Consider the following 136,690-nt stretch of genomic DNA (forward strand, 5'->3'; position numbering starts at 1 on the left):
TGCTTCCTCTCTCTCTCTCTCTCTCTCTCTCTCTTCCAACCCTGTCGCTCTTTCACCATAATAATTTGCTCTGCCAGGGTATGAATAGTTAAAACAACGAACCGTATGTGGAAAGAATCTCAAACAGTTGCAGCAGGTGCTGCTGTGCTGCAGTGCCACCGAGGAATTATGATAAGCCCGTGACATTTTAAGCAGAAGCATTTTGGAGCACCTGTATCAGCCTCTGAAGTCTCTCTCAATAGTAACGCACCCTTTCGTGATAACCGAAAGTATGTGTCAATTTCTCTGTTTCTGTCAAACATCCTGTCTATTCACTCGAACAACAACGTGTGATTTTTATTTATTTTTTTATTAAAAAAAAAAAAGCATTATCTTGTGTTGTCTGGTTGTGTGCATTCAATTTTACACCCCGCTGGGTTTGGTTAAACCAACGTAAACAGGGAGAGAGAGCAGAGACACCTTTGAAAGAACTTAGGAGAAAAAAAAAAGAAAAGAAAAAAGACATTTCACAGACACATGAGTCAAAAGGCTCTTACAAGGGGACCGACTCCCGAAGAGATTAAGAGGGTAGCGTTGTAATTTGGAGACTGCTGGAAATCCCAAGCAAACTAATTCAGGTGGGGATTGCTCAGAGTGGGTAAATACTCAGATGTGTGAAATCTCACTGTGTTCATCAGTGAAACAGACACAGATATATATATATATATATATATATATATATATATATATATATATATATATTTCGTACTCTTCGTCGTTTCATCAGTGCAGAAAAGACACACCAACAACACCCTGGTGCTCTGTTGCTATGGCATCACGACATCGAAAGAGAGCTCAGTGCTTATCTGTGAAGATTCTCCGTCATCCAGGTTATATAGCGCTAAGTCAAAGAAAGGCACCTGGAGATCTGTTTTGTTTCTCCTCAAAGACATCGAGAAAGTCCTGAAACTTCCTCAACAAGTCTGCTCAGCTTTAACTTCTCACTTATAGATAATTCCTTTTATAATACGCATCAATTTAGATCAAATTCAAAAGAGGAAATTTGGAAATACCCTGTTCAAACGTGGTTACATTTCAAGACTGGTGCATACTTCAGCCGTCGGGAGCATTTCTTTTGTGCCGTCTGCTCAGCTGAAATGCTTGGTACAGTGGGTATAATATTAAAGAGTTCAGCAGAATTCACAGAAACTGCTATGCCCGAGTGAAGACGCTTGCCACGCACACACGAGGAATCGAGTGTGCGGTGCTGTAGTAAGAAGCAGCACGTGTTCTTGTCATTCCTCCTACCCGTCACCTCAATCAGCCTAGAGGAAATTTGCAGGCACCACTTTGATGTCTGATGATAAGCATGTCGGTGCTGCTTTACCGTTACATTATACACACCCGACGTGAGAGCTTCTGGTTTGAATTCCCTTGAAGAAGTATTACAATATGAATGAGATATACAGCGCAGAAACAGAATGTGGTTGATTACCCTGCCTGATGATGAGAGCAAGGGCGAAAACGGCGTGACCGCGAGCTTCAGCGGCTTCCTTGTGCAGCGCTCAGGATGTTTATAGAGAAGATCCTCACGGGTGTGTTCGTTAACAAGGATTTAGAGCAGCCTCAGAAACCGTGTTGACCCAACCTCTGCTGCTGGAACAAGAGCCTGCATTACAGCTCGTGTGTTACCGCCACAACAAGTCCCAGAGGGAGAAACAGCCCTTTGTTTTGCATTCCAACATTTGAATGCATTCATATTCAGGAGAACCAACGACATGGCCCTAATAACCTTATTGCTTCACTATCAAACACTGAAAACATGACTTTTATGGTTTCGTCCCTAAGATGCGCATCAATGGAAAAGTGCAACGTTCTCTCTAGCTTGTTGCCATGGTATTTTGTGGATGGAATACATCTATACAGGCTAAACTGGAGCCTATTTTTTTTTATGCAAGCTGCATCAACATTAGCAAATCCTTGTTTGACATCAAACCTAAATGCTCATCCCACTACTGGCTTTGGTGCGTCTTCTTTTCAAATGGATGAAAGACAGTTTCATTTCTATTTCATTCATTTTGTGTATCTGTATCCAAATAAGAACGTGAAGTATTCACAAGAAGAAAAAAAACATCTATTTGATGGCACTGTAGTGTTTTCATTAGATTATTTGACAAATTGTGCATTGCTGTGGTAACCTTTATTGGAAAGCTGATTGCTTGTTAGTTGCCACTTGTGCTGTAGCTGTTCTTGATTCAAAACAGCACCGAGAAATGTTAAATTAGCATGTCATTGATCTCTGGTAAGAAGCGCATAACTAAATTGTGAAATCACAGTTAGACAGACGGCGGATTTGCAAATGCTCAACACTATCTATAAAAACCTGGAGTCTTTTATATGTAGATCAGGCTCTTCACTCCGTCAGGGATTCTTAATCTCCCGCATCATACGCCAAAACGCAAAACTGCCTTGATACTAATCACGTACGCATCACGTTCATTGATTCATGGATTTTGTAACAATTGTTCAGATAACAAGCAACACAAACATCTCCTTTTGAAACTGGAAAGAAGCAGAGCAGTTATTTGGAATCAGTATCGGATTCATCGCCAAGTCAGAATTTGATTGCTGGCAAACATTGAGGCAGTTTGTATTTAGCACCATTGTCTCACCATGCCTTCGTTTTGTTTTTTTTATAGCCACAGTTGGTCCACGCCAACTCCACTCCACACAGCCCACATCTCACTTAAAATGTACTCTTGGGCTGCAGCACTTAGCAACATGTTCTCTCTGCCAGCCCAGGAAGGCTCAATATCACCTAAATCCCACAAGACATAAGAGCTGAACTTAAAATGAATCGTACATTCCCCACAGGAAACGTCCAATTAATGCACTGCTCGGTTATATTTTAACATTCACCGTAAAAGGTTTGATCACTTTACCCCCAGGGGGCTTAAAGTTTGAATTAATTCCTTAAAAAACTGAAATAAAAGTGAGATAACAATAGAGAAAATGAAGCAGTGGATGACTCCCTAAGGAACCCATAATCATGAAAAGAGTATTATCATATTATCTAACAAGGGTGCCGCTGGCTGCTGGCTGCTGGCCAGTTACCATCTATAGATCTTTCAGTATCTACTCGTACATGGCTAAATTGTTTCAGCAGTTTCTAAATGCAGCCTGCAGTGCTCATGACATTATTGATTATTCAATTAGGCAGATCTTAATGTGCTGAGCCAGCAGAATCCAAAGGAGTGAGCTGTCCCATTAGCTATGGCACGTTGACTGTGATCATTGAACTAAGTGTAATGTGGGAGGATGTAGCTCTGATCAGTGGGAATAGTATCAAAATAAAAGCAGGTGTGATTATACCGGGGGGATGTGAAGAGGAAAATGTAGTGCGAGGGCTCGAACTTGTGCTGGAAAATAAACATCTGTGAAAGAAAGCGTTCTGCCACGAGCTACTGACCTCAGTTATCTGCCCCTCCTCCTTTAATCAATCTTGTTGCATGCAAGACCCTTAATTACATCATTTTTAGGGGCTAATGCCGATAGCGATAGTAAAGAGTCAACATGGGCTGAAATTCCATTATAGACACATTCTGTATATGCAGAAAATATGAGCATTATTTGCAATGATGCCTCAAATGTGCTCGTCTCACACTTCTGACTAATATATGTCACGGGTGTTTTTTAAGAGCTAGGGAGGCTTCATTGAAAATATTAGGAAGAAGAACTAATCACATCAGACTATACTGTACTACTCCATTCTGCTGCATAGTGCTTTGATCAGCCAAGATCAAAACTTTCTAGTTTTCATCTCGGGCCTTCTTCAACCTCACATGGCTGGTTTAATGGTCTCTGTTTCAGACCCTCAATCCACATTTTGTGTGTTGTAAGAAGGACATATTTTTATTAATTACATTTACATATCTAAAACGTAATGGAGGCCAAATATTCAGCGGTTAATTGTCCATTACAATCAGCGCACTTCACTGGGAATTAAATAATTATAGATATAAAAAAATTTAAAAAACACCAGAATATTTTTTTTTCTTCATTTTATAATTTGGATCAAGCAACATATAGATTAAAACAGATATATCTTTGATAAGACAATGTCAGCGGATACATCAGGCATGCTCTACTCACATTACTTCTCACTCTGCTCATCTCCTTCACAAAATGACTCCAAATCCTCCACACGTTGCATCTTTTCTATTTAATATTCACAACCTTAGAAAGAGCAAATGAAACACTGACCTGACCATTTGAAGGGATTTACTGACCATCCAGCAGCTCAATTAGTCTCAGTGACTGCACACGGCTCACCAGAAATCCCAACCTCAGGTGCCCTGTTCACACTACTTCCAGATCAATACACCGTAAACTGGCTACTGTGGCTGCTGACATTATAAAGCCAGCCGAGATCACACAACATTTTAACGAGACAATGTGCGAGTTATGGGAACATGGATTTGTTCTTTGTTGATAGAGGCTGACCACAAAGTTAACACATCCTGCAAGCCCAATGAGACCGAACAGATATTGACTCTCCATCACGCTGCTGCTATAGACACCAAACAGACTCCAATTAAAAAAAATGTACACTGCAAACAAAACGAAGTAATCTCGTGATTGCTTTGTTACGTATTGTTACTGCGATGTTACTCTCGAAGTAATGCTTCATTGTTCAACACTGCTCACATAAGATATATGATGTTTACAGTGATAACGATGGCAGGTTGACCCCTCGCAATTCTCAGTGATTTTTGAAACAGTGGCTCCTTTGCTCCTCAAGTATAACGGGGGGAAAAAAGAAGGTTATTTTGTTGTAACTTTTGCCTGTTGGCTGCAGGAGAAGGTTTTTCAGGTGAAGGCTATCTGATGTGTTTGGCGAATGTAACGCAACCTCGTAGACGCGTCTTCAAATTGTTGAAATATCTAAAGCTCGGCGGACGCAGTTGTTTAGAGGGTGGAGCTTGGGCATATATAGAATTACTGTAAGAAAAAAAAAAGGCATAATCACAGAGAATTCAAACATTAAAGAAATACAGAAAATAAATCATTAACAGGTACATTGAATAAATAAGTACAAGCAGCAGGTGTATTTTGCTAACTAGATGTGGTTCACTCTTTTGGCCATCTGTGTGTGTGTGTGTGTGTGTGTGTGTGTGTGTGTGTGCGTGTGCGTGTGCGTGTGCGTGTGCGTGTGCGTGTGTGTGTGTGTGTGTGTGTGTGTGTGTGTGTGTGTGTGTGTGTGTGTGTGTGTGTGTGTGTGTGTGTGTGTGTGTGTGTGTGTGTGTGTGTGTGTGTGTGTGTGTGTGTGTGTGTGTGTGTGTGTGTGTGTGTGTGTGAGTGAATGTCCAGTAGTGTGTACGTGCGTCATTTGTCATCATCAAGACAGGAAGGTGCTGCCAGACAGAGGCCAATCAAACCTTCATCACAGATCCTCTTGTTCACAGGAAATGTATGCACAAGGCAACAAAGCATAGAAAAGCACATGATAATCTTCAAAGCAGGGTGATCAGCATTGGTCTGCTTGCTTTATGTCTGTTAACAACGGCGTGTGAAGCCAGTTCAGGCCACATACAGGGACTCCAGAGAGACATATCCTAAACCTGTAGGTATACATTTTTGCTTTAACACAGAATCAGCTTCCGGTAATTGTGAATATCATATGAACGACACTAATTAACAGGAATCTCATTATTATCTAACAGATTTATCATCATGACTGGCTTCAAAATATTAGTTATTTACTTATATAAGGCTCTAAATGGATATAAATAAGCTGTGTTGTGTCCATACTGCAAGCTTAAAACCATTCATGTTCATACAGATTGCTTTCCTGCTGTGCATTTTTTCCTCCGAGGCCTGTTTGACGTCGGTTCCCACTGACACTGTTGACTAAAAATAATCAAAAGGAGGCACATCCTCCATGTCCTTTCTCTTCCCTCTTAATAAGCATGTCAGTTTGCAGAACATATGAATAGAATTCCTCAAGATGTCTATACTTTGTGTGCTGGTGATAATGCAGCTATCCTCAAGAGAGCATGAAGGCAAGATTCTTCAAATGCCCCCAGCCCCCTTCCCCCTCCACCACCACCCCCTCTCCCTCTTATGACATTCTATCATGAAGCCATACCCTCCACTGGGAAAAGAATCCACCTCATTGACCGTTTGCTATGAATCTGTCACTGCAAAAGTATAGCTTTCTCAGGGCTTCATGCATCTGCAGGATCGGACAACGTGCCCCCGAAAAGTAAAAAAAAAAAAAAAAAAGTCCAACATGCTGTGCTGCATGACTAAAACAGCCCAGCTGTGTAGTTTAATTGAGATTCAGAGTATAATTTAGAGCACCATATGAGGATTCATGCGTGACTCTCCAGAGTCTGCAGCATTAACAGTCACAGTAATCCACGTGTCTTTGCTTATGTAATATTTGGAGGACATCATCATCATTATTTGGATTTCTTTAAAGTTACTGGTCAAGAACAGTAGAGACGGATAGACTGGCAGACAGGCAGACAGACGGACAGACATGCGAGCAGACAGACAGCCAGACAGACGCATGACATTTTGTTGAATTGCTTGTTCCGTTACACTTCCCTTGCAGATGGTTCCCACATTGTCGCCAGCTATCTTAATTAGCAACCTCGTGCTCTCTGTCCTGGCCCATGAATTCCATTTAAATCCAGCGCTCTCTCTCGTCTGTACTACCTGACAATTTGGTCTGTTGTCATGTGAAAATAGTTCAAAGTATGAATTGTAAAATGAGTTTAGAGCGTTCAAGGCTATTTGATATGTGCAGCAAAAGGCTTTCAGCTGAAATACTGGCTTTGCTGTAGCAATTGCAACTTACTGGATTAAAGACAAGTCTAAAACAAGGCTATTGGTTGTTTGAGCTATGAGCCTACGACTTGAAAAGCTCCGGAATATTATCTCATACTGTATTTGCAAAGGAGAGAGGAAAGATTTATTTTATTGTATTATTTTAACATTTATTTAACCAGTAAAGTTCCCATTAAGATTTAAAAAAAAGAAATTTCAGCGGAGTCCAAAACAGGCAGAAGCACAAACTAAGAAAAAAAAAAGTCAAGTTAAAGAGATATAAACAAGGCAAACAGAAATACAATATATGACATCGTCATGGAAATAAAGTTCAATACGAGCCATGCATGTAACAATGTCTGTCCACGCAACAACACCCCAAAGACTAGAGATACAAGATGCTTCAGTGTACAGTGAAAATAAAATAATGTTGTATGACTTAAAGCTGTACTATGAATACTTCCAAAACTACTTGGTTTGGTTAAAGATCATGATTTGGGTTCAAATTGGTACATTAGTCACCGAAGTTATACAATAAGCTACATTAGATATACGACGTAAACAAAGTTACCCGAGTTAACCGTAACGTAAGTTAAAATTAATCAGTGATGACTTTTGTTTTCACATGGGAGCTGCAATGTTCTCCTGGGTAATAGTCCACCTACCTCCCAACCTCCCAACTACGCCGAGATTCTCACTCTTGACAGTACGTCACTTGACTTCCTCCTTTGCTCCCATCATAATGACTGCAGTCCCTAATGGTCATACGAAATGCAAATTGACGCAGACCCCCTACATATATGGCCACGTTTTAAAGGACCAAAGTCTGCTAGTAGTGACAAACTTACAGAAAATGATGACTTAACTGTGCAGTGCTCTCACTTCCAGGGAGGGTTTAGCATTTTGTTTTTGTTTTTGTTTATATCTCACACCTTTACTGTTTTGATTGAGTCTTAACGCTCTCATCACCATCATTTCCTGATGCAGCAGGCTGCTGCTGCTGCTGCTGCTGCTGGAGAAAAAGCTCCGATGAACCCACTCCATGCCACCTGCCAAGCTCCAAACAACAGACGGGCAACGTTTCGCTAACTGATGAACATAATTGAGCATTTAGCACCTCAAGAGCCAGATTCTCCCCTGCGGAGACGACAAAGACCAAACTCAGGTCAATATAGAGCAGTGTTTCGGAGGCCACCGATTCCTCATTTATTTTCAGTTTGTGTCTGTAAAACCAAATTGTACCAAATACTCTTGTACCTTAAATGGCCAGAAACGTGAAGATAGAAACACTTTTGCACTCCTTTTACAGGAGCATTTTAGAGTGAGTACACTCAAAGAGGATGGAACAAACAAACTATCCGAGAAGAAACAAAATTTCCGTTGCTTCTCATTCATTACTTATACATAAAACATAAACTGATAAATGTTTTAAGACACAATCTCAAATACTATCATGGTGCTCTGGTTAACATCTGTCACTGTCTGACCATTTCATATTGGATTTTGTAGAAAAGAAGAGAAGTCACAGACCCCGAACTTCACACAATTTCCTCAGTCTGCATTCACAATGAAAAATAAATAAATTCAGAAAAGGATTCATTGTAAGTTTTTTCCTGCTTCTTTTCACAAAGAAGAGTCTTTCATCTAGCCTGCTGAAGAAGCTTTTTGCCTCTCTGCAAATGGCCTAAGCATAGCGGGAGGGGCAGCATAAGAAAAGATAAAACATCGAAGATGAAAAGGCAGGATACTTTTGACAACTTTCTACAACTGTGCTTTTTGGATGGTTAAAATTGCCCACTTTGACTGTCAATTTCACAACTTACAGATCAGAAAAGATCAGTTTTCCAAATGTGTACACAGACACAAAAACACAGATAGAAATGTTGCAGAATATATACACATATTTGCTGATACATGTCCTTGGTACTTAACAAATTAAGAGTACAAGAAGAAGATGCAATGACATTTACTATGGAGGAATAGCCAATTAGTGTGCCAGCACTAATGAGGCCGATTTATGTGATTAACTGCAGGGCAACTATCGAGCCATACCAGAAGCTGGAAATAATAATGATAAGGCAAACTCATGGCTATGATCAAGTGCTGCTTATATTTTCACAAAAGCCTTTTTAGTTATTTTCTTGAATGTCAGTAACTAATAGTTAACAATTGGGTTTGAAGCGAAGGCTTTGATGCGTTTCAAATTGTTATGCAGTGTTAAAATGCTTTAGGCCTGCGTGAAGATTCTGGAGGCACAGAGGATAAAAATCCCATCTGTATGGCAGTATGACTTCTGTGCTTCTGTTCTGTCTGAGGGGCAAAACACAAACGCCAGACTTAGGCATGCTTTCACACACACATAACACACACACACACCTCACCATTGCCACCAGCACAAACACAAAAAGATGTGAGAAAAAAAAAGGAAAAAAAAAAAAAGCACATACAGGTCAATGCTTTCTCTGACATCTTTGGCTCTGCTCAGTTTTTGCAGCTTCGACACGTTTTCAAAATCGACCAAAGTCACCGTCCAATTTATTATCTGCCTGCACAACTTTCAGGTGCTAAAAAGACATAATCTGCTCTGTTTTGGTGGGTAAATTCATAACACCTGGAGGTTTCTAAACTCATTTTTGCTTTTTGGGCTCCATAATCAACAAAAAGCTAGAAATTGCCATATTTCTTTCCAGTTTTCCACTTGTTCACATATTCTCTGAAGAAGAAAAAACATTACATTCTTCGAGATATTTTGTAAACGCTTATGATTTCACTAAAATTGTCAGTCTACAAATGCACAACAGTTATAATAGTAGATCCTCATTGGCTGACAGTTCCACCTCCTTTAATAAATCCATCATGTCATGTTTTTCTGCTATGAAGTCACCAACAGTCAGTCTGCTAAATTTATGATTTTGGAAATGCCACCACCTTTGCATTCACTCAAACACAGCTTTGCTCACAATTTCCTACACAAATGTATATTTTAAATGATCACAATGTATTTCTTTGTATGAAAGGGTGTAGGTGTACTCCTCTCTAATAGGGGCATACTGTGCCCGTCTGCTCTCCACCACAATCATCTGAAAACACAAGGAAAGCTACTGAATGGATAGACTTAAATAGATAGATTTCACAGTGTAACAGCAAATAAATCAAAGGCAGTGTGAGCTTGAGGTAGTCACAGAAAGGCACTCCGTGGACAGATCAAAAGTAGAGCATTTCTGCACCTGCCAGTGACTGTGTGATGCATGTCAAGGTTGGCTGGCTCACGGAGGGAAAAGGGCCTATATAACTCCTTCCCAGAAGGGACACCAACACAAACACACCAGAACACTCTGTGCTCACATCTGGACTGATTACTCAGGTCTTATTTGTGAGCGTCTTGTTTTTGGTTTCGTGCAACATATCGGAATGAGAACTTGTATTTGCTGAGGTGATGCACGGAAGTGTTTCATCCAAAGAGTGTGATGTCTGACATCCTGAACACTCAATCATGGCAGTGTGAATAGTGAGATGGAAAGTGTCCTTTCACATGAACTCGAATATGACTTCACCTGTTTTCGCCAGCAAGGAATTTCAGGGACAAATGTATAATCCTCCTTGTTGCTTGTGTACAAGTGGGGGTGGGGGGGGGGTGACATATCTCTGGATTGTTGTCCTTTTCTAAACAGCTTAGTATTTTCCTTTCATTTTACTGCTATTGTTCTACTCTTCTAAACAATTTTAGTTGATGAATTCTGAAGTTGTCTGAAAATTCAAACTTGAAAGTTTAAGTTGAAATAACTTAAAAATAAGAGTCCCAATGTGTGCCAAGACATTAACCACCCCCATCCTACACCCCCCTACACACACAACATTACAGCACAGCCAGCCTGAATTGTTGGTAGAAGGCAGGAAAAATGCATACTTTCATATTTTTTTACGCCACACCCGGACCCCACCATCTGAATATATATATATATATATATAGCAGAGAGAGACTCACCAGACGAGGCAACTTTTCTCCATTCTGCCATCGTCCAATTTTGGCGAGCGCATGCTGTAGCCTCCGTTTCCACTTCTTACAAAGAAAGAGGCACCCAGTGTGGTCATCTGTTGCTGCAGCCCATCTGCCTCAAGGTGTGGCACCCGTCGGTGTGGTGCGTTCAGAGATGCACTTCTGCATACCTTGGATGTAATGAATAGTTTTTGGAGTTATATTGTTGCCTTTCTATCAGCTCAAATACATTTTTAGGCATTCTTCTCTGACCTCTGCCACCAACAAAGCATCTTTAACCAGAGAACCGCCGGGCCTTTCTCTGTAAACCCTACAGATGGTTGCGTGTGAAAATCCAAATTGATCAGCAGCTTCTAAAATACCAAGACCAGCTAGTTTAGCACCAACAACCATGCCACATTCAAAGTCACGCAAGTTTCCTTTCTCCCCCTTTCTGATGTTTGGTTTGAACTTCAACACGTCTTGACCATGTCTACATGACTAAATGCATTGAGGTTCTGCCACATGATTGGATGATTAGATAGTTGCTTTAACAAGCTGTTAAACAGGTGTGCCTAATGATATGTCAGGTGAGTGTCTAAATCATAAATCAATTAGGTTTGATTTAATAATTAAAAGGTGGGCATGGTGTCCCATTATTGTAGTTTTTCATCTATAAAGTCCAACAAAATGCATAATGGGATCGTTAAATGTTCTCCATTGTTAAATTTACGAGGACATGGGAATGAAGCAGACTGGGTCAGACTCTCCACAACTTTAAATTGTAACATGTTTGATATTGACAGTTTTGAATCCCGCAGTGAGCTGGCAATAAAGCAATATTATGAGGAAAACCACAATAGCCCAATGAGAGCAAACTGACCTTGAAGTGTCAACAACTAACTTTGTATAAGCCCAGAGCAAAGTAATATTAATATGGAACAGTATCTTCATGGCAGTGGAAGGTCAGACAATGTATAAAAATGGCGCAGGTTTCCCTCTCCCCTCCACCTGTGTACAAACAACTTTAACTTGTAGCAGTAGCTTGCACTAGCTCTGTTTAAGACTAACCTTTTTTTCCAATTCACCTCTAGCTCGTGTGGCTGAATGTATAACCCTTGCTGATTCAGTCTTCTCTGTCATAACTTCTTATAGTTTTTTTTTTTTAACTGTGTTAAACGCACAAGTGCAAGCAGCTGACGACGATGGTCCGCCTCCATGTTTGTTTTCTCTGACGAGATCTGGCGAATTTTTCCGAGATTTTACTTCTTTTTTTTTATGTGACTACAGGGCACAGTTGTTGGCTACGTGTGTGAATAAGTAAAAATAACTGGAACGCTGTCATGTTCCTCCGTGTTCTAGCTGATCAGACCTCTTCTATACTCAGGATTGTCTGATGTCACCAAACTATGAACTATTGGCAATGATGACAATGTATGTAAATGTTATCTGTAAGTGCTGCAACAATATGGCAGAGAGCTGTACCGGAGCACGCGGAAATGAGACGAGGTCTAATTATGGCATCAACACGTGGGCGAACAATGACTGTATAAGAGCTTTAGCATTCAGGTGGTGCATCTCCAGGGCTCTGATGCTCACTGTCAAATGGAACAAAGCCATCGTCTTGTGTTATTAGTTACACTTGTGCCTTTCTACCAAGAATGATGCTGCTGTTGTTACGTGCTCAGTGCAGTGAGTAGCCGCCAAGCATATTAAGGAACCTACAACGAATTTACTACGTTACGTAAATATATTCACATGAAATACTTTTTTTTTTGCCAACAATACATTTTCAAAAGTGTACATGCACACTCTCTAAGTAATCTAATTCACACTGTGATTCATACAAATGGTGACAAAAGCGGTTAAAAAAAACAAAATGTGTACTTTAAGCTTGCATATAATGTGAATGTAGAGGTCGGTGTGAATGTCAGTTGGGTAACAATGAATAGATTTGCTGATCATATCTCTGCAGAGAAAACTGTCTTTGTCTCATTATAATCACAAATTGATTTAAAAAGCACTGCAGAACAGAAAAGAACTACAATGAGAGTGTTCATAACCCTCGGATGTCTGTTGACATCCTGCTGGATGTGACCTCATTGGCAATGGCCAGCTTGCTTTGATGCAAGACAATTGAAATACAGAAAAAACTATTCCAGCACAGGGTAAAATATTATTGTCAAACCTTTGACTGAAAGGCTCCACTTTTAATTAGCAGAGAATGAGAATCCCACAGGGTTTTATTTTCAATTTTCCGATGACTGTCCTTAACACATTTAATCTGCTCGATCTGTTAATAACCTCTGAGTTGATTAAAGAGCATAATCATCTTTATTCCTTTTTAATCTACTAAAGTACTATCACTCATTTCCTCAAACTTTCTTCTCTCTCAAGGACTTTGATAGTATGTGCTCCCATATGTGGGACCGATGACATTTTTCAGCCCATTTTTCCTTCTGTTTGCTCAGGATGATTAATGGCAGACTGCACACACACAATGTAACCACCCTCTCAGCCCTGGCTGGAACATTTCTCCTTATGTACGTTTGACGTTTCAAGTGGGTATTAAACTTAAAACATACGAGTCTCTATTTGACTTTCTGGATTCTGTTCTACCTTCAGGGCTTCACTAACCAAAAGAGATTCTCCTCGGCTCGACTCACAAGCACTCAGGCGTTGATGAAAGTCGTGCCCCTTTCAGAGTCTCGCTGCAGCGTGGCACTGAAAAATGGAAATTTAAGAAAAATGTGATGCCCTCGGTCTTCAAACACTACACTTTTTCCCAGCATGTCGATGTAAATGAATTGCTAAAGATGTCATGTGAGGATTTTCATAAGAGCTGAGGGAAATACACAACAGTTTTACTGCTCGCCAGTATTTTTCCGTCAATTGATATTACTGTTTTGTCAGGGTGAGATGGGGTATCCAACTCAAAGTGCAGTGACGTCAAGCAGACCCACTTGACGGTCAAAGTAGGGGTTTTGATATGTATATTCCAGGCAATTATCATCCTTGTCTCACTGTCCAGTGATTTCATTATCTGCAATTAAATGACAAGAGAACTTTTGTAGTAATTGCCTGCAATTATTGGATGCTTTCATTAGCATTTGCTTGTTTCATGATTTAAATCGCCCTATAAACCGCCAACTGTAATAGATGAACAATTAGGTTAATTTTAAAGGGATGATTGTAACAGAGTAAGTAGAAGGCGATTTACCTGCTCACGCAACACAATTGTAGCCGCATAGCATCCAGAGGAAAACGAGACATATGTTTTTTCTTCAATGTGGCACACTGAGGAAATATTTCAAAAAAGGTTGAATGTGACAGAGCATAAGTTTGCATTGATTAAAACAATGTGGAAGGAAAAGATTAGGCATTCACAGTAACATTATGCTTCATGAGTGTGCCTTTAAAGCATGTTATTCCTGTCAAGTGAAATTCATTCACAGGTAATACAAACTCTGCAGTCAGTCTGCTGGAATGGAGAGTCACTTTTATCTGCCCCCACCCCACCGGGCCGCCAGACAAGCTGTTATCGACAAATATGTCTGTCACCTCAGTGGCTCCTGCTGGAATCTTTAAAATGAGCTGAGGAAGAGCTCTGCGCAAAATGTAAAATGCCTGCTTCCACTTAAACTGAAATAATAAACAACTTTAGGACAATGGCAGTCCTTAAATGACTGCCCTGCCACTCTAATTTCCAATTTATGGTTCGGCCGCAGAAGGCATGCAAATGTTTAATTAGCTTGAGTCTAAGATACTTGAGAGTCTCAGAAAGTTTGCAGGGGATTGTCATATTCAAATTACTACCAACGTCTTCTATTTTCGTTTATTAATGTCTCAGACAAACTAAAGCTGGCGGACACAAGTTTTTCTCCAGGTGCTATAGCAACACAATCTGTCTTCTATAGTGGAAATGAAGACAAGAAAATACCCGATTTAATTCTCCATTCTGTCGGGGGGTGTAAATGAAGCTAAGGCATGTGCTCTGCAGGTACATTCTCTCACCTCCATTCCAGTCTGAAACAGGTGTAAACATGTGATCTTACAGCCTAGAAAAATACTCACAGCATTTAAGAGAGAAACAGGGGGAAGGCTGTTTAATTACACATGGATTGTCTGTTATTTAGGCGCCATCTGCTGGTTAGTTATGTGCAAAAAGACAACTCTGTGCTAAACCTTAACCTACCACTGGGAGTGCACTGTACTACTGTATCATTCAAACACAGCTCGGGGACCATAAAATGACAACCTACAGTGTTAGGAGCTACTTGTCCTGATAAAGTCCTGTGTTTTGTTTCAGTACAGATAAGGCCATTCATACTCCAACCCTATCTCAATTCTAACTTATCAGAGGTGACAGATCAGTCGCAGCAGCCGCTGCCCATGTCCTAATGTGACCCTGCCATATCCCCTGCTCTCTATCAGTGACAGAAAGTACAAAAACACCATATAAGTACGGATAAGAAACCTGTTGACGGTAAACACTCAGTCAGGTGGGATTACTTTGACCTGACGACAATGTTAATATCATCTTTGATCATCTTTCATCTATTTAATGATTAATAGATGGCTAGGTGAGTAATTTACATAATCTACATTCAATGAGGCCTCCGGTTGTGTTGTGTAACAAAAACTCATCCACCACCATTCATGAGGACTATTTTCAGACACTTTGCTCCATAATTAATATTTGTGTTTTTTTTAGATAAAACTGCTGTTTAAGAAACAATTTGTCAGTGGTTGCTATTGGAGGTTATTTTTAAAGGATTTGTGCAAAATCCTTAAAATATGGTCACTTTAAAATCCGTTCCCCCTTGGGGACTTAGTTGAAATGCAGCGCCATGATTCAAGGCTAAAAAAACGATTTTAGAAGAAAAGAAAATCGCATGCATTCAGTGTATCAAGGCTTCAGCTGTGACAAGTGCAGGACAGGCCAACAAGGACAGTAGAGGGACAGTTATACTGTTCAAATCTCCAGCCATGTCTGTGAGTGGCATAAGTGATAATAAGTGGCATAATCAAACAGTGAGATCAAGGTTTCGCACAGACGATCTGTTTGAAACACAAGAAAATCATCAAACTATTCATCTTAACAATAGACTTTTTACATTGGAATGATCATAAAAACTGTTCACAGATTATTGTTTGCTTAATTGTTTGTAACTATTGTACAACATACACCAATTTTCTTTGTTTTATTTTGTCACACTTTCATTTCAAATCCTAAATCTATCCATACTGCATTATTATCAAAACTTTATCTGAGTAATGGACTCCAGTGAAAATTTTCTGAGAACAGTAAACAAGGTGAGTTTACTTGTTAACTTTTACATGTTTTTTTCCCACACTAACCCCCTTTGGAAACAAAGTGTTCAGCAATTTCCCACTGAAATGAGGCCAGTACAGGAGGTTAAACATTAAGCCACAGACAGTTAAAGCAGAGGTTACTTTAGGAAAAGCTTGTATGAAAAGTGACTGGATTTAAAGTGTTGTTGACAAGGGGAATGGATTGTTTTATATAACCGGCTACTCATCTTGATTAGAGGATATTCAAACAGAGGAAATATTTCAAAAGCGAGGAAACTGAACTTTAAACAGACTTGTGCAGTTGCATTTATTTTGCACAGTTAATGGTATATTTTTGACATTTTGGAAAATAGATTCATGTGCTTATGTCAGAGAATTGTATCTCAGTTAAATGTGAAGGTAACTGCAGTCAGTTAGCTTAGCACCAAGCCTGAAAACAGGGGGAGACGGACCTGTGAAGACCAGCTATGAACACCTGAAATCAAACATGGCAAATGTATCTAACATGCAGATCGAATAACCACAGTATAAATGTGGTGGTGAGCCTGACACAAATTGGAGAATTAGGAGCCAAACAAAGCCAAAAATAGTAAAATAATTTCTGTCAGGAAAGATCTGCCAAATTTAATTGCTGGAAGAAAAAAAAAATCACCCACTAAACATGCAGAAAACTCAGTGAAATAAAGTGTTCCCTGCAGTGGGAGCAGAATGTGCTAATCCTGACGGCATCACTCTTAAACAGGACTAGAAAGGTTTAAGACATTTCAACCAAAAGGACTTTAATCAGCCATTAGTCATGTGCCCAGTGAAATCACCATTGGTGCAGTCTGGGTGAGTTGTCCTATTATTCACTGTCTGTGAAGCAACTCCAGGATTTGTCTGCCGATGACATCATAACTTCATTCTGTCTCTGTGCTGCTTAGCTTGGAGAAAAACGTGCCAGGAGTATTTTGGAATCATTGTGCAACTGCTAACGAACCCACTCTATTGCTCACGCCATCTCTCTGTCTCCCTCTTCTCTCTCAAACAAACACAAATGAACCCAGTGAGTGGAGCGACTGTGATTGGTCGAGAAATGACACCTGAGTAGACAGCTGGGGATAATTTAGGATGCTCATTGGCTGCTGGAACTGTGCTGTTCATGGGCACTTCTAGTGTTGCTGGCTTGAATAGAGCTTTTGTAAAATAAAAAAAATGCCACATACAGTATACAGACATGAGGGGATATCACAAACACCGATACTGTCATCTAAAGCAGTCCAATACAATAGTCCTGCAACAAAATAGTTCCTCTATAAAGCTTATAATGTTCCGTTTTTGACAGATAGGAGTTGAGTCAACATTGTGGTTTTTGCATTTGTGGTGTTGAGCCATTTGTTTACCCATCTGCTCTAAAATCATAAAACAGTTCTAAGTACAGCCACAATCCCTGCTGCAGACACAGCAGGCCTACTCATCACCTTAATGCAAATTCCTTGAAAGAAAGATAATAAACTGAAGTGTTTTCAGTTTAAAGTGCAAAGGTTATTGAAAGGACAATGGGAGTAATAAGCTCAGCTCTGGGAGGTTCATGATAAGAGCAGTGTAGGAAGTTTAGCATAACAGAGACAGTAAAGGCTATGTTTGTGCAAGAAGTTTAAGCTAAAAGATAAGTCAAGATGCACTCAAAAATAATGTCATGAATGTTTTTTTTTATCGAGCAATTAACATGCAAAGGGCGGCAAAGAGGGAAAAAAAAAATTAAATCTAAAGTTGACTTTAAACAGCACCAGTTCTCCTCTCTACATTTGCGCAGTTTTTAATTGGCAGGTAGGTTGTTCCAAGCATCTTGCAGAACTTGCTGCGGTTCTACCTTGTATTTTAAATCAGTCTCAGAGTCTTCTGTGTTTTCATGTAAACACTGAATAACTCCATAATGTTGAGACCTTCTGCGGGACCCTTTGTTCTTGTCGCTGAAGATAGTTCGTTATAACCTCGTTGCACTGTATAGCATCGTAAAACAATAGTTTGGCATTTTAAGAAATATACACTATTCCCTTTCTTTCAGGGCCTTGCAGCTGCATATTTACCACGGAGACATGAGAGTGGCATCGATCTTCTCATTTAACTCTTGGCAAGAAAAGCGAATAAGTGCATTTTCCAAAAAGTCAAGCCGTTCCTTTAAAGAACCAGATAAAGTGTGAGTCACTCTCTCTGAAATACTCCCCGAATGGCAGAGTCTGTTCGGCTAGAGAAGCTCTGAATCAGGATTTGTTTATAAACCCAACAAACTCTTTCTGTTTTGGCATAGTACTCGCAGAAAATAAGCAGAGTGTACCGGAAAGTGTGTAAATTCTGGCTGTGAGCTGCTCAATTTCAGAGCTGAGCACTAAAGAACAAAGGGGCAAGGAAATAGAATCCTGATGCCACGCCCTCAGGCTGTAGAGTCAGGGCCTTTATGGCAACCTTTGTTAAGCTGGTAGATACACTCTACACCCTAGAAGCCCCTTTCATCTTCCATGGCACAGTGAGAGAGAGAGCAACTGAAAAGGTTGGGTATCCAGAAGAGTACTCACAATGCACAGAGTTATTGGAGAGAGAAAGGAGACAGGTTTGGAGAATTTGGAGGAAACTGGGGATAGGTAATAAAAAAAATAATAATTAAAAAAAAAAAGGACTAGATGCTGCAATTACCTAAGGTGCATTTACATGAAAATGTTTTTAATATCTTAATTAAAGCAGTTTCAAAGGCTCAACAAATGTGTATGTTAGCACTTAAGAGAGGAATAAACGCGATGCTTCTGACACCTGAACTAGAGGGAATAAACAGGATGAAGCTGAAACCGTTTTCGTCTTAATCAGCTATCCGAACGGGCGGATTAGGATGTTTCCTTTCATAATTTCACACAGGATTGAGGAAAAAAATTGTCAAGCTCGAGTTTGATAGATCAATTTGCCAGCTGTTCCAGCAGGCTTTTCCTTTCCTTCCCTTTAATAAAATCCCTCCCAGTCTAACAGCATAATCTATGACACGCTTGATCTGCTATTCATTTGAAGTGTCGTAGCATCCTGCTTTATCTTCTGATGTGGCGAAGACTTCCTAAACGCCAGCGCCAACACTGTTTGGTTGCTAGGAGCTATTTGCTATATGCCGAGTCATTTTCATGGTTGTTATGGCCCCGTATTGACTAACATAAGACTTGTGATTTCAGCTTCCACATTACTGCTCATGTTACTGTCAGTGGAGGCACTAAAAGCCATCTAAATTCCCAGGGCATTCATACTTGTGTCCCTCAATTTCATTCATATAACAAGATAATAAAGGTGTTTTCTTGTATGTAAGTCATCTCAGGTCAAACATATCCAACACCGCACCCTTTCCAAGTAGATCAACACATATGTAACACATACACGCTCAGGCAAAGACAGAGATTTACACCCAGACGCCCCCACATACTCACTGCTGTAGGCTTTTATCCTCAGGCACCTGGAAAGCTAAGAATTATACAGAGAGAAACTTATTCATTTGGGGAACATACACATACTCTTTTCCCTGAGACAAGCCTTTTGTCCTGAGGCAGAGAAGAATACTATTGTTGGATTACCGGGCTGGTGTGGTAGTTTGGGGCCTTGGGGAGCTCCCTGTAGGTGCACCCCTGTCTTTTTCACACCCACCCCCCACCCCCCAACCCACCTTTGGACAAACTGTGTGGCTCTGGCGATTTATCTGCATTGACCACATGGTCCACTGAAATTGAGTAGATAGAGTAAATATGGGCTGATGTCATTATCTATGGACTGCATTCAAATGCCTTTGAATGTCCTTTTGGGACAGCATGTTTGTAAAGAGGTCATGAGTGTAGATCTGTGACATTGTGTCCAAACGTCTTTTGAAAAAGCTTTGAAATGAGTAGGAGAGAAAAAGAAAACCTTTTCTGGTTTAAAAAAAAGAAGAAGAAAAAACAGAATTCCCTCTTTGACAGACTTCTCATCCTGTAAGACATGCTGTATTTGTTCAAGTCTTCTGCATACAGCAACACAACTCGAAGTACTCCGAAATGAAACCAGAGAGACAAAAACAAACTTTTCAACCCTTAATATACTTTCATGCTTGACTAGCTCTGGTGGAGTGCAGCTGTGACATTTAAATTTAAACATTCAGTACCACTACCATTATAGAAATGGCTTTTCTCATTCTATTCAAGTAAAACCAATTTAAAGTCAGTCAGTTTGAATGTGGGGTCTGGAAACTAAGATCGGCAAAGATTACTTATAAAAAACATACTGCTCCAGTGGAAGTAAAAAAAAAAAGCTGCTTTATATTTCAAATTGTGTGATGGTAAGTACACAGAGTAAGGAGCTTCTGCTTCACTACATTTGCCATCACTTCAGGTACAACAAGACTATGCTGGTGGCTGAGCGAGGCAGTGTTCAGACACAGTTATCCTGATGGCGTGCTTATATTTGCTAATTAGCATTGCTATAGCTAATAAGGAATCATGAAAGTTCTTACAATTCCTCCTGATGGACACATAGCCTATGTCTGTACTTTCGAGGCGATCCATCTGATAAATGTCGAGATGTTTCACCGTAAACCACGAATGGGAATGTGGGCGCTGAAGGAAAGGTCAAGGGTCATGAAAATCACTTGGGTACACACTGCGTGCAAACCACGAATGTCTGTGGAAAATTTCCAGCAAGTTTGTTTTAACAGGATAATTGAAAAGTTTGACCTTCTTGTGGTGCTAAATTAAAAGTTAGTGAATCATCAACGTTATTATGACTTGCCCTCTGGAAACAATGAATATACAAAATTGTATGCCAATTTATCCAAAGTGGTGGATTGAACCATCCTGATAAAGTTGGACCTCATGGCTCAACAGTCACTGGTGTGCCCACAGTGTTTATTTTTTATTTCATAAATATAGTTATTGTTTTTACCAATATCCCCAGTAAAAGAGGCATTGTTTTCCTCCACATGGTGCATCAAATCAGCCATAGCATGAAGAGATAAGTTCAGCAGTTGGGCTCGTCCCTACGTCGTACACTCATTTTGGTGCGTGACTGATTTGTAGTTCTGCATTTATAACGCCACATAAATTGCCAAAAACACAATGAATAGAACACCCCGAGACATCGGCAGCACAGTTAATTACACCAAAAAAGGGGATTTTAATTAAACCGAATTGAAAAGAAAATGCTATCTGATTGATACGCTCTGTTTTTGTTTTCCAAATTTGCTGTAGGATATGAAGCGTCACTCAATTTTGCAATTCAATTTGCATAAAAGGAAAATTCATACATAGTAGTGCTTTCGACAAAGTGCCAGAAGCTGATACTCAGTAAATCTGACTTAGTTTGGGACATTTTTACACATATGTTTAAATAACTGTAAACTTGTTTATCTCCTTGTACAAATAACTTTGCACAGCTGTGAGTTTTTCATCTGCATGTCAGTTTTTCGTTGTGGTTGATTTTAAAATGGTTACCCTCAAGAAAAACATGCTCCTGTAGATATATATATATATGCATGTATTTTGCAGAAGTTATGCAACCACTGTTTGTTACTGCACTGCCCTATTGACGCCCGGCTCGGTCACGCAGATTCTTGCAAAACACATTTCCATGTTGTTGTCGGCCCTCGAAAGGCTATGTCCTCCGTGAACTGAACCTTCATCCGTTCACATTATTATCTCTAGGTAATATCAGTGTTACCTCCTCCCAAGCCCCTCTGGAATGACCTGAGGTTCAACAACTTTTTTTTAAAACAACAGGGAAAAAAAAAAAAAGGCTGTGCCACTAACCCCATTTCTCATAGGCCGCCTATATAAGGGTACACACCACGCAGGAGATTAGAAGTAGTTTGTGAAGGTGTAACTTGCTGGTATTAGTGAGAAAAGAGGACAAAATCTGTGAAAACAACAACAACTAATACTCAAATAATGAATACAAATGCTAGTTTTATTGTTTTTTTGTTTTTTAGTACTGGGCTAGCCTATATCTCCAGTTTGCTCTTATAATACCCTTTTTTTTTAAAATTTTGTAACACACTGCAACCTGCACTTATAAATATAGCTCTTCAGAAGCTCCTTGTGTGAAGTGTTGCATTTGGTTTCCTGACATTTAGACTAGTTCTCTTGTTTCTACTTTCATTTCTGCTCTCCTCCAGCCTCCCCTGGCTCGGTGCGTCTGTACCGGACGAGGGGGCGGTGGGGTGGCGTCACGTCATATCAGCCGCCGCGCTCTGATTGGCTGCCGATTCTCACCCGACACAGCTGTGATTGTTTTCTGCAGAGGAAGCTCCTGTCCCCGCTACGAGCTCTGCACGGCGGTAATGGAGCAGCACTCGTGTGTGTTTTTTTCGCCCTCTTTCTGCGTGCGTCTGCTAACGACGATGTGAACAAACAACGCGATCGCAGTCCTTGTTGTAAAGAGAAGGGGAAACGAGGAGAGAGAGAGAGGGAGGTGGGAATCCAGGCTTTAAACATTTGCCGAATGAGCAGGAGAGGAGGTTTCTTTTTGGACCAGAAGACGTCTGGAGATCAAGGTAATGAACAAGAACCCACAACCTTATAGTTTTAACTTAGTCACTTTTTGGCGCAATCCAGGAAGCCATGACTCTATTTTATTTATTTTTTTCTTTCTTTCTTTCTTTCTTCTTCCTGAAACGAAGTCTCTCTATTTTGTTACAAACATACTTATGACAATCCTGTTTCCCTCTCCAGCCCAAAAGTGCCAAATGCCCAGACTAGAGAACCATTGCTGGAGCTGCTCCTGTTCATCAAAGGCCGAAGCAAAGCACTCGTCGTCTGGAGCAAACTGGTTGGCATCCAAAGCTGAAGAAATGATGTCCATCATCACCTCGGTGCTGAGCAATGCCTACGGCTCCCTGCACGACGTCCGGACCGCCAACCTGATCCGCCGGGGTCTCGTCCTCTTCACGGTCGGAGTGATCCTCGCCTTGGTGCTCAACTTGCTGCAGATACAAAGACATGTCACCCTGTTTCCCGAAGAGGTGATGGCAACTTTGTTTTCGTCCGCCTGGTGGATCCCGCCGTGCTGCGGGACAGGAGCCGGTGAGTGCACGAAACACGCTGGCTGATTAAAATGTGAATTGTTGTGCGGAGACGCGGGGGTTACCGGGAGTTTGCTGGCTAATTTGGGGACAAAGGAGCGCAGAGAGGGGAGGGGTTGTAGTGCAGCAATGTTTCCTCTTTTTATATATATATAAAGAGACGAGGATAGTGGAAAATACAGCCTTTCAGATTTTGGGTTTATTGTGCATTTATGGTGGAACTTCATTCTCTACCTTATGTGCATCACTCGTCTTTAAAAAAAATAATAATACAAAAAAAAAGCACGAAAACAGCCCAATTTAAAACGATATAGGGCATAATCACAACACATTTTTTTTTATAATCGCAACTGTGACCAGCTGCTGTATGATCAGGTGTTCATGAATCATCATGCAGCTTTGTTTTTTTTTTTTTATTAGCTATTATATAAGCCTTACTGTCCCAGGCTGTACTTGCCTTGATGGTTGTGTCTGGTAGTCACACACACACACACACACACACACACACACACACACACACACACACACACACACACACACGTACAAAACCGAGTCGGTACAGATGGTGGGGATTCTTGCGCTGTGATTGGTCGCAACAGCCGGACGTGAGGTGAGCTGTGCGCTCATTGGCTGGTGTCATAACGGGTGAGCTGAGGGGGAGGTACTTTTTAAGGCCAGGAACCAGGAAGTGAGAGAAAGAAGGGGGGGGAAAACAGGAGCTGCATCTGTGCTTGCCCCCCCTCCTCCCCTCCCCAATGTGCTGCAGGGCAGAAAAGCTGTGTAGTTTCATTTTTCCACTTTGTTGACATTAGTAAATGCCCTATTTAAAGTCTGTCATATAATAACTTGTTTGAGGTCTCTGTAGACTGTACTGTGTACTGCAGACTTGAGTTTACAGTAAACTATTGTTGCTCGTGGTGTTTTGCAACCCTTTCCCTCACTAATTGCTGATTTTCAATTTAATATTTAAGTGTTTGCTCTATGAATGTCATACAACGTCTTGTTTATTTTTTTTTTTACAAACAGTCCAAAGCAGGAGGATAATCAGTTTACAGTGATTTTTTTTTTTTTTAAGACAGAAATCATGAAAACTTCTTAGATTTTAAAAAGCTGGAAACAGCAACTGTTTTGGTATTGCAACACATTCGGGTTCTGTGAACTGACTAATCAGTTCATCATCGAAACTGATGAGGTCCAGAATATTCCTGGCAGAGCTACAACTCATCATTGTTAATGAGGAATCAAACAAAAACAAAAAAAACCGGACAGCTATTTTCCACCCTAAACAAATGCTTAACGGTTGAAATTACAGATATAGTGAAACATTTCCGTCACATTTTTGTGAGGATTTTCTTATGCGCATGCAAAGTAGGCGTAGAAATAAGGAACTAATAATGGAAACGCCCGTTCAGCAAATAATCTCACAGCAGCTCTGCGACTCTGCGCTTTTCTGAATTTCTGCTTATCGTGTATAATTCGTGTCCGTTTGTTCTTTTTCCGCAGCTGTCGTCGGCCTGCTGTACCCGTGCCTCGACAGCCATCTGGGAGAGCCGCACAAATTCAAGCGGGAGTGGGCCAGCGTCATGAGATGCATCGCGGTGTTCGTCGGCATCAACCACGCCAGTGTTGTATCCTTTCCCAATGGATTCCCCTTGTCAAGTCACAATCATAGTATTTTTTTTTTGTTGTTGTTGTTGTTGACCTACATCTACGCCAGTTTGCCATCGTTAAAATAGGAGGGGGAACAAAATCACTAATAATCCACCTCTAGTTTGGACAGCAAAGTTACACAACAACCTGTTTTACACCCCCACGCCTCCACACCTCCCCTCCCCGGATATCAAGAAATGTTGAAACATGGTGCCGCTAGCCAGTCATACAAATATTTGAGTAAGAGCTGATGCCACGCTGGCGTCGCACTGTTTGACTTTGTCCTTAACTTTCCGTGACGCAGAAACTAGACTTCGACAACAACGTGCAGCTCTCTCTGACGCTGGCAGCCTTGTCCTTGGGCCTGTGGTGGACGTTCGACCGGTCCAGGAGCGGCTTCGGCCTGGGCATCACCACGGCCTTCCTCGCTACTGTGATCACACAGCTGCTGGTCTACAATGGAGTTTACCAGTAAGTTGGCAACCGGCATTCATTTGCCGCCGGAACGAGCCTAATAAAGCTGTCACGAGTTTTCATTTCTGGGGAAACGAAACTGACGCAAGCGCTTTTGTCGCTGCTAATGTTTGCTTCCTATGGCAACCACACAAAAAAAAAAATACTTTGCTTGTTTGGAGGTTGATTAAATAGCTTAGAGAATAAACCCAGTGAATGAAGTAGATAAAACAGCTTGAAATATCCGTCTGCTTCCAAAAAAAAAAAAAAGATGTGACGGATAACATGTGAAGTATAGGGATGTATTTAGGGTGGTTCCCCCCCCCCTTGTCTCTGGGAGTCCAATTAAGAGGCCCCCATACCTGCATCAGTGGCATATCATCAGAAATATGCAGCTGAGACGGGCGAGTATTGGTTCAAAAAGTAGCTGCAGATCATGCTGAGTTAACAAGGGGGACGATGATTACTGCTCGTTTGCTACCATGACGGTTTTTGTATTATTTTTCTCCTCTCATAGATCTATATCCAATACTGTCTTTAGGATGTCTTTTTTTTTATTATTATTATTTTTTAAAAAAACAATTTTTTATAGCAATTATCTAATGATATCTGGTGGGGAATTCTGATTTGATCCTGCCTTCAGAGTAAAAAGCAGAGTAGCATAATCAGACCTATAGCTTCTACAGGAGTTGGCACAAGACTTTTGATCTATTTATTTTAGATTATGAATAATTATGTAATTAGATGTTGTTGTTTTGTTTTTTTTCTCCTTTTCAGGTACACATCTCCAGACTTCTTGTATGTACGCTCCTGGCTGCCATGCATATTCTTCTCAGGCGGTGTCACTGTGGGTAACATCGGACGCCAACTTGCCATGGTAAAGTCTGCAAACATTTATAATATGTATTTCACTACCTTGACTGATATATTGACGGTTTTGTGTCTTGCGGAGAAAGCATTAGGTCAAACTATAAAATGACACTCCCCTTTAAGATTTAAGTCCCGGCTTGAATTACAACTTTTAACAGTGGGTCATTGGCCGTCTGCCGTCAGTACAGTTCATGGAGTTTCCAAATTTCGTGTAATCCCGGCCTACTTTCTCAGGGCGGTTTGTGTTGCGATTCAGCGCACTAAAGATCGGTTTTGAAATGTCCAAACGAGGTCAATTCTTCTGGTTTGGTTGCTTCACAAGGTGGGCGGCTGTTGGCGGTGATAACGGTTGCTCGGTAAAAGCGTCAGCCATTACTGTGTTTTACTGCTCCATTCATTCCGACAAAGAGGTCGAATATGATGATTCTTCCTCACGTTGGACTTGACTTCACAGTGACTTACTGTCGCCTCTCGAGGTGCGAAGTGGTATTACGAGAGGGGACAGGTCGCGGCAGGCTGGTTAGCCTCAGCCGATAAATGCAACACAATACACGGAGACCTTTGACACAACATCAAAACGGTGTCAATGTCTTCACATGTCGGTGGACATCTTTGGTTCATTTTTGAATGTTTTCAACTAAAATGCGTATTCGTCATACCTTTTTACAGGAATGTCGCTCTCTGTCATAGACCTAGAACAATAAACCAGTGTTAGGGTCCCCTTCCAACTGCAAAATTCATGTCTTGCTCCCTTTAACCACCAAATTTAGGAGTACCTTGTAAAAAAAAAAAAAAAAAAAAAAAAATCATTGTCGTTTTTTCTTTAGTTACAACAATGGCAACAAGGTTGATAAATGAATCCAAAACACATGGAACATAATCTGCGTGGTTAGCAGCAAAATAATTAAATTTTATGTCCTAAAGTTGAGCATTTATTGTATTAAAGATTAGTTTCCTCCACCCAGAAAACTCAATCAGCAGTGTTTCCATTCCTAACAGGTCTTTGAACGACTGTTTCAGAGTTTGAAATTCCTTAATTCAGCTTGTCATTTATTTTTTTGACATTTTCTTGGATCCTGATAAAACATTTTAGAGAACGAGTGGTAAAAAGCTTGTGTTGAGCATGAGCTTAAGAAAAAGAATATTAGCACTGATTGTGTAGTTGATATGAGTTGAGGATGTGTAACATTAGCCGTGGGAATGTCACATTTTGGCACCTTAATTTTCGGCTTTGAGGTGAACTATTCCTTTAAACATCTACCAAACCACTACTTTCACTGATTTCACGCGATACTTTTGATCTTGATCCAGAAGCTTTTCTAATTTCCCCAACTCAAAATCCAGAGGTAAACACTGAATCTGAGCTACATTTTGAAAGTTTTTGCTCCGTCACATTTGCCCAAAATATCCCTCCCCATTTAATGAGTATCAGCCTCTGCACTCCCAACAGAAAATAATGACTTCAAAAAGACTCCCCTGCACCACGCATGCTTTATTTGCAATTATTTAGCTAAACCACAGCCGCAGATAACATTGTCAAATGGTTTAAATTTGCGCAAAGAGCATTGGACGCGCCCCTCTCCTTCATAATTATCCCATCAAGTCAGCTTTGATGTCTTCATTAAGCTTCTGCCCAGAAGCCTCACCTCATTCTGTCTGTAAAGTAAGAGTCCCGTCACTCCCTCAGTTTGACTCAGTGAAAGCGTGAAAGCAGATTAAGAGCTGTTGTTTTTCACAGTCGTGGCGGGACACAGAGCCAGTCAGGACTCGGCTGACCAGAGGGTCATTTGCTACTTGTTGTTTTTGTTTGTGGTGAGGCCTGAGGAATGTTGGCACAAGTCTGAACTCGTGGTTTTGTTCAGTGTTTTTTCTCTCTTTCTCTCCACTGGTTCATTTATGAGGAGGATCAGGAGAGAGGCTTTTTTTTTTTTTTTTTTTTCTCCTCTTTATTCTCACTCTCAAAAAAAATAAAAATTTCTTTCCCCTTTTATTTTGGATTCCAGTTACAGTGGAAAACAATCTGTTTAGCAGAATTAACAATGCAGAATTGAAAAGAAAACATCTATTTCTCAGCCCAGCTGTTTTACTTAGTCGATCTTATTTTCACCAATGTACAGACGTTTTAGAATTGATGGGCAAATGAGGTGACAGCTTTGAGCTGTTGAGGTCTTTGTGTCTGGATGTATTTTTGCAATGTTTTTGTGATGGGCAAAATGAGTAATCAGCATGCAGTTTTATCATGGTGCACAAGCAGGACTTTCTTCCTTGACTGTACAAAATGTTCTGTTCCCATGGAGAAAAACCCCGCAAATCATCCAAAAAACTAAAAGGGAACTGAAAAAACCCCATTTAACACTTAATTTCTACGACGTGCAAATGTTTTGGATTGGATTTCTCGAGCTAAATTCAATTGATTGATTGATATATTACTAACAGAGGCCTTCTCTGTCTTCCCCCTCCTCCCCCAGGGTGGCGTCGAGAAACCCCACATGGACTGACATGGTGAACTACAGACCAGCGGAAACACAGACAACCAGGCGGAGGGCAGCCAAAAACAAAAATGGATTAGTTATGTGAAGAATAACAGGAGAAAAAAGACTCATTGTTTTTGACTTCATCATTTGTCCTCATAACAAAGTGCAGGTAAAAAAAGAAAAAGAAAACCCCTCATCCAACGTGCCATGTCCTCTGCACCTCTCTGTGGCCAAACAACCTCGTCATCCCAACTCTGTTGTCCTCCATCAGCATTAAGGCTTCCTGCACACTAGACGGGAGGACAGTGTTTGCCTTTTTTGTGATCACATTTGAAGTGAGTGTGTGTGTGTGTGTGTGTGTGTGTGTGTGTGTGTGTGTGTGTGTGTGTGTGTGTGTGTGTGTGTGTGTGTGTGTGTGTGTGTGTGTGTGTGTGCGCGCGCGCGCTTTAGTGTGGATGTGTCCTGGGTCATAGCAGAGAAGACTAGAGGGGGGTGCTCCAATGTCTGTTTTAGTTTTTTTTTTTTTTTTTTTTTCTTTCTTTTATTAGCCTGAATATAATATGACTCTAAAAGGGAAATGTTGTTTGAGTGGGCAGGAACATGTCTTCACTCTCACAGAAATGTATTCAATGGCATCGCTGTGGCACAGGGGAGATGTATGTTCCCAATCAAACCAAATTAAGTATTTCTTTTGTACCTTTCAGCGACCCCCGAACCAAAAGTATTCGATGTTTGAGAACGAGTGATGCTTCACAAGGAATAGTTTGATATTTTGGGAAATATTTGGGAAATTGTTTGCTTTGTTGTTGGCAGTTAGATGAGAACAGGGAGGAAACAGCTGGCTTAGCTTTACTGAAAATGATAGAATCAGATCACCAGCTTGTTTAGTTTTAAGTTTAAAAAGCTAAGCTAACTGTTTGCCAACTCCAGCTGCATATTTAGCACACAGAAATGAAAGTGGTATCAATCTTCTCATCTAATTCTCAGGAAGAAAGCAAATCATTTCCCAAAATGTTGATTTTTATAGATGGAATGAAGAAAGACGGGAAATATGTAAGAAGTGCCAATTCTTTTACCACCAATATGTACCGGCTTATATTCACAATATGAGACAATCTGTACGAGTTCAGATGTTTGGAGCATTAAAATGCAAACTCCATAGGTCCCTCAGTGGAAATTAGTTATATTTACCAGTGAACAGTGTCGTATTCATGGCGATCTGTCGGTACAAGTTCCCTTTTTGCGGAACTACTCTGAGACCTTTTTTAGTCTGTTTTATTTTGTCTGTTTCTGATAAGTTCCAGACAAACACAGAGGATTGTTTACAAGTGTGAAAAAAAAAAAAAAAAAAAAAGTCTAGAGAAATACGACTTCAAAGCATTCGTCTGGACTGACAAAAATGTCAGCAATGTGCATGTGTGCAGAGTGAAGGCAAGCCACCAGGGTGGACCTTGTTCTGCAACAATGTACCAGAAGCAAACTACAACTTTTGCTTTTCGAACCCGTAGAAAACACTTTGATTCCCGTCGAGACACATTTTACTGTGTGATCGCACACATTTCCCACTACAAATTGTAACTGCAAACTTGCGACAACACAGTTTGGGAACATACAACTAATTAAAGGAGAGAGCAGGACATTATTACTTAAGATTTGCAATCTGTGATTGCCTGTGTATTATAGAATGTAGTGCTTTTGTCACTATAACAGTTTAGTTTTATCATTCGTATGAACATAATGACATTACTGCTTGTATGCATAATGGCTTTCCTATGTAATCAGACAGGTATTACCATACTAGACCTGCGGTATGTTAGTTAGTGTTTGGGGGGTCTAGAGGATTAAGTGCAATCAGACGATACATGAGCCGATTATTCTTCCTTATTTATTGTTTCTGACAAAGGCTAAAAAAAAAAAAAAAAAAAAAAAATTATAACTTGTAAGTATATGCAGTGTGGATACTTCATAAAAATGCAATAACATCTTTGTTTTTTTTGTGTGTATGAGACTTGTCAGAGATTACATGCCTTCAGAGTCAAAACCAATGACTCTCACCAGAGAGACAACACACAAAAAATATATATTGTGTCAAATTGTTGTAAAAAAAACAAAAAATCTCATTTAGTAGCATTATGGAAGGAAACCTGATTTTATTTTTTTAAATACTTTTCGTGGCAGATCACTGCGGATTGAGTCTGCGTACATTCAGGTGTGCTAAACTGAAGAGGAAGCTTTATTTTTTTGAGGTGGTGAAGCACCTTTTTGTTTCAATGTTTTTAGAGTTTTTGTGTGTCTTATATTTCAGCTGTGTATTGTTTTTGCTACCTTGGATTTAAGTGAAAAATAAAAAATGCCTCACAAGGATGTCTTGTTTATATATTTATTTATTTCACATGGAGCTAGTTTAGCCATTTTCATTTATTTTAAAGATAAATATCAGCACTGTGTGTTTAGTTCTGACATATCTGTAAAACCAGAAAGAAATAAAGAGATTCTAGCTTCCCTTCTGCTGATATAAACCTGACACCAACCTCACACATAATTAAACTGATTACCAGACACTTGTCTAATTTCACATCTCAACAGCTCCGGTAAAACAATATCCCTCCGATTTTATTTGGGTGTCAAATGCAGCCGCAGCTCAATTGAAATGGAGCTTTCTGGGGTGCTGATGATGGCGTTTGTTGTGTCTGCTGTCACGGCCAAGTTGAATAGACGAGGAGACTCTTTTGTCCCGGGTCTCTGTCAGTCTCCCAAAGCCATTATAATGTCTTTGGCCGCATCTTCCCTCTCTTTCCTCTTCTCAGTAAGAACCTCCCCGACCACGAAAAAAAAAAAAAAAAACCTGAAACGACCCCCCACCCCTGTGTGTCACTGAGATCATGAGGAACTGCCCTCCCCTCCTTCCTCTGTCTACCCCCTCTCTGAACACGCCTTTCTGGAGGGCAGACTTCTATTTATACCTAGCGGGGGACTGACAGTTAACCTTTTGCACTGGGGGGAAATTTCTGGGAGTGGGGCCAATATCTGTGGGCTATTCTGAATCAACCCCTCATTCTGGGAGGCTCTCTATACATCTATGTATCTGCTGTGTTTCTATCTCTCTATCCATCTATTTATCTATCTATCCATCCATCTATCCATCCATCCATCCATCCTTTCCTGCATGTCTCTGACGGGGCAACGATCCAGCGCCACACGCCACTTCTTCTCTCTCCCTCTTCTCCCAGTCTACTCTTCTCAGGCAGAATAATTGGCCAGGCTTCAACCTCCTTTCATTTCCAGCCACAGCAAACTGAAAGACTCCATTAGAGCACCTCCTTATTGCCAAAAGCTACCCCCATCCCCTAGCCCCCCATCTCTCTCCTCCACTTACTCTCTCCAACCCTCCTTCAAGGCAAGCAGACAGGCCAGGCCCCAGCTGATCTATTGATTTGCGCCATCTATAGGTTTGAGCTGGCAGGTTGTTTTCATCTCGTTGCAGCACCTTTGTGACTTTGAATTTTCTGTTATCTGGTCTCTTATTTGATGCAGTGAGTCAACTGCTAGTAAACGTGAAAGCTTAACAGCTCTACCTTCAAATAAGGCCAGTTTAATTTATTTTTCTTTACTTTTGTACTTCATGTAAATGTCTTCCAGTCTTGCCTTTCTTGAAATGGTAAGGAATTGTGTCTGTTTTGGTAGAAGACTCTGGGTCATCCACATCGTATATGAGTCTATGAGATAACATAAGGTCAAACTTTACTGATCCCAGAAGGGAAACTTAGTATTACAGCAGCAAGAATTAGACAGTAACAGGTTAAAGTAAGAAGATCAAATACACTATACAGACAAAAATCATCAGTGTTAGAATTAGTTATATGATTAGTTATACCCTACAAAATTAACTGCGTAGCTTTCTGATAATCCAAAATAAGGTGGCATAGTAGATGTAGTATGTTTGATATTGACATTTATATCTAAATTAGCAACGATATATATATATAGATAAGTATGTATGCATAATAAATCTAATGAGCTTTGATGTGAAAAATAGTGGTAACTATGAAAGCAACAATGTGTGTGTACTCGTAAGCATGCCTATATGCTTATGTAACAGACTGGTAGTGTATATTACAGATAATGAGATAACAATTCAACGTAATGCAGCACTTTAAGAACAAAATGACATAATACATTGGTTATATTACTGTACCTTCGGACAGCGGTTCTGTAACGTCACAGCGTATCTCAGCTTATCTCTATTATAAGTTCTGCGGAGCCACAGAATCGTGTTGGATGAGAAGCTAAATATCTGCCAATGTCTCAAAAACTAACTTTTGCGTGGGAAATGCTCACGTTTGTTTTCAGAAAACAGTTTAAGATGTAACACTACACTAAATGACTCCCTCAGACTTTTGTACACAAACTGCTCTTCACCTTCCTGCTCCTCAACAGCTCCCAGTGGTGGACAGAAACCATTTTACTTACTCCATTACATTTCAGATGAAATATTGTACTTTTTTACTGCATTACATTCATGTTACTTTTCAGATTACAATATTGCAAAGATAAAAACATGTATCAGTTTTGTAAAATACATTGCAAACGATTAAACCAGCGGTTCCTCACCTTTTTTGCTGGTGGCCTTTTAAAATAAGCTGTTATCCCCCTTTTCCCCATGTTTCACATGAATATGAATTGTTGGCAGAGCCTTCAAAGAAACATTTCCCTTCTAAACTCTTTTGATGATTTCATTCAAACAACTGTCTGAGGCTTAAAGATGCAAAAAAAATGTCCAAAAATGTATGCATGTTTTTTTACAGCATAATTTGTTTTTTTTTCATCTTTGTTGCTCATTAAAGTCCTGCAATTTATCTCATGGCCCTTTGGAAGGGGCTCAAACCCAATGTTTGAGAGCTACTGGACTGGAGTAAATGACTAAGCTTAATATAATGAAGGTAAATCCTAAATTCACCTTGAGCAGTTACAACAGAGCTGCTACTTACACATCGATGCATTCAATCTAATAAATAAATATAACAATGTCAGTCACTTTCCCACAGAGAAGGCACTTCTGTGTACTTCCACCTGATTAAGATTTGAACTCAGGAATCCTCTACCTGCAGTGATTCCTGACTCTGTCCTCACTGAACGCTGGTGGCCTGCCTCCCTTGTCTCACACTCGTCCCTGTGGTAAACTTCCTGTCTGAGGGAGCTCACTCTGCCTGTCACACACATTTACAACCTGTCAAGTGCTGTTACATAGACAGAGTTCGCTTTGATTTACATTTCTTCTCTGGTGATACACTGTTTGGCCTTCCTGGGCTGGATTGAGTTAAATCTTAACAACTTGTTTTGATGTTGAAAACTAAATATTGAGCTCCCGTGTGGCAGTGAAACACGTTGCAGAGCAGCAGAATGAGAAGATATCAAAAGACATACATTCTGGAGACGTGAACCGTGCAATAAAGGGCAAGATTACAAGCTGTCTGCTCGGTAGTGATGGCCTTTGTTACCACCAGATGACAGTATTTATCCTCTCAGCTTGTCTGGACATCACATCTACGGTCCCCTGGTGGAGGGACAGGGAACAGGAATGTCTTGCAGGACCTGATCACACCATGCAGAAGGGTTTTAAACCTTTTCACCCAACTACTTTAATGAAAATTTAGATCACATAAATCTCCTAACCCTTTTAACAAAAACACAAATAGCATGTATTTAACTGATCTGAGAAAACGAGCTGTGTGTGTGTGTGTGTGTGTGTGTGTGTGTGTGTGTGTGTGTGTGTGTGTGTGTGTGTGTGTGTGTGTGTGTGTGTGTGTGTGTGTGTGTGTGTGTGTGTGTGTGTGTGTGTTTAAAAATGCAAGCGAACATTGCATATGAAAAAGGTGAAAATCATTTATCAGTAATTTTTAAAAATATAAAGTCCCCTAAAACCAATGATGAACATACAATTTTGGATTCAAAAAGATAATTTATTAAACAGCAGCAGGAATATTATTCCTGGAATATTTATTTCACTGCAGTGAGCGGGCAGAGTCACATGCATGATAGAAAAGGTCAATGAAATGGATTGAGTGTGGAGAAAATCATTGCACACTCTTATTTCTCTGCCAAAAGGTCTTCAGTGGCATTAATGTCCTTCTGTCTGAGATATATAATGAAAGATTGTGTGTGCTCGTGCAGGTGTGTGCGTGTGCGTGTGTGTGTGTGTGTGTGTGTGTGTGTGTGTGAGAGAGAGAGAGAGAGAGAGAGAGAGAGAGTCGTTTAGGTCTACTGAGTCTTCATTACACCAGAGCAGGGTCCACTCCTGTCCTCTGCCCTCACTCATTGCCTCTCCCAGTGCTGGCCAGGAATAATGAATTACAGTGGATGCCATGGGGGGCTGAGTGAGTGGCTCAGAAGTGGACTCCATTTTAGCTCAAATTACCTCTCAGATCCCATTCAAATGGCAGTCTCAGGCTGCTCTCTGGCTTCTCTGCGTATGCCTGTCTGAGGGTGAAATGATCTGTTCACACCTTTTTCTCCATTTGCTCAGCTGTGATTCCCACTTTTTTTTTTGTTGGTGGTCATTCCTCCAGTGGTCCACATAGGAAAATTAAAAAAAAAAAAAAAAAAAAATGAATTAAAGCATCTATAGGTAAAAACACATGAAACCGACTGAGGCAGAATCATCTTATTAAGTGTAAACAACAGTTCATGTTAGGTGGGATTTATCAGTTCAGTCAGGATACTCAGCCTTCTGTGCCATTCCTGTTGATTCTTCCTCTTCCTCCGCAGGACAATAATAAAAATGACAGCATAAACCTCAAGTGATGACACATTATGCATGCCATCCAAACAAATCCTTCCCAGTGTAAATTAAACACACCCAGTGCATCTTACAGCCCAGATCAGACTCTGTAAATCGACCAGGGTAATAATAACAGCTGAATAAAAGGTAGTGGAATAAATCAAGGTGAGAATTTCCATTGCAAGAAGGAATCCTGAGAGGCAGACAACAAGAACTCTGTGAACTCACAAAGAGAGCAGGCTAAAAAATGCAACACCACAGGTCAATATCCATGATCATTCCTTAGTTTTTATAAAAGTAATAAAAGAGTTAAATAGGAGGGGATGCTTTTCAACCTGGAATCAAGAGAATTAGCTCTGTCTGCAGGCATGTTTAAGAGCTTTAGTTGTGTAAATGAAATACATTTCAAATATGAAAAACAATGATTCAGTCATTTTGTGTAAATCTAAAACCTCTAACTCTTGTTGTATTACTTTACAAAGCTGAAATTACACACGCATTTGGACAACTGCATGGACACACATCAAAAGGAACTTGTCTTCTGTCACTTATTTTCAGTATTTTCAAAGAATGGAGACTCAATTTGCGTAATCTAAATCATGCTCGCAGCCCTGCTTAGGATGCACTAAAGGTCTATGTTTGTCATGTTTTAATTAGTCTTCATTAGTAGGCGTAAGCATATTTGTCGGAAGCAACAGGCATGCAGAGCTACTCACTTCGCTTCTGAGAAATGCACCAAGTTGGCAAGGCTTAAAAACCATCTGGGAAAGTTATTGCTCCTAAAATGTCCTTTGACGAGCCCGTCCCCCTGATAAGTGGCAAATTCACAACATATCTGCTACTGGGGGGTAAAAACAACTCGGGTGCACGGGGGGTGAAAGGGACTCTGTTGCACATGGCGCTTTCAGGGGAGTCCAGCACTATTTTGGCGAGTTTAACGGCAAAGGGCGCGATGCCACACAAGGAGAGGGGTCGAATAACCGCGTATGACTGACCTCCGTCCACTATAATTAAAGTTGCAAGCTGGACCCAGAGACATAACAGAAATTGTTTCTCGCATTTAGAATGAACTCCGATCTGAAAGAGGAAAGAAAGGAGAGAAAAAGCTTCATGGCAGGGCTTGATGTGTAATTTTGAAATGTCTATGCTGGGATGTGATTACTTCTGGCTTGTTGATTTGTAACTTTTCAGACACAGGGAATCAAAATTGGCATCAGACAATCTACTTTCAGCTCAAACCGAAGGTGAATAAGATCTGGGAAATGTAGCTATAATTACACGCACCTTGAAGATGCATAGTAAATGCAAACTCTGCTCTTTCGCCTTTTAAATTTGCAGGATAATCTTTAAAAGAAAAACAAAACAAACTAAAAGTTGAGATTTTGATGTGGTGGTTGTTCGCGTCAGGCTGTCGTTAACTTCACTACCTGCGTGCATAAACCTGCTCTCAGAGAACAAATAGGAGTTTCCAGCAAGTGCTTTCCACCTGTCTCTCTCTCTCCCACTTGTTCCTCCTCCTCTTCCTGGCGCGAGACAGGTGCCCGAGGCATGCGGACAATCCAAACCCCGTAAAGCATCCTGGGTGACCCGCAACAGGAGCACCAAGGACCCAAAACGTCAGGGGGCCACCGAGCTGCAGCCGAGTGGGGGCCACCGAGCATCAGGCAGACTGCGGCGCACCGCTGCCGCTTTGGTGCTTTTTACATTACACCTGCTTTTCTTTTGAGGTCTGTTTGGCGGCACATTTTTATTCATAAATGCCCTCCTCCCCCCCCCCCCTCCCCTCCCCCCTCCCGGTTCCCCTCTCAAACTAACCCTGCCCTCCCTCGTCCCCCTTGTTGCATGGTAGCCTATTTGTTCTGTATGACTGAGAATGTAAACCCATTAACCTTACAGAAATAGCCACCATGTGTAGTTCATTCTTCGCTGTCAGAAGTAAGACGTCCCCGACATGTGTAAAGTCCGTCAGACCAGCTGCAAAAGTACAGTACGTGAAGAAGACTGCGGGCCTGACACCAGTTGAGCGTAAGGCAGATATGCGCTTTATGAAGGAGTACAGAGGAGGACCTGAAAGGCTGTTACAGTCTCTTTTCAAAATTGCTAGGTGTCATTGAATTTTTTTTTAAAAACTTTTTATGACTTTAAACGTTTATTCTGACACGAAAATAAAAGTGCAACACCTTCAATATAAGTAAAAAAAATAAAAAACTGACTAGGATATTCTGGTCTTAAAGGCGATTTACAACCATAAAGATAAGTCTGTCAACTTGTGTGTGCGCGTCCTCTTTTGTGCACGACTTTTCCTCTAAAACCTGACTTTTTTTTTTTTTTTTTTTTTTTACCTCTTTATGTCTATTGTCATAGAGTCCTAAAGTAACAAATTAAGTCGGCTATATCCGCCTTTTGATTCAGGGTTTCTAGTTTATTTCAAAGGATTTAAAAATTTCTGTCGATATAGAATTTCCCCATGTCTCAGGGTGTAACTGCTGGTGTTATGGAGGGCTTCTGTTCTGTTGTTGGGTTCAGTTTCTATTGTAACTTAAACTAGGATAATTTTGGTGCACTTCATGGAGCCAATTTTTTTTTTCTTTTTTTGGTTGGCTTATCTTTTTTTTTTCCTGGACTTATAGCCCAATTCCATATTTGTCTTTTAAACGTTGTTACATGGAACCCATCGACTCCTCAGATCCTCATCTCGCGTAAAGAAACTTTGGATCGCAATAAGCTTATTTAAGAATTTTTTTTTTCCAATAATCTACAATATTATCTACAACAAAACATCGAGGCGAAAGAAATTACGTTAAATTCACTAAACTTTTCAGAGTTTAATTCCTATGACTGCACTCAGCACAACACACCACACGGAAACTTTTTACACTTGTTTTTTTTTGTTTTTTTTTTGTCTCTTATGAGCGATGAGCAAACTTTACAAAATGTTTTTCCTTTTTAAAATAATGCAGATGAAGACTGGAGCGCTGCTGCATCGTTTCCAAAGGAAAACTAACCTTTTTGACATTTTGGAAAAATAAATACTTTTTAAATACTCTAAAACACGGTCATTAGTGACCATCAACTGGCTTGTTTGCCTCATATTAGTATAACATTCAGGAGTTTGCTGATGGGAAATCAGCTGCATTCAATTAGCCTTCATCTAATTTAGCTGAGGCCTTAATTGCGCTCAGGGTGGTGCCGTTGTTTGTGCTAAGCTCTGTTTGAGACTTCTGTGAAGAAATACGAGCCGCTCCTTAAGAACAATCCCAATTCAAATGAGACTTATCTACGCCAGACCGATCAGACGGATTAAGACTTATTAAAACCTATAAAGGGCTGAAACTAGAAGCTCCAGCGGCCCCAAAGTCCGCTACGTGGCGACTCCAGAGGATTTCTCTGTAAACACATTCAAACCGCGGAAAAACGATATAGACATCATAACATAGGGATGTAGACTTATAGTGAATGAGTAGTGGCGGGAATGATATCTGTCAGGTGATTTTTTTTTTTTTTCCTGTGGAGAAAAAAAAAATGCATTAGAGTAACAGATTTTTAGAAGCACCATCTCAAAGCTTACTTAAAAATCCAAATAAAAGTTGTGCATGGCTTTAGAGCTGAGGGAAGAACACTACGGCATTTCTGCAACAATGACCCAGTATGGAGAAGCAAACAAAGCAGGCTGAAGGTCGTACACTAAAAAGATACTCATGCACGATGCAAAAAAAAAAAAAAAACGTGCCATTGGCATAAAATAACTGCATTTATTTGTAATTTAAATGTATTTTTTCCTTAAGATCTGCTGTTCTGCTGTATTTGACGCGCCAGCGGACTGATTGTCTTTAGGAAACTACGGAGCTTTGGAAACAGGTGTAACTCCCTCCTCATGACCTCAAATGTATTTTAGCTGGATTGTACTATTTCGGCACTGATTGACTTTTTCCCTATTGTCGACCTCGCAATTAGGCCGCTTCTAATCTTTTCTAATTCGTCTTCCGTGCTCTTGGCTGACCCGGGATGAAAAACAGGGGGCAGCGAGCTTCCAGGCCCACAAAAGCACAACAACAACAAAAATCATACGGGATCATCAAATAGGAAAGACGTGCTTTCAAGGTTTTGAAAGGCGCAGGAAGCTGGTAGGATTTGGTGCGACCCCTGCAACGGTGACAGAGCTGATATCTTAGAGACCCCTATTCATCTGGAGGGGAGGGATGGTGACCGGGAGAGGGAGGGGGTGGGGATGGGATGGAGGAGGGAGGGAAGGGGAGGGGGCCCAGGGTGCATCTGCAGAGGTCCCACCGCCCTCTGATCTGTGAGCTGGCACACATCACGGCGTCCATTCACAAATCCTCCTCCTGCGCGTCACCTTTTGTAGTACTCCATAGTACTGAGCGCTGGTGACGTATAAGACAATCCTACCAAGAAAAATACAGAGGAGAAAAAAATAGGTTATAGGAACTCAAGGACAGGGCACATGCGCACAATGCATGCGATTGATTATAGTAGTAGGAGGGGTGTGTGTGTGTGTGTGTGTGTGTGTGTGTGTGTGTGTGTGTGTGTGTGTGTGTGTGCGTGTGTGCGTGCGTGTGCGTGTAAGAGGAAGAGGGGAGGGGGAAGAGGTGGGGGGTGTAGAGCTATAAGTGAATATGAAATAGACCCAGTTGCTGTGTGTATATATAGATATATATATATATATATATATATATATATATACACTGCAAAAATTCAAAATGTGCAGTTAAAAACTGGGAATTTTAACCCTTTCCTGCAAATCCGAAGATGCTCTACTGCTTTTTACAAGAAAAGAGAGAAGAAAACGGAAACACTCACTTATTTAGTAGAACCTGGCAGACATGACATGTACAATAATCGATATCCCCTTCTTCTGTGAACAAGAGCACAATATACTCATAAGAAATAACTATTTAATCCGGCCTGTGTTTTAAGGATAAGGCGGCTCTCTCAATGTACACTTTTTTAAATAGTAAAAAAATAAAGGAGTGACTGAATGATTAGGTAACCCCACTGAAAAAGATACTAAGACTGGTAACAAGAAATTTTCCAAAACTTCAATTAATGCTTTGGCGTAGGCCTGCTGGCGGCTATTTAGAGGTTACGTGACAAATTGCGATAAATTACAGCAAATAACACCCGGATATAAAAACTGAATTTGTGTTCAACATGTGAAATGATTGCAGACGAAGCTTCTGACTCACCAGAAAGTGATTTTTTTTTTCCAAAAAAAAATTGCCTTTGCAGAAGCAGCTTTATAGGCTCTCTGGCTGCATTTGGTTTCGTCAAAATGTGAAAAGAATACACATGCACAAGTCTTAAAGTCATTTTAAACAAATACTACACACGTCTGTGTCCCATATTCCAAGCGAGTATGGCCTGCGTTGTATTCGAACGCTGCAAATACAATATATTATAATTGTATTTAGATATATCACATTATATCCCAAACAAAAACAATTATTGTTCATTGTTTTGCCCATTTCGAGTGCGTCTGCACAGCCCAGGCCCAGACACGTCAACGGACAGGGATGAGCCACCACAATAAAAGCTCCCATTCCAAATTGCATTGTTTCCTATATAATCAATAACTTGGAGAGCAGCGAAGATCCTAAAGACGATGAAGTGGGTTCACTAAATCATCTAATGCAAAGTAATACACCAATATGGCCAACAAGCATGCAAAAACAGCCAAACGTTAGACAATGCTTTTAAAATACTTATTATTAACTTTATATGTGTCAATTAATGGCTGTCTATATTTGAAAATAAAAACATGAATTGCAACAACACCGTAATATGGTCATCATTTGAATGCTGCAGTTCTATTTTAACCCTTAATAAACCAGAAAAAAAAAACCCAGCAAGAAATGTATTTTTAACCACAACCAGAAAAATCGACCAGAAACTCGCCAACATGTGAAACCAGTGAAAAATTCAGCAAGCAAAGGCAACAATGGTGATGTTTGAGATGGAGTTTTCAACTAAAACAGCACACGATTTTGTCTTTTCATCAATGTACAACCAACACAAGCCAGTCCAAACTGAACAGACCAACAATAGTGGGGATTACCGGTTTGTAACACTGCAAAAAATAAGCATTTGGATTTAGATTGGAGTCTTTAAAAATCTTGTTTTTCGTCTAAAACCTGCATCAGTGTGAGATGACCTCTTTATTCACCTGTTTGAATATTTTTCTAAAAACAACCAAACAACCCAATCCGACTTTCAAACAAGTCTTTGTTTAAAAATAAAATTTAAAAAAAAAAACGTGTTCACAATATAATTTATTGAAACTAATGTAAGATCTTTTACTTTTGAGAAAAATATGATTTTAGGTCTGAGTTGCAGACTGGCTGGCGTGTTGAAATGTGCACTTTTTGCAGTGCACAAAGGCTCTTATTATAATTCAGAGTCTGAAATGGTGTCATTTCCTCCAGACATCCCTGTTTTGCTGGGAGGTTAGAGGCCAAACCCAGGCGGTAGCGGCCTGTCTGTGAATCCATTGTCTGCTGCTTATTTAGCGCTCAACATTAATCTGCGCTTCCCCTCACAAGTGAGAAACAATCGCAGCATGAGAGTGGCCTGTCTAATTACATCTTTCACTCGAAACTTTCACTGTTTGGATTGAGCCCTTTGTGATGGGGACATGTGAGACAGGAGCAGAGGGCGTTGCTCAGGTATGTTTGGGATAAAAAAAAAATTACAAAAAAAAATTACAAAAAGAAAAACAAAACAAAACAAAAAATCAGCTTTAACACAAAGAAATAATTTGCTTTTAAATTAAATAAGATCCAATAGAAGCCTGTGATGTTGCACTTGGTAAATTTGTGTGAATATGAGTTGTCCAGACCCGTTTGAACACAAACCCAGATTAACTCCCTACAAAAAAAAAAAATTTTTAGGCAATAACACTTCACCATAATTGCTTTGCAATTTGCACAAAGCCTGTATTTAACAAGTGAAAAGTCAAGAATATGATGTTTCCCGCAGGACAAAACCTGGCTTAGACAAGCGAGCTTAAATTACAGGCTTTGACGTGCCACAAATACAAATTAAAGCAGTTTTGGACGTTGCCACTAAGCCAACCTTCACAGCGTCCAAAAAACACACACAAGCATTTGTACAGTTCAAACAACACTAATGCGTGCATATCATAACGACTGATCGGCCTGTGATGCCCAAATAATTACTTTATCAAAAAAAAAATAGGTTATGTGTTGTGATTAATTTTATTTTTATTTTTTTTTTTTTAAATGTGTCTCTAAGAAGATTCACTTCCAGAAAACTGGAGTGAAAGGTAATGCATGTTTCTAATAATAATAATTTTAAAAAAAAAAAAAAAAAAAAAGCGCAGCTGATGTTGTAACTGAATTGTTCAAAGGCTCCTCACTCAGTCTCAGCCTTGCTGCTCCTCAGGTCCTCCTCGCCCCCTGTTTTGACGCGCAGCCCCGGTTCAAACGCCGGAGGAGAACCGGCTGAGCCATCCTAGCTGGCCGGTGGCGTCCTGGGAGGAGAAACACAAACTTAGTGCTGGTCAGCAAAGTTACTCAAAGTTTTGTCTTTGGCGCGACTCCGTATCCCGAGCACCGCGCACAAAACAGTTTGTTTGCATCACTGATTTCTTTTAAAGGGATATGGACCCAGTTCTTGGTCGACCGCAGCGTCACGACAGGCGAACACGAGAACATGGAAATACTTAACACACATCAATGTGCGCGTTTGAAAGCAGACAGGGAAGACTCTTTGGCTGTCACATTTTAGTTTTGATGCATTTTGCTACCAATTATGAGGCGACTGAAAGCAACATGACACATCAGATCACCCTGCAAATCAGAGTGCTTAAATTCTATGAAATAGTAAATACAAATGTGCTGTTGCTATGGGTTAAAGGAGATACATGTTTGGAGATTACGTTGCATTTTCTGGAAAATACACTTTCTCCACCCTTAGGTCAAAGTACGAGCATGCAGACACCCAGCAACACTGTTTTCCGCATTTAACCTTGGCCAGGACGAACTGATTTGAACTTATTCTGTGTCCAGTTGACGTTACAGGTTTAACAATGCTTGACGCAGACAAATAGTGAGATATATACTACAAGTACTAGCGTTTCAGTGTTGTCTAAAGGTGTATTTTCTGATATTTTAACACATGCTCCCTCAAACATATTCATATCAGGAGCCCCTAAATGGATATACTTTAGGCCATTGACTTTATTTTGATAGAATTGTGTCATGGTCCTTCATATGAGCTGATTTCTAGCTGTTATTTTGTTCAAATTGAACCGTATTCCTGTATTCAACTGTGGGCATCTATAAAAGTGTCATAAACTTTTCATCGTAGAGATATGTTATGGTGTATTAAAATATAGTGAAAATGTGCTGCTGTTAATGTATTTGGGAATCCCTGCCTGCCCTGCAAGCAAGGAACCCCGGGGGTCCCCACTGCTCACTTTGACAAGCGATGCTTCAATCTATTGTTTAAATAAACACGAACAAACTGATGAGCATTGTGTTTCTATTTCGAAACTCCCCCAAAATAAAATAAAAACAAGTCACAGGTTCATAAACACAGATGAAATATTGGGACTATCTGGGAGCATGCATTGGATATAAATTAGGCTTCTTCTCCGTTAGTCCAGGACTCTTTCTCTTTACTAAGGCGAGGATGGGCGTTTGTAGACTGCGCTGGAGTCTGCGTCACGTGGCCTGGTTTCTGGCATCCTTATTGGTCCAAGGCACGTGTCTGGGAGGACGGTGGGAAAACGTCACTCGGGGGGCTCGTATTGAAAATAAGAACAAAACTCCAGAGTGAGAGTATTAGAGCATCAGTTTAGGGAGCCTCATTATTTACCCTTAGTTTAGTTTAGGTGTAGGCAATACTGAGCGCACTGAAATCGGATAACACTAAATTGGACGGTGTGCAAATGGCAAATGAATTTAGCTCGACGATATCAGTTGTAACCCGAGATTGAGGGAATATATGTCAAAAAGTATGCTTTTCTCAGAGGACACTACCGCAAAGCTTTGCATGGTGTCCAAGCCACTCACTAGTATTTGAGTTTTCTTTTTTTTATTTATTTTACTCGTGCAGTTTTTTGCAGACTAATTTCCCTGAAGTTCTTTGCGAATTTTATTGCAGCGGAGAGAGCGACAAAGGGGTTAAAGAGAGTAAAGCGGGGAAAGTGAATCAGTATGGAAGAAAATGATCACGGCAACAGAGATGTGGTGGAGCGGCAGGAGTCGGCGGATGAATCCAACAGAGCCATCCTTCCCCTCTTACAGGCGCCGGGGAACCTGCAGATCCCTCACCGGGTCACCAATTTTTTCATCGACAACATCCTGCGGCCGGATTTCGGACGGAAAAAGGATGGAGGCGCAAACCGCGAAGAGAGTAGCCTGGCATCGCGGGAGAGCCACAACAGCCCCGCCGCCCCTCAGACCGAGCCGGTGGGGAGCACGGTGCCAGCAGAGGGGACCTCCACTCCACACACGGTTACCGGGGCCAAGAAGCCCGCTATAGCCGCCGAGGAGCCCCTGAAACCCCGCGGGGAGAATGAAGACCAGTGCCTAAGCTCAGACTCAGACAGTTCCCAAGCCAGCTCAAACCCAGCCACGTCTAAGGCCATGCTCTGGCCAGCCTGGGTCTACTGCACCAGATACTCGGACAGGCCTTCTTCAGGTTGGTGGCACCGTGCATGCGTTTTACTATACCGTATTCTCGGTAACCTGAAATACCCCGTAACACTGACCCCGTATGCCTTGACCGACTTCTCGCTAGTAGAGCAGAGCGAACCGTGCAGTGCAGCGCAGCCTGAAAATCTACTAAATAAAAATCAGTTAGGAAATTTTTCAAAAATTATTTAACGCAAGTCACAAATACAGAGAATGCATGAACAATTTGCCCGTATATAATACATAAAAAACACTCAAAAAAAAAAATCTAAAAAAAAAATCTAAAAATTGCTTTCTGATGAGAGTAGGCCTGTTTTTTGTTTTTGTTTTTGTTTTTGTTTTTTTTTAATGCAAACGAGAGAGAAGAAAATAATTTAAAGAGCAAACTTTTCCAAAAATCTTTCCATTTTAACTGCTCAACAAAATACATTAAAACGACCAATTTTGGAATTATTACGCACAGATTTCTGGTCACAAAAATGCTCCCATTCAGGCAGTCTCCTAGCAAATTTCCTCGGGTTATGAATATGATAATACTGGGGGTCCGACATAGTAAACATAGGCGCACTGATAGGCTGTTTCTCCTCCTGAGAATCTGCAGGTCTGCAAATTAATATTTGGTGCACTTGTCATGGCTGTTTTGCACATTAAAGGCGTTGCAGGAGTTGTGTTTAGGATGATTTAAATATGCATACGTTTTCACAACTATCGTTCCCAATCGCCAATGCATGTTCTGGTCAGTAGTGAGCTTGTTTGTGTTACTTCTGATGTTTATTTAGAAGAAAACTCAGAATAGAGCTTTTCAGCCTGTGTATATTTCTTAGTGTCTATCAAAAGTGGAGTACAACTTGTTCTCATGCATTATGTAACGCCATATAGAATGGTGTAGGCGACTACTACGAGTTGTAGAGGTGTAGTTTTTATATGGGCTGCTCGGGGAAAAAAAAAAAAAAAAAAAAACTACATACACGCTGGTTCGCGAGTACAATAGTTCGAGCGTTATTGTGTGGTTCCATTAATGTTTTGCACACTGTTTGGAGGAAGGGAACGAACTCTTAGCCCACAGCTCCACCAAATAGGCCTCCATCCAGATGGAAAATTAATGTGTATCTAATGTGTGCTGCTCAGATTCCGTTCACGTTTGGCCATTGAGGGGCTTTTCAAGTGTCCCACCAAAACTAAAATGCAAAGTAGCTGCACTGAAATTGATCCTGTTTTTCATCCAACCTGCAAAACTGTGGTTGAGTTGTTTCAGCGACGCTTCAGCCTCCTCTTATTGGCTAATAATGCCTTATTACTATACTGTGTGTGTGTGTGTGTGTGTGTGTGTGTGTGTGTGTGTGTGTGTGTGTGTGTGTGTGTGTGTGTGTGTGTGTGTGCGTGTGTGGAGAGAGAGAGCTGTGTCCATAGGCTACGTGTGTGTAAGCGAGGAAGAAGGATAGAGACAGGGGAGGTTTTCTTGGATGTTTTCTTCGCGTCAACATTTTACAATCAATCCTCTTTACATTTTACAAGATTCTTAAAAATACTGTACGGATACAGCCTAACTTATTTTTGGCGATTTTTTTTTTTTTTCGACACAAAAAAGACAGAGTAACCTAAACAGTCATATAAACAACTGTTGTATTTATGTAACGTATTGTGTGGGGATTGACGTAGGTTTTAAAAAAATATATATATAAAATTATTATGAAATACACTTTACGCACGTGTTTTAGACACATTTGAAGGTCCTATTTTGAATGAAAAGTAGCAGAATAGGCTACTACTCAAATGTTGGTGAAGAAAATTAAAATAATAAAACAATATTGTTTAAAAAAAAAAAACGGCTATTAAGACGTTTGCCTGATCATCGCCCATTTAAAAGTTTACCTAGCCTATCTTTAAAAAATAAAAACAAAAAAAAACGTTTTCATATTTTGTTTATGATCGTTTTGATGTTGACAAACCAGCGTATGTATGTCTTGTGAACCCCACCTCCCAATCCCCCTTCACTACAGGGCCAAGATCCCGCAAACCAAAGAAGAAATCGACCAGCAAAGAGGACAAGCGACCACGGACGGCCTTCACAGCAGAGCAGCTGCAAAGACTAAAATCGGAGTTTCAGACAAATCGGTATCTGACGGAGCAGAGGCGACAGAACCTGGCGCAGGAACTGGGCCTGAACGAATCCCAGATCAAGATCTGGTTTCAGAATAAGAGGGCCAAAATCAAGAAGGCCAGCGGCCCTAAAAACGGTCTGGCCTTGCACCTGATGGCACAGGGACTGTACAATCACGCCACCGTCTCGTCGAAAGACGAAAAATCAGACAGCGATTGATTTCCAGAGACGTAACAGCAGCCTCCTGACGAAAAAGAACCTATAGTAATCCTATGATAGATTTTTATAGAGATATCACAGAAAAACTCTACTTACAGGAATATTTAATGATACCACAGCAGATAAAATACCACAAAGTACTACAACTATCACTATTACTCAACGCCGACTCACTACAGATAGCCTATACAATGGGTCCAGGACAATATGAGAAATAAAATACTACAAACAAAAAAAAAAGGAACAATGAGGTCACTACTACTACTACAGGATACCATAGGTCTCTATAGGTTCCTATGGGAATATTATGGTGATTTTTTCGTTATATGGGAGGTTTAATCAAGCCTACAATGCAATAATTTCATCAAATAAAGGGCCAGTGTATAGAGTATACCAGCATAAATTGTTTAAAAAAAAATAAGAGAGATATTTCTGCAATATCACGTCTATAAAAGATGTTGTATAAAGGTATGTTTTCATTGTTTGTTGTTCCCGCCCCCCCCCCCCCCCCCCGCCCACTCCAGGAGGTACAAATGCTTACACCCTTCATTTTTATATACTGTAGGATTACTGCTATCCATGATTGTCATCATTTTACATTGAACTAGCTGGCATTTGACGTTTCGATCTGTCAGTGAAGTGAACAAACTTAAGTCCAAAGAATATTTTTCTGCTGCATCCAGGCTACTGTGAATTTAAATAAATGCTAACACGATTTTATTTCCATGCTTGTTGGTTTTCTTGGTTGTGTTTTGATGTAAAATGGTCAGAGGAAGGTGTTGCGTGTCAGTTGCAGAACTAATTGGGCAGATGATGAATTTTGATACTCTTTTTTTTTTTTTTTTTTTTTTTTTTACTCACAAGAACAGTTTGTTCAAGATCAGTTTGTTAAAAGTGACCGGGAGAGGATAGGGACTTTTTTTCTAACACGTCCCTTAACTAAAACGTTGAGTTAGGCCTTGCTTCTGTATGTTTGTGGTCGTCTCATAGCCTTTAAACAAATATTATGTGCGTATTCCCTTCGTTATACCAATGCATCAGTGCAGCTATTATGGTTTTAAATAGCAATATAAATCTTTTTTTTTTGTAGCTAAATGAAGGCTATAATGCTGCCTATTAAGTCACAGAAACAACTCTGTAGCATAAAGACAATGACGACAACCATATGCGCACTCTTTGAGTATAAAAGCAGGTTATTGGATGTTCTTGTGAAATCTTTCTCTATATACATTTTTATTACATATCCATATATCATAAAAGAAGGCAAATCCATCAGTGACTGTATTACAAATGTTGGAAATCTCTTATCGTTGTTGAAAGGACTTCATATGTGTATTTATATAGATTATATTGAGAAAAAATTCTATCCAATGACCAGTGTTGCTTTAGAGTAGTTATCTGAGGTGTTTACACTGCTTGTTTATCTTGCAATAACTTCTTTTTGTTTTCTTTTTCTGTGAATGAAAAATTGTTTATGGGGCCTTTGCATGAAAGCTGCAATTTGTTGTACATGGGCAAATAACTGTGTTTTATAAACTTTGGTCTTTATTGACTAAAGTATGATCGAGCTAAGTTTTAGACTGTATCCATACCAAATTGTGGACTTTTTGCCTTTCAAAGTGTTTTTGTTGTGTACCTGCAAAAAGTGTGTGTGAATTAAAATCCACCAAACAGAAACACACTTTGCCTTAAAGTTCAAGTGTGAACTTTTTATGAAACAGAACTGTGCCGAATCAGAGAAGCAGTATTACTTCAAATGCAGACTACTCAAGTTTAATGCCTTTATGAAAACTGCTGGTACGACATTATGAATTTACTCATCAGCGTATATCTATCTATATATGAACATGTTTAAATAAAATTACAACACAGAGTTGTAGAATACAATGCTATTTTTTATTTTATGTTGGAAGTATTCTTTGGTATAAATGTACATAATTTGTATCATGTATTAATTGTGTAATTAACTGCCTCCCGAAAACTGCAAAAGAAGAGTAAATAAACCTTGAAGATTATACACAAACAAGTTTCTGAAATCTTTATGTGAAGCAAAGGTTTTGTATATTACTCTAAAACACATAACAACTAACTGAGGCCTGGCTAAAGCAGCAAAAGTGACCTTCAATCAACGCTGAGCTTCTGTAGGCATTGAAATCTAAAAAAAAAACAAATGCATTACTAGCTGAAAATGTCTAAAAAGGAAAAAAATATATGCAAAAATAGTTTTGAATAAATGTTGCCAAACAACAAATGTTCACAAATTTAATTTAGAGACATTATAAATTTGCATAGCATAACAATCCTTTCCATGCAAACACTCAGTCCTTTCTATGCGAGGGTCAGAATCAGATTCATGGAGGATCAAATTCATGGGTTTCCAGATTAAAACATTCGTGCAAGCACCCAAACATTATGCAAGGGAAAGCCTTGAACAATTCCCAGGCATGTTTCCTCAACAATGCCTGATCTGCATTTCCATACTTGCACCACTAGTCTTTGAACGCCATGTCTAACGGCCAGTGACTAGCATCAGAGCAGATAGGGCTGCTCCCAGCACGGTCTTCAAGCCGGTCAGTCTTCCTCGGCGCTTCTGAAAAGAGCCTGTGCTTCTATCACAAGGCAGAAAAAATGGGAGTTGAGAGGGAGAGGGAGAGAGAAAGGGAGGGGTGAGAGAGAGAGAGAGAGAGAGAGAGAGAGAGAGAGAGAGAGAGAGAGAGAGAGAGAGCAATGAAGGTCAAAGCCTGTCATGGCTGCAGGTGGCTGGTTTCCCCCTCCCACCCCTCAGTAACCCATTCTCCACACACAGCTTTCTCACTCACTAACTCATACTCTCTCTCTGCCTCATACACACACACAAACACACATATATATATATAAACACACATACACTTCTCACCATCACTTGGTTTTATTATTTTATTCTTGCCTGGCGCACACGCACACCATACTCCATTCATTTCTGTTCCTCCTCACATGCACACTCACCCCTGTTGTTTTGATCCTTCATTCAGCGCATCAATAGGAACCTTCATCAAAATATTCACAGGCAGAAAAGCTCCCCAAAGTTCAGATAGGGACACCGATGCATCAACAAAAGTAAAAGCTGTAAAGGCTGCACGGGCCAATTCTCCTGGAAAACAAGGTTTTATGAGAGAATAATGTGTCTCAACTCTGGAAGTGAGACTCAGGTGCTCAAGTGACCTCGAGTGGTCCTTCTTTAAGGCTCTGATGCTCCTCGTGCTACAGAAAGGACCTGCACTGCTGTAAAACACAATAAATGGCATTATAGATCATCAGTACATTTTGGTAGATAGCACTAAGAAATAAAAATCGCTTCTGAAACAGGATGCAGAAAGTGTAAAAATAGCTGGAATACAAGTTATTTTCTTGGCAATTTCAGAGGGTTCTCATGCTGTAAAAATGGAAGTGGGCGCAGGAAAGTATCAATGTCTACCTCTGCACACAAAAGGGCCCCCATCCTGCTATGACCTCTCTTACCATCCTCCCCCTCCCCTACTGTGTCATTTACCCACAGTTTCTAAATGCTTCCTATGGCCAGAGTGGAATCTGCTCAGAGGTGCCTGGGCTTTGTGGCGGAAACATAATTAAAGTGGTGAAAGATGTAAAAGGTGAAGAATGGGGATGACATCAGGCCAATTTCACACTTGGCACTCGAATGGCTAGGTCCAAGCCAGGACTCTTGCCTCGCAACACAGATCAAAGCCCACTGTCACCGCACCAGTGCAGGAAAAAAAAGAGGCAAAAGGACACCTAACTATGCTAATCCCCAGGACGAATATATTTTAATCTTGTTAGAATACAAGTTAATGCCGTGGCTCAGTGGCTGAACTTTTTTGGCAAGAATGAGAGGTGGACAGACCTACTTTTACCTTTTCTACATGAGGTGCCTCTGTCTGGCACCAGACAAACAGCCAGAGTCTGAACAAACTTTCTTTTGGCCCAACTCGGTGTATTATCGAGCCACATGACTGTAGAGGCAAGCAGATAGCAGTCACAAGCCGCTGAAAAGGCAAGCAACAGTTTTCATTAAGAACAAGGATGTGAAGAGGGGAAAAAAAAAAAAAAAAAGACAAGTCAACCCCAGTGCTGTGTCGGTGACCCCGTCCCAATCCCCACTAGGGCACCTAACATGCAAAGGAAATGAGTATTTTGTGGACTGGTTTGTCCCCTCTCACATTGAGCCCTCCTTTCTCAAAAGCACCTTGGTAACCCTTGATCTCTCATGTATGGAAAGTCAGGGCACTGGGGCCTGCAGAAGTTGACTAGGCAGACAATAGCCAGCGGATGCTTTCTGGAAAAGTCACACCCAGGCAACTCTCATTTCACACACTGTGTTTGAGTGACCCTTGAAAAAAGATGCTTGACTTTTAAGCAAAGATTCTTTTTGTTCACTTAAAAGAAATTCAGGGGAAAAAAAAAAAAACATCCCTGCACCTTTTCTCCCATGTAGCAAACACACTGGATTTCTAGGGGGATGTTTTTAGCTCCGTAGGACTGAATTGTATCGTACAATCCTGCATTCAATTTCACAAAGTTGTCACCAGCAGTGTTTCGTCTCTACGTTGGCTGTTTCATCGATGGGTCACAAAACCATGTCTTTTTTGGGGAAAATGAAGATTCAATGATAAGAGAGACAACTAAAGGAAAGATTGATTAATGAAGAGTTAAGGTTAAACACTTTTGTTGGTGGAAAATCAAGCTTGCATTACTTTAGATATGATTACACAGATTGAATGAAATATTTCAATTTAAGTTCGATCAGGACGTTTTGCAGACTGCATCTGGTACATTGACTGTAGTTTTGTTAAAACTGTTTGTTGTTATTGTTGTTAAAAAAGGATACTGAGACAAGAAATCACTTGAAACACTTTAGAAACTCTAAAAACTACCTTTCCAATGATGTCTTGGTGTGATGCTCATATTTTTAGAAGCAGATACCTTCAACAGAACCAAACGATTCATATATATTTTTAGCCCATGAAACATCTACAGATTTTGTCAGTGTCTAAATTTATGTTCACGCTAAATTGGCTGCAACTCTGATGATCATTTTTCATCGCTGATTTATATCTTATTTACATTTTCCACAGGCAATAAATAAATAAAATAGCAAAAAAAAACACACTCGAAATCAGCTTTAGATGAACTGTTTTCTTCCAACCGATTGTCTAAAAGTTTTTCAGAATTTATTCAGTTGTCAATACATGACGACAGCAAAAGATGAGTGAGGCATAAATATAATTGATATTGTATCGCAATTTAAAATTTCTTTGCAAATTTCTGGATCATTTTCCAAAGTTTTGAATTTCCAGCTTCAGTTTTCCGAACAGTAACATTTTATTGGAAATTTGAGTGGTACCTACCTCACATTGCAACTTCAAATGTAAGTAAAATCAGAGCTCATCCAAGTACGTGAAACAAAACAAAACATTCTTAATAAACAAGGTTTAAAAACAAGTTGTGGCGGCGCAGAACAAAACGCATTTCCTGGGAAATCGTTTTGAAAGTCCTAACCTGCTGTATTTATGCTGTATGTGACGCACAGAAGTCAACAAGTAATCCTGCGTTATTATTTCATTTTTCATAAGCTGGGGGAGTTTAAGCAACAAAAAACATCTTTTTTTTCACGAAAACAGTAAAGTTGGTTGTGTTTCTTATAAATGCCTCTTACGTTCTTCTACATACTAAATAAAGATGTACAATGTAGTCATGCCAGTTCTGGCCTTTTTTATTTTTTACCGAATTTGTGTTGCTTGCTGACACACAGCCAGACAGGGTCAAGGATACATCTGACTCACCTCAGGCCCCCTGCCTTCCCCGAGGACTGGCCTGTCACTCACTTTGTGGTTACGGATCATAGCTGACAGAGGCACAAAGTGAGAGCTCGATGCTGCATCAACAGCAGCAACATCATCACCAAAACCCATCCTTAGCATGACATCTTCTTCCTAGTCCACCACCAGCTCTCTGCACTGTGGAAAGGAGGAAACAAAAAAATACATTCACACCAGGAGATAATAATAAAGTGTCATTTGGTGTGAGAGAAAGAGCTAAAAATAAAAGCAACTGAATGTTTACCTTAAAATTCTCCACGCAGCGGTTTCCTCGCAATAGAGCTGTTAAGAAGTGTCTGCCAGGCCTGAAAGGGTTGAAAATGATTGGGTATAACACTTAATTTCAGCCAGTTTGCTGAGAGTGGATATACACATCTACGCTCCGTGAGCCATTTTAAAAGGGGCTCGAGCTCATTGAAAGAACGTTGGGTTGGTGTAGCGTATAGCCTTTAATTGGTATTAGTTAGATGACATAATAAGTACACGCATAGAGCTGTTTGACCAAGAGCAAAGGGTTTCAATAATCACTGATCACAGCACTTTGTTCTTGCTACATTAAAAATGAATGTGGTCACTGAAATACTGTACTGTAGCACTTCAGAATACAAATGATTCTCTGGCCAATTCGGACGACCCAAACTAAGAAATATTACAACTAAAACACATACTGTATATGAATTATATGAATAATTTCGTCTTTTTTTTTTTTTTTTTTTTTTTTTTTTTTTTTTGTATCTTAGATGATACAGAGCAGAACATTCTATGATAATCAGCAAGAGCCTGTGAGTCACTGTGCCAAACTGCAACCAATAATTTTGAGAATAAAATGGCAGCTCGCCAAAGACCTGGGTGAAGAGCTCAAAAAATGTTAACACTTTCCATTACAGCGGAGTCAGAGCAGCACTGAATACCAAAATTCTTGACTGCATGTGCACTATGAAAACAGTGACGCCATACTCGCTGAGCTGATGTGAGGACGAATTTCTATTTCTTTCAAACTGATTTATTTTAAAGATGAATATTCACATTGAGTTGTATATCTGGACAAATGATGGGTACAAATGGAGCACTATCGTGGACTGATGTTGGATAAATCTCTTACAAAAGGGGTTAGCCATTCACTGATTTCAGCACTCTGTAGCTGTCTAGACTTCTTTAGATTCAACGCTGCACTGAGATGGCCGAATACAGCAAAAAATAATCATCTGGGTTTGAGTTGGCGTATGAGGCGAGCTGCAGCTCAGTCGACCGTGCCTTAGCTCACAGTAGTGGGCGTTTCCCTCCATCTCCCTCTCACTCATTTTTGCTGCATGCTGCCATTTTAACTGTTCCTGAGTGGCAGGCGAGAGGGCGGGGTTGGTGGCGGTGGCCATGATGGTGGAGCCACTAAACCCACTCCTGAGGAACAGCCTCAACATCAAAGCCAAGTCGCACATTAGGCTACATTGTAGTTCAGGGCCAAAACCAGGGACTGTAGGTAAAGGCGGAAGAGTGACTTGGGATATAAATAATATCAGCAACATCTCACTGTGTGCGTGGCAACAACATTTCTATTAGAGAAGGGCCTTACTAAATATGCTTTTCGTATCATTTGAAAACAGAAAAATTCACTGGATTTGAAAAATTTGTGCAGACTCGTATAAAAATTCTACACTCATCTGATTTGCGTGTTTAAATTCAAAGTACTCAGTAAATATCAAGGCTGTATTTCCGTGGTTGTGTCTGCTTTAGTTCTTTCACTGAGCTAACACTCACAATCTATTCCTATAAAGCATGAAGGCCTGTGTATAGGCTTTGTATTCATAAAGAGAGAAAAATGCATGTTGAGAAGAGTCAAACATTATCCTGAATTTTACTTTCGTCTACTGAAATTCAAAATCACAACATCATAAAGATAAAACAGAATACAAGAGAATGCAACTGTGTTTGCCCAAAGTCAAAAGCTGTCTCTGGCTCAACAAGAAACAACACAAACAAATCTCAGAGAAACAAAGTATTACTCAAGATAAAAAATTTTTTAAAAAAAAATAAAATTTAAAAAAAATAGTGAAGTTGAAGGAAGAATATTTTCCTTGGTTTTACCTTCAAATTTCTGGTTGATTATAACATTTAAAAACATAAAAGATCAAATTTAAAGATCACTTACTGCCCAGGAGAAATAAAAAGTCCATAAGTGTATCCAGTTCAAAACACAATCACAATAAGTCCTGTAACCTGAGTTACCCGACATAACCTGATAATAACATTATCACAAAATGCAATTACTGAAATAAAAAAGTTGTTTTGCCACTAAATTCACACCCGTGTTCTCTGAAAGCAGATTGTGCATTATGTGGGTCACATCCATACCCTGCCTCATTTCCCCACCTCCAACCCTCAAAATTAAAAAGAAAAAAAATGTCTTCCTCGGATGACCACCGATCCTAACCAACTACATTTGAGGTCAAAGTTCATACAGTGTCCCCTTGGCAACACCAAGGCAACAAGCAACAACAGTGTCTAGACAGGTCATGGTGCCCACCCCCACCAATACCAAAACTAACCCACCACCCACTGGCTCCTTCCGGAAGGAGGTGTCAGCAGCAGCCAAGTGCAGGGTAAACAGGGCAGGAGGGGGGTGGGGATGGGAGGGTGGGGAGGGTGGCCTTTGGCCCTCTTGAGGTCGGATCAGCACCTCCGCCCTCCACTGATCAAAGATGAGGATCCTCCATGCCAGGGCCCTGGTCAAAGGGGGCAGGGTCGGGAGATGAACTCTGCGTTTCTGTAATCTAGACGTGTCCAGACCCGATTGTCTTCTTTCACAGCCCAAAATGGACCCTTCCGGTGCTGCTGATTACATTAGGGAGGACAACCTCTTTTCACAGGGGCACCCAGACAAAAGAGGCGCTTCCATGCCCCTCACCATCTGGTCCCAAAATAACAGAAAAGGTCCCAGAGAGAGAGAGAGAGAAAGAAAGAAAGGAAAAAAAAAAAAAAAAAGCCCAGGCAGCACACAGACTTAAATGAAAGGAACGCTGTTTGAATAGATGGGATGGCTGGACAGATAAGCAAACATACAGTAAAGCCTCACATTTACTAAGAGATTGGAACCCAATCTACATCAGCAAATAAAGCAGTGTACATGGGCACCTGCAAATGGAATTCTGCTGTGCACCAAATAGAGATCTGTGCCACACATACATCATTATCGCAGCAAGCCATCAATACCCAGAGGCTCTTCATCACTTTAAACTAATCTATGTTGTACCACCGCGGACCACGTGGATAGATTTGTGATGGAAATGAGATTAAGAGCACTAAAATATGTGATGGTTCTGAGTTTTTAATACAATACAGTCAATAGAAATTGAGCTGAATTATTCAAGATGTAGTACATTAGGCAGAACTGCGACAAAAGCCAATGTACGGGTAGCCAAAAGGATTTCTAACACATTAGGTTGATTGCCAATTGATTTTTAATCCTAAAATACGGCACACTGTATGTCTGTCATCACCCTGGTGGATAGTTTTCAACTTGCGGTACTCTTTTGTCTTTTGCTGTTTATGCTTATGTTTCTATTTATTTCACATGGCTTTTGACTAGTCACATATAAATTCTTATTATTTTTTGCAAATTTTTTCCACAGATGATTTGGTCTATTTGCAGCTCAAGTTGCCATGAAAACTCCAGTAAATCCAAATACTGAGCATAGAAATGCTACTAAGTGGTTTTCTACAGTCCAATCTTTGTATTGTAATAGTGATGCAGTTACTTCAGAGTTGGGTTTTTTTATGCAATCAGATGCATGTGCAGAGTAAATTACAGAGTTCACTATATGACAATCAAATCATACACATGGATAGTCAAGGGAGGAACCTGGGTTTAAAAAGACATTAAATTGCTTAAATTATCAGTGACTTGAATATCGTTGCTGTCAAGCAGCTTTGGTTTCTTGACATAATCAGCACAATTTTTGAAAATCTCACATGAAATGAACCTCAAGTAGTTTATGTTATGAAATAGCAAACCTATTAATTTGGAATAAAATCATTCAAATTGTTCAACCAATTAAGAACTCCTCACTGTCTTCTTTGAAGATTATGTCCAATTTAAAATCCAGAGCATCTTTTTTTCCAGAGTGTAATAACGTGGTCTGATCACTCCAGTGGCCTCCGTGAAAGGTTTACATGTTGAACATGCAGGCACTTCAGGTACACTACATGTTAAATTGTCACACAATGTATAACCTGGGACTCCTGAAGCTGTGTTTGGCGGACGCTGATTAGGCGCTTTGCTATGCATGGCCCGTTTTTCTCCTCAGTTTAAGTCCTCAAGGAAATTTGGTAAATAAACAACCTCATTAGTGGCAAAGGTGATGCTGTCCTTGATGCTGAATGGTTCTGTCAGGAGAAAGGTGGATGTGCAGCATTGAAAAGTAGAGTTAGATTGAGTAGCGTGCTCATGTGGGACTGCCGGCTTTGCTATGAAAACTGATTTCATGAAGAAGCTCAACATCTAAATTCATCTCTTGACTGGCACAAGTCATGCAGCTGTGATGTGCAAGTATGAAACCTTCCTTCCCATTTATCGAAGAGCAATAAATCACAGAAATAATTTGGTTAGGTCTACATTTTTCTACACTAACTATCAGTCTGTCACCGCCATCTCTTCAGACTCAGTCCACACCTGCACACGGCAGATTTACAGTTTTAAGATACTGTACAACCACCTGCAGCAAAGAATTTCATTCCAAATGATTGCACATATTCAAGGTTTCAGATGGACCTGTCATCCTGACTTCAGGTTGCAGGTAAGTAGGATTTAGGAAATCTGAATTAATTGTATTGCCAGGGCAAAATGATGTTTTAATGAATCATGAGAAATATACATATTGTTGGTAGAACTAGGACATACAGAGTATCCAAGGTAAAACCCCATGCACCTAAAGATGAGTTGACTCCAGAGAAATTAAAGCTGAACTTAAGCAATGAAATTTCATGTAACTTTAATATCTTTTTTTAAAAATGCCTAAGAGTTAAATATACAGTATCTCGGGTCTTCGTGCAACTTTTATAAGTAGTTCGAGGGTAAACACAGTTATCCAACTTTAAATTTTTGTCAGGTTCTATTTCTCCTCCTCTTCACTTTTCCACTTACAGGCATACAGGAACTCATACAAACCACATCTACGCCACAAAATCCAGTTTTATGTTTTTAATCGCCGTATAAACAAGCAAAACAACAATAGTAAAAAATAGTTAAATGTACAGGCACAGGCAAATTTGGTCACATGCTAAATCATCCATGTCTGAGTAGACAAAAATGGTCAGATGGCACAGATACAGAAGTTGATTCATAAAAATGAACCGAATGCGAATGACAGTCTGCTGGTAGCATTTTTGACAGCTATATCCTGAGAGCAGTGGAAATTACCGTCAACTTCAACGTCTTGAAAGACCTACTTCACACATGACAACAAGCTCTTCTCATCCCTGCTGTGATGCAGCAGCATCCTACATTTGATATTTTCATGTGTCATTTCCAGAAGAAGCAGTTCATATCGAAACAATATGGAGGGAGTGACGCGAAGAAGGTCGGGTTCTGTGATTTGTCTGCTGTTCTAGTGTAAAGATCAAGAGGGAAAAACAAGAGGTTTAAAATAAACCTACAAGTTCCAAACTTCAAAAGGTGTGACTCTAAACACACAAAGGTATAACTGCTGTATAATGCTAAAGACTGGGTTGTATTGGCTTGCACTCAGAGCAGAATTTGACATGCATAGACATGACTCACACATTCGGCTGCCAATAATGTAAAAGTGTACTGATGCTGCTCACTATGACTTGTTTTGATTCATTCAGCCTGAAAGCTAAACCACACACAAACGCAAAAACGGTTGACGTTGTTTTCCCTTTGTGATCTCAAAAAGTACCTTTTCGGTCTTGCAATTAATGATAAGAACAGTCAGAAAAAAGGCACACACACACACACACACACACCAGAAGAGAATACATAACTGCAGGGTATCTACAGCCAGGATGCTTGTGCAGTTTGTTTTAGGTGAGATTGCTGCAGGATGACAATTACTGGTACTGTTGGATACTAAAAACATCAGAATAAGATGCACAGTGTGGGTGTGAGCCAATTATCATTCATATAGCATGACAATTTTCGAAAATCACTAATTGTGTTTGAACTTCCTGTACCAGTGCAATGCTGGCATTGATGTTACAACCGGCTTTTGTATAAGCTCTGACGATTTTACTATTCTTATACTCATGATCTACTTATTTATTTTTTTCCTCCTCCTTCAAAAAAACTGGAAGAGGAAAGAGATTCATAGCTACAGCTGGAGCTGAAGCAAACTCCGGACAACACAATAAGCAGTGATACTCCTGCTACCTGTCTGTACTACAAATATCTAACATTTTAGAAAAATTATTTTACACAAAATGCAGGAAAACCAAAACGCCTCCAACAGCAGAACAAGCTAAAACACCACCAATAGCATCTAGTTAATCCCAAATGTACAATACTACGACACTAGCAAGAGTACAAAGAAACAAACAGTATTTTCAGAACTTTCTCTCCAATGCTCTGACTTCCTAAACTTTCCTACTTTCCTCTTAGAATATCTCTCTTACTGTTGCTGTCACTGAATCTTTCTTCTCCAAACTCTCAATCATGTATGTCATCTACTAATCAGTTGTTTATGGATAAAGTAAAATCTAAATAACAGAAGCATTTTGAAGTTCAACCCACAACCGATTCATTGCATATGTGTCTGCTGGGGTTTGCACATAACTGGCAGACATCAGTTCGGTTTCACAACAAAGGGACAAGTGAAGTGAGTGTGACATATAGAGGGCAGGTGGTGCCAGTCAAGTGGAGTACATGAGCGTGGTCCCAATCTGTAGTGCCTTAGCTTCATAATTAGTTATTTTTCTTTATCAATCTCAAAATTATGTCATCAGGCCATACAGAGAACTCATTATTCACCGCAACAAACAAGCTGGAAATAACACTCAATCCTACGGAGACATGAGAAATGCGTTCCAGGGAGGGACTTGAGTCGCTGTGTGAAACCAACAAGAACCAACATGACACCTGGCATTTTACAGCTAAAGTGGGTTGTTGCACACTGCTGAGCACAATGGCGATACATGCTTCTTAATTGTGCAGGTTTGAATTTACCGAGAAGAAAAAAAAAAAAAAAAAAAAAAAATCACATATGGCTGTCCATAAAAGGCTTTAAAACATGATGCTTTTTTTTGAGAAACATAGACACTATGTGAGAAAATGATTTAGACAGTTTAAAGAAGGAAAAAAGTCTGGTTATGACTCATGTAGTAATTACTCACTTTAAGGAAATATCCAAAAGCACTCAATGGTATCAAAAGCTTTGAAAGCTTCAGAGGAAATCAAACAAAAGATAATGAAGTTGGAAAAAATTTAACCAAATTATATTCAACGATGAAATCAAGTGTTTTTGAAAATTGCAACTGTCTCTTGATTAGGATAAAATGTATCCACAGAATAAAGATTTCATTGTAATGAGTGTTTGGGATAAATTAATGTACTGAAGTTCACATTGAAAAAAATTCCTGGAATATTTAAAGGGTTAAATTTGGGGTTTTCTAAAAAAAAAAAAACAGCCTTATGAGCACAAGCCAGATAATATATGCGAGTAGTGGTGCCTTCATTTTGGAGGTGTGGGGAAATCTTCACAAAAATCTGTTCAGAAATCTAAGGCACAGATATTCACCATTATCTGCAAAGTGAATAAATAGAAGATATGTTAAAGGCAGGCTGGACGTGATCAGTCATTTTAGGATTGAACAAGGCAAATTTTTAACATGACTAAGTTACCATTTACTTCTATGATTTACTGTTGAATCTTTTCAAAGTATATGAAAGTAAAAGCAGTTCTTGCCACTAAACATGAAGATAAGCAAAACTTTTTTTTAGATAAAAAAAAAAAAACTACCATGAGTTCAAGTTAAAATAAAATGAATTTTTTACTGAAGATTTTGCTAGAAGTCCAAATTTCTCATTGAACCAAAGTGTACATAAAATAACAACTGCCATACTAATATATCAATCACATCACTTTGTGGAACTATTTTTTAAAAGATACAAGAGATTTCCGAAAACTTTTGTTTACAATGAAAAAGACTTGGAAAAATATGTAAAGTAATCAGCAGTTACTCACAGTGGCATAAATTTCAACAAAAAAAATGCACAAAGATAAGAATAAAAAACATTGTTCTGATATCAGTTACAAAACTGGATGTGATGCAGTACACCCTATTGGGACCAACTATAGGTTTTATACACCTATAGGCTTATACATTTTGGTTGCTAATTGAGGGTTCATAGGATTTCCGGCATGATGATTGGAATTTAAACAAAAAATAAAAGTTATTGAACGAAAAGCCCCCGGGAATTGTTATGAAACCTCCACTTCGGAAGTCGTGCAGTGTGTCTTCATAAAAGTGACGTGTGCCCTGACTTAAAGTCAGCACAAACATTTTAAAGAGGGTAATTAGTTAACAGCTAAGGGTAGTAATCATCTCGTGATGAAGATGAAAGGACTCAAAGGAAAACAAACTGGAAATGGGCTGGTACCATTCACATCACAGTCGGATTCCAGAGGTTATATGCTAAGTCCTGTTAAGAGCCTCAAAGGGCAAACGCTGAACACTGAGCACTTCTGCGTGAGTGTTTAGAAACACAGCCAGAGTTTAAGCACACAAACATGAAATATATCAATTTCACATTTGGTTTAACGCTTTCACACTTTGTGTCACTGAGACCCAGAGAGAAGGGCTGTGGAAGACAAAACACAGCTCCTGGATAAGGATCATGTTAATGCCTATCAATTAGGATCAAAAAGGGATTAACCGGCATGGTTGCAGCAGTGGGATGGGAGCCCATGCAAAGTCACTGAATACTAGGGGTCACACCCCCGACTTCATTAGGCCTGACCTTTCCACGCCATTGTGTGACAGGAGAGACCCTGCAGTCTTACCCATCTTAGAAGGCTTGCGAGAGTCAAATATGAGACATGCCGAAAAGCTGTTAGAGATCAGTGAAATATGAAATATTCACTTTCAAAGTCCAGGGAGACTTATTAGGTTACTGCAACTTGGTGCAGGTGGGTATTTACTCATCAACCCCCACACTCCCTGCTAAGGAAATTTAAAAAAATGTCCACCTTAGAGAGAAGTGAGATTTACTAATTAGTCATGGTGCAGCCTCCCTTTACTATGATGTACCGCAGGGTTGACGAGCTCCATCTCTGCCTTGCTGTCTTAATTCACAAAAGGTCAAATGGCAAAGTGAAAGCAGGTATTCCAGGTGTGTTAAAGTAAGCCCCAATTAGGGAAAAATTCCAGCACCCCCTCCAGTCTCACATATCCGACTTTGAGGGAAACTTTTAGTAAACCTCTTGAACTGAGGAAATTTTAATGCCATTGCACATTTAGATTACTTTATTTATTTTTTTAAAGACCTTGACTGATACTTAATTCTTGGAGCTGATACCAATATTGCGAAGTGAAATTTTTATGTCGATACATCGACCAATATTCTATATTTATGTACTGTATATTCAGTATATTTAAAGAAAACTTCCTCTTTTTTTTTTTTTCAATGATCCCTAAAATGTAGTAATCAAACATTTATGACACTTGTGACAAAGTTATTAAGATATTTTACAGATCAAACTGACATTAGTGCATTAAAGCAGTAAACATCACTGTGCATTTAATAACTATGGGTAACTTCTTTAAAGCAAAAATAAATAAAAAAGTTTTCATATTGGCACATATCAGCCAACATATACATGATACTGATATATCTGCGATAGGTCGATATATCTGATATATCAGTACTTTAAAAAAATTAATCTTTTTTTTAAATTTTTTTTTAAAGAAATTCTAATTATATAGTATCTTGTATGGTTGTGATATTTAAACCAAATCGTTGATTAAATAAAATACTCGGTTGTCTGTATTTACCTGAGACACAGTCCACGACTACTTCATGTGTTAAACTGTGTTGTTACCTCATTAAAAGTACTTGCTGCAGTGTTATTTTCACACATAACATTGAGCAGGTGAGAGCTTCGCCAAAACATGTGTAACTCAGTCTCTCTTTAGTTGATATATCAAGTTAGTGCAACAAGTTACGATTTCATTTAAGCATCTTTTTGGTTGAAACAAGCTGAATTTACGGTTGAGCGCAACAGACAAGGACAACAATTGCATTACTCCATGAGAGTCAGCATTGTTCTCAGGCCACCATGTTGTAGTTTGACAATATGTTTGTACTCACTTTGGTGATAATTATTACTTTAATGTACCTTTGATTTTCGAGGAGCTCCGTGTTAGAATGTGTACCGAGTAAACAAATGTTTTCCTTGATATCATCATGAACAAAACCATTTTAATTCATTGCTATTGGCCTTATGTCAAATACTATTTTGCTGTTCTGTTGGAAAATATTAACTTTGACTGGACTACTTTTGCTCTGCAAGGCCTCGGTCCTGCAGCATCTTTGCGTTGCAGGTGCTGAGAACTAAGAGAAACTTAAGAGTTAAGTAAATAAGCAGAAGTTCGTGTCAGGCCAAAAGTTTCTCCCCAGAAGGTAAGTACTTGTTCGGGCTGCTGTTCAGTTTAAGCAGGCATGCAGCCTTGCACTGCAGTCAAACGGTGGTCACCCAGGCCTACAGCCTTCTTTGTATGGTTCATGAGGGTTTTATAGATGAGCACACTCCATTTAAAAGTCACTGGTGGATTTGCAGCAAATGAAAACAGGAAGTATTGCTGAAGCTGTCAATGCTACGCAGCTCACTAGGAACGGACATGCTGCATGTGCACATTTCAAGACTTGCTGGATCACAAACAGTTGTAAAAAAAAATGCATAATACATATATATGCAGGCAAAAACACAACATTTAACTAAACACTGGTCAATGAAAGCAGGTTATTCACTTACCTTTCACAAAGCTCTAAAATAAAAGCGTTATAACAACTGACATTTACAGTATAACCACAGTGCAATTTCAGGCAGGCAGCCTTCTTCTAATGAGGATCTAATATTCATGTGATGTTGACACTGATGTTGTGGCTGCATCTTAAATTCAAAGCCTCAGTCAGTGAGCGGTGTGCTGATTGTGATTCTTTTAGTGATAAACAAAGATCTGCCATGTCCAAGCAAAGATATTTACTATTGAACCCAGATTAATTTCAAACCTCAGAAATGTTCATCGAGTCGAAAACAAAATAGAAAAATCCATCCGATAAATAAATACATATAATTCCATTATTAGGGCTACGTGAATACAATATAAAGGAAAAAATGCTGAGCAGAAACTCATCAAAAGAAATCAGATATTAGAATAAACAAGAAAAAAAAACATTATAATAAAAAGTGGTTGCAGCCAAATGTTGTATTAATAACTATCTAATACGATCAGGATTTAAATTCTAAATCTGCTAAAAGCTTAAATAGTTTAGTTTGTACAAACAAAATTGCAACAGGGCAATATTTATACTACCTGTTTCCATAAGCTGAACTGAATATGTAGAAGTAAACTTCACTTGTTTTGTCCCATCTACAAAAGCCAACAGGTTTGAGTGTGAAAGAAAAAAAACAAAAAACAACAACGCTCAGTCTGACACTGATCTATAGGTTTGGTCATTCCGACCTGCCTCCACAACACATGCATAAACCTAAAAGTGCCTTTTCTCTCTCCAGTTTCGTGGCACCAGAGCAGAGGCCCAGCTTAATGTTACTGACAGCCACAGTTGTGTTACGTGGCATCAGAACACAGTCTGGCTTTCACATGAGGTCTTAACAGTGGAGGAAAACAAGTATTTAAGGGTAAAGGTCACCTAAACCTTTCCGTGAGACAAACTAGCAATTCTGCATCACAATATACAGGACTTTAAATAAATGTCGCAATGGGTGGACTTTTACTTGAAGTGCATTTAAAGCCTTTGCAACTTCATTAAACGAATAATCACGTTTAAAATGTTAATTTTCAGTTCATATAACAAAACTCGCAAATAATACCATATTACATCGTGTTTGCTTCGATTCTCTGTAGGCATAAAACTTATACTATATTTTACGTTAAGTACATTTAGTAAATGTTTATCATTTGCTTTATAGAATAAACAAATCACATTGTGTATAGCTAAACGACGTGTGAAAACTAAAATAATTTCAAAATAAATTCATAATATGATCGTACAGATAAGACGAAAAAATAGCTCTCAAATCGTTTGATGTGCTTTATTACTGCGATGAAATACATACACATTTTTTTATTAACTAATGTTTATGATGCACAACTCGCTGAAATAAAAGAGCATTTTATTCATTATGTATATATATATATATACACACACACACACACACACACATATATGTATGTGTATATATATATATATATTTACTATATACAGTAAAAAAAAAAAAAAATCTAAATACATCGAGAGCCAACGACTGTTATAATATTCCCTGAGAGAAATCATCAAGCACAGGACAAAGTATAATTTCATTGCTTTAGATTTTTTTTTTTAAACTAAATTCATATACATTACGTGACTTACTAATCGCCATTTATATTTTTGATGCACTTGTAGCTCCGATTATTTCTTTTAAGAAATAAATAGGAAAACCTGTGCAACGCACATTATATTTCATAGGATATCATTTTATTTTAAATTGTTACTATTATGGTGTTGTAATATCATTATACGTGTGAATTTAATTCTTGCTTTTATCATTTCATTTAAAACGTTGTTGATGTACATATAGTAAATCATATTTAACGTTGCATGACAAGCATTTGTAAGATAGTTTAAAAATATGAAAATGAAATAAGAAAATATTACAACATGAAAACGATCATCCAAATTAAAAATAATGGCGCCACACGATGACAACAAAGATTGAACCTATAAATCACAAGCCACAATTCAATATAAGTATTACTCATATGCAGCTATTTTCTCAATAATTTTCGAATCTGCCCCTCTGAAAAGTTTGTTTACTCCACAAAAGTCGCGCCATTTTCTAACAGCATTTACGCTGCAAGTTCGGATTCCCTTTTCTACAAGCTACATTACAGTCCCTCTCTTTTGGCAGCGTCTAACCTAAAATGGACGCTGATTCCTTTGAGTTATCGATGGCCAGGAGCAGCTAAGGGTCACAGCTGTGCAGTTGTGACAGGCAAATGGATCCATGTTTTGGCAGACTGCCAGGAGACATCTTAAAATACAGTGAGGGCATCGATTTAAAATATGCCACACCGATGTCAAAGGAAACTGCGTCATTACGCAGCAGCGGCTGCTGAGATAAACAACCCAGGATTTACAGCAGACAATGGCAGGTGCTGCTGTCGTACAGCGCAACATGCTCACATTTTACTCTGTGCGTGCACAGAAATAACGCAAGAAACCTTTTCATCATAGCTCAAGAAGCATTAGAGCCGAGATGAAAGCCTGTTTTCTCCAGACATCATCATGATGTTGGACCTCGTGACTGCACTATGGGTGGAGACAAAGATCCAATAGAAAAACAGGATGAAGATTCAGAGCACTTCTTGCATCAGCATTTTCCGGCTAAGCCTCAAGTGAAAGTTACTAGATCTATATCCATGTTTATCTTATGAAGAGATCAAAAATCGGTGTTAATAAAAAATGATTTCTAGTGAGGAGTGAATGACAGCAGGGATTTTGATTAGCCAATTCTCAGCATAATATCATGCAGAGCTGGCATTGCAGGCCAGAGCTTAACCTCTGTAAATACTTGTGTGTGCAGTGGACTGAGGTTTCCCTCAGGCAATCACATTCACTCACTGCAGCACCTTAAAGCATTCCTAGAATTGCTTTTCTCAACTTTAAACATGTGCAAATGTGCTTTAATGAATAGGTCAACACAGTTCTTACCATTTGGGTGGGTACACTCCAGGGTCGAAGGCATGAAGGCATGACAGGTTGCGGGTAACCGTGGACCTCCTGTAAAAATGAAAGACCAGAAGCATTAGAAAACAGCTAGTTAAGATGCACATTACTACGTTCCGGACACAGAAAACAAACATAGTCAAAATAAAAATGACAATGTTTCAATTAAAAAACATCATTTTTACTTTGTTTCTAACATTGGACAACTGACTTGAGATAATTCAAACTACATTTGCAATCAAAAAGTTACAATATATAAATAAATGTAATGTTGCATCAGCTGAAAGTACCACCGAAACAATTTGAAAGCAAATTCTACTTGTTAATAGTAGTTTACCTTTCTAAAAAAAACAAACGCTCGGGCTGTTTTCTATAATATTCACGTCATCATAGGTGATATCTAATTTAATTTCACGATAGATTTAAGTGTTACATCACTTTATTTTCTAACCTGCAAGCAAGTAGCAGTGATCACAGAAAAACTCATCCAATACAATATACGACTACAAAATACAACTGATGCATTTAATTAAACTTGTTATATGCATAATTGAAAAAAACTAATCTTCTATATAACCACTATGTTAAGTTTTGTGTAGCCAAAACCAAAAACAACAACTGTGCTTTCACAAACGTATAGTTTCACCAGCATTTGACAATTGAACACGACAATACAAAGTTATCACGAGAAATTCAAAATCCCAAAATTCTGCTTTATATGCGTCTCTTACCTTTCCAATTCCAATTCCAATCAGACACTGGATCAGGTTTGAGACAGGCCTGCAAAAACACTGCATGTTTTAAGTGTGGCTGTACGCTCCAGTGAAAACATAATCAACAAGCACTCAAAAACCATTAAGGAATAACACAAGATGAGACCAAAGGAGCTGCCTGACAGCAGACGAGTCTGCACTAAGTAGCTGATAATGAAGAGATCTGTCCAGGCTGGTCACTGATATGGCAAACAGATAAACATCACAGACTTAGTGAGTGGAAGTAACTTCTAATGTCAGAAAGGAGCTTGGAGCATTTTTAAAAGCCAAAGTTAATATTTGTCTGTAGCTGCCTTTCACTGAAAAGGGGAACTTACAGCTGCAAGGACTTTTTAATAATAATATAATTATCTCCTTCAAATTTATATGAACTTTTAACAGCTTTAAGTAGTGTTTCACCAAATCTACTGAATAACACAATGGTGATTGTAAGACTAGATTTCCACAATCATGCACACGTCTGGACGACAATTGTGGTATTAAGATTTGCTTCGTTGGCTCTCACTACAGCACTGAAATAAATCGAATGCAACAAAGCTGGAAAACTCATTAAAAACATCTAAAACTATGGTAGGTTACTTTTCAGTGACATTCAGTAGTAAGTCCAAAACCGGATAGTTATTCATACCGAAATATAAATTGAACGTTCAATAACATTGAAACACTATTTCAAACTATATAGAAAACCTTGACATTAAGACTGTTGTCTTCTCAAGGCGTTTTGCAAAATGTGAAAATGCAGAGTAGTTGTGGGTGATAGCTTTCTTATTTTCTTTCCAACTGCCAATAAGATATTGCAGTTACGTCAGAGATAGCCTCTTTAAGTCTGTGTAGTTACATTCGACAACTACAGTTGAATCTTAAAAAGATGGTGGTTTTGCATAAATGCTATAATAAATGATATATATAAACAAATTATCATAAATAAAAATCTTTCAAAATCAGAAGCCCTTCATGCAACATGCTGAGACAGTATGGTTCATCACACTCTATTCTGGGATACCCTGAAAGCCTCTGGCAGTGATGAATCAGACAAAATGGCTACCAAGCATCCCAATAACAGACAGATATGCAGCAGTACAGATATGAGAGTGGGAAAAAAAACAACTACCAACACATCAGGAATCAGATAAAAAAAAATTAAAAAAAAACATTTAAGCTGTCCCGTTACTGGGTTGCGTTGAGCAAAGGATGGTAACTAGTGATTAAATAATCATCCCACCAATAAAACGTTCAATTTAGTTTATCTATGAAAGAGTTCACGTTGATTGTCCCTTCTGTGTGCTCTCTATGCTCAGGCAGTAGGTGCTGGTGTCATTTAAATGCAGCGCATCGCCATCCTTCCCAAGCTTTTTCCTCCCCATATTCAGTCATATACGTCATGGGTAACAACAACACTTTAGCAGCCATCTTGCCCCAAAGAGCAGACACTGGAAGGAGGGAGGAAGGCTCCTCAAGTCATATGACTGCACTGTTCGCAGACAACTGCAGTGACAGAGCAAAAGCGTCTAGACCAGTCTGTGGCGGCAGCAGATCAGGTACACAGCCTGCTCACAATCCACATTGATTTCTGTTGTTCCCATCTAGTCCTTATATCTTTCTGCAGCCTGATATGTAATGTTAAGATTAAATGTCTTTTGTTGTCGGAAATGATTTGACAGTGAACCTCTTCAACCACAAACAGGCAAACAAATTCATTTCTAAATGCAGCAAATATTCCAGGCAACCTCGAATATATCGTCAGTGTGAGCCTATAAAATGCATGCAACATGTAATTTTCTTTAACAACACGGGGAAATGTTTTATTGTGCTTTAAAGCGGCGTGAGGGAACGTTTAAGACGAAAACATGTCAAATTCAAATAATAAGAAAATATATGAATTACATGTTTTGGGGAGATCATCAATAAATGAATACTGCATCTCCTTAACCTACTAAGTCTAAAAGTGAATACACAGCTCCTGCCTCGACCATACAGTGTGTACAGCGACCAACCTTTGCCTGTGCTCTCTTGCAGGTTGCCTTCTGGATTGGTGCACTCCTCTTGAACTCCAGTGCTGAAGGATGACTCCCTGCAGAGCATAAACAGGGACAGGAAAAGAAACAACAACAAAAAAAACTTTCATACAGAGTTCATTTTACGTTACATCGACGCAAGGCCACTTCCGTTTACACAGCCCACCTGTGCTTACAAAGGTAATTAGTCTAAACATCGTTTCAGAATAGGCTGATTAGCTGAGTTACTGAAAGGGTTAAACACAAGAGAGTCAATGAGTTCATTGAAGGCAGGTGTTCCCCTCAGGTGTCCGCTGTGTAACAGGTAGCTCAAGCGCGCGTGGGGTCGATCAACAAACTCACGTCAGCAAAGGTGCGTCACCTGCATGCGCATCTTCCTGGTGTGAATGAGGTCAAGTCCCCACAATAGCTACTGCGTGAAATACGTACAACAACAAACACAATTTTATACGCATTATTTTTTTTATTTTTTTTTAACGAAAAACATTCATCTGGCTTCTTTAAATTGTGTACAGAAAACAGGAACGTTTGAATTATGAGCTCTTAAACTATTGGCTTGTTTTGGTTGTTTTCCTTCTTTTCGTCCAAAATTTAAAAAAAAGATAACAATCACAAAGAAACACATTCTGCCAAAAAAAAAATTTAATTTTTTTTTTTTTTTAAACTGTTGTGTAGGCTAATGCTGCAGTATCAACTGGATATTAAGCAACTTGCACTCTGACGCTTGCCTTACCTACCTGTGCATAAAGAGCTGTCTGCTGATAAGACTGCAGAAGAAAAAACTTTCACAGCGTTTTATCTAAAAAAAAAATATTTTTGCCGGATCGTGGCGATTCGTGGGCGAAGGCGTTTGACGAGGAGAGCAAAGAATCCATTTTCCAACAGGCGGCTTCCTTGTAAATGAGCAAAGAGATGCAAAAACTCCATTTCCAATTTTATCAATTTCAGACAGACTCCAGACAGTCTCCAAACGGTTACGTGCCTGGTGCTCTCGCGCGTGCACGCCGAATGGCGCGGGAAGCGGCGATAACAGATCCAGAGTGACAAGCGCGTGCGCCCAATGATTAAAAGTAGCCGAATCTAACATCCAATCGTAATGGCCGATATGTGCGAGCGCCCGCCCCTCCCTCCTCCTCCTCCTCCTCCTCCTCCTCCTCCTCCTCACACGTCTGTTGACAGTGCACTGAATAAAACAACAGTCTGAGTTAAGCAGTTCATCGCTCGGAGATGTGGGTCACTGACTGCACCCTATTCACTCTGGGAAAATGGCAGAGATGCGTGGGATTATGTATAACACGTAAATCTTTTGATATTTACATGCACATACAATTAACTGTACATATAGGCTACATTAACTGCTGTAATCATATTTATCCTGAATAATGCAACTTGTATACAGTTGACTGCAATTCACAGAGACGGACGGACTGATAGACAGACAGACAGACAGACAGATAGACAGATAGATAGATAGATAGATAGATAGATAGATAGATAGATAGATAGATAGATAGATAGATAGATAGATAGATAGATAGATAGATAGATAGATAGATAGATAGATAGATAGATAGATAGATAGATAGATAGATAGATAACAAAGGGAAAATGCAATTTTATAGCAGGCAAATGGAATAGCTAAATCTACAAATACGATCTTGCTGCAGTAATATATAGTGCATTAGTAGCGTAATGTGGGAGAGTACATTCGTTTTTTGTTCTGCAAAATGTTAACATATTTCTTTGACTTCTGCTCATTGAAAAAAAGTGTTCCAACTTGGACTCCAAATCAATGTCAGAAGGTCTCAGACAGACTTAGTTCCTGTCATTTGCAGCTGAAAACATATTAACAAAATATACATTCATAAAATTAATCTCTTGCAGGCCCATACACTCCCATTCCACAGCTCTAGTATCACTTTCTCAAGACAGTTGCTGATCCTTATAAACTGACATCAAAAACCTATTGTCTCACACAAAACAACTTCCAAGTTGGCATTCACACTGTCAGTCTACACAAGGCATACAGACAAGTTTGTTGTAAAGAACCTCTGTCCTTCGGATGGAAAATAACAAGTCTTGTCTCCTTCGGCTTTGCACCCTTTAATTTGCATTGTTATGGAAAACCGCTGGATTTGGATCGAGCACAGAATCATTGAGGTCACCATAATAGAGTGTGACAGCTCCCCTTTTCAAATCTATTTGGAAGTAAAATCAAAATTCCTGGGAAAGTGAATCCAGGGTGCATATAATATCTTATACAGCTTTGGAAACAGATGTTTTGAGACAGCATTTAATAAGGTGCAGAATATATATTGATATGAATTGCACCTGCAGAGTTTTGGAGGCTGCAACATCAGGCTTTTATAAAGTGTTTTAGGCTACAAAAGCAGCAGCAGTGGGCCTTCGGCACTTTTAAATTTTGTTCTAACTTGATAACCTTTGAGCAGTAACTGCACACAATATACAATGTTGTGTCGGAGAGCTTCCAATACTGTGGATAAATTGCATTTCATATTACTTTAAAAGAGAAAAGGAAAACATTTGCCAACTCAACATTTTGTCTGTTCAGTCCCCACAGTCCATTAGAATTCACAGACTGTCTTTCACTAGGAAAGTCCCTTTACGCTTTCTCAAATTAAAAATCTCACGGCTGATCCCCTCCATCGCCCTGGCTTTCAGATATTGACCTTGTGGTGCTACAAAATAGCTTCTTCCTCACTGCGGGACCCCATAATGAGCCAATACAATGAGGCTTCAGTTCACTGCTCACCTCTCTTTGGTGTCTCTCGGGGTCTTTGTTGACGTTTGTCAGCCCAGGAGGAATTTGGGGGTTAGAATTCTGCTGTAGTCTAACAGTGGACTCCGACAACAACTTTGACTCCTAAACTTAAGCAGAAGAGAGGGGGAAAAAAAGAAATTGCAAACAAATAAACAGGCTTTGACCTTACAGGGAAGAAAAATCAAAGAAGTGACTTGAATAAAGATGAAGGCCACATTTTGAATTTCAGCCAAAATGGCAGAGATTTAAAAAGGGCAACCATGTATACACATGTAATCTTTGTTGTAGCATTAAAATTGAAAAACAAGAATTTCATATTGTTTAACTTTGGTTGATTTGGTGGATGAAATGAACTGCTGAGTTATGACACCTGCCTGCCATGGTGTAATGTAACCTAGTAGATTTACTCAAGTACTGCAGTGCACTGCACAAACATGAGGTTATTATAATTTAGTTAATTCATAATATAATAATTTGCTTCTTTATACTTCTACGACACTAAATCTCAGAGGCAAATGCTGTGCTTTCGTTACTTTTAAAATGACAGTTTTTCCATTCCCCTCCTGTCCAGTGTAAACCATGCACATACAAATTTGGTTTGAATTTTTCTGATGAACGAGAGGGTTTTGTGTTACTTTATAGGTTGTGAAAATGCTCCTGGTTCTAAAGATAAACTATTTAAAAAAAACAACTTTGGGATCAGCTGGATACATTACTGTTTGTCTTGTTGACCTTTTTTTTAGATAGCCTACGTGGTTCTTACAGGACAGCCACAAGAAACATTTGGTTATCTTATGAAACATGATACATTTCTGTAGATTTAGCGAACACTTAAAATTAGCACAACTTAAATAACAGCAGTAAAATACAAAGCAGTAATGACCCAGAAACACACTGACAGTGAGCACTTGCAGCGTAGTGTGCACTTTTACTTTTGATGCTTTTTTGATGACACTCACATTGGCTATTTTGTAAGGTTTTGCGCTGTTCTTTCCATAAGGATGTGTCTTGCTCATTTCACCTCCGGACAACACAATACAAAATCTGACTACGAAGCAGATCAGAGACGGCATTCGAGAAACACATTATGAACCAGTCAACCCTGCATAATGATAGACTAATACTGTACTGGATTTAATTAAGTAGAGCTACCAGTTATAATGTGTCGATGCAAAATGAGAATTTCAGTCCCAATATGTGTAAAATATGCACAAAAAAAACCCAGTTTTAATAATGTTCTAGTATTGTAATAAACTCTGAGTCTATGATTAGTATCTGTGTTTATCTGCATCTTTTATCCATATGCACTTCCCAGTTTTAATATCTTGTGATTCTGTGACAGCAATTGTAGCTACAATTTGTCTTTATTATCCAATATCCTTGCACCTTAGTGTTTATAGCCTATTTGAATGCCTCATTAATTCAATTATAATGGGTTCCATTTTAACAAACCACCTGAACAATAGGCAATTTTATCATCGCAAATGTTTGTTTGTTTTTTTCATACGTTTTCGGCTATCTGGTGACATTCTTCTAAATAACTAATTTTTTTTTGTTTGAATTATCATTCAAATCTGATGCAAACTTTATGTTTCTCTAAACAGAGCGACCAGAGTTGGTTTCTTTACCAGGTGTTTCTGGTCAAATTAACTTTCAGACGTGAATAAATTGCAGGTGGAAGACGTTTGAGGCGACTCTGCCTTCCTATTGGCTACAGGTGTCTACTTGGAGGCGGTCCGCACCAGGTACTGAGGCCTAATCAGCTAACAGGGCTAACCGCTGCTAATATGTTGTTTTCCACGATACAGATCCGCCACTGCAATTTCAGTAAGTCTCCCCTCCAATGCTGCTGCTGCTGCTGCTGCAAAAAAGACTACAAGTGACATTTTCACAAAAGGAGGCACAGGATAAACTAAACAACAGACGAGACAAGGTGAGGCAGGATGAGGAAAAGCTAACCTGCACAGCGCGTTAAGTATAAAGTTAGGAAACAATTTAGTCGTGTATTTATAATTGGGAGGACGAAGATAAATCCCCGAACAGAAGTAAAGCAGATCGTGACTGTGAGGGAACGGAACATTACGCTTGACGTGACGTCAGACGCAAACAAATACATCCGCATACATCGAGAGGAATCCTTTGGGAATTTTTTTTTTTTTTTTTTTTTTTTTTAAGATGGAGGCTATATAAAGTTTTGGTAAGGTTTTTTTTTTTTTTAAAGTTTTACTAAGTTACAGATTATTACCTTGTTAGAAATATAATAAGTAATGAAACTAGTTTATTGACTTAATGAAAGTGGTATAACTTATTTGATTACTTTTCCAACAAATGTTAAACTGGGCAATAAAGCTGAAAAGTCCTAAAAAAAAAAAAATTAAAACCAAACTGGGCAGTGTAAATCTCACAACAGTATTCAACACTGATTACTGTCAAATTTTTCTTTTTAAAAAAAATAAATAATTATTCAATATAACTTGAATTAAGATTTGAAATGTTTCCATTTTAAACCGCAGCCACCATAACAAAATCCCCAGTATGCAGATCACAACTGACTGCAGGAGTGGACACAATTTCCCATAACCTCAAATCATTTCTACATTTAAGTGAACTCCATGCTGAGTGATGACGGAACTATTAATAGGGCTGGTATACTGGTCACTGAAGGACACTTTTTAAATATCCCTGCGTCTTATCGGACATGTGGACAACCACCTTGATGTCGTTGCTTCGAGCAATGCACATTGATTTGATTGGTAGATGAGAGGTAGAGGCCTGTCTTGATGCAGACATGCGCACACCGCACAAATTTGTTCAAACCTGATAACCCATATAATCTCTATGATCTGACTGTCACAGTGTTTGGCTTCTTTTTTTTTTAGTTTTTAAGTGTCCCACATAAAAGTGACTGTGAAGGAAAGTTCATGGTAGTCATTGCTCTTTGTTCTTCTTTGGACCTCAAGTTGCTCTTTTAAAGTTTTAAGGTGTGTTTGGGCTCATTTTTTTTTCCACTGTGTTTTGCTTCATCCAGGAGGACTAAACCAGAGGGTGTCACATGTTTCTGCTGAGTGGAGCTCTGCTTCTTCTTGGTGAAGGTGTAGTCGAATTGCTGCAGTTGTCCAACTCCAGAGTAGCGTGTACCTCTCTTACGTCAGTGAGGAGGGCTTTTTTCCATCATCTTCTGTAAAGTGCTGGTATGTCTTAGCCCATCTCAAGAGTTTGGCCTTGTTTCCTCCTTTTGAGAAGCGGTTTAGTGGCTGCTACTCCTCCTCTAAACCATGGACAGCCTTCTTTTGACAGGACTTTTGCCAATTGAAGTCTTGTATTCTTTATTTAGCAAATTTTATATCTGGTGAAGTTGCTTTTCTATCTTTTAGTGAACAAAGCCTGATGCACTGATCTTCTGATTTCACTCTTGGTCTGCTTTGGACACAGCTGGTCCAGTTTCCACAAAGCATTTCACAGTTCCATGCACTGCCCCCTTGAAAAAAAAAATTCAGTCACATGATTTGATGCAGAAAGCCCCTCTTTTCTTAGAACATTTTTACATCTGACACTTTCAATTCTGTTGCCATGTTTCCCACGATCACAAAGCGTCTGCTAGAAAATTGAGACCCAGTCAATTGAACAGGTGAACAACGTCTGCAAGTGGCTTTACTTGAACAGGCCTCTGGTGAGTAGAGAAATCCACCTCGGTATCACCTGAACGCTGATTTATTGGAAGGCTAAAACTCGAGGAAATCTTAACTTTTGAGCATAGGAGTTAAAATAATCAATGCCACAAATGTTCTTGCATTTGATTGTTCAACCAAGAAATAGTGCAGAATGTTAAATATTTCTTCTTCATTTTAAATATATAAATCCTTAAACCTTTAAATTATTTCCAGATTTACATGAAAATATAACAGGGTTTTGTTGTTAGTGTTATCCTCTTATAACCTGTACTTGTATACTCCTCCTTTGAGGTGTAAAGTAATCAGAGGGTTGGAAAAGGAAAAAATTAAAAAGAGATAGTACTTTTTGTTTGAAAGGTGAAGTTGTAATAAAAGTGCTCAGGATTATGAGAATAGCATAAGTCATGTATTTACTGTATAACAGGATGAACATAATACCAATTTGCATTATAACAACCTTACCGCCTCCCCCCCCTAAAGATTATGTATCATAAATTGCAGTTTTGTTTCAATACAGTTTTTGTCAAAGTGGAGCAAAGTCAGGCATTTTCTTAACGCAGGCGCTTTAAATCGACCATTTAAAACCTTGAAAAAAATAGCAAAGACGCTTGAGGGCAAGCTTAAAAAAGATAAAGTGTGTTCTTTCTTAAATGTTAAGAATTTCTTTTATTTATAAATTGAATATTTAAAGCTGCAGGAGAAGGAAGCAGAAACTATGGAAAGAACAGGGAAAGTCCATGAGAGTATAACAATATTTTGTCTTTGTGGGTACACATGCAGATGAAAATGCGGCTAATAGATTAATGGCAATGCAGTTTCTGTCCTGTTCTACTAATGGCCATATTAGTACAGGTCATACCTTTTTAATTTATGGTTAGTATAATACTGAGGTTCTAATTCAGCCCGGAGGTTGAAAAAAAAAAAAAAATCTTTTGATATATATCCATAGCTTACTTGCAAGTCTATTATAATTTCTAAACTTATAATGGAAGTGCCAAGTAAAATAGCCTATAAGTATATATATCCCACATCAGGAGCTTGATCAGTCAAGCCTGTTAATGCGGTAGGAAGTAATAGTGCATTAACTGCACTTTCCCAGTTGTGCAGCAAATTATTTTTTTTCCTCCAGACTCCTCATGATCAGCCAGTGTTTATTTACCTGGCGTGTCAGGCAGCAAAACCGGTCCAGGGTTTCCCCAGGTTTCCCCCACCCTACCCACAATGCATCATTGCTGCAAAGCGGACCGCCGCCATGTTTTGTACTCCGGTCGCGGTTAGCAATCACTGCCGCATAGAAGCAGCAGTTCCCGCTATTAGTCTCCCGTCTATCACCGTCATAATGGCGAAATACTGACGATTAAATGCTCTCTGCGGTTTTGTAGTCGGACTTTAAAGCGGGACGAGGCCCTTTGCACCATGTCGGCGAACGCGCAGGGTGAGTAAACGTCAGCGGGTTTTCTTTCGGGTCGACGATGCTAAGTTGAGTTAGCCGCGGAGCTAACGCGGCTAGCGGCTGGAAACACAGGATGTAGGCCTTTAGCTACCGTTAGCAAAATTAGCTCAAGGGAGCACCACGCGTCACGACAGTGACCGGCATATAGGCACTAAATGGGGGAAAAAAACCCAAACAAATGTGCGTGAAATGACCTCCAACCTGAGCGAAGGGCAAAGTCGATGGTTCATTTTGTTTTTTTTGAACAAAATACCCGACTTGTGCTTGTTAGCACCCGCGTTAGCACGTAAGCTAACTATTAAACTGGTAAAAAAAAAAAGAAATAAAAAAGCGCTTCATTCTCGAGGAGACTAACGCAGACGTCCGCTTTTTCCAAATAACGTCACTCTTTTACTATTTTAAGACCGCTTTAATGTGCGTGTGACATTGATTGACGTCGAAGCATTTGTCCTCGCATGTAGCTTCTAGCCTGGTAACGCTAGAGGCTAACTTTGATAGCACAAGGCAGTCGTTTACAAAGAACATGCAAATGATTTGGGTTAATGCCAAATGTGTTTGTTGACCACTTCAACACACCTAACCTAAGTTATGCAATGTTTTTTAAAATTTATTAATGTATTATTATTTCCTGGTTTTGTCGCCAGGGTTGGTGCTGAACTCGCGTGTGACGCAGTTTACGCAGTGTGTTTATTCCGTGTTGGTTTGATTTGCAGAGGAAATATTCAGAGTTATTGTGTATACAAATGTACAAATGCATGCACCCGGGCCTGTGCACACGTATTAGATCACCAGAAGGGACCACATTCAATCTGGATGTGGCTTTTGGACTGGTAGTCTTTCCAGGCTTGGACCTTTTGGCCTCTTCCTCTCATAGGTGGCCAAATGGCGTATTTTGGACTTTTATTATCAAACAATTATTTCTTTTTATTCTATAAAGTTATTGTAAATTGACAAAAGTGCTAATACCAGTCATAAATGGAAACACGTTTCACTAAACATAAGTTTACATTTCACCAATTAGCTGTAGCCCATTAAGGATTTTTTTTATTTTTAAATGCAATTAATTGACATGTCAATATATTTGTTGGAACTGTTGTGTTTCTAATGAGTACTTTCACATATTGTACAGCGTAAAAGCGACATTTAATGTTTTTTTTGGATGGAGATAGATTTTTTTTTTCTGCGCTTTTGTACCACGAGCAAAGGCATTAACCTGTCATATTATGCATGTTAGAAATTGTGACATCCCCAGTATCCTCTGTGGAAAATATTCAGATGCTGCACTTAAAACTCACTGGCAGAGGGTTTACAGACATCCCCCACAACTTTGATGGAGCAGACAGAGCACATATCTTTGTCTGTGTTGGTTTCACCTGAATCATCAAGTCTGAACCCCAAATATTCCAATGCATTTTTTTTCTTCCCAGATTGACTGCCTGTTTGACCAGTTGCCTGTATCATGACTAACTGCCATGCACTATGATACATCATGTTAAAAGATCTATCTGTTTAAAAACAAAAAAGGACCATATGTTTATGTTAGTATTGACGTTTTCCACCTACAGCAGTTACCTTAATACTTCCACACCAGCCGTGCTGATTTTAAAGAGATATTTTTAACATTTGAATTGAAGAATGAGCTGATGCGAATCTATATCGAACCATTGTTTGAACAGCTGCTGCAAATTTGCATTGCTGCCGGTATGAGAAGTATTGATGTAAAATATTCGCTGGTAACATTTTGCATTTTCATGTCATTTATTTTGTCAGGCCTCTGGTGCGTCAATACCTTAAGTTTTAATTTGATTGCTCTCTCTGCCAGCAAGAACAAATTTGGCAAGAGTTGCCTGCCTGCCTTCCAAAATTTACATCATGCAGTATCTTTTCACCTGGCCAAGTTCATATGTTTAATAAAACAGTTATTCACCTGCATGACATGAATGCCAAACTTCATCTACTAAATCTAAATCTTGTACATAAAAATGTATGAGCCTGCGACTACTTATCTTATTCGTGAGGCAACTGATTGGATCAAAACTGGGGGATACTGCGGACTGCCAGCCATACAACAAGTTTGTCTTCGGCAAACCTTGTTCCATGTCCCGAGGAGATCTTGGAGCTGCAAGCACAGAGGCTGAATTATTAGACCAGCAGTTTTAGATTTGATGTTGCTCAGATTCAGGACCTCATCTTAAAGTTAGACATTCTGTCGAATAAGAAAAGTGCAGCTATATGAAATAGAATTAATGATGGTTGAATTCTTTTGAGCTGATGTATATATATTTTTCAGGGCCCTGGAATTGTACATTCAGGTTTTACTGACACTATTATACTCTCAGCATAGTGTAGGTGGCTACTTGCATTGTGCACTGGCTGCAACAATTGTTTGGTACATACTCGTGTGAGCCCTTCTCTCATCTGAGTTGCCGTGGCTCCCTGATACTATAGTGGGGGTCTTTAGATGAACAAAGTTGGACAATCTGCTTGTGACAGTATTTTGTTAAAATGTTCTCCAGTGGTTGTTTCACCATTTTACAGCATTGCTTGCATTTTTTTTTTAAATTTTAAATTTTTTTTTTATAACCTGTATTGATTTGGTGTATTTGGGAAGGAGATACTTGCACCAGGTCCTCATGCTGGCTGCAGTTAGGTCATTGCAAAGCACACTGTGACTGTGCCTCTGCCAATCTTGTTGAAGTGAATGGAGCACAGTGCTTGTTGGCTCAATCCATCCTACGTTTAAAAAAAAAAAAATAATTCAACTTTCTCATTGTTTTAAACATGGTGTTTTATTATACACAATACCATTTAAGGGAATGCGTGTGCAGTGTTTCAAACTAAAAGCTGTAGTATACCCAACATGAGACCACTGATATGTGATGTGATTTTGGTTACACATCACTGTGCAAGTTTTTTTCCGAGTATAAATTTCTAAATATCATGCAAAAGCTTTGGTTTTCCAAACTAAGTGTTGCAATGTAGCCAACGGAGTCCATTGATGTTTGAATCGATGCGAGTTGATTCAGGAAAAAAGGACTGGGAGAATGGATGACCGCTAGCTAGCCATTAGCGTACACCAAATTGAAGTGGATGACCACCCCATGGGAGATTTAAGTCAAACAAATCATGTTTGAACTTTCAGATCTGACTGTAACAGATGGTGGTTGTTAACATGTATTCTTTGTTCAATAATTGTTGTAAAGATTATGCTTTTAATTAAAGTTTATTTCCCTAAATCTTGGCACACCTTATGTGCTTGCACAAATGTACTCTATAGTTTGTACTTAGACATCAAGAGCACTTCTGCTGCTGGCAGATACCTAGAAGCCTCCCAGCAGGGTGCAATTTGAAAGCGACAAACCCACAATTCGCGCACACGCGTGTTTCATCTCCGCTGCGACAACTTTATCCTGAGAGAAAACACTGATGTGGTTTCGTTGTTCCTCGGTGGTTATTTTTATCCCGATATGATGTGTGACCTTGTGGAAGTCAAAGATTGCCCTTTGCTGTCTACTCTCAGAAGCTTTGTTCCCTCAGGTAGAGCTAGTGCAACAAGTGTTATGTAGAGGCAAGTTTGAGAAAACTTGTGCACGTGATTCCCCCGTTTGTTTTTTTGTAATCTGTATCTATTGAGGATCAAACAAAAGGAGGAGGTAGCATTACAGATGCTGACATAGCGTTTTCTGATTGAGGATGAGGCGTAACAACTAAAATCTGATAACTATCAGATAGGGCAGCATTATGAACATGTAAAACTACGACTGTACCTCAGGCCACTTCAGTTTCTTCTATAAACAGCTTTTAAATATTGGCAAGCAGGCATGAGAACATTTTTAGGAGTTTACCTGTCTCTGCTATGTACCATTGTGTTGGTATACATGGGCATCCATGGCACTTGTGTATTTGCAGCACAAATGTCAAGTTGTTGGTGTAAGGGACTTCTAGTTGCACGTGCTTGTAGTTTTATTTTTAGATTCCCAACTGTGCAATCCAGAGAAAGATCCATATTATTAGTATAGTCAACGCTTTGGTGAATGTGTAAACATAATTGCCTTTCTGTTGCAGATTATGACTTTGATGAATATGACAAACCCGGCGCTGAGCGGTCACGTAGGAGGAGAGGTGAAGACGATGATCTTGAAAGGTAAATCATTGTACCATGGTCTCTTGTCTTTGCAGGAAGAGCGCTGTACTGTATACAACCTGCTGAGGTTGTCAAAATCAAGTCCCGTCAGTATAAAGTCCTGTTATTCTGTAAACATCATTGTCCTGTGAAAATCACAGGTACAGAAAACACCAGCTAAGAAAAGCTCATTTTAAGCGACGTGACGATGCACTTCGGTTTGTTTTCAGTGCATTCAGAAAGTATTCTAACCCCTTCAGTTTTTCATATTTTGTTGTGCAGCAACCTTACTACCAAAAATGTAAAAATAATTTTGACCCCGTCTCCACTCAACACCCCATAATGTCAGAGTAAAAACTGAATTTCAGGAATTTTTACACATTTATCAAAAAGGAAAAACTGAAATATCACATTGTCATAAGTCAGACACTTTGCTGTGAAATTTAAAGTTGAGCTCAGGTGCTGTTTATTTTCTATTGATTATCTTTGAGATGTTTCTACACCTTGACGGTCGCACGCCTGTGGTAAATTAAATTGATTGGATATGATCTGGAAAGCCTCGCATTTGTCTTTATAAGGTATCAGAGCAGAAACCGAGCCACAAGGTTGAAGCAACTGTCTGTAGAGCTCAGAGATGGGATTGTGCCAAGACACAGATCTGCGGAAGACGACAAACAGATTTTTGGTTCATGTAGTTTTCCCAAGTGCACAGTGGCCTTCATAATTCTTGAATGGAAGCACTTTGGAACAACCAGGGCTCTTTCTCAAGCGGGCTGACCAGCAAACCTGAGCAATTTTGTGTGGATGGTCTTTGTAAGTGAGGTGACCAAGGACCCAATGGTCATTCTGGCTGAGCTCCAGAGACCCTGTGTGGAGATGGACGAAACTTCCAGAAAGACAGCTATTACTGTAGCATTCCACCAATCTGGGCTTTAAGGCAGAAGGTTCTCCTCCGTAAAAGACAGATGAAAGCCTGCTTAGAGTTTGAAAAAAAAAAGAAGCATTTAAAGGATTTAAACCTTGTCTGATGAAGCCAAGAATGAACTGCTTGGCGTCAGCTCTAAGAGTCAAATTACATAAATATGGTTGTGGCAAAATGTTTTATTTATATTGCACGGGAGGACCCGGCAGTCATTTATATTTTATTTTAATCTCTCTGATTACTGTTACAGGTTGAGACTTCTTGGAATATAATGAAAGCACTTTTTTATATCGTACGATGATCTACATTGAAAACAAACACTTTTTACAGGATAAGATAATTATTGCATTTTAAAAATTGTGATCGAACTATTAAATTATGAGTAAGTAAAAAAAAAAAAAAAGCTATTTTATTATTTATTCAGAATAGGGAGAATGACAGCATTATATAAGGCACATACAACAATTTGTAAAAAGACAGTTTCACTATAACCTGACCGTGCTAACATGTCTCTAACTTTCTTTTCTCCGTAAAAGTGAATTGGAAGAGAATTTGTTGGAGGAAGATTGGCTGTCGGGTAAAAAGGTAAGAAAAAGAAAAAAACCTCACGTTTTGTTTACTAAGTTTTTATGCTTTGCACCAAACCGCATGTGGTTTGTTTGTGTTGCTTTTCCGCTTGCCAGCGGCAAAACAACAACAACCAAAACATTGCGTGATGGTGTTGGTAGAACATATAGAAAGAAAGACGTGCACAGTGGACTTGAAGCAGGTGGCTCCTCCACAGGGGGAATTGTTGATGTGAACTTGGAGGAAGTACTGTGGACAAAAAAGCAGTGTGTTGACCTGCCCAGATTGCCTTCACCACATGGGAATAGAGCATCCTTTAGGGTTGGAGGTGGCCCCCTGCCCCCACACCCTAAATACACACACACCCACACACACAACTGAGGAAGAGTAGAGCACAGTGTTTTTACTTTGCACACCATAATGTTCCTTTGTTTTTGTTTCAGAATCCCTCAGAAGTGTCAGATGAAGAGTTGAACGATGACCTTCTTCAAAGTGATGATGAAGATATGAATTTGGGGTAATACAATTACACAAGTACTATATTTTTAAGCTTCTCTGTTTCGTTCCAGTTCAGCACCTGATTTTGCTTATATTTCTGTTATACTTCATGTCTGTTTTCTGAACTGTTAGATTTTGTTTGTTTGTTTTGTTTTCAGTGGTCAGGAGGTCAACCTTAATACCACGTACAGCTTGGCCACATCCTACGGCCAGCAGGACAACTTGCAGGAAGCAGAGTACACAGATGACGTCGTGAACCTGGGCGAAGAAGGGGATGTAGAGGAGGGCTACCAGCAAGACGAGTACGCACAGGAATACAGGCAGGAAGACAACATCGAGTTGCCAGAAGACCAAATAGATTACTCTGGAGAGCTTGCTGAGGGTGACGACGGCTATCAGGATGAAGTGCTAGACATCCAAATCAATGAGCCTATAGATGGTGAATTTCAAGTGAGTTCTCACATTTGCTTACCCGTGTAAAAGCCCATGCACAAACAATCTCTCTCGCGCACACACGCACACAAACACACACTCTTCCACTCCCCTTGCTATCCAACTCTATTGTATCCAAGAGATAATGTCAGTTTTCTTGTCTCGGTATAGGGACAGTCAGGATTGAAAATCTATTCAGGAGAGGGAGACGTCGGTTGGCGTTTTGGGGCAGAGGAGGATTAGATTCATTATCACTTCCTGCCAGTTAATTTCTCCATCTTGCTGACAAAGTTTTGTTGACAGCTTGTTTGGCATGAGGTAATGCTCTGCTGTCGCCTCCAAATCCCTGTGCCATTGTGACCTTGGGCCCTGTATCTTTGGAGGAGTAAGAAGCTGCTTTGTGTCGGGGAGATGTGCTGCCAATCGGCAGAGGTTAATGTGGGGGGCTTTTATCTCTGGCTTTAGACTGGATCTGATAAAGTCTCACGCAGGTGAAAAGATTATTGACCTTCCTGAGGACACTCCATACAGTTTTCTAATGATTGATGTGAGTTTCCCTTTTATTCGTTTCCCTTCCTCTTAGCTCGGGCTAAGAGGATCAAAGATAAGACCAGATCCATGTGCAAATGTCTGTTACGGTCCATTTACCACGGTGTGATTGTGTTTGGCACCTGACAGAGATATATTAGCCTACCTCCTTTCTCCAAACAAAGATAAGATGTTGACCTTCTTAGCACAAGTGGCTGCCGATTTTGGATTTTTGGAGATGTCTGCAGGTGTGGATGTGTATTTGAATTATGTGCAGTAAATGTTTACAGGGTCACTAAACTGCCTGGCCTTGACATTTTGCTCACCAAGGTATTCATTGAGCATTATGTGGAACAGTTTAAAGGATTAAGCTGTTGTGTTCCCTTGGGGCAGCCTGTCCATCCGTCTGGTTTGCTCAGTGAATTTTTTTTTCTGTTCCGCATTTATAGATGCAGCTGTTGGCAGGTTAATGGAGCACAACACCAAACACCGTTGTGCGACCTACAGTCTGACCTCATTTAGGCATGGTATTTGTTGGACGGTGTAAGGCAGCTAGGATGTTGGGGTTTCTCGCGACTCCTGTAGAAGCGATGTGGCACACTTTGCTTGATGAGTTTGGAGAATAATTTCATGAACTGATTGCATCACGGGTTGAACTGAAATGTTGTGATTTGTCATGTCCCTGAATGTCTGCATCTTTGCCATAGAGTCATGAACTTACAGCGCAGCCAATAACGGAGTGATTTGTGAGGAGTCAGTCAATGATATTTTCACCATCATTGAAGCGGGGAGGAGTGTTTTTATCTGCGCCTGCATTTCTGTATATCATGTCAAACATTTACATCTCATTGAATTTCAAATGCTGTCAGGAATAGTAATGAAGCCTTGCTCCCACTGTTATGGTAATTTGGGTTTGGAAGGGGTGGGGTCGCCTGATGCCTCCCCAAAATCTTCACCATAACATTTTATTGTGCATGCTCTGTAGGGTCTTTGTGTTTTTTTGTGTGTAAAACCTCAAATTTGATCTGTTCTAAATAGCAAAATAGATCCTCATGAAGCCCACTTGTATTTATTTCACCCATTCGTCCCTCCATTATAACAACATTGCCTTGCATTGATAAATGTTTTAAGTATTTCAACAGAAACACACAAAGAGATTGTTCCACCAATGGCTGACATGTAGTTGGCTAGTGCTGATCGTTATCGGAGAGCTGTTCTGAATTTATCAATACGTATTATTTAAATCATCTTCAAAGGATGAAGAGTACCAAACCTCCTATGGTGATGAGCCTATTGATGGAGATAGAGTCCAACAGGAGGAGAACCCCGAGGAGGTGGGGAGAGAAGAGCAGCAGGATGAAGAAGAAACCATGGAGGGACCTCAAGTCTACGACGCAGAGGAGGTATAGACTTAGTGGGATTTAGTTTAGTTATTTTGGTCAGCGTTTTTAGTAAGAATCTAATAGAGGTAGAGAGGGAGCAAGGAAGGAGAGATGGGTATGTTCAGCACAGGTCTTAGGCTCAAATTGATCAGTGGACAACACATTTATATATGTGCGTTAATCATTAGACATTTAGGACACTCCTAATTGGTAAATTTTGAAAATGCTCCACCTTTTAACTTTTCGCATTAAGCCCAATTACGTCGAGTGTCTTACCACTGACCTAAATGTTCACACAGTGGTGACTGTTGTAAAAGTGGTGAAGGAAATGTGAGGATGGTCGAGTTCTGTTTTCAACATTTTGAAAATATCTCCAGGTTGAAAAGGAAGCTCAGCCTGAAGAAGAACCAAAGGAGGAGTCAGAAGAAGAAGACGAGGAGGATGAAGAGTCCGGTCGCATACGATTCAAATCTGAAAGAAAGGATGGCGCTGTTGTGCGGCTGGCAGATGCAGGCAGTAAAAGAAGGAACATCCCTGAAACGCTAGGTACAAATTATTACTGTTGGGGCATAATTTATCTTCGATTCATTGACAGCTGGAGTGAGTTTTCAAATTTTGAATCTCTCCTCTATGCTGTGACAAATTTACATTCCTACCTAAACCTGTATTTCATCCTAAGTTTTTCCGGACAGTTAATGTACAAGTTCTCACTTTTTCTGTTCATCATATCATCAGAACTGTCAGAGAAAGCCAAACAAGACTTGATGGCCTTTGAGGAACAAGAACGGCAGAAGAGACAAAACCGTTACGGAGGCCGAGGCAGAGGAGGAGGAGGATGCGGTGGTGGAGGAGGAGGAGGGCGAGGCGGCAGAGGAAGAGGAGGTTTCCTTGGGTTTGGAATGTCCGATTTTAGAGGAGGAAACAGAGGAAGAATGAATGACCAGAGGCCCCCCCTGATGGGAAACATGTGCATACAGGTAACCCATTGTAAAATCATCCATCTGAGCAACTTTAAAGGGATCATCTATTTACCAACATGGAATATTGTATCACTCTGCACTGAGCCACTTCTCTTAAAGAGTAGTTAAAGGGAGCACAGGGGCTTCACTGGATAAGATGATTTGAGGTGGCTCAACTTTGTACCTTCTTGTATTCGTCAGTTATAACAAGGTTGGGTGTCTTTGTACTTGACGCGTTTTATTTGCTGCTGCTCACTCCACTATCTAAGACCACCACAGCAATGGTCGTTTACACATGGCAAAAAACCAACAACCCACAGCTCCCTCATATCAGTGTCGATATATGGATTATTGCAAAATATTTGGCAGTTGTCCATTTATACAAAATTAAATGTGTTCTTTGCCCAGGATTTAGTTTCTTGTGGGCTTTTATTATTAGATATCACTTCAAGCATTTAATCCTTTGATATACATGGATCATCAGTTCATACTAGGCTTTTGAAAGTCTCGGGGAAAAAGTCACATTGAACGTGTAGCCTAAAAAAACAAACTAGTGATGATAATCTTCAGAAACGCAGGGGAAGGATTTCAGATCTGAGCTAGTTACCGTAATCACTGTTAGTAATGGCATATTTTTATGTTCTTTGGGATTTGATCCCTGAATTTCTTTAATCAATTTTTATCAAGGCTACATTGCGTAAAATTGTACAACAACAAAAGTATTCAACATGAATAGTAATTGATTGGTTTCTCTTACTATTTAAGAAATGTTATATTTTCAGTACTGTAGGATACGAGATGGGTTTTTTTTTTTTTTTTTTTTAGCACAACATGGATCTTTCGTATGCTGCTATAATGCCACATGGTATATATAATATTTAAAATGTAAAACAAGGCTTTGACTTTAACAAAATTTCATCCATTGTGAATGAATAAAATCTATTTAGTTGTGTTGGATTGGTTTAAACTTGTAGCCCAAGGCCTCAGGTAACAAACAAAAATATCAACCTAGTGTTTTTCCAGTGGGTTCACAGCGGGAGACACCCCAGAGAGTTAAAGTGATTCTTCTCAAGGCTGCATGACATTTAACTCCAGCACTGCATTATTTTAGGTTGTATTAATTAATGATAATAGGCTGTAAAATTCAAAAGCAAAACATTAACACTGGAAATGAAAATTTAATGGCTCATGGATGTCATGCCAACGCCACAAACATTCTGCTGACTGCTCTTAATGAGTGTGCTTTTCTTTTCTTTTCTTTTTTTTTTTTTTTACCACATACTGCTGTTGTCTGATTTAACCATTTCACTAATTTGGTCACTGGCATGTTTGCTTGTTTTTTTGTTTGTTTGGTAAACAGATTGACCAATTATTAAGGAACCATCACTCAACAATATAATTATTGTTTCAACATTCATCACTTGGTGCATGGTTGAGATATTCTTATGTTAGCAGGTAGCCCGGCTGTTGCAGCTATTTTTTTTTGTGTGTTTTTTTTTCTTCATCTTTACAACTGTATCTCACTTTAAAAGTTTACATTGTTGTTCCACCCAGGTTACCTTCAGTTTCTTGTCACCTCTACAAATTCTAAAGAAAACATGTACTCTTAATCTCAGAGGAGACATGAGCTGAATCATTTCAGGATACCGTCCTCGCTCTTGCTGGTGAATTGACTTGCTGTCGTGTCTTCCTTCACATGGCAGCAAACAGTGATTTCAGAACCTTCCCGAAAGAAATGTGTTTTGACAGGTTGTTTTGGTTTCCCCTCCTCTCCGTTTCCCTATCTCTTCCCAATTAGCAGCCCCCCTCCCGAATGCCGCCTCCCCATCAGCCTCATCAGCCTCATCAGCAGCCACTGCTGTCCCAGCAGCACCACCCTTCGCGTCCGAGAGGACCTCCTCCCTTCCAAGAGCATGGGCGCCCGCTGGCCCAGCAGCCCCTTCAGCCCCTCATCCCCACGCATATGGCTCATCGCTCCGTGCAACTGCGACCCCATATGGAGCCACCACCACGAATGATGAGCTCCCCGCCACCCAACTTCCCTCAGCATCATCAGCAGCAGCCTCCGCAGCCCAAAAACATTCACATTAACCCCCACTTCAGAGGGCCTACGTCATCCTCTGTACAAGGTAGGTTAACCCAGTATCAACCAAGTGCTTTTTGTTTGGCCTTTTTTTTTTATTTTTTTTTTTTTATCGTCCACTCATTTCCAGCATTTTTCTGGACTCACCTGCTGCACAATTACTAGTATTGAAATAAATTTTGCACTTTAATTCAGTTTACAGCACGTGTAAAGAATACAATTGACAGAGACAGACTACAAATGTGTGCTTGTACCAAGAAAAGGGACATATCTGTCGTGTGGGAACTTTTTTGAATTAAAAAAAAGATCTCCCAAGCACATAATTTTAGAAGCAAAAGTTTTCTCGTTGCTACTAATGAGTTTACGCATTGTACTACACGGATGCATTAGAATCACCGAATTACCTTTATATGACTGACTATCTAATTGAAATATTTTTTGAAATGCATTTGTTTCAATAACCATCCACAGATTTTTAATGCTGTGTCTGAAGTAACAAATTTTAGGCATGTAAGCTGAGCAATTAGCTATAAGCTGTGTGTTTCAAATAAAAAAGAGTTTGCTTTTCACAGATGTTAGTCCCCACTGTCACAAGTGTTCAGTTAGCATGAAGACGCTTAAATGAAGGACATGTTTATATTTCAAAACGATTCATCAAAGATTTATCTTGTCGGTTCTGTATGTATGAAAATTATAAGTTTAACCCAAATTGTGCTGTGGAGAGACCGGAAAAATCCTCTATTGAGGTGCCTGATGCTGTTGTGGCTGGCAATTCTCCTCGCGTTGTGTTGAAAGGTGTCTGGATTAGAATGTCATTTTGTTGTCCGGTTGAATGACGGGTGAAAAGTTGTCTTTTGTGAGTAATGGGTTTTCCTCCCATTTTCTTTTTTCCGGCGGCGTCACCATTTCATTCCCCGAGATGGGTTATCAGTCCAGGCCCAAATTTTGTTAGCAAAGCATGTTAGTGTGTGTAGCTTAGGTTTCGCTCCTGTGAGAGTGATGTGCTCCGGAAGATCGGGGATTGCCTGTGGTAAGGATTTGTGTGTGTGTGTGTGTGTGTGTGTGTGTGTGTGTGTGTGTGTGTGTGTGTGTGTGTGTGTCCCCGTCCAATTGAATGCATACCAGTTGTCGATGTTGACGTACAGTTTCAGTCTATTCAGTCTAGTTTCAGTTTATTATTTAAAAGAATGCCAGCAACATAAACATCCAGGTTATTGAATTATATTGTGCCAAGTCGTCGAACAGCAAATGTTTCAGGGTTTGTTGAATCTCGCCAATATTACTCATGTATTTAATATTTCTTTGAGCTCCTTGGTTTGTGCTCAGCTATGTATAGATGTGAGGCAACTTTGAGCTTAAATTGAACAAGTATGCCTTACTAAGAGCCTTCAGCATCATGTCTAATGGTCTCCTTCCTTTCTACTATCACCACCCTCTCTCTGCCTACTGCCTCTCATTTTCTTTTTTCTCCCCTTCCCCCCTCTTCCCCTCCTCTCTCTCTCTCTCTCTCTCTCTCTCTCTCTCTCTCTCTCTCTCTCATTGCAGTGCCCTTGATGCCTCCTGCTCAGAGCCAGCCCAGACCTGCTGTGGGTCCTCAGAGGTTCCCTGTGAGTAGCAGCTGCTCATGTTACCTCCCTTTCGCCTCACTTTCGCTCCCTCTTCACACAGTTAGCGCCCCTTTTTTGCAAGCGCAAAATCATTACTTCAATTAGGCTGTCTGCCCTGGCCAAATACGGTTAAAGCAAATCTGTAAACACTGATAGGAAGTCTGGCTGCACAACTGGAAATGCGTGATAGGGGCTTTAGGCAGGAGCGTTTTGGAGGTTGGGGCTGCAGTGGCAGGACTTACTTAGCAGCTCTTCACGGATGGGCCGGGGCTCAGACTACCCAGCTTGGCACATAATGGAATTGTGAAACCAGGATATACTGCCAGTTAAAATTCACTTTCCACAAGTTTGTGTCCCAAAGGCACAGAGACCGTTTTTGAACGGTATCTGAATTAGTGAAACATGCTGGTAGTTTGATAGGGTTGGGTCGAGCCTCTTGCTTTTTTGCGCCCCACATTCTGAAGGTTGAATTTCACGTCAGATAAAAGAATCTTAAGTCTGTGATTTGCTTTTAGTAAAGGTCCTTTATTTCACTCTCAAAGAATCCATCCAAGAGTTGACAGAAATGCCTTTAGAGTAATTACTGTACTGAGGGAACTGGCTCGCTAGAAAGTCTGCCAAAGTACCTCAGGTTACTCCATCTTTGTAGTTAATGATGCCTGGGCATCAGGTGGCGCTGGTGCTGACTGACATCTTCCTGGAAAGTGCATTTTATATGGATTTATGCAAATTTGCCTTTGGAAAATAGCTGCATCCAATTGCATTCATGTGGCTTTACAACCCTCCTGCCAAATGAGCCAGGCTTTTACACACGGGTCAATCTTTGTCCAAAAATATCTTTTTATTTACCTTTTCAGCCTTTTCAGACACCTTTCAGTGTCACCATCATGTAATTTCTTTCCCATGAGGTCTGCGATCGTGCTAGATATCGATAACACAGCAGCAAGGAGCTATTTTGGCTCGTATCAGATAGTAGAAGGTGGGCTGGGAAGTCTATGCAGACAACTAGGCTGATGAACAGCATAGTGTTGGATTCCCCAGCTGTCAATTGCATTTAGGCTGGTGTTGCCAAGGACACAATTTGAAATGCAGGTGACATACCACCCGGCAACATTCCATTTATCAGTGGGCACCTGATTACTCATGATTATCATACATTATCATCCCATCAAATTTAATTGTTAAAAGGCCAGAGAAATGGGGGTCATAGCCTCTAGTATTACTGCATTAAATTTTTGCTGGTGGAGACTGGTTTTGAAATATTAATCTCGACGCCAATTAAAGTCGTTATTGGGAATATTTATTCCATTCAGACATTGATTTTGAACACAAAATAGCTGCAATAAATGATTATTTTGATTGGCTGTCGCCCATCCTCAATAAAATGATTGATCCAAAACTTAATCGGCAAATAGTGAAACATACCTTTTTGGAATTTGACAGAACCAACCGTGAAATTCAGAATCCTTATTTTGTCTCACCAACAGTCCAAACCCAAAGATATTCGGTCTATTATCATAGAAGGAAAAAAAACAGTAAAAATGAACATTTATTTTGACTATTTGTCATTTATCGACTAATTGTTGACAATCGTTTGACAATTTCTTTTCCGCTCTACCACCAACCACACAATTTGAAAATGTTTTCTGTATGCGTTACACTCTCGTAGTCAAAACCCCTTTTTAATTGTTTAATTTCTTGTTGCATATTTTAACCGAAATGCCCCCTTGGTGACATTTGGTAGTAATCTCTACTCGTTACCTTTTATCTCTTAACAATAGTGTACAATATCTTGAAAACAAAAGAATTTGGGCCATCTGTCTTTATTGATACCGGCTAGAACGTGAACATGAAACCCAGAAACAAAACATCTCTTTAAACTCAAATTTCCATTCTTTATCAAATACTTCGACATTGGGTCCTTCTCCATTATGTTTTTCTCGGTGTTATCCCTTCACAGCTAAGAGGTATCCTAGTATCAGTTACATATTGAGCAGCCCACTGAGTGTTTATCGAGGATTAGAAGTGAGGATGAGCGGTATTATTTGAGAGGTATTATAAGGACACCGGAGTCCTCATTGTGCGAACCTGCCTGTCCGACCTTTTAGAGCGGTATGATTGTGGCCCCCATTGTGATCCCCTGTCTTTGTAAGCCCCTTTGATTAACTTTATGTTAAGCAAGTTTTTGGGACTGTGGCCTTCTGACTTTCTAACACCTCTCTTCTCTAAATACCTCCACACAGCAGTGGAATAAAGATGGATTAAGCCTTGATAGCATCTTAAGTAATTTACAATAGGCTTGGAGGAGGCAAGCAGCCCATTTGTGGAAGTGCCACGTGTTGAATAGCAGGTTAATTTTTCAACAGAGATGGATGTTTAAAAGAATAAAAGAGACGGTTATGAGGGGGATTCGAATTCCAAGGAGGGATTAAATGCTTGTTATCTAGTTTTCCTTGGAAGATAGATTGGGAGTAGCGTGCATGCAATGAGTAGAAAGCTGTCGAACATGCGAAGTGGTTGAAACAAAGATGAGGGCACTTATCCCCTCCTGAAATACCCTTTCCTTGTTAGAGATGGGCTTTTAGAAGGTTTATCAACAAAGCCCAAGTAGCATTAATGCAGGTTTGCTCACAAATTCACGCTGAAGGGTTTCTCTAATATTGGCATGCATATTGATGTTTACAACTCAAGATTCTGTGTCTTTTTAATGACCCTGGCACTTCAATTACAAACGCTCCCTGCCCGACGCAGTACCCCACAAATTCCCATTTTTCATTAGTTTAATTTGTTTGTGATTATTGAGTTCCCAGAATGGCCTATAATTCATGAGTTTTGTGTTTTTCCAGGGACCGGGAGACTTCCAGCAGCACATGCCTGGTAATTTTGGTCAACCCCAGCGGCCCCCTCATCACATGGAGCCCTTTAGGAACCAGCCACCTCAAGGCCCCCAGGACAGAGAGCCACTCTTTATGGGAGGTGAGTCTCACATCCAGCCTTGACGGTGGTTACAAAGCTCTCTTAGCATATTTAACCCTATTCATCATCACCTCTGGCGCTATACCTACAGGGTACGCTGCTAGCTTTCTGCTGCTGCTCTATTAGCAGAACTCATGTTAAATGCATGCATATATATATATATACATCTGAATGAACCTTGGAAACGGCATTAAACATACATGTTTCTGAGTTATCATTCACTCATGTTAATGCAGAATTAATAACCCACCTGGTTGTTTATCCTTTCACCTTAATAGAGTTGTCTGTTTTAGTTTCCCATGCCATAACACTATACATCTGGAGAGGAAAAAACTGGGGTATTGAAATTGGCTCTCAAAGAAAAAAAAGGAAAAACCTGACATCTCTGTTCTGTTGTTGTTATTTGTTTGTGTGGGTGCAGAGCGCACGGATTCAACACGGTTTCCAGGGCAGCACATGTTTGATCACCCGGGCCCCAGCCCTCTGATGAACAGCAGCAACAACCTCCACCAGCAGCAGCAGCTGCCCGGGCAGGGCCCCATGGGCTTCGGCCCACCAGGACCAGCATTCAACCAGCCCAACCAGGGCCCACTAGGACTGTTTCCGAGAGAACCCCCAAGACCCAACCTCCCTCCCCACCAAAGTCACCAGGGGATGGTAAACTTGAATCAACAAGGTGGCCCCCCCAACCAGCCCAGGCCTTTCATGGGCCCTCGGCAGCAGTTTGGCCAGCAGGGGAACCTTTTTCCCCCTCCACAAGTTCAGTTTGGGATGCAGGTACGACTAAGAGTAAGTGATTTTTATAACCTATAGATGTCTGTGGATTTCTGTCTTCATGTTCATCTCCCGTTGTTTCTTGGATTTGCTCGCTAAATATGGTCATTTGATCTGACTAGTTATCATCTTCACTGCTACTAAAGTCTTGAAGAAAAATACTCCAGTCTGTTTGCCACCTCTGCATTTGGTCAAGAGACATAGACAAGAGCTCCCTCTAGTGATTGAATCACTATTGTGGTGTTACTATATGGATACGAGAGGACCCCAGTCACAGTTAAATTTTGCAGAAATGACCTGATATAAATCTGAAACTGTAGTCTTGTTTAAAAAGAAAGAAAGAAAGAAAAATTAACATGTAAATTTTGCTATTTGATGTCTCAGGGCTTAATGCACGGCCATCCTGTTTCCCAGCTTCCACATCACGACCCACTGTCATCTCATCAGCCTATGCACCCGCAACAGCAGCACCACAGGCAGGAGTTACCCCATCATCATCAGCAACAGCTAAATCTCAATGAGCCTCGCCCGATGATGCACCATGGACAGAATCCTTTCCATCAACAGCATGGTAGCCCCAGGCAGATGACTCCCCGCCCTCAGAACCCACAACAGCGCAACATGTCCACCAGGCAGAGAATGGTAAGAGATTAGCATGACAGACAGGGCCTCTGTTTTAGTGCTGCATTTATTCTAATTCCTGTACATTATTCTGCCAGCATCTTTCTGTAATATACAAGACCCTGTCAGGAGAAAAACATGTTGAAATAAATGTATATTAACATCTGACTGATGGTAAACACGACATGAAATGTTTACATTTTGTCCCTTCTGCAGAACACACCTGTCTCCAAGCAAACGCAGCAGCGCAACAGCAACCTACGGGAGCTTCCTGTAGCACCTGGCAACACAAACATGAACAGCGCCCGCCCTGCCACCACCCCCGCCTCCCTCGCTGCCAACATCAGGCCTGTTGCCAGGACAACACAGGGGATGCGTCCCGGGCAGAACGCTCAGCCGATGTCTGGGGATGGCAGAGGAAGAGCCCAAGTTGCTGCAAAGATGGAATCACAGTTCGGGGGAGGAGGCAGGACGGTGGTTCGCAAGGAAATCCCGAGCACACAGTGCAGCACCACACCACAGGTCAGCATTTATGTTTGTTTGGATTTGCACAAATCATTTTATGTAGATTTATGTTTTCTCAAATATTCCTCTGAAATAAACTGGATGCTCCGAACGTAAAAAAAAAATAAAAGACAAGATTTCTGATGACATCAGCTTCATTCAATTGGAAAGAACAGATCAATACAATTGCTTTTTTTCTCTTGGGTTTTCACTTTGATTACGTTTGAAAGTCAGGCCAAGCAATAGGATTCAAATAGGACATAGAGGCTCACAGCTCCCCACAGTAAGTAGGGACGGGCAGTCACCTTGTATTTTGTGTCACAGGACCCTAATGAGGATGAGGAGACGCGGCAGTACCGTTTGAAGATTGAGGAGCAGAAACGTCTAAGAGAGGAGATCCTGAGGAGGAAGGAGATGCGGCGGCAGATGCAGGCAGGTGTCAGAAAGAAGGAGCTGCTGGAAAGACTTAATGCTCAGACACCAAACCAAGGCCCCAGTCCTCCGCAGGTTCAGCCTCCACAGCCAATCCCGCAACCACCACGCCCCGTACAACAACCACCACGCCCCGTACAACAACCACCACGCCCCGTACAACAACCACCACGCCCTGTACAACAACATCCACCACCACCACCACAGCAACAGCAGCCACAACCACAGCCACAGCAGCAGAGACAGTTTCCTCAGAGAACACAACAACCATTGAATCACACATTAAAGAATCCTAATCAAGGCAACTCCATCCCTCCCAGCAGCGCTCCTCAGACCCCGACACCACGTCCCAATGTCAAGACACGCCTGCAGATGGTCAAAAGCAGCACCCTGCAGCAACAGACTGCCGGGCCTGGACCAGAGCAACAATGGACGCAGCCCCAACAAAATCATCTGCAGCCGCAGCAGCAGCAACGAAGGAACAGTACTCTGCAGAACATAAGCAGACCTGGTGAACCAATCCAGGCCTTTCAAATTCCCCTAAAGAACGCACCTGTAGATCCTTCAGTGAGCCCAGGCCTGGCTCAGACTCAAGGACCTAAACCAGGAGCCAAAAGAACTGTGATGCAGCGGGCCAAGACTTCTAGTTTTGAAAGCCAGCCGGTGCCGCAAAAAGTCAGAGTCGTCAAACTTTCAGCAGCGGTGAGCGTACGATTTCATTTCTATGTGACACCTTCTTTTGTGTTTTGGTCTGACATTTATTTCAACCTGTTCTGCCGATTTTACCCACATGGGAAACTACATGGTTTTGAAAGGAAATGCCATTGATTGCCCTCGCTGTCTATTTGGTAATCTAGATGATATCTAACCTATGGGAATGACACAGTGATGTCTGTGTCATTTTGGCAAAATTGATCTGTTCAGAGTTTCCCCCCCTTAAGCTTTGGGAACTGGTATTTAAGCCACAATGTCTTCACGTACGTTTTACCTTGAGAACACAGAAAGGCTGGAGGCATTAAAGAAAGCAGTATGACATTTATCTGTAGAGTTGGAGACACTCCATCACGGCTCTTAAAGGTTGATTTCCTCTTTTCAGGACAGAAGAGTATTCTTTTAAAGATAACGGCCTTGGAGAGGGAAAAATAAGAATGACGGTAACGCCAATGAAGTCCAGAATTACCACCGCTTGCTATTTTATACTCCCTTGATAAGTTACTGCCGTGGCCTTAATTGCACATTAATCTTTATTGAAAAACCACAAAGGCATGCATGTTAAACATTCATACTTGTCACTGATGAGACGTGTTGGTGGGATGTGATAGTATTTGAAATAAGCTGCTTTCCGACTTCATCCCAGAGGATCAAGCCGCCGAGCCAAAATCGCAGGCTGGCTGCAGATGAAGATAACTGGGTGTCAGTGCGTTAATGGAAACCTGCGCGCAGCTATCTGATGTACCGCATCTTGGAGGAAAAAGCGGAGTGGGATGTGAAGTGGAGAAAGAGAGATAGAAACAGAAAGAAACGGCTAAGGCCTATAGCTGCCGTGAAAAGAAGATTCTCCAGATGCTCTCTCTTCCACATTGTTCTGCTGTCATCAACGTGAGCGTGACAATGTTATCTCCCCTCTTATTTTTTCTCACTTTCTCTTTTCCTCGCTGTCATCCCTCAGTTGCTTTTTTTGTTTGTTTTTTTTCTTCCATCAATCCATCTCTCAGGTGCGTGGCAACAAAAGATGCCAATCCAAGACCCTTGTAATTAATCTTTCTTGGTTAAAGGGGGGGGGGAGTTAACATAATACCTGTGTAAGAAAGTTGCCACTTTTTAGGATTTGGATTTGTATGGCTTTGGCGCACAGATAAGAGGGAAATTATATTTTCATCAGGCATAATACAAAGCAGCACGAGACACAAAAGCTGTGGAGGAGGGGGGTGGTGAAAGGGGGATGGGGTACACATCGAGCTGCTGTCGTTCCAGTGTAATGCAGCTTAGCATTTGATGGGTGCAATCAGGAGCTGTGATTTCTATAGGAGGGATTAATCCATTTACTCTCAGCTGGGGACAGGTCAGAGATATCGCCTCTTTTCTTCCCCTTGTATTGATCTGTCACATCTTTCTGCAGCGTCGGAGAAGAGACGACCTTCAATTCCTCCCTGCGTGTCAACAGAGTGAAGCTGTGACTTTATTTGATAATGAGACCATCACCTTGTTGGGTTGATCTTTATTCCCCACAGTCTGTCTGATAGGAATGCTGTCAGATTTTCAGTTTGCTCTGTAGATGTGGCTTCGTCTCTCTCCCCGTCGTCCACGAAAAACTTTGCCCAAATGCTTAATGTGTGCGTGGGTTGGCGATGCAAATGAAGATAATGGCTGGAATTTTCTTGGCGATACAAAATTAATGTTGTTCTCAATCATCTCCATCCAGAGCGGAATAGGGCCCGAGGCTACCAGCAGCCCAGCGCCGCAACAAGGAACCTGGCCAGCAACTCCGCTCAACCAGGGGATCCAAAGGAAGGTGACCATGACAGGACAGCAGCAACAGGGACCAGGCGGAGCACCGCAGGCTGGCCGAGGGGCCGTGGGCAACCCGCAGCAAAACAGGGTATGTGAAACGTTTGCCGTTGTTTCCGTCTGTGCTGCGGACATGAGCGACCACACCTAAAACGTCCTTATTGTTAGTCCGGCCCGAGTGCGCGATGGCAGCTCTGCGCTAAAAGAAGCCAAAACGTCCCCTGCAAATTGTCCTGTGCCGATGGCACTACCCGGGCATTCAGTAGACATACCAATCGAGCAGTCGTTGTAATAAGACAGGACAGTATGCCAGGTGCGGCAGTATTGACGAGCCGAAAACAATGTAACACGGGGGGCTACACCAGGTCCCCTGGCCTCTCTGCACGCCTGTCACCACCAGGCTCCTGTCACAGTTACCATACTCACTGACACTGACAGGGTAAGGCAGCCACCATAACGCTTGCATGGCTCCTCTCCCTTTATGCTCCCCCGCCCCCAACTCACACACACACACACACACACACACACACACACACACACACACACACACACACACACACACACACACACACACACACGCGCGCATATTCTCGCTTGTTCCTCTTCTCTCTTTTTGGGGTCTCTCCCTCCTCTTCAGCTGAGGAAGCATACCTCTCACTCACAAGCTCATATGAAGATATGCCTTGCCACATGCACCATGTTCTGACGTTGACGCTCTATGTAGAATTATGATGAGTCAATCATGTGAAAGCCTGACAAGTCTCAGACGTGCAAGAGAAAAACACACCGCGGTTTTTTTTTTTTTTTTTAAATGTACCTTTGTTGCCGAGGCGCCGTGTGGCTGAATGCACGCCTGGTTGAGCAGGGAAGAGTTCCGTCTGTATTTATGCCGGTTTCCTCGTAACTTTTACCTCGTGTGGGCAATTTAACTCACCCCTGCCTTCGGTGCAGGTCGTCGTGTCGGGCCGGGGCCGAGCCAGAGGGGTTGGTCAAATGGGCCGGGGTCGTCCGATGGCCACCAGACAGAGCCAAAGCGGTGCGGACGGCGAACGCTGCACTGTGTCCATAGAGGGCCTCTCGTCGTCTACAACTGACCTCCAGCTGAAGAACCTTCTCAGGTCCATCGGCCCCATAGAGGTACGCACCGCAACCATCACAGCTTGATTAGCTGCGTTTTGTTATTGCATTTTTGTACCTGTTTATGACTTAACATGTTTTAAAGTATCTAGTTTGTAGGAGGACTAACACAATTCTTCTCAGTCACTAATTGCGCGCAAGTAATGATACATGTAGGTGTATGTCATTTTTATATTTTAAGATCCATAACTCCAGCTAAAAACTTGAATTTGAATGAATGACTTTATCCCTTCATCTACCAGAGTAGCAGTAATGAAATGTTTGTATGTGTGATCCCATAGCGCCCTCTGTTGTAGTGATTAGGTAGGCTAGAGTGAAAGTGTGAATGAATTATTCCATTTCTTTTCACCACCCCCACTCCCTCTTGTGGAGGAGTCAAGTAGCCGGTTGGATTCAAATTGCCTTTTCCATTTCTTTCTCCTGCAGATGTTCAAAATGATGCCCCAGCAGAGGAAAGCAGTTGCCACATTTTCCAGTCCCCAGCACGCAGAAAATTTCCAACTGAGCTTCCACAGGTAATCATCATCGCTTCTCTTATTCAACTTTGTAGAGATGACAGTCAACCCTTACAGTCCGACAGACGTGTGTGTGTGTGTGTGTGTGTGTCCCCAAATTTACATGATTCTGTCTCGGTTGAATTGCTCAAGAAGAGTTCATCACAGCGAGGTTCAGCGTGTGTCAAATGAAACGGCACGACTTGACCTTTCCAACAGTGCTAGTTAGTTTGTCCGTGCGACAAAGTGTTGAATTGAAAATGGAATCAGCCTCCGCATCCATTACTCGCATAACGCCACGACGTCCCAATCGCTTGACAGCACACCACACGAGAAAAGAAAACAGAACAAACCTTTTCTGATACTTTGACCTAATCAAATCATCTGGGTTGTTTTTTTTTTTTAATCACAGCAAATGTCTGCATCGTCTCCCAACATAGGGCTGACGTTACATCCCACATCGTATGAAAAACAAACACAACACGCTGTATTGGCGAGATATCCCGATAGCCGAGGGGTTAGTGGTTGTCCCAGACCACAGCTGCACGTCATTCCCCTGCTCTCGCTGCCATTATGTCCCCCCAGTCTCCACCGCCACTATCAAAAATAAAGACATCGTATTCTCCCCAAAATAATCTTGAAAAGATCAACGATGCATTTACTTTTTGTAAACCACGATTCAAAAGCCGTGGTCATAAGATGTACGACACTCGGGTGAATAAAACGGTGACATTGTTATGCACAAATCACATTCTTTCAAATTACTAAACCCGAGTATGACAAGTTTTCTCTCCCGCCAGCACCATACAGTCAGATACATATAAAAGCGTACCATTTCCATAAAAGGTACGTCTTTATATAAAGACTAACATGAAAACAATCTGCATGTATTTTCATATCAAAAATGACAGAAGCTCTGGATACTGCAGACTGTTCTGGAAAACAACATTTAACGTGCATGAGGAGCCCTTATAATGCCAAAAATCACCTTTACATTTTTTTTTTTTGCCAATGTCACGTTCTTGGATCTTATCTGCTGTACAGTGTTGTGATCGGTCGTGTCTTCAGCCCTCGCTGATTCCAACACTTATCACAATTACCACACAGGCACATGATTGATTTGTCCCACATTGACGTGTCGCTGATTGATGGATGAGGAGCACAATAGAGCCGGGGAGTCCTGTCACGAGAAGCCGCTCTCTCCCGACGAGGGAGCCTCTCCTGCACAGCTCCAACCCCCCCACCACCACCACCACGCCCCCGCCCGGTCTGGGAATATTTCCGCATCCCTTCGTGGGTCACTGACATTCAGCGTGTCTGCACAGAAGCGTCGTTCATCATTCATCTCCAAACAACTCGGAGCGGTGAACACAAAGACCCTGGCCGCCCGCGAGCATGCCTGCGTTTTGACTCGGCCTACCAAATGTTTGTAGTTCTAAAATGGCACTGGAGAGACACTGGACAGTTAATCCTACTTCAATGTAGTTTGTGAAGAAGTTTTTTTTTGTTTTTGTTTGTTGTTGTTGGTTTTTTTGTTTGTTTTTTGCATCTTACATGGACACTAAGTAGAACTTAACATGGGATAATGGTTGCTCTCCTCCTCTGTAAGGTTCAAAACAACAAATGAAAAAGAGCACCTGAACATTGTAATTCGGAAGCGACAAAATCAGTATTTTTTTTTAATATTATTTGTAGGTCGGTGTTTGGGTTTCATGCAGGGAACAATTGTGGCTGAAGGTGTCGAGCCGGTTCATATGGGCTCTTCATTAGCAGTGTTTCTCCCTCTCTGTAGATGGCAGTATTTTATCACTAATAGTGCTTCAGTCTTTCTAACCAAAGATGGTTTTTCTTGTAGGGTCTCCAGTTATTTGGTCGATGGCACTACCTAGTGGGCATCTTGCGTACAGGCACGGAGGTGACCTGGATGCTACGATATAACATTTGACACACCGCGGTGACCCGGTACCCGATTGGAATACGTTTAAGGCTGATCCTTTTGTTTTGTTTTGTTGTTTTTTCTAAGCTCCCAGTGGTTTGAGGAATTGTAAATGTCGTGACTCTTTAGTAGATTTTCTGGTGCTGATCATTTTCAGTGCTGCTTCCCAGATAGATGGTTCAGATCTCTCACTTAACTTAGTCTTTTCGATCATTTGGCATTGCTCCCTGCTCTGAATGGTACTAGGTCTTTTAACTGTTAACTGGAATGCGTTTTGGAGTATCTTTCATGCCTTTTGATGTATATTTTAGTTGTATGTCTGATTGTGGAAGAGTTGCATTTAGGTTTTTGGTCTGTGCTTGAGTGTGCTTTCGAGGGAGTGCATTTGGAGAGATTTTTTTTTTTTATGATTCAACACTTAGCCGTATATTGTTTAGAATTTGTCACATTTGGTAGATTGGAAAGAATTGCTTTCAATTCTTTGTATGATAAACTGTGAAGTTCATCCAGGATCCATTCCTTTGTCTTCTCTGGAATTGGAATAATTGACATTTCTAGTGTAGTCGGCTTTTAGTTTGGTGTCTACATGGAGTTGAGTTGGTGTAACCTGGAATCGCTCTTTGAACAATTTTCCCCTCACGTGGAGCATTTCGTTTTGCTACAAGAAAAGAAAAAGAAATTCATCACAAAACTTTGCCTTACATATTGAATTCCCCTCGTTATAAAACAAATGCATAGTCCTAAAAATACTGATGCGTGATTGTGGCGGAGGCTTTTTCTCAAAGATGTTTGAGACATTGTAAGTACCTACACTTGTACACAGCCGACTGCAACACTTCATTTTAATATTCGCTTCGCATTCGCTCTTGTTTGGGGGGGGGGCGCTACTACATCACTGGAAGCCTCCAAATACGAAATGATTTCTCCGTCTGGCTTTCAGATTGATATCGGAAAACAACATCACTAAGTAAAATATAATTATCAGTTTTACGGCATAATTATCAGGCCCCTTTCCCGTTACTCTGAAATTTTAATGATTTTTTTTTTGTTTGTTTGTTTTGTTTACTTCATCACGCAACATTTGTCTGGGATAAAGTTTTGTGCAAAACAAAAAATACTTCCGACATTGTTTATCCACGTTACTAATAACTGAAGCGCTGTAGTGAATTTTTTTTTGTGTAGATTATCCAACAGAATGTGACACAAGTTGAGGGGGCAACCATTATCTGTGTAGTGATCATGTACATAAGTAGGCTTTCGATATTTATCTTGTTCAATTCTTTGGAGTTACTGTTTACTCATGTTGTATCAAGCTAAACATTTTTATATGTATGAATATGCTGATGTGTCCAGACATAAATCATTTTACAAGTAAACCTTTCTATTTTAGAGCCAAAATGAGGAATGACTGGACCACATTTCTGTTTATAACACGAGAAATTTGAAGGGAAAACAAACGCAAAAAAAAAAATAAAAACATGGCCAATATACCGTGAACATGCAGGTATGTGAAGCCGGTTCAACTTTAGCCCAAAGACGTGTGGTTTTGTGTGACGTCCATGTGTCTGGTGCCTTTTATGATAAAGCTTCGTGTTTTTTTAATAATTTTGTACTTTATGCTTTGTGTAAGTTCTGGGAGATTCACCTCGCGTCATATCGTATACACTTACGATACCTACCTTGGGATTACATTATTTTTGAATTATTTGTGCATTTTGAAGGTTTTTTTTTTTTTTTTTTTTTTAAATTATAGCAATAGTATGGCAAGAAATACTACCTCATAAAGATTAAGGGGAATGCCACTGAATTTTGGCACTTAATTTATTTGCTTTAAAGTGAGACGCGAGAGACTTTTTTTTTGGCCTGCAAATTTAACTGTGATGTCATTCTAATGTGTAGCTCCATGAATTGAGAAAGATGCTAATAATCTTTAGATGGTACATAACTTCACGGGGGAATGTCTTTTTGAGCTACAGCGAGCTGTGTTTCTTAGGAAAAAAAAAAAAAAATTTGAGGATAACGTTTTTAAATCTACAGTCCTTTTATTTACTGTCAGAAAATCTACCCGTGGACACACATCTGGATGACATCACATGTTCGGCGCTCTAATTTTGCAATACAAGAAATAGCGGTTCATATTCCCAAACACTCATTGGCTTCTGTCTTTTCTGCATGTATGAATCACATTCAGAAATTCTGTGGTATTTCCCTTTTTAATTAGCCATTATTTGAGATAAGTCGCGTCCACAAACAAAGTTTTAAAATAAGCTGCACATATGGGATTCTTGCCGGTCAAGGTCACTAGTTTATCATCATGCTACAAGTAGTATTGGGGAAAATGGGGTTTCTGAAAGTGTCCCTTGAAGTTCCTTCTTCTTGTTAAACCTGAGGTTAAGTGGTTTTAAGTATTTTTGTATTTTGCACATCTGTTTCTAAACTGACTTCTTTATGTTCATTTTGTTTTGAGTTGTTGGGCTGTTGTTGAGGATTTTGTTCTCTTGACATTATGTATTTACTGTCTTTGATGTTGTGGGTTACACTTGAGTTTTAGTGTTATGGTAAATCCTGTGGATTTGGAGAAGTATCTGCAATGCCAGTCCTAGTGATATAAATATATAAGACATCAGGTCTTGTAATACCAGAACAGATTCATATTGAATCTATTTGTACCTTAATTTAAAGAGATTTTCGCATATATTTACTGTGAACTTTCAGACATGAAGTTATTTTCACAGGAAAATGATTCTGGTTCTACCTGATTTAAAGAAGCCTATTTAACTTGTAGCCCGTTTTTCTAATTACACCACTTCACACGGTTGCAGTAGGGTCTTTTAGGTATTTGAAACGGACAGCCTTGTCTGTCAGATGTCTTCTGCTTGCATAAGAGACCTTCATTTTGGCTAATAATGACTAATCTTTGGGTCTTTGGGTCAAATATACAGCACTAGCTGGATTGGTTTCTGTACAACACTAACGTACAACTTTTTTTTTCAACAGGTTCATTTGGTGATTAAAGGACGCCGAGATTTTGCAGATTGGCTGAAATAATAATTTCATTTCTTTTCTTTTTTTCAGGTCAAATTCAGTCCAACAGAGCAGTGTCAATGTGATTGATACTCCTGGAAGCAAATGAAGTGACCATACCAAAGGTTTAGTATGTTTTAGTCAATCAATTGAGTGGGTTATAAATGGGTTCGAATTTGCTGCCGACCGTTCGGCACATGATACCTTTTTAGTTACATTTTCCAACTTCAAAGCAGCTGTTTGGATTACCAACGTTGCCCGTGTTATAAAACTTGTGCGACATTAGTAATCTATTACACTTAACTCTTGGTTGGTTTTACTTTTGTATTTATGTTCTCTTATTTCATGATTCAATTGACGGTTATTGTACATTCATGCGCAAAAGCCCAACAACTGAAGTTAGTTGGGCTGCTTATTGATAATGTGCTAAAAGAAACTCCAGTATACGCCTTTAATGAATTGATCTAAGGCCTTTTTCAAAAACATCATGTACCTGATTACTTCAAGACTTTTCTGTCCTGCTGGTGGAAAAAATCATTATGGTGCTGCACATTACCAAATGTTTTGTAATCAGGTTTTCTTAAAGTACTTCTTAACAAGTGAGATATACAATATAATCTCCTGTTTTTGTCTTTTTGTTTCAAAAAAATAGCTGTTGCTTTTTCAAGTTTATTTTTGCTCTACACCAGATGTAAAGACGGCATTAAAGGTCCCATATTGTACAAGTTCAAATTTCTTTTCTTTTTTTTTTTTTAAATTGTAAAGCAGGTCTAGGTTCTATATGATTTACTGTGATAGTGTCAAAAGTGTTCAGTCCACTCAGAAATGCACACGGACCATTTTCACCAACTGTGCTGTTTGGGGTATAGATGTATGACGTGAGCTTAGGTTTGTGACATCACAAAACCCATGTTACATGTCTGCCCTCAGCGCGGCTCATTGTCCAATTTGGAAGAAAACGCCACACAGTCATTCCGTCCCCGTCTCGCTCGGAGCGTTAGCCAATCAGCAGAGAGGGTCATTGATATCGGTGCACCTTTTAAAACACAGACCTGATCTTGGTGGAGCCCCAGAGAGAAGCTTAAGAGAGAAGATTTAAAACTTATGGAGACAGATTTTGGTACGGAAAACCATTAAAAAAAAAATATCCCGTTTTCATAACATACAACACTTAGAAAAGCATGTAATGTGGGACCTTTAACTGTTGGACAATGACCCTTTGACTGGTGCAATCATTAACGTAAAAGTCTTTTTAAAAGGGGTTGAGATGAAGCATACAAAACCACTGGTATGGTCCAACACTTTGTGGTGCTCCTGGTTTTAACCCTGCTGGGCTGTTTGAGGGTTGTAGCCGCACGCACGTTTTTGTTTTGCGTCGTGTTGCATTTTGATTTGTCTGGGAAAACACCTGACGTGACTTCTTGTCGTCAAAACGGTGTCGTCTCAAATTAACACGTGTATTGTTTTTGTTAACAGCGTGCTGGTGAGAGGAGCCGCGATGCTGCTATATTACTTATTCTGCCTTAACCAATTCTCTAAAACACCTTCAGGTTCTTTTACAGGTATGCAGTCTCCGGGCTTTGAAGATTTTACTTGAACTCACTTCCCTCACTCAGTAGTTGTTGCTGCATCGGACATTTCCTTCCATTACTGCCTTTCCTGCCATCACTCCTTCTTCCCGACTTGCGATACGTTTGACCGTTGCTCGTCTTTCTCCTCGATGCTGCCGTTGTTGAATGAACTTAAATAACTTCCATATATCAAGCAGGGTGGCCTGCCTGGATTACCATTGTTTGTTAGCCCAGTGGATGGAGGTTTCCACCTCTGTGACGACAGCCGGGTTCACAGAGCAGACACGTAACTCTAAAGCAAGCCGCTTTATGGCTTTCACTGCACCAAAGGTCATCCCAGCTTCTTGACATTCATTGTTTGGTCGGTCGGATTTTCAAAAAGACACTACACTGGTTTCCTCATCTCGAACTGTACGGTGCACCGAACACTGACTGAAAAGTCCAACCTCTCGAGTTTTGACAAAGCATCTCGTGTGTTTTACACCCTTCACACTGACGTCTCCTGTCAAGTAATCGTGTCTCGTGTTGGATTATTCTGAAATCATTGTGAAATTTGGTCTGATGCTGTAAATCATGTGATTTTTTTTTTTTTTCTAAAATGACGAGAAGAGTCAAAAAGCTTTTGAATATTTTTATAAGAACGGAATGTGATCATTTGATACCAGAAACTTGTCAAATAAACTTTTTGATGCACGGAGTCCCATTTATGTGTTTTGATTTTGTAACCGAGCGGCTTACGCTGTCGTTGTTGTTTTTTTTTGGTTCAAAACTCCCATCGGATCAAAACAAGTAAAGTCCCGTAGCCAAAGGTAGCTCTCTAGACTGGGATGAGTCCCAACTGTTGGTGGACTGGTGATGCGTTTAAATGAACCGAGGTTGGCTTGTGCCCCCCCGTCATCACCGGTCGAATTTTGGCGGTCAGAAGTTCAGAGTCGATTTCTCCTACAAAACCTCTCGGATCGTTTTATTGAAACCTGAAAAGGTGAAAAATATTCGGATGAAATCAACAGAGCAACATTTTTTCTTGTAACCAAACTTCTTTTAAGGGGCTCTAGACACCCAAGCGGGGAACCACCAATCTGTCAACAACGTCATCTAAAACCCGCAAAGGTTTCAAATACAGCTCTGTGGATGTACAATGAACTTCTCATAATACTGCATATATATATATATATATATAAAATTCTCAAACCAGCCATTTTAAGACCGGAGCAAACTTTCTTGTTGGGTGAACAAGTATTGTTGTTTGAATGTGCTGCCTAAATGACGTGCATGGAAATAGGCGACTAATACACCGGATGCCATGTTATAGGGAACAAAGTACAGGGGATGGGGTACAAAAATGTTGAAGCACATGATTGTGTTTCTTTAAATAGGACTTTTTATAATAGTAATAAAGAGAAAAGGAAGTGACATCATGCCCACGTTAGCGTGAACTCGTACCACCTGATTCAGATTTAAAGGGGTTGTAATTTTCTTACGCCGTGACTTCCGATGGCAACCCACCACCCCGACCCTCCCCACCACCACCACCACCACCACCCCGACTCTTTTACTCTGAATTTACCGGCTTCACGTCGAGCGCTCCGCCGGCCGCCGCGGAGGAGTCCCGCGCTGCCTGGAGAGAACGAGCTCCGCCGTTTTTTTTGCATAACTTCTCTTTAGAAAACGGGGAGTTTTGTTTTCCAGAATGCCAGACCGCTCATGTTTGCAAATGTCAACATTTGTAAAAGCCGTTGTTGAGCTCCAGCAGACTTGAGGGCCCCCGGAGGGATTAGAGGAGGCTCTGTTTACCTGCTCTGAGGAATGCTGCCCTGCGCCGACGCTTTTGTATCTGACGTGGGGGGGGGGGACGGGGACCCAAGGTCACAGCGCCGGGAGAGATGGGCCGCTTTGTCCCTCCCTCGAGTTTCCGCCTCACAATATCAACAACAAAACACAATGTGTGGAGAAGAAAATGGAATTCTTGCTCGTGTTGCAACAACGTTCAGAAACTCGGCTTGAATGGCTCCTTTTACCTTTTTGGTAAGTCCAAGTGACGGGTGGCTTTTTATCTTTGTTATTTTTTTATTTATTTATTTATTTATGGTTGTAACTGTAAAACTAATCATTTTCCGCTACAATTTTTTTTTATTTTCATATATTTCAGAACTCTTAATTCTGCCTTTCCGCAGAACCTCTATAGTCGAACTTAAATCCCTACAAACAACCAAAGTTAAGAGGCACTAGTTTGTTTTAAAGCGTGTTTAATCTATCGCTGTACTCATTTACTTAGTGGTTAACTTATATTTGGCATCCGTTTCTTCTTTCTTTCCAGAGTTGAGTCAATTTTCCTGTAAAGTAGTTCCAGAAGCGACTACCCCCTCCACCCCCCCCCCCCATCTCCATCTCCATCTCCATCCGTAGAGTCCTTTTCTCACAGCGTTTCTAATCGGCGGTACCGACGTTTGACCACACGGTGTCGCTCTTGCATCGCGTAATAACATCCGAGCTCTTTGACGAAAACTAATGCTGCAATCAATTTGACAAAAGACGTGTAGCCTAATACCACAGCACTCCTCCAGAGGACAAAACTACATCACTAAGAGCTCACTATTAAGTGCTACATGCTCACTGTAAGTCTCTATGAAAATACTGGAGGATTATAGTGATTTGTGAGGACTAACGAAGCTCTCGATTTGGACTACAATGTATTTCTTTATTTGGACCGGGCTGTCAGTCAACTGATGGAGCAATCCTGACCTCAACCAGCAGACACCGAGGAGCAGACTTGGGGCCAACAAACACACTTCTGTTTAATTTGTCTGCAACTTAGAAGTTATTTGCGGAGGGCAGACCTCGTTAAATTTGACATGGGCTCTCAACATTTCGCAAGCACGCAAAAGGTAGTTCAAAGCGCAATATTCTCCGTTTTTATAAGCCTCCAAACAAGGCGAAATTGTCTGCTAGCCCTTCAATTCAATTACCATGTAAAGCAGTCGTTATATATTAATTATAACTACCCCCCCCCCCCAAAAAAAAAACCCAAAAAACAACAACAAAAAAACCAGATCCTCTTATAAAAAGTATTTGTACCAAAAGGGAAATCTCAACATACGTCTCGCTGATTTATTTATTTAACTGATTTAAGACTTTAATTTGGTCAGAAAACGTCTCGTAAAGTCTTCAAAATGTTGCTCTTCGTGTTTGCTGTGGAGCTCGTTTAACAAAGACATGTAACAACTGCAAGTTTGAAGATTTTCTTTATCTCATTTTGTAATAAACATATAAATAATAAACTCTAGACATTTTTGACACATCGCCCTGTTATGAAAGTTAACTGGTATGGTCTGGCTATATATAGACTATCCAAACTGTGCATCTGCCGCATGGTCATTTCTATAAAACTATTTCCCTATTACAAAATATGAAAAGAAAAATAACATTTTAGTACATTTACAGGAGTTACTTATTAATTTATTTAACGAAACTGTTTCAGTACTACTTTAACTGTTACTGAATTGTCAGAATCTGCATTTCATATTTTTTTCTCAGAAGAAAACAGAAAAATAGAAACACACACACACACACACACACACACACACAAAAAAAAGCAGAGAATGCAGACATGAGGCAGAATATCTGTCCCTCTCCGACGAACAGTTTACAAAATAATAAAGTTCTTAATAAACCAAGCAGTACAAGATTTTCCAATACTTTCCCAACTACTGTATTTAAATTAAAATATATTCTCATATCTTACACTATTTCAAATAACGAAATGTGATTCGGTAGCGATCTGTCAAAATCTAATTTACAATTCTGTGTATAAAAATATAATTTATGGAACCCCGCGAAGTTTGTTCTCCCCAAAATATAACAGTCAGTTGCACATATATGCACATATGAACATTACAACCTGTCAACGTTAGCTCCGTTCTACATGATCTTCTTTCTCTTTGACGTATTTTTTGTTTTTCATTTTCTCGGTTTTTTTTTTTTTCTTCATTTTTTTTCAGTCTTTTTTTTTGTTTTTTTTGTTGTTTTTTTGCATTTGAGATATACAAAAATAGATTATGCACAATTTGCTGCCCACGCCGTTTCAGAATCCATTTCTGTGGCAGCAGCAGAGTTCACATGAGAATAAATTATTCAAAGAGAAACTTTTTAAGGCTCCATTCATTCTTTGAAAGGGGACACATCTTGGAAAAGTCACTGAAATAAATATCCCAACTCCGCTGGGGCCTTTGTCTTGTTTGTCTGTTTGTTCGTTTTTTAATTATTATTATTTATTTTTTTTATTTTTTTTTACTCTACTGAATAGTTCGTGTGTCCTACATTTAAGTCTCGTTCTGCTCCTGTAGTAGAAGTTTCAACTTGGGTATACTGACATCCCAAGTGGATGGATCGAGTGGCTGTCCAAGAGCCATGTCCCTAATTGATAAAGGATTTTGGAGTACCAGTGCACTCCGTCGTTCTGCGCACAGACTCGAGGCTGGGAACTGAAAAGCAACGAGGACACCCAGTGGGCGAGCCTGACAGGTGCCAGGGCCCAGTGCGCCAGGTCGTGGTCTTCGATCACTGCGTAACAGGACGCAAGGACGTGGTCCACCACGACGGTCCCCTGCACGGTCACCGGCGCAAAGGAGCCCTCGTGCTTCTGCGTGTAAATCCGTTTTACGGTCACAGGCGCGAGTCGACCTCGCCCGGCGTCAAACACGAACACTTTTTGTCCGGATTGGACTTGGCTGGCGAAAATTGCCGACATCCTCTCCCCTGCCTCCGTGGAGTTGTCTCGGTCCACGAAGAGGAGATGCGCGGCGGTGAGGGTTATTTTCTGGCCCGAGTCGGTTTCGATCACGTAGAAGAGCCTCCTGGTCGTCGAGTCTCGGTCTATGAACATGATGAACTCGGTGTAAATCGGGTTTCCGTCGTCATCTGCTGCCAGGACCCTGTCCCCGGCCTGGAGATCTTTGACCGCCTTCTGGGTACCATCCTGAAGGGTGACCGTGGAGGCGCCTGGGAAGCAGCCGCCCGACTTTGCTGCCACTGAGTTTTCTGTTAAAATAAAAGATTGGGATGTTAAAAGTGCAATCTCACCAAATATGCATAGTTTATGTGCCATCAGAATTTTATTTCGTAAAATGTCCCAAAATGACAATCTTTAAACACTTTTAGGACTTTAGAAAAAAATATATATATATCACAGGTGCTCTGAGCCTTTACAGTTCAGGACCGCCGCCCCTTTCAAAGGCCCATTCAGAAAACCTCCTCTTTTTTTTCTCTCTCTCTCTCTCTCTTATTTGTATTTTTCCTGCCTCCACACATCATGGTGGGCCATATGCATTTTGCATAATGATGCCTGTCGGCTCCTTCGTGCCAGATGCGTATTGGCTTGGCCCACGTTGTCTGAGGCGAGAAAACTCAAAGCCTTGGCTCATCTATTCTTAATTAAAAAACCCAATAAAGAGCAGGCATTGTTATTCTAAATCAGCTTGTGGATCGAGCCACTCTCGGTAAAGAACACTTACGCCTTTCCCAGCTACTCTTCCCATATTTACTCAGGTGCAGAAACCTCTATGTGACAATTCACACAAATAGGCGACTCACAACTACTATTTACCCAGTGGAGCCACTTTTCCAAGCCTCTCGAGTTGTAGATTTGAATTTAAATGAGGGCCCGGACTCTTAAATGCTTTCTGTTGTGCAACATCAATGTCCCCCCCTGTCTACCACCTCTCCCCGCTTTGTTGTCAGTCCTGATGACAATAATTTTGGCCTTGGTGGAGCTCTTCACATACCAGTCTCTAGGATCACACTGTCCAGCACACAGAAAAGGGGGTTTCCTACTCCGAATTTGGGGGCTTTTAATCTTCTTTTAAGATTCCCGAGCATGAAATAAGGTGACAACTGAAAACCAGATTTACCCCGACCAATTCAACATTGTTCAGCCAAATCCTTTTGGTAAAGTCGCATGACCCCTAATGACACGTCGGCCTGGCCCATACTGTGATCTCAAAAAGTGTGTGTTGAATGATAAATAAGGGATTTATCAATAAAGTCTGAGCTGAGAAAAGCGCCATGGTTCATCAATCAGCATGAAGAAATATTCTCGAAGCGCAAAAGGTGTCCTGTAGCGAAGGTAGATTATTTTTAGCCAAAATTTAGCCCCCAAAAAGTTCTTAAAATGCAATTGTTTTATATTGAAGCTAAGACAAAAAAAAAAAAAGAAGAAAAAAGAAGAGGGTTTTATAAGGAATACTCTGTCGACGTTCTCCTAAATGACCAAATTAAAAATGTTACCTTATTCAAAACCCGATCGAGCAGCGATTATTTTAGTTGTTTCAATGCAAACATGTAGAGAATGAAAAGATTTGCTTTTCTAGGTCACACTGAGAAGCCTTCCTTGTTAGATTGTGGTCGTGGTTCCCACCAGGAGACAGTGTGGGGCGATGTAAGATCGAGAAATAAGCTGCATGAAAAATGCTCATTACGCCACAGGCTGGGATGTGGCCATGCATCATTCATAGAAATATCTCTTTACAATTTCGTAAAACAATCGTTGTAAAATGAATGCTTAGACTGAAACATTTGGTCTCCGTATACTTCAATTACAACACCAGATAATTATTGAGTACGCGTTCTGGTTATTAATCATGAGAAGATTCATTTTTGATCATTAAATTGAGCCATAGTTTTGCAGCGTAGACTAATTAACAGCTATTAAGACGTATTGTTTCATATTTTGTGTCTTCTCGGTGCCTCGTGTTGCGGCTGATTGGTCACTGCAGTTAGTTTTTTTTTTTTTTTTTGGACACTTGAATAACTCTTTTCTCCTTTTGGACTCGTAATAAATTTAGTTCGTTTCACCAAATCTCCTCCAAACTGTTTTGAATGTAACTTTTCCAGCAGATAAAGCAGGACTGCCGCTTCCCTGAGCTGCACCTGCTGCAACGAGCGATTACAATCGCATCTGATGGAAAACGCGCGCTGATGATAGATTTGGTTATTTTTCTCCTACAGCCAGATGCGCAGTGCGCATGACAGATTATCAGTGGGCGCAATGAAGTTGTGTTCCTGTCACCCCGGAGCCATACCTGCTTTCACAGAGCAGTGGATGTGGGCTTTAGATTCATAATAGACCCAGTCGAATCCGGCTTCCACCGCCAGCCTGGACAGAGTGCCGTATTTGCTTTTGTCTCTGTCTGAGGTGGTGATGTCCACGGCCCTGCCCTCGTAGTGAAGAGACTCTTCGAAGTGGTGTCCGTCCTCGTCCCAGCCCTCGGTGACCCGCAGCTTCACCCCGGGCCACTGGTTCATCACTGAGATGGCCAGCGAGTTCAGCTTGTCTTTACATCTCTGCGGGAAGGAGAAAGGGATCAATGAATCACCTGTGCTGTCACTGTGTGGACCACGGGTCGCATTTCAGCTTTTAAGAGGCGTCGGGACAAATAGAAACGGATAACTGTCCGAAAGCAGCATCCTTAAGATCGCATGCGCCACACATTCACCTTCTTCCCCCGAGAAATGCACCTTCCCCACAGATTCCTTTAATGTTTGCGTGCTCCCTGCAATTATATAATTACCTAATAACAATTCAAGATGACATTTGGACTCACTGATGCCTGCCCACAACTCTCCATCCCCACCTGACGCCCCTGATGCCTCCCAGCTGAGGTGAAACCCTGGAACTGAACCGCAGCTCTGATCCTCAATGTGAGCTTGCATTTCTCAGTGTGAGCAGCAGCGTCAGAGGGCACATCTCGGATAAGAAAGCTGCTGATGAAATATTGATAAGGCACTGCATTCGCTTCACTGGCCTATAACATATGGGTCTTTGGTCTCAGAATGGCGCAAGCAGCGTCCCTTTCTCCCCAAAAGTATTGCATTAAAAACGACATTAATACATTATAAATTTATGAGGTTTTATTAGGTAATGAAATGGCCCAGTCCTTTGTTGGTTGCAACTCTGTTTTCTTTAAGTAAATTATTGATATGCAGATGATATGAAGATGATCTGCTTCCTTTAAAATATCAGGAGTTTGTCTTACAAATAAATCGTCGCACCCCAAACCTCTCTGCGCTCTCAATGAAGATGCTTGGCCTTCTCCAAGACAACTATTCTCGACGCCTAACTAATATGTCAAATAAAACATCACAAAGACTCTTTTCAGCCCAACAGCGGAGGGAAACTTTCATTATTCTTCTCCGGCAAAGTCTTGGAAACGTGACATGCCTCCTTAAGTCGAGGTGTTTTGGCTGCTAACTGACAGACTTGTGAAATATCCGAGGATTGGGGGCACAGAGGAGCGTCTATGTGTGACCCACTGTCCTTTTCCCTCATGGACAGCCTGTGGTCTTAAAGCAAGAATGTTCACACAGACCCACAAACTCGTATCAGAGAAAAGAAAGTTCAACATATATCACTCGCTGTTTTATGAGGATATCACACTTGTAGAATGTGTTGAATAAAAAAACCGGCTCCAAAAAAAACCTTCAACATACTGAGTGGGATTGTCGGAGTCAAGAGCCGTAAAGCTTAACCTGTTTATTAATTCATTAGGTCGTGTGCCGCAAATCAAGCCAAATTCTGCTCAGCCACCATGAAGCCCAGCAGGGCGCCCCGGACCGGCGCTTTGTGCTCGGGGTAAAGTTGTTCAACAGCCTGCCTCTTAATCTTTTCACAAATGATTTGGTTAGAGGAAACACTTATCAGCTACCTGTCAGTGCAAACAAGCCGCCAGCTCATCTCTTTTCCGACTCGTTTGCACTGTGGGGAGAGACTGCAGGCTCTTAACACTGCTACACTGCAAAAAGAAAATCCACTTTAAAAAAAAACCCACAAAAAAAAAACCCCAATTTAATCTGGCACTAGATCTTAGTCTTATTTTCTTAGGAGTAAAAGTAACATTTGACAGCACTGCTGACTGAGTTCCACTTCTTTAACAAAGGCACATGAAGTATTTTCTTGTATTTTAAGTTATTTTCTTGTCTACTCCAACTCCATATTCTGCTTCAGTTTTCTGTGGGAATACCTTGAATCTTCATTAGAATCACGCAGAATTTTTGAGACTCCGCAATCTCACGTGCCTCACAAGAAAAAAACAAAACAAAAAAAAAAAACTTTTTTTTAAATACAAATGGTACTTTAGGACTGAACAACAAGCTATCTGTTGGCAACTTTGCTGAGAGTGAGCTGTCTTGGGTGCTTGTTCGAGCGCTCCTTCGAGTATATTGTTTTGGCTAGACCTCAGTGAATTGACTGATTAATTCATTTATTGCCCACGTCTAGCAGAGCTACTGCAGGCACGTGCCTTCTTACATGTATGAATACAACATCTGTTTTTGCAAAACGTAAGATAACGGGAGAAGTTCACCGTTTTCGTGCGTAAAACTCCGTGCGTAAAATTAAACTGGATTCACGCATGAAGCCGTCGAACAGCGTAAAGAGCGTTGGCGCAGCGTAAATCCCCATGTGATAGTGCTTATGTCACTTGCAGCTACACTGACTCTCTGTGTGTACGTGCTTTAATTTGATGGCTTTACACTGTCATGTACGATCAGGACAATCTCACCTGTTTTAACTTACTGTGGCCTCCCGCTGACCAAAGGTCCTAAGTTCAAATTGTATTTCAGGCCCCAGTGAGGGGTGCCTAAAAGCTCTTTCATGTACATTTCACACTTAGTTGCTGTGTTTTTTTGTAAACGCGCGTTTGCCCAATGGGAAAGGGATGACGAACGACCAGCCACGAGGATTTGAAAAAAAAAAATTAAATCTGCAAAAAAGAACCCCCACCCCCCAGCTTTAGTGACAAAAGGCCACACGTTGGACATACATAAGCCACAGATGCCCTATATAATCACATTTTCTTCGAGGATCTCCAACCTCATGTGTATGTTTGATTTACCCGCAGTTATTAATGCGGCAGGTAGGGTGTTTCACTGCTGTGGGGTGTTTTTAAGCTTGAATTTAGACAGGTGCTTCTCTATATTTTCATAAATTAATGAAACGGTCAAATGTAAGTATTTGTCCTCTCGCTAAAGATGTGGAAGCCTCAAGAGCTTCGGTGGAGGTCCCTTAATTGAGGGATCACATCCTCACACAACAGTAATTTCACGATCCTAGTGTATGAGAACCTATAGGTGTATGACAGAGGAGATGTGGGGAGGGCTGAGAGGGACGCCAAGACCGCACGCACAGTGAATATTTCATCGGAGCTCGTGCTCATGCATGCATGGTGCGAGGCACGGGTTCAGGGACTCCCGGCGCGCGCCTGGCTTCATCACCACCAGCACCGCCACCATCACCACCGGCATTTTTATTATTACTGAGCCAATATCACCCAAGCGCTTTTAATAATTCACCAGAATCTGAGTGCTAAAAGTCATGCTGAAGAGACGCAGCATCCTGTAGCCTGGAGAGAAATCAAGGCATCCCTCCGATGTACTGAGAGCCTCGTCTCATCTGCACTGAACGAGCTGTGAGGTTTGATAACTAACTGGCTACATGTGGATGTGGAGTGCTTTAAAAAAAAAAAAAAAAGAAAAAAGATGTCATCCTTCGTGGAAGTGCATTGTGAACGGCACCATCAGTCCTGTGCGTCTTGCCCCGAGAATTGACCGAGTCCCACCCTTTTCTGAAGTCCTGATAGTGTTCAGAACAGTCTCAAAGAAATGTCACTGCTTTCATGCACAGATGCGCACCACGCGAAATGCTAAATTACAGCAGCCTGTGCAAGAAAATGTCTGAGTGAGCCACGCCATGCCTGAATAAGCCCGGCTGTTGGAAGCGGTGCGCATCCCCAGCTTTCTGTGTTCAGGGCTGGAATAAAGAAAGGCGCTTGAACAAGCTGCAATACAAAGCTTAAATAGGCAACGCATACTGAAAGTCTTCATGAAATGTGAGGTAAGACGAATGTGCGCCTATAACGCAACAAATAGAGCCTCACAGAGATACAAATATAGATATGAGGAGAGGGGCACATTAATATTTTAAATACACTGTCACAATCATGAAGGCCGAGTGTCCTGACTGTCCGCCTGCACATCACTTCTCCAGCTGGATCTCTATATTCGCTTCAAGCCTGCAGCCTTTGAAAACTCCCTTGCCGGTGCATAAAGCCCATCTGCTTTTACAGTGAAGTTAAAAGGCTCAGTGTGAAGAGTTCAGCAGCGGGTAAAACAGACTTCACTTAAGGTGCGCAATCAGTCTGACAAGGAGGTTATTGCAGTGCGCAGTGATGGTGCGTTAGGAGACGGGCAATAGGGGAAGAAAGAAAAAAAAAAAAAAAAAAAAGGTTGTTCTGTCTCCTTACCTGAGTCATTAGCCTGTCGGCACCGGTGTTCTCCTCATCCTTGAATATGATGTCTGTGTTATAATTGGGAGTCAGTTCTTTAAATCGCTCGGAGTTTCTTGTGATCTTGCCTTCGTATCTGCCGCTTGCCCCGAGGGTCTTCTCCGCCACGTTGGGGATGAACTGCTTGTACGCAAGAGGTGTCAGCTTCTTCGGGTGTCTTCTCCTGCCGTAGCCCCTGCCCGGTCCGCATCCCATCCCAGAGGACACCAAGGACAAGCAGATGAGACCGACCAAAACGATTTTGGTCCAGAGCAGCATTTTTGTCCTTTAAGATCTCAAACGAGTCACCGCCGCTATCTCTGCCGTCTGCCTCTCCCGGCTCTCGCAATGTCCTTGTCTCCTCTTCTACTTCGCCGTCGCCTGGTCTCTACCGTGGCAGGTGCGGAAATGAACGTCTCAGACAAATGGTAATAACGGGGCACATCGAAGGAGGGTTTTAAAAAAAAAAAGTAGTGATGGAATTAAAAAGCCACGGGATCTCTGGTCGAGCTGCAGCCGCTTGTGTGAGGCGACCGATTTTACTGCTTTGTATTATAGCACCGATCTATAGCAGGGGAGGGACTTGATTGGCTCGCCTAGACAAACCCTCCTGATGTTATCCCACAAAAAAATCTTAAAAGATTTCTTCCACCTGAGGGTTAGCCTGTGTTGCGGGGAGGAGGGGCTGTTCCATGGGAAAACATCAATTATAAACCGTCTTTTTTGTTTTTTCTTTTTTTTTCACCCTCCCGTTTTCCAGCTTCAGAGGAAAGGAAGCACAGACGGGGCAACTTGCACCGTGCTGAGCTCAAATCGGAATCAGTGTAGTTAGGTGAAGTGATTTCAGCGTGTGTGCGCTAATTTAAGTGCGTCTGGGACAACTTTCCGCACAAAATGCGTTTCCCGGGAGAATAAAACTGCTCGTGGACACGCGCTGCATGCGCACCCGGGCTGGATGATCTCGCTGTGACCCCGTATCCGTCAAAATAAATAATTAACAGTATGAATAACTGTGCAAATTATTACTTAGGCGGATATAAATTTGAAATAAACTCTAACCTTGTTTACACCGTAAAACCACATGCATACCAATGTGAATATGTGCACGAAAATTCCTTTGGAGACACGTCGTACCATTTAGGTGATTGCAAGTCTTATGAAATATTAGAAAACACATCAGAATTGACATTTTATTTTGACACCACTCAGACTATACCAATCCTCGTAACATTTAAAAACAAACAAACAAACAAACAAACAAAAAACCCTGCGTAAACATATATTCTGTGCGCGCACTGTGCACCCTTGTTGCGCACTACATTTGTACGCACAAAGCAACGAGGCGGAACAGACTTACAACACGAGGCTTTAGTAAGTGTTTTAGATGCCTGTGCGACTCACCCAAAGCCAATTATTATTGGAATTAGCCTACTTAGTATGTATAATGTACTGATTGTGGGTGTTAAGGGCCAAGGATCAACCGTATGCTCTCCCACAGTCCACACATGACAGCTTCAGCAGTGGCAACCACTGTATCAATGAGCTCATGGTAGTGGCCGACATGTAACTGGAACTCCTTTATAAGTGCAGAACGGAGTCACGTTCTTGACCTCACAGCAGACAGATATGACATACTGTCATTAATTCTCCTTGTGAAAATATATTTTCAATAACCAACGTTTTTGAGTTGTTTTGACACAGTTGTTTCAACAGACACATATTGCTTTATTCCTGTGGTTAGAGCCGGTTAACACATATTTCAGTGTTGTTGTTGATTAGAACAGCATGGCACCATCAGACATTAAAAAAAAAAAAAAAAAAAAAAGGCCGCTGTATTCATATTGAAGTCATGTCAGTCCAGACAAAAACAGATATCTAAAATGTTTCAGAGGGGGGAATTATTTGTGTGATAACAAAGAGTAATTACAGGAAGAAGGGCTGTTGTGGGGCAACTTCAGCTCTCATCACACAGACAGTGTGGCACAGGTGCTCTGAAGTGAGGACAGATATGCCAGCCTTTGGTGTGGCTTCGGTCTCATTAAACCTCACTCTGGCTGACCTCCAGTCTGGTGTTGTTCAGTCTGTGCCAGGCTTGTGGCACCAACCAGAGCAGGTGAGACTACCTGCGGCTCCCTGAGACTATGAGCGCTAAATCTTGGCCAAAAGATGGCTTGTGCACTTGGCATGCTGCTCTACAGCCCAGAGAAAGATCCTATACTACCAGCTTTCAGTCTGCACATCGCTGAAGTCCCTCTGTTTTTGCTGTATGTCATGGAGATTCTTAAGATGTCTTCCTTAGACACATTTCAGCGGCTGCCTCTGCAGAGGTGTTAACACGGAGCTGACAGCAGTTGTGGTGCCCTGAGGGACACCAGAGGCACTGCTTGGCCCCGGGTCAGAGTGTTGGTTCAGGTGTCACAGCTCTGAGATAAATCCTAGCATGCCACATGGATGCCTCAAACGCACAAGGGGGAGAGGAAGAGCCCTCAGAGGTCTCCGTCCCTGTGAAGGACACAGGAGGGAGGTAGTAGTTGTGTTAATAATATTAATGATGATGATAATAATAATAATAATAATAATAGAGACTGTCAGGGGCTTTTTTGAATACCCCAAGTGACCAAATTTGATGCCAGTTGAAATGAATAATACAGAAAGGGCTATGAATTATGCAGCCTAAAGAGCAAGGTGTGCTGATGGGTTTGAACTTGAGTTTCTCCCTCAGAGGAAACCAACAATCTCTCAGCCAGACCCGGGGCAAATAGTATTTGCAAACATTACACTTCAATGTTTGGTTTTGGCCTCTTCCAGTGCCAGATAGGCGGAGTTTGAAACTAAAGGCAAAGGAAATCACTGCAGACAGTTTAGACGATTAAAGTATCTGAGGTCAATTTGGTGTATGTACTTTTATTTGAGAACTTATCTCAAAAATCTTTTTGTGTACAAAAAAACAAACCTCAGACACCTTAAAACAAACAGACTAAGATCCCATATTTATGCCACTATGTAACATTCTGTTCTTCTTTTATTTACGTTGACTTTGGTTTTGTATATGCAGGTGACACAGCAAAACAGAGGCTAATTTTAAGAAACAATTCCGGGGAATTGAGGGCGTTACACAATTCATATTAAGAAGCCTGTTGCATGTGATGGCTAATCCAGTGTGAGGCGTGAAAACAGCCAGTGAGTCATCGGTTTCTGGCTCCGTCCGTGTCCCATCAAACACTGCACCCCCCTAAAAATGCACAGACCTCACATGTATCCCTCTTTCTACTCTGATACATCTTCACCCGCTCCGCGACACCATGCTTCTTTAAAAGACTCCCTCCTCAGTTGAAATTCAAAGGAATTATGAGATATGTTTAGAATCAGACTAAATCCACACCCATGTTTGATTTCTTGTGCCACAGTCTCGATCAAGCACGAGCGAGATGCAACTAGAAGTGTTTGAGGGGAGTTTAACTGGTTTAAGTCCCCCCAATTACTGCTTTAAAGCCTCCTCCTGTCTGAATGTTTTGTAACATTGTTAGACGGATTAGGACTACAGAATAATCACGCACAAACATATAAGTAGTGTCAGGCTTTCTGTGTTGTTTTCCTTTGCTGCAAATAGAGTTTCCTTTCTTCCAGCCCAACAGAAAGCCGGCCCCACCACAACTCTTTGTGGTTTTTTTTGTTTTTTTTCCCTCGCAGGTGGGGTTTGCATTCAAACCTTTATCCGGTTTTGAACTTTTGACAAACAGTTTACAGCACGGACATGTTGTCGTCTATCCCATGAACATGTGTATTCTTTTGTCAGAGTAATGAAGTTTGAATGATCTTTCTCTAAATGGTTTATTTAAGCCGCACGCATCAACCATTATGCACAAATAAAGAGTCAAAATTGAGCTGAGCAGATTCAGGTGCCCTAAAGCTAATCTGTCAAGTACAATGGAAATTTCACAATACAGTATCTAGAATCACAGCCCTCAGCGTGCCCCGCAGTCTGTAAAGGCATTTTATTTGCACTCTCCAGCCGCTCCCAATACTTAAACATTAAACGCCAAGGCTAGACAGGCAAAATCACTTTGAACTGCAGGGCAGGGTGAACTCGGTGGGAGGGGAAGGAGGTGAGTGAGTGGAGAGTGGGGGGCTAGTGTTCGTGCGATACTCCACCAGGTGAGTCAGCTGGCCACCATGTAGTGCAACACCATCACAATCTTAGGCAACGGTGACGGAGAAGGGAGGGGCTCAGGGATATTGACACTATGTGTGAGTGTTTACTTTCAGACATAACTGTGCTGAGTTTCTGATGAGACACTCTCAAGAATTTACATGAACCAAGTTGTTTTGTCTGCTGTTAGCTCGAGATGTTTCTTCAAGAAAAGTGAATGGCACTGGGATGACATTATTTCACTTTTTTTGAGAATAAGTAAGCATGTTAGTTTCATTTTCTTGGCAGTACATGTGTCTTATTTCAGTTGACTTCTTTTAATAACTCTACAGAAAGTGATTGTGGTTACATGAACCTAAACTAAACTAAACAAACCTAAGCCTAACATAACCTAACGTAATCTAATGTAACCTAACCCTACCTAAACTAAACTAATTTAACCTAACCGGACCTTCCTAAAACCTAAACTAACCCACCCCATTCCAACCTAGCCTAGCTTTACCTAACCTAACCTAATATAACCTAACCAAACTTAAGCTAATTTAACTTAACCTAACCTAATTTAACCTAACCTAATATAATCTTACCAAATTTAAGATAACCTAACCTAACCTAACTTAATGTAACCTAAACTTAACCTAAGGTCTCTCCTCCCTCTGTTTCAAATTTAAAGGACCGTTAAGAGAGTAGCGTCAATCAAATTTTCAGCAAAAAAGTGAATGAATATTTTTTACAATGTTGTAGCACTAGTTTGTGGGATGATTGTGTCTAATAGCTATGTTAGATGGAGGAAAAAGTTACTGTTTGGGTTAGAATAAGTACGTTACTTGCTATGTACAAAAATGATGTTACGTATGTAAATTAAATGTGTTATGTCAGATTACTTGCTTTACTAAAGAAATCCACATTGATTTTTTTTTTTTTACTTTCTCATGAATTTGTACAACATTCTTCATGGGTGAAAGTCTTGTGTTTGATTCATCCAACCAACCCCAGCTCCTACCGATGTGGACTTTGTTACTATTTATACAACGTCCCCTGACTGACTTCCGTCTTTCCGTCACAAATGCAGGCACCTCACAATTTTATAGCCGTTGTTGTGAAACGAATACGTCTTGTGCTGTGGACCCACGTAGCTATTACGCAACGTGATGTGAGACTGGGCTGCTGCAGAGCATCAGTCTCTCTGGCATTTAGATGCTGATACTCACTTCTAGAAAATCTGTGAAAGATAGTAAATTATTGCATCCTCCTGGTGGCATGAGTGTCTGAATATGAGCTCAGATGCTGCTGTGATATTTTTCCGTGTCAGTTGTCCTGTTTGTATATGTCGATCTACAAGGTTACAGGAATCACTCTGAATCAAAACACCAACAATGACTCAAATGCATGAAGTTGTGAAACTGACTGAAGTATCAATCTTAATCACACTGATGTGAGAGTACTGGCTATGCAAAGATACTTCTTAGAGATGAGCACTCTGCTTCAACATGAACTCCTCAGTGTTCGCTTTCATTAAAGGGAGGACACTGATTCTATCTCTCTAATGAGCCCTGAGTGCTTCGAGTGTGTGCCATTTCACCCCAGGCTCCCAAAAATGACGATAATAACTCCCTTCTGACTAAAATGAGCAATAGGAACACAACAAACAGCAGGAAAGCTTCATCACGCCCCGTTAGCAGGCAACTACGCTACCCATGCCGACCACAGTAACCACTTGAGTGTCTTGATAGTCACTGAAAATATTATAAAAAGCTGCCCAGGCATTCCTCTCCTCAATCAGCTCTTTCTCATTTGTCTTGATGATACGAAGGTTCAAAACATCATGTCTGTCATCAAATCGATACCCTGAAGTTTATTTGTTAGGCTTCTGGGTTAAATATACTCTATTTTCACCTGCTGCTGATGTCATTTCCTGTGCTCGCAGTTATCCCTTTAATTTCAACCGCAAATGTCCCAATTTATCAGAAGGAGGAAGTGGTGGTGCGAGAAGTGCCAGTGCTATCTGCAGTGTCACAGTTTGTGTGAAATCAAAGTTGATAGCGATCAGTTCCACAGCAACTTATATCCATCCCGCTTCATGCGTTCGGTCAGACTTTGCTAATCCAGGAAATTGCTGCCACTGATCAAAGTTATTGCATGGAAGGAACAAGGAAGCTGAACTAAAGTGACACCGCCTCATATCTTATGATGAGTTGTGGCTTTGGATGGACATAGATCTTTGTCAGGCTGGATATTTGATGATGATTCAAAGTGAAAGCGGCAATACATTTTGTGTCAGATACGCTACAGCAGTCTGTGTACTGATCGATGCTTTTTGTGAGTAACAGAAGTGACGAGAAACCGTATTTCAAATATTTTTCCTCAGACGTACATATCATGTCTTTTGTCTGAATATTTCATAAAAAATGTTTGATATCAAGGCCAGTGTATATTTATATAACGTCATTACTGCAACGTCGTCCCCGCATTATCACAATTATTACTAATTTAGTAAATTTATGACTTTAATAACCAAAAGTGTGCACAAATAATTTTTAAAGATGGGTGTCCTTGAATTTAATTTAAAAAAACCAACAACAACAATTAGATTCCATTTGAACTCAGAAGTTCGTCAGTTCCTATTTAGAAATTTCAACTGGACTGGCCCCCGGAAGTTGGATTTCCGACTCCGGAAAGCCGGACGAACTTCCCAACCCCGACTTTAAAATCTAAGATGGCTGCTCTGGGCATCAACAGCAGTGAAAGCTGTAGTAACACTCGCTATCAGCACTTCTGTTTTCTTTGTCTCATTAACTCAGTTGTACACACATCACTGACCAACCTCTGTTTGTGCAAATGTTGCCGCAGTCTTTTTTTTCATGTACGAAATGCGTTGCAATCAATTGATAATGCTAACAATGGCTAACCTGGCTTCTCCGAGTTGTTGTTCTTGAACTCAGGTGTGACGTCATCCCCAGCGCTGACCTCTAACTTCTGAAGCAAATGCTACGCTAGAAGCAGCGAATGTGTCCTTGTGTGAAGTTGGGAGCGGCTGTTGCAAAGTGACACCTGGTGTGCTCTCTGGAGAGAACATGTTCAATCACTAAGTACCCCCCCGCCCCCCTCCACCACCACCACCACCACCACCACCCCCCCAAAAAAAATTCAGACCAACAAAACAAAAGAAATACATTACCCATTTTTGAAGCCTCCTTCCCTCTAATAATTTCAATACAGTTCCTTATGAAAGTGATGTATCTATTGAGCTATAATCCCAACGGACAAGATTAAAAAAAAAAAAAAAAATACACACTTATCCTGTCAACACACTCCAAAATCAATTCATCTGATCAGAGGGTAACAGTGAATCCTGCAGCTGTAGTAATTCAGACGAGCAGCAAAACGTCAAAACATGTCAAAATGTGCAAACTGGCAAACACTTGACTGCCTCCAAATGGGAAACTTCGACTCAGTGGACGTATGTGAGTGTGCGTACGCGAGGGCACGTGCGTGTACAACTGTAGCAGAGGGAATAACATCCCCGCAGGAGTTAATGAGGCGAGTGACTGACGGAGCAGCCTGCCTGTGTCAACAGAGTTTGGAAGACAGTCTGGTTGGGAGCTGAGTGCCTGAGAGAGAGCCCAGGTGAGGAGAGCGAGCGAGCTGGGAGCCGGCGTTGATGGGAAATGTCAAACGCTGCTCCGAAGGACGAGTCTGATTAGCACCCAGACTGCACTGCACCTCTCGCTTGCACCTTGGCGATGACCCCTGCCGCTCACACCCTGAATAACAAGATCCACCTTGAGACATCTTCACTTGTTTTTTTTGTGTTTTTTTTTAACAAGCTGAAACTCTGAGGAACTTCAAATGAATCATGGAGCGACCGAATCCCTTTATGGCAGCTTCATAAAAAGGATGCCGAACAATCAGCCCCTGGGCTCTCATACCTATTTTTATGATTTGTTTAGCCGGCGTGGTTGTGTGCGGTCAGGGTTAATTGTCTTACATGGAAGAGGCTTCTTTTTTGTGTCCTTTGAGAGAAAATGTGGGGCATTCGGCTGCATTATAACTCCTTTGATGTCTGATCAGTAATAGGCAGATTCGACTGACAGGCGGTAAAGCATAGTCCAGAGATACAGATCGCAGATAGAGCGACTCGAAATGTTTCCCCCTGTTTAGTTGCCAAACGTGTCACTGTGTTCACCGGCTAGTTGCAAACCTTGTCTGTTGACAAGAGCAGTGGATGTGAATCAAAATAGTAAAGCCGCTGGCTTAAAACCAAAACAATGAGCTGAAAGACATTTAGGAGGTCTGTATTGCTAAGGGCAACTGCAGCTGGGTGATACATTTCTGTCACTACCGCTGTTGCCTTTCACGTACATATAGGAGGGAAAATCAAACCGTTCTAAGACTGTTCCTGTTGCGTGCCACTCAAAACAACTCATTGATCGTTTTTTTTTTGACATCCTACCAATTTGATCAAATCGAAGAAGAAACTAAGTGACATAAAACATTCCAGTATAAATCTGTAGTTCTCATGCATTTTAGAGTTGGAGAGTGTAACCCAGGTTATATACTTATGCTACAATTAACAGATGGTCCCTAAATGCCTCACGTGCAAGTTATCGCGAGATGGTACAATTTACCGATGTTCCCTAAACGCCTCACGTGGTAGCCAGCTGGCTGCACACAACTGGGACAGGTATGGGACTGAAAATGAGCTTGAAACGAGTGAAATAAGGTCTTCTAATGTAAGTTTTACTTCCTTAAGTTGAAACCAGGTGATTTTTTTTATTTTTTATCTGTGAGCGCCTCCCATGCTACGTATAGTAAATGCTTTTGCTCTCTAAAGCTAATGAGGAAATTTAGCAAAAATGTGTTACTGTGGAGCCTTGGCACTCAAATTTGTGCATGAATGACAAGGCATTTTTCAATGGTGGGTAGCCCTAACTTTAATACCCTGTTGTCCATTTTTTTTTAATTTTTTTTTTAAACACGCTACTTTTTTTTAGTGCATCTTTAACCCGCGGTGAACCGAGCTCACTCGGCCAGCGTAATATCATAATATATGCGTTGTATGAAATTAGATACCTCTCATCTTTCTCCACGGCTGTTAATTCACACGCTGAAGCCGGGTACATTCTTTCACACTCCACCAGGGTTCATTCGGTCTAAAGGCTGCTTCTCTTGTCGTTACGTCTGTGTACAGCTCAGTAAGCCTGAACTAATCCCGTCCTGCCACTGCAAATAAAACCCCAAAGACTAAATACATTTCAGAAGTACAAACGGGAACTTTACTTCAGGTGGGATATATGGAAAAGAAGTTCCGTGTGGGCGAGCCTGAACACGTTCCAAAACACCATACGTCTTTGTGTTATTGCAGACGGTCAGATGTTATTGGTAGCCCAACAGTCGTCTTGGATGCTGGTTTATATTCTAAATTGGACAGGATAAGGTCTGTGATCTATTTGTGTTTGGCAGCCCCAGTGAGTGAACTTCCTGTCTGCAGGTGGGAAACTCCTCAGCCTTTATCTTTACTGCCTCCGAGGCCGGCTGCACCGTCAGGAGCGGAGGGAGGAGTTTACGGGTTGAACGTTCTTTCGACTGTGCCACTGCAGGGTGGAGAGGTTTATAAAAGGCTTAGATCACAGGTGAGGGGATCACAGAGCAGACAGCGCAGGTGTTTGAGGAGTGTACTGAAAGGCTGTTTTAGTGCCGTGCACATATGATCATAATATCATATCGTACATTATCTTTCAGCTGTGTGACGACGTGCTCTGTCTGCACATCAAAAGCACAGGAAACGGACCTGCTCGCACCGAAGATGATGGCTACTCTTTGCAGTGCAGCCAATCTCACAGAGATTATCTCGCTCAAGCCGCTTATTATTTAATACTAGCACAAATTGATTATTGTTTAGTGCAGCTCAAATTGATGTTTATGCTTTGTTCTTGCAGAAAAGGTGTTTTCCCACCTTAGATCCTCTTTTGTGTCTCGAATAACTCCACCTCACACCATTTCTCATGAGTAAATTCCACATTGCGGTCATATTACAGGATATTTTTCAGTAGCTGCGTGGACTCATTGCTGCTTTTGCCTCTTTTCAAATGTTTTTGCTCAGTTTAGACCCTCTTCTTTTTCCTCTATAATCTCACCAAACTATCAGAGGCCGGCTTCCACTGCTGGAGTTTTTGGGAAGGTCGGGGCTGGTGTGACACTTCCACCACATCCTCCGCTTGCGTGGTTCCCTGAAAACTGACAGGACGGTGTGCAAAAACTCACCAACTCGCTATATTGTCAAGAAAGCAGCCACCCAGACTGGAGCTCAGCACTCAAAAATGTGTTGAATTTTCGGCCTTGATAGCGTTTTCTTTGAATACAGAAAGTCAGAGAGACAGAGGAAAAAAAGCAGCACTGTCCAAGCAGGCAAGCAGTACGACTCGGAGAGGAATAAAGATGTTTAGATCACAGTGATTTATTTATTTTTTGTCATAATCCTGAGAACAATTACTAAACGTGCATAAAAAGAGTAAAAACTGATTTGTATCCGGCGTGTCCGCTGGTCTTGTCCCTGTCAGTGTGTTTGTCTGGCTGCATGTTTGGGTCAGGGTCGAAACAATGTGCAGTGTGACGCACTGCAGGCCGATATGGGAAGCAACGCTGCAGATAGGCGGATCAGAGGTGTCATTAAGCTATTCAGCCCCGTAGTGTTGGTCGTGACCCGTCGGAGGTCTGGGGCAGTTTATGTCCCGACATGTGGCACAAGAAACACCGTGACTTCTTCCTGAAATCTGTTTTTAGCAGAATTCCACGTTAGAAATGTTCCTCTAAAATCTGATAGTCGATTCTTAAAAACACAGCAATTTTCAGTCTTATCTTTTTGTACCCTGAACCCTTTCAGCTTTGGCTGTAAAAACCATAAATGTCCTCTTCTTCCATCAGATTATTCTGGATGTCAATAATTCAAGAGGAATAATCACAGTGTCACAACAATTAGGCACGCTCTACATGTGCAATTCACCATCTGGGCATGGCGTTGAATTTAAAATAATCTTCAAACTTTGCACTTTTTGGAAATAGGAAATCATTTTTGAGCCAGAATGACTAAAAGCATCTTTATATAACTTGTTATTCAAAGGTTACATGTATACACAGGGTTATAAAAGCCACGGAAGTTAAAAGGTTACAGCTAAAACATGAATAATAACAAAACTGGATTTCTAAAGCTTTCACACGACAGCGGTGAATAATAATAACGTGAAGATCAGCGGCGCTCTGATCCCTAAGCTATGTTAAGAGCCTTATTTTGCATTGAAAAGACATTATATAAAAGTAGCAAGTGAATAAAAGTGGAGGTAATGGTGTTGGATCGATCTGCGAAGAAGTTTGCATAAAATCCTCCTCTGATAGTCCTTCCATTGTCGAAAAGGTGGTTGTTAACAGACTTTTACTGAGGCGACTGCCGCCGCGCTTAAAGCACTTAAAGAGCAGTGAGTGCATCAAAGAAAAAATAAAAGAGTGGAAAAGGAGAAAGTGAACAACTTTAATGAGGGTATGATCAGTGTGCAGCTGCTGTTTTCGTCGTATTAGAGCGAGGAAGCTGGCAGGGCTGGAATATGGACTTCTCCCCTGCTGCTCGCCGTAATTTCCTCCCATCAGAGCACCTTGCCTCGCTTCTGCTCCTATAAATCACAATGTCAGAAAAATGGGAGAAAAAGGAAATAGAGAACAGAAGAGACACTAAAAAGAGAAAGCGTAGGAGGGAAAGAAGGATTGGACAGTCAGGACACATAAAAGCTTTTATGTTTTTTTTTCAGTTTGTCTTATAGAGTTATAGGAAGGCATCTTTACGTGATGTTAATTTTTCACCGTTAATTCACGGTTATTCATAGTGAAGTGTTGTCTCTCCTCATGAATGTGGAGGATCAGTGTGTGTGTGTGTGTGTGTGTGTGTGTGTGTGTGTGTGTGTGTGTGTGTGAGAGAGCATCAACAGATGTTTTGGGGGCCAATAGGGGGCACTGGGGGCCTAATCCACAAGTTTGGGAGCAAGCGAATGCCTTTTTCCTTCTCCTTCCCATCTGTCACACTGCGCCTACTTTAAACCCAGCAAACTAAGAAAGACAAAAAACTTCCCGACTCTTATCTCATTTGCGGAGATTAATCTGAGGCGGCCTCCTCGCGCAATCAATCTTGTGTGTGCGGTGAGAGCGCGGACACGGCGGCTGCTGCTGCTGCTGCTGCTGTCTGAACCGTCATCAACGAGTCAGTGATGTCTAATCAGGGCTTGATTGGCACCCCGGGTAGAAACGGCCTGTAAATCAATCAGACGTGAAGTGCTGCTTTGAAGGGCTCAGTCAGCTCTCCGTTGTGCTTCTATCAGGATTCACACGCGTTTGATACCTTTCGTTTTTTTCCACGTGTACGCTTTGTGTTTTTTTTTTTTTTTTTTTAATGCAGTTTTAACATTTTTCTGAGAAATTCTGCTCATCATCTCTATTCTGAGCATTCCCACTCATTATAACCCTCTCTGCCTCCGTGATTTACCCGATGCAGTGAATTATGATAAAGCACATTGTTTTCAGCAATTACCCTGCACGGAGAGACTGACCTGCTCTCCCTTTCTGCCGCCGAAGCCACGGTTACCAATGGAAACAGTGCAAGGCTAACATTTACCCTCACTCTTTTGTGTGATGTATTGCAGTAAAAAAGAAAAAAAAAAGATGAACAAAGCGCGGTAGCATACTGTGTATGTGTGCGTGAGAGAGAGAGAGAGAGAGAGAGAGAGAGAGAGAGAGAGGGAGGCGAGGCTCGGCGCAGACTGAACTTTCCCAACTAATGTACCATGTGAGTCTGGCGGTGACAAAGATAAATTAGCCAAAGAAAGAGCGGGGGACGCTTCAACAGCAACCGACCCTCCGACACCAATTAGCAGATTGATTATGCGCCTGAGAGAAGCGGACGCTTGTCAATCAGCGCCACACAAGGGGAGCGACAGGAAGGAGCTGGTGTGGATGTACCTGGAATGTTAAAGGAACAAGAGGCTGCTCCAGGGGATCCATACAGAGGCACTGATCCATAGGACTGTGTAGCGCTCAACACTGACACACTGAAACAGCAAAGGCGCAAATACCACGATGCCACATGAGAGCCGGGATACCTTCACAGGCCGCAAACTCAAATACCTGTATGACTGGAGGCGCGCAGGCCTGTTGTGATGGCTGGTCACGCACCCAGCTTCCTGTACTGTAAGATCTGAGTGGATTACTGCAAACGGCTGCGCGCATGTGCGTCCGCACGCATAGATTATTTTTGCACACGCGGAAATTTCTTGTTCCTCCCCGTGCGCACGCGCAGGCGTACACATCCCCATGTTATCCGTCAACTCCCGAGGGGCTGGGCAGCGCTGCATGTCCTCTGGATGGTGACAGTCCTGTTCGCCTTCATTTAGCAAGGACACACCAGCAAGGACAGGAGGTAAATAAACGCCAGTCGCTAAATTTAGTGCTGCCTGACGGATACAAAGGCGCAAAGAAGAAGAGAGAGTTCATCTATTTAACGCAGATACGAAGAAGAAGACTGCGACTGCTGCTGTTGGAGGAGGTTCAAACTAGGTTACCTGCATGCTATCAATAGCGGAAATAACAGGAGCTGCTGCAGCTCGGTTTGATATATAATTTCACGTATGCAAAAAACACACACAGGCAAGTCAACAGTTAAAAAGTCCAGACAGCTCAATGGGGCAGTTAAACTTGGAGAAGATAAGGGCACAATTAGATTTGGCTGCGGAGGAGAGACCATTAGGTACTGATTCTCTGCCTCCCCCTCAGAATATATGGTCCACAGTCACTCTTAAGAGGATGAGACGATGACATCACCTCCATATTCAGAATACCTACTGCATGGAAGAATGAAAAAAAAAAAAAAAAAAAAAAAAAGGAGAGGAAACAGAAACCAATTTGTTAGATTAAACATTTCTCATGCAGCCGCATGATTTAGAAGGTCTGCTGACCGCAGTCACACAGGGTTTTACCTCCCCTAAGACACAGCATTCTGTCAATCTGGCCCAGCCAGAATTTCTAATTATAGGCTACAGACGCAAGAAGGTCAAAAGCTTATTAAAAGTCAAGATTAAAATTCCCAATGCATATTATAAGCTACCTCCTCCCCTGACTAGCAATTATTTGCTAACTCATGCCAGTACAGTGAGCAATATTTCTCAGGAGGAGCACGTTACGTGTGCGTGTGTCCGTGGTGGTGGTGGTGGGGAGGGGGGGGGGGATAATAGTGTTACAAATGATGTGATGGAAGCTATTTCCCTTTGTTAACATCTGCTGTCTACTTCCTGGTCATGAATAATAATTCAGATCACTTTAAAAGAGGCTCAAATTACAGTATAGGTCGAGTGGGATGCAATGTGTACAAATGGTGGTTGCGTGTTAGTTATGTGTCGTGTATTTGGACTATTTGGATAATAATGTTACAGTTTGCCTTCCCCTCAGTCACCCGATAACCTGCATGTGGCGAATCTGCCTAAAACCTGTGATTGTGATGACTTTGCTTAGGTTCAGGAAAAGATTGGGATTTGCGTTAAAGTCAGTCATTTTTTTTTATAGGTAATGTTACACATGTTGTGTAAATTACTTTACAAGCGTTAAGTCTTTGATAAAACCAAATTAGAATTTTTAAAAGCAGACGCCTCTCAAAAGGTGTATTTTCAGTCTTTTTCTTTGAATCAAAATTCTAAAGTTGAAGCAGTTTAAAATAAATATAAAACCCCCTTTTTTTTTTTTTTTTTTTTTTTTTTTGCACCATACCAGGTTTCTGTAGCTGTTTGCGTTTAGATGGTGTGAAAGTCTAGCCCTGGAGTAGCATGTTTTTGTGCCGTGGCAGCACCCCCACAGGTGGGTCATCACAACAAACATCCTTTTCTCCTTCTTTCTCGGAGAGACTTCTTTACTCACCCTCTTTAAAGATCCTCCCAAAAGATGTGCAGACAGACACTTCAGTGGACCAGCTAAGCTGTTGCTAGCAGACATGGTCTGTTATGAACCAAGGCCTTTTCAGTCAACAGGATCGATCTAGCTAAAAAAAAAAAGAAAGAAAAAAGACCCCCCCCCTCCCCCACCCCCACCTTCTTCGTCTTCTTCTCTGGATCGCTTCCAGCGGTGTCTAGTCACCTGGCTGCTCTGGTATAGGTCTGAGTTCACCTTCCATTACGGTATTGTAGTGCCTGAATCGTAATTGAAAAATTGATTACAGAATAATGAGATGACACTTGTTTAATCAACTCGCTCTGAGCCGAGCAAATAAGCGTACACATGCACGAGCGCACACTTTCTGGTGTGCGGATAATGAAAGCTGCGAGGTGAAAAGCACTTTATCAAATGAATGGCTGAAACAGTGCCGACCATAGTTATTATCAGTCCAGGCTGGAGGCTGAGACTCCTGTGAAGACAGGGATGCAGCTGAGAGTAATCTCTAACTGGATTTAATTGCTAGGTAGAGAGCGGCTATAGGGAGGGCGGGGGGCGAGGGGGTGGATCGGTAGGGGGGGATTGCCATATTTATGAACGTACGTAAACACGATACCTCGCTTCCATGCTGCGTCCTCACATGTGGTTTCCCAATCTCAGGTCATCTTCCCTGCATCTGCGTCTCGCGAAGGCAACTGCTGGGGAATAAAGTATTAATTATGGCTGTGCGGTTGGATGGTGTCTGGGGGTATCGGCGTGGCACCGCAATTTAAGTTTTGCCCTTCATAATTCCAGTATGTTTGAGCTCAGACGCAGGACCAGGCACGTTTATGATGCATTCGGGGCCTAAAAGCAGAACCTGAAGTGAGCCATACATCTGTATTCATGAATTCACAATAAAACAATGACCCTCTCTGTGGCTCCAAGAGGGGATAACACCAGCTATTTGACATCCACACGGTGATCAATTTACTCTGCCACACAAACATGTTTTTCTGCTGACCCCCCTCGTCTCTCTTTTTCTGACTGGCGCAGCACAACCAGCCTTGTATCTGTTGTGTTATCTGCATTGTGATAATAGGGTCACTTGATATTGTGCGGTTGTCCTCATAGCGTCATTCATGGCACCTCTAGCACTCTGGGAAAAACCGCCGCGCACCAACGCTTTGTACATTTTCATGATGGCGTTGGTAGTCTCATTTATCTTTAAATATCCGGCTAGAGCTTTATCATCTGCAGACTTAAACATACATCGGATCACCTTGTTTTTAGTTTTAATTTAATCTGCTTTTGATGTGTTCTTCCACGGAGGAGAGGTAGCACAGGTATCTGTAAGAATTACAGGCGCGTTCCTGCAAACTGTCAGCCACACTTTCTTGTGGCTCGCTAAGTAGAGCTGGCTGTTGTCGAAGATGAAGGGCCACTGTGAAGTATTACATAAATGATCATGGATGATTTTTTATGTTCTCTGCTCCAACCTTTGAACACAGGATGTGTTTCCAATGCAAGTAATTAACTCGGGGCATGGCCATTTTCCTCCACAGTCTGTCAGACGCTTTGACCGAAAGTTACCAAACCATGAAAATGAAAAATCAATACGTCGCAATATTACATTCCCGACTGCATTATTCTAAATGTGTGTGTGTGTGTGTGTGTGTGTGTGTGTGTGTGTGTGTGTGTGTGTGTGTGTGTGTGTGTGTGTGTGTGTGTGTGTGAGTCAGTTGCAGTGATTACTTAAATTGTGTAATGAGGTCATCGAAGTAAACTTTAATTCGAGCCAAGTTCTAAAACAGTTTTTGCTCGACTCATAATTCAGAGATGCCTTGGTTGAACCCATTGCTCTGCATTTCCAAAGAGGATAGTATATTTAGGATTATAAATTGCACAAATAAGAAATGACACAGCAGTTTTTGCACTGTAGTGAGTCAGAGAGCGAGACAGTGTGTGTACATGTTGTTGTTTTTGTGTGTAATTCAGTCTGGTTTTTCCTCCTGAGAGTCCAGTTATTGTTGTCTCGTATGCAGTTATAAATTCAAATCCAAAGACGTCCGTTACATTTTAATTTCCTGTGCGGAGATGACAGCAGATTTAAGCAGGTGATAGGCGCTGAAGTGTCCTCTCGCAAAGTGGGCTTGCAATGGGAAGGTGATGGCTACCGTGGCATACACTGAGTGAGAACAAAGGCACTATATAAATGCAGTCCGCATACCATTTCTCTCCTGTCTTCCGCCCACACACCTCCAGCGGGGAAGTGGTGATTTCTCATTATTTTGACAAATTGTCTTTCAATGCAGAGGCAGAAGAGAAAGCTTTGAGTTCCTCACACCCCAACTTCTTCTGTCATATCTTCCTCCTATATTCTGTATCTCTGTTGAGCTACAATGGAGCTAAAGATAACCAAACTGCAGGTATATTCTCACCGGGACTTACTATATTTGTAAGTGCTGATTGTTAATGTTAAAATCCTGGTCATTCCAAATGTAGTTGGAAATAGGTTGATAGGAATTAAATCATATATCACACACATTTTTGATAAATAATCATCAGTAATGTGGACATAATGACTACGCGGGTAAAGGTAAAATAATTAAACAATTAGAACCATCTGGTAAGATCAGAAATGCAGCCTTTAAAACCAGGAAAAGACTAAACTTATGCTACGGCATGATATTCAAATAATCAAAATCTAAGATATCTATTCCTTTATTTTCCCCACTGGGACTAATAAAGTCTTATCTTATAAAAATGAATTTGGCTCAAAACATTAGATAGTAGAGCTCTAAGTTCTCACAGAGCAGTGAGTGTCTCTAACTTCCAGCTGTGTTGAAGCTCAGTCCAATTCTAAGGTGCATAGTACCAAAAACCAGTGTGAAAAAATGGCTATTGTCTTGATGAGTTTACAGATAAATATTAGTTATGTACACAGTAAATAGTAGTGAAGCCAGTATTGATCCTTGAGGGACACCTTAACCTCCATCTGGGACCAAAGGGTAGTTTGAACTCTACGAGAGAGGTATGATTTGAACCAGTTGTAAACAGACACATCAAAACCTACAGAAGCTAGAGCTTATGTCACCCGGAGTAATGCAATCTGTTGTTTAATTAGCCACCGTAGAGGAGTCGAGTTTATTTCTGTGCCAGTAACTAAAAAAAAAGAAAAGAAAAAAAAAGATACTGTTAACGATGTATATTCCTTCCATTTTGAGCCCAGTCACTGTCTTCCCACCGGTGTTGATCAAAGCTCTGGGCTAAGCACTTCACCTAAAAGTAATACATTTGTCAGATGATGAAGCAGACAGCG

At 40.8% G+C, this 136,690-nt stretch overlaps 4 protein-coding genes and 1 long non-coding RNA gene across 13 annotated transcripts; 3 read left to right on the top strand and 2 right to left on the bottom strand.

Annotated features, from left to right (window-relative positions):
• The first annotated feature begins 22,515 nt into the window (after positions 1 to 22,515).
• On the top strand, positions 22,516 to 30,970 carry insig1 (insulin induced gene 1). Its single transcript, XM_069696288.1, has 6 exons — positions 22,516 to 22,631; positions 22,810 to 23,160; positions 24,663 to 24,787; positions 25,114 to 25,280; positions 26,040 to 26,139; positions 28,601 to 30,970. The coding sequence occupies exons 1-6, from the start codon at positions 22,580 to 22,582 to the stop codon at positions 28,628 to 28,630; spliced, it is 825 nt and encodes a 274-aa protein (XP_069552389.1). The 5' UTR covers positions 22,516 to 22,579; the 3' UTR covers positions 28,631 to 30,970.
• A 6,248-nt stretch (positions 30,971 to 37,218) lies between these two features.
• LOC138619657 (uncharacterized) lies at positions 37,219 to 68,212 on the bottom strand. 3 transcript variants are annotated; one of them, XR_011310831.1, is made up of 7 exons: positions 67,928 to 68,212; positions 67,182 to 67,250; positions 53,481 to 53,541; positions 53,201 to 53,374; positions 42,778 to 42,891; positions 40,203 to 40,257; positions 37,219 to 39,787 (listed from the first exon to the last, which is right to left on the bottom strand). It is a non-coding gene; the product is annotated as an uncharacterized lncRNA (long non-coding RNA). The 3 variants fall into 3 exon arrangements; XR_011310830.1 differs by lacking the exon at positions 67,928 to 68,212 and having other exon boundaries at positions 67,182 to 67,269; XR_011310832.1 differs by lacking the exons at positions 40,203 to 40,257; positions 67,928 to 68,212 and having other exon boundaries at positions 67,182 to 67,269.
• Positions 44,223 to 49,401, top strand: en2a (engrailed homeobox 2a). The gene is made up of 2 exons (XM_069696289.1): positions 44,223 to 45,068; positions 47,062 to 49,401. Exons 1-2 carry the CDS (start codon positions 44,582 to 44,584, stop codon positions 47,379 to 47,381), a joined length of 807 nt encoding a protein of 268 aa, XP_069552390.1. The 5' UTR covers positions 44,223 to 44,581; the 3' UTR covers positions 47,382 to 49,401.
• A 9,480-nt stretch (positions 68,213 to 77,692) lies between the features above and the next one.
• Positions 77,693 to 103,901, top strand: rbm33a (RNA binding motif protein 33a). 7 transcript variants are annotated; one of them, XM_069696274.1, is made up of 19 exons: positions 77,693 to 77,872; positions 81,956 to 82,034; positions 83,472 to 83,520; positions 83,946 to 84,019; positions 84,159 to 84,450; positions 86,217 to 86,363; positions 86,720 to 86,888; positions 87,078 to 87,319; positions 89,100 to 89,430; positions 90,930 to 90,991; positions 93,838 to 93,967; positions 94,389 to 94,756; positions 95,126 to 95,383; positions 95,579 to 95,884; positions 96,191 to 97,000; positions 98,721 to 98,897; positions 99,758 to 99,943; positions 100,370 to 100,458; positions 101,545 to 103,901. In XM_069696274.1, the coding sequence occupies exons 1-19, from the start codon at positions 77,854 to 77,856 to the stop codon at positions 101,591 to 101,593; spliced, it is 3,837 nt and encodes a 1,278-aa protein (XP_069552375.1). In that variant the 5' UTR covers positions 77,693 to 77,853; the 3' UTR covers positions 101,594 to 103,901. The 7 variants fall into 7 exon arrangements, with proteins under 7 accessions (XP_069552375.1, XP_069552378.1, XP_069552377.1 ...); XM_069696277.1 differs by having other exon boundaries at positions 95,156 to 95,383; XM_069696276.1 differs by having other exon boundaries at positions 94,389 to 94,744.
• A 6,914-nt stretch (positions 103,902 to 110,815) lies between these two features.
• shha (sonic hedgehog signaling molecule a) lies at positions 110,816 to 118,789 on the bottom strand. The gene is made up of 3 exons (XM_069696273.1): positions 118,263 to 118,789; positions 114,045 to 114,306; positions 110,816 to 112,005 (listed from the first exon to the last, which is right to left on the bottom strand). Exons 1-3 carry the CDS (start codon positions 118,560 to 118,562, stop codon positions 111,320 to 111,322), a joined length of 1,248 nt encoding a protein of 415 aa, XP_069552374.1. The 5' UTR covers positions 118,563 to 118,789; the 3' UTR covers positions 110,816 to 111,319.
• Positions 118,790 to 136,690: the final 17,901 nt, after the last annotated feature.

The sequence above is a fragment of the Brachyistius frenatus genome, unplaced genomic scaffold, assembly GCF_029030835.1.
Source record: "Brachyistius frenatus isolate BFR_SWC_R1_liver_20210118 unplaced genomic scaffold, ASM2903083v1 Contig_21, whole genome shotgun sequence".
NCBI lineage: Eukaryota > Metazoa > Chordata > Actinopteri > Embiotocidae > Brachyistius > Brachyistius frenatus.

Coding starts and splice junctions, on each gene's coding strand:
- insig1 (XM_069696288.1), top strand. CDS start 22,580: ATGAGCAGGAGAGGAGGTTTCTTTTTGGACCAGAAGACGTCTGGAGAT. Junction 22,632..22,809: donor GAAGACGTCTGGAGATCAAG/GTAATGAACAAG, acceptor TTCCCTCTCCAG/CCCAAAAGTGCCAAATGCCC. Junction 23,161..24,662: donor GTGCTGCGGGACAGGAGCCG/GTGAGTGCACGA, acceptor CTTTTTCCGCAG/CTGTCGTCGGCCTGCTGTAC.
- en2a (XM_069696289.1), top strand. CDS start 44,582: ATGGAAGAAAATGATCACGGCAACAGAGATGTGGTGGAGCGGCAGGAG. Junction 45,069..47,061: donor CTCGGACAGGCCTTCTTCAG/GTTGGTGGCACC, acceptor CCTTCACTACAG/GGCCAAGATCCCGCAAACCA.
- rbm33a (XM_069696274.1), top strand. Junction 87,320..89,099: donor TGGGAAACATGTGCATACAG/GTAACCCATTGT, acceptor CTTCCCAATTAG/CAGCCCCCCTCCCGAATGCC. Junction 93,968..94,388: donor AGAGCCACTCTTTATGGGAG/GTGAGTCTCACA, acceptor GTGTGGGTGCAG/AGCGCACGGATTCAACACGG.
- shha (XM_069696273.1), bottom strand. CDS start 118,562: ATGCTGCTCTGGACCAAAATCGTTTTGGTCGGTCTCATCTGCTTGTCC. Junction 114,307..118,262: donor CCGACAGGCTAATGACTCAG/GTAAGGAGACAG, acceptor TCCTTCCCGCAG/AGATGTAAAGACAAGCTGAA. Junction 112,006..114,044: donor CCACTGCTCTGTGAAAGCAG/GTATGGCTCCGG, acceptor TTATTTTAACAG/AAAACTCAGTGGCAGCAAAG.